This window comes from Emydura macquarii, unplaced genomic scaffold (assembly GCF_026122565.2).
Source record: "Emydura macquarii macquarii isolate MOO-44397 ecotype Brisbane River unplaced genomic scaffold, CSIRO-AGI_Emac_v2 contig_3113, whole genome shotgun sequence".
Lineage (NCBI taxonomy): Eukaryota > Metazoa > Chordata > Testudines > Chelidae > Emydura > Emydura macquarii.
In genome coordinates this window covers 1,269,383-1,411,323 of record NW_027133250.1, presented here as the reverse complement: position 1 = coordinate 1,411,323, position 141,941 = coordinate 1,269,383, and the positions used below count along the sequence as shown (strand labels likewise).

The 141,941-nt window shown below is 48.3% G+C and overlaps 4 protein-coding genes and 1 non-coding gene across 9 annotated transcripts; 4 read left to right on the top strand and 1 right to left on the bottom strand.

The window, feature by feature from the left end:
* The first annotated feature begins 28,098 nt into the window (after positions 1–28,098).
* Positions 28,099–49,376, top strand: STX12 (syntaxin 12). The gene is given in 10 exon segments (XM_067530761.1): positions 28,099–28,323; positions 28,326–28,395; positions 33,325–33,394; positions 36,778–36,877; positions 42,362–42,499; positions 43,461–43,504; positions 44,661–44,766; positions 45,348–45,420; positions 45,662–45,744; positions 47,755–49,376. Coding segments are annotated over 10 exon segments (825 nt in total). The 5' UTR covers positions 28,099–28,275; the 3' UTR covers positions 47,848–49,376.
* A 7,724-nt stretch (positions 49,377–57,100) lies between these two features.
* On the top strand, positions 57,101–86,527 carry PPP1R8 (protein phosphatase 1 regulatory subunit 8). 3 transcript variants are annotated; one of them, XM_067530755.1, is made up of 7 exons: positions 57,101–57,184; positions 69,749–69,809; positions 79,398–79,551; positions 80,358–80,506; positions 81,000–81,144; positions 83,265–83,329; positions 83,953–86,527. In XM_067530755.1, exons 1-7 carry the CDS (start codon positions 57,120–57,122, stop codon positions 84,304–84,306), a joined length of 993 nt encoding a protein of 330 aa, XP_067386856.1. In that variant the 5' UTR covers positions 57,101–57,119; the 3' UTR covers positions 84,307–86,527. The 3 variants fall into 3 exon arrangements, with proteins under 3 accessions (XP_067386856.1, XP_067386855.1, XP_067386857.1); XM_067530754.1 differs by having other exon boundaries at positions 80,286–80,506; XM_067530756.1 differs by lacking the exons at positions 57,101–57,184; positions 69,749–69,809 and adding an exon at positions 72,207–72,634.
* Positions 72,361–72,526, top strand: LOC137141758 (small Cajal body-specific RNA 1). Its single transcript, XR_010916726.1, has one exon. It is a non-coding gene; the product is annotated as a small Cajal body-specific RNA 1 (non-coding RNA).
* A 12,692-nt stretch (positions 86,528–99,219) lies between the features above and the next one.
* On the top strand, positions 99,220–129,478 carry THEMIS2 (thymocyte selection associated family member 2). Its single transcript, XM_067530748.1, has 6 exons — positions 99,220–99,327; positions 117,099–117,239; positions 117,937–118,347; positions 122,624–123,663; positions 124,002–124,179; positions 127,109–129,478. Exons 1-6 carry the CDS (start codon positions 99,234–99,236, stop codon positions 127,198–127,200), a joined length of 1,956 nt encoding a protein of 651 aa, XP_067386849.1. The 5' UTR covers positions 99,220–99,233; the 3' UTR covers positions 127,201–129,478.
* A 1,567-nt stretch (positions 129,479–131,045) lies between these two features.
* RPA2 (replication protein A2) lies at positions 131,046–140,486 on the bottom strand. 3 transcript variants are annotated; one of them, XM_067530750.1, is made up of 9 exons: positions 140,365–140,486; positions 139,360–139,463; positions 137,429–137,530; positions 136,885–136,998; positions 134,577–134,648; positions 133,977–134,090; positions 133,588–133,698; positions 133,037–133,131; positions 131,046–131,738 (listed from the first exon to the last, which is right to left on the bottom strand). In XM_067530750.1, exons 1-9 carry the CDS (start codon positions 140,390–140,392, stop codon positions 131,654–131,656), a joined length of 825 nt encoding a protein of 274 aa, XP_067386851.1. In that variant the 5' UTR covers positions 140,393–140,486; the 3' UTR covers positions 131,046–131,653. The 3 variants fall into 3 exon arrangements, with proteins under 3 accessions (XP_067386851.1, XP_067386852.1, XP_067386850.1); XM_067530751.1 differs by having other exon boundaries at positions 140,371–140,485; XM_067530749.1 differs by having other exon boundaries at positions 140,359–140,477.
* Positions 140,487–141,941: the final 1,455 nt, after the last annotated feature.

Below are 141,941 nucleotides of genomic sequence, written 5' to 3'. Positions count from 1 at the left end.
TTGTTGTAGCAGGGGAAGTGAGTGATACCATGCAGCTCATGAAATATTTTCTTGGAGTACTTTTGGCCTAATGGGTTATGTGCCAAAACCTCATGAATTAAACTGTGCTTGGTGACCCCTCCATTCCACATGGCATAGACCTTCCCCTCCAATAGTAAATGAAAGCCAACATGCATGCGCCTTCCCAGCTGCTATAGTCCATCTGGGGCTTGAAAGCTCAATGTGGACTAACGCTGATCTTGACAGTACCGCAAGGACTAGATCCACAGAGTTCCCAGCTCCTGGGGGCTCTCTGAAGCATTGGATGAAGTGGGATTAGCTGTTGGAGGAATTATACAGGCATGGAAACAGACATATTTGCTGTCCACAAAGAGGAGTGGCAGTGTAAATTAAAGTGGGGGAAAGGAGGGTCTGTGTGTGCATTGCAGTCTGCTGGAGCCAATTCACTATAGGAAGCTGTCTCTACTCCAACTCCCTGGCTTGTCCAAACACCGCCCACATCATCTCAAACCATCTCGGGGGCTTTGATGAAAAGTGGATCTCAGTACAGGGAGGTAACTCCTTTGGCTTCAGTAATGGAGACTCAGGCTTGATTTGGGGCAAGTGCGAATTCTAAGAATATGGGTTTTGCTTTCTTGAAAAATCTCCTCTGGACAGTTTCCAACAGAAAGCCTCTCCCCTGTGAGGTCTCTCTGGTCCTTGATTTCCAAAGTGCTGGAACAGCTTTAAAACACTGCTGTGAGGGGAACGTACTTTCTAGCCACCACGGTTGCTAGGAGAAGTGGTGTCTGTGTGTGTTTCTGCCCCTCAGCCGACTGGCCATGATGGAGCAGGCGTAACAACCCTGTCTCCCCAGCTCGACTGGACTCTGCTTGGCCACTCTCTGGCAATCTTTAGATATTTTCCTCCTAAGGAGCTGAGGATCTACCGTGGCAAACAGACAGGTGTGAGTATGCCAGGAAGGCTAGGAGACACTATAGCTCCCTCGGTTTCATTGCTTACAGTTTGGAGGTGTAGAATCGCTCCCCTTCCCTGTGTGTGTGCACCTGCTCACGGAGAGGCAGAAGCTGAAAATGGGCCTAGCCCAATATTCTCAAAAGCACCTACGTGATGTAGAAGCCTGCGTCTCATTGGTGGTCAGGGGGACTTGGGCTTCTGCATGGTCAGGTGCTTTTGAAAATTCGATTCAGGCTCCTAAATCAGGGGTAATGTTCTCAAAACTGATCTCAGAAGCGCTGGGTGCAGGCACACCTTTCCTCCTCAGCGCTGCCACTCAGGCTTTAGATCCAGCGGGCCAGGAGTGAATACAGCCGCTTACAGGGAAAGCTGAAAGACTGCCATGGGCAGTGGCCATGTGTGAGTTCTCTGTACAGCCCTTTACACTGTCACAAAGCCTCCGGTCTGGGCTAGCTGCCTGCGAGGAGGTGGGCTGAGCGTCCTCCTATCGCCTTGGCCCAAGGGGGTGGTCCTGGCTTCCTCCTGTTGCCTTGGACTGAGGAGATAGGCAGCCCCGTGTCCTCCTACCACCTTGGACCAAGGGGGGGGGCAGGCCTAGCAGCCTCCTATTTATTTACTTCCTGTGTTTGGAGATGATTCAAACGAAGTCAGAGAAGACAGGCCTGTGAGTGCATCGGTTGCCGAGCTGCCCGTGCCACTGTGAAAGGCGCTTTACTGTTTCCTGTTACACATGAAAGCAAATAGAATGGGAGTTGCCGACGGCAACATTTTCTCATCACTTTACCAAGGGAAAAGACTAATAGTCAGAGCAGATAAAGGCAAAATGTGCCTCAGCCAAGCTGCAGGCCAGTAACCGGCCGAGTTGGCCTGTGTTTAATTGAGTGCAGAATTCCCAGCTCTCGCCATCCTGGCAGGGAAGCATCACTGTGCATTTATGTCCCTATAATTGCCAACTCCTTACCACCCGAGCAGTACAGCCACGCACAAAGACTGGAGAAGCTTATATCCCTTCCTTTTCTCTTGCACCTTTTAAAGCCTTTCAAAAGCACCTTCCCCATGCTCAGTAGTGACGCCTTGCAGTGCTGCTATGAGGGAGTTGTATCTGCTTTGCTGAGGGAGGGTCAGTGACTGCCTGAAGCTCATAGCCTGAGGTAGTCACCAAGTTAGTTACCGAGTGCTGGAGTCCTGCGTTCAAATCTCCTGCTCTAGCCACCAAATGGATGCAGCCAACAATATACGAGATGGTCTGCTTGATGCAAAGAGCGAGGCTGGGGTGGTGAAAGTTTGCTTCCCCAGCAGATTCTTTAGCTGCTTTATGAAGATGCTGGGACGCTCCCGGTGTGCCGGCTCCGGATCCAGCAGGATTGCTGTGCTGTACGGCACACAGGCCGAGCAGAGGCAATGCCACCACTGTGCTTACCAAACCCCCACGTGAATGCAGCCACTGTCGAACGGTAGTGGAGGCCACAGGGACTCCTGAGCTCTAGTGTGATCTCTACCTCTTGTCGTGTCCTCAGGCCGCTTCCCCCCACATTGGTGCACATGTAATTGCCCGAGCCCTGCACTCCACAGATCACTGCAAGACCGACCATGGCCAAGCAGCTGGCAGCGCAGGAGAGGCTTCATGTTTTGAGGCTGTCTGCCACAGTCACACGTATGATGTAGCCCCACCTTGTCATCTTGTCCCTAGACTGGCCAGCTCCACTGTGGAGCCAATTAAGGCTGTGCCATAGAGCCCGGGGCCAGCCTGCACTGAGCGGTAGGTGCTTGATGGGTCAGACCCAGAGCATGCAGGCTCCAGGGTTGTTCTGTACTCTCACTTGCCATAACTGAACCTTCTCTGCTTGGGTTCCGGGGCTTAACGGTGGCAAGAAAACTTTGTTGTGACTTCAGTCAGCTCAGCATCAGTGCTATATACGTTCTAGCAGCTGTCTTGGATCTGTGCATTGCCGTGTGTGCCCAACTCTATTAGCAACTTCCCGGCATATCTCAGGAGGATGTAGAGGCTGTTGATGTAGGTAGGCTTACGGCATCCTTTAATAGCGGCTGAGGTGTTAAGTACAGGGCTTGGCTTCTTTGTGTGGGGGGATCACGCCCATGCTGCACAGAGTATTCAGCAGAGGAGTAGCAAAGTGCCAGTGCTGGTGGTTGCAGGGTGGACAGGTCTGCATCCCACTTTGCCATAACCAGCTTGCTGAGCGTGTGGTTTTTCTGCTAACCTTGGCTTTAGTCTTCTCAATGTGGGCTCTAAAGAGAGTGTGTGGTGAGAGCAGCCCCAAGCTATACAGGATTTATGGAATGAGTAAGCTTCATCTCAAGACGGCCGATGTTGAGTTCATGTTTGACTCTCAGGTTTTGAGATGGAATGCACTGACTTATATCTCTGCGGGCTGCATAGTACTTCTCTGGCATGTGAAGTTCATTCACCAAAGTACTTTGTAACATGCCCAATTTCTTGTGCGGTACTCCTTGTGCTGGAGTAGCTTGGCTGTTCGTTTGTGTAGCTGTTAAATAATGCAGAGGCTAAGACACTGCCTCGTGGGAGGTCATTCTTCTGTCGTTGCTAGCAGCTCCATTTGCCACAAAAGCTCATGAATCTTGTTCTCCAGTACGGTCTGTATTAGCTTCATGAAGTGGTGGTTCTTCGTTACCATTAGCACGCTGGCAAGGGGCATGGCTGTCCCTGTCAGCCTTACAGGTTGCGAATCCTGCTAGAGACTTCGTGCTCTGCTTTCCCATTTCTTAATACGGCGATGCTGCAAAACAAAGGAAGACATCAAGGACAAGAACTGGGGTCCAAGTCTGGGCACCCCAGGTCCTGCTTGAGACCAGTGCTGATTCTTCTCTCCATAAATGCTGAAGGGCTGTCAGCACCAAAACAGGAAATGATGGCTGGGATTTGTGCCATGGTCTCCACCTAGTGTAGATTCACTGAGAATTACAGGACAAACCACCCAGCATCGCAGGAATGCTGTTGGCAGTTGAGAGACTACACAGCCACTATGGCAGGGCCCTATTTGTTCAGCCAGGCATCAGGATTTTATCCAGCTGTAAAATGGAAGAGGAGAATATTGAGCTTCTCACTGCTGAGCTCACCAAGATTTCCATAATGCCCATCTACAACCGCCAGAGATACTTCTCAATTGTGTTGACCTGCCCATCCAATGCCAGTGTATTGTGCATCTTAGCTGGTGACTTCCACAGCTCTAGCGCTCCGTGGCACTGCGCCGAGAACAAGGGTGAGGGGAACTTGGTCCAGACATGGGCAGCCGCTCAACAGCTGAGTCTGATTCATGACCCAAAACTACCTCCTCCTTTCAACAGAGGCCGGTGGAAGCGTGGCTGTAACGCTGTCCGCGTCCGTTAGCACTACACTAGCTCCACCTGGAGAAGAGTCAGCGGGGAGGCAGAATTCATCTTGCTCACTCGCTACAGGCCTCCTGAATGAGCTCCTGAGTGGCGCGACATTTCCCATTGTCAAGGGTGCTCCCTCTCTGGCACTCATGGGAGGCAGCAGCCCTTAGCTGTGGGGCCTGGCGGGTCTATGGGAAGGGAGGTGACTCCAGATGCAGCAGAGCCCCATGGCTGGGGAGATTTTTGCCCCTGCCTTTCACTGAATTCCTCCGTAAGGGGAGGAGTTCCTGCTGTGCTGGGTGGGGACCAGAGCTGCCCTCTGGCTCCAGGGGGTTTCTCTCTCCCAGTGGTGCACAGAAAGGGACTCAGGGCTCTTTAATGAATGGCAAAATAAGGCACTTTGTCATTTCTGAACCCTGTTGCTCCCTCGAGTGAAAGAAACACATCTGACTCCCCCGCAGAGCCTGCCACCAAGGGCCAAGCGGGGATGGTGTGGAGCCAGGGCAACAGGGCACTAGGCAGCTGGCGGGAGGTAATGGCTAAGGGGCCTCAGAGCTCAGATCCAGAACTTGTTGGGCTCAGAAACATCCCACTCCAGCCTTCAGCCTGGAGGGCCAGGGGTCGGGCTGCACCTGATGCCGGTGTCTGTCCTCTCCATGCTTCCCAAACGCTTGGTGGGTGGAAACGGTGGGGCCTGTTCTTAACTCTTGCCCACGCAGGCTGGGGGTGGTGCGTTGTTCTCCACGGGGCGGGAGGGGAGATGTAGGACAAGCCAAGGTTCTGCATTGCTGCAGGAAGCGCTGGGCTGGGGAGATGTGGTCGGGGGTCACGAGCTGTGCCTGGCTCAGCGGTCTCAGCCCCATGTGGCAGGTGCGGCATCCCAGGGCCCCAGGTGGCAAGCAGATGCACTGTATCTAGTCAAACCCAAACGTTCTTTGTACGCAAGGTGTAAAGACGTAGCTAGTTCAGTTCCCTTCCCTAGCAAAGACGTGCTGCCTGCTTAAATGAGCAGAGCTAGATTTGAAGTGAAGACTAGAAACTAAAGGCGAGGTGGACTCCCACCAGCAGTGCCCAGAACCAGGCACCAGAATCCACACTAGGAACACACCCAGATTTCCCCCTGACTTATGACACACAGGCCCTGAGTCTCCTCTCATGCTGGTGTAAACCAGGAGTCCGTGGGCTCATGCCTTACAGGCCAGGGCAGAATGGGTTGCTGAATGCAGCACCTCCGGGTATAGGAGCTGAGTCGCAGCAGAAGGATGCACCTGGTCATGCCAATCGGAGTTGCTGGATGTTTGTGCTGCCCCCTGAGAAGCGTGGAACTGAGAGAGCATTTCTCTAATCCCAGGAAATGTGACTCTAAAATAGACACGTAATTCCCAGCAGAATGCCACCCCCAGCCCTTGGCCAGGATGACATGGATGGAGCAGGGAGCCTAAGATGCCAACTGGTTAGTGTTAATGTGGAGGGGGGCTGTGCTGATGCTGTGCAGGGAAAGCCATACCACAGCCACTCCCCTGCACGCATGCATGGGTCGTGGGTTTGTCCCTTCGGGCTCCGTGCTGGTCCCACACAGAGCAGGCTCCGAAAGCTCCAGTCACTTGCATTCTCTTTCTCATTTCTCTTCCGCACAGGGTCCTCTTTTGTTTTTCATTCCCTTGGATAATGGCCCAAAGGCCTCAGTTGGAAAGGGGATTACACAGGAAGAAAAACGTAAAATGAATGTTCACTACCCCCATCCCCACTTCACTGGGCAGTGGGGCTGGTGTCTCTGTGAGAGGGGCCGTGGGAAGCACACTTCCCAGGAGCAATCCCACTCTGATGGCACCCAGTCTCCACTAAAGTCACTGTTCCCACTGGCTTCCATGGGCACCATCCCAAGTCCCATTGAGTGGGGCATGGGGAATGCTGCTGCTATTTGACTGAATGAAAGAGGCCAAGGATTTTTAAAGGTAAATTCTATTTTTAAACAATCTGGCTGATTAAAATGAAATCCTAGAGCACGGTGCGTGAGCCAAGAATAGATGTTACCTCCTAGGACCTGCTGTTACCAGCACCTAAGTCCCAGCAGAGTTGTCGAAGCCCTGGTCTGCATCCCCAAGGTGTTAAGATGGAAGCTTGTGTTTCACTGTTAATTATTCATTTGTGTTCCGTGCAATGAGACACCGGTGATTAGAAACCCAGGTACGTTACTCCAGCTGGGGTGCAATGGGCTGGGTCGTGCACTGACAGACCCTTCTGCAGGGTCCCCCAAGCTCAGGGCTGGAGTCTGTTAAGAGTGCGTTACAAGAGAGAGGAAGGCATGGCGCGTGAGACTCAAAGGTTGGTTGTAGCCCATTACTGGTTGCCTCACAGTTGCCACATCAAGGGATGGACCAAGTTCAGCTCTTCCTGTTTCAACGGTAAATTCAAAGGACAGTTAGTTGCAGGTTGTTAAATCAAGTTGAGAAATGTTTCAACAGATTGGGCCAGATCCTGGGCTAGGTTACCACAGCCCGGAGAATTCGCTGGCTGCTGCTCTGAAAGCCATGACCTCGGCCCATCAGCGGCAGTTCAGTGGGCCCGGTGCAATGAGGAGTCCTTTCCTGAGTTTCCAGAAACTCGACTCCGAGATCGTTTGGCCCAGCTGTGTGCTGTGATGAACTCCCAGGGCTCATGTTTATGAACATGGCAGAAAATGGCTACATAGGTAAATGGGAAACAATCCCAGGAGAATAAAACAAAGACAGGGAACCTCCAACAATGCCGCAGCGAATGATCTGCACAGTCCAAGTCTGAGCACTTCTCGAGCAGCTGCAGAACTTGGGCTGGCTATCGCAGGGCTGTGGGACGCATGTGACACTCCTCCAACTTCCCAGAGGCCAGCTCAGGTCAAAGGCAAGCCTCCCGTCGAGTTCAGTCGAACAGGATCAGCCCCAGGTTCGGGCAGGTTGAGTGTGCTACAAAAGCAGCATTTTGCCCACAGACCGACACCCTCCCTACCAGCTGAAAACAGGAAAGTGCAGGGATGTGGTGAGTTACCCAAACTCAACAGCCGTCTGCTTCTCTCTTTGCCTGACCCTAGCAACAAGCTCCTGTCCCCCCTCCTCCCCGTTTGTCACGGATAGCGTAGCAATCCCACCGAGGCAGGTGCGTCTCTCCTCTTTGCTGGAATGGGTTCTATGCTCCCTTCGCTTTTCACTCCCACCCCACAGGGGCAGTCCCCGGCACTTCGCAGGAGAGGGGACAGCAGAGGCGTCTGTCTGGGGCAGGGGGGCTGGCACATGAGTCACCTGCCCCAGGATCCAGACAGCTTGCCCGAGTGGGAATGGAAACACACAAACTCTGCCTGTCTGCCATAGATTCAAGAGCAATACAACAGATGCCACAGGCCAGCAAGGAAAGGGGAGGCTGGGATTTACTCCATCCCTCTCCCTTAGCCTCAACCTCTGGGGGGCTCAGAAGCTCCGAGAGACGCTCTCATCTCCCCCGCTTGGTCTCTGGAATATCCTGGGACTGACACAGCTGTAACGAGACCGAACACTTCCCTGGTGTTTCCTGCATTCCCAGAGGCAAGCAGTGCTCCCACGTGATACCAACACCCCCAGCTCCTTTCCTTGGCGATCCCTGGGGAGTAATGAAAAAGAAGGGCAAAGCCTGCCCCCGTGTCTCTCTCACAAACGCACCGCACTGTAAATTCTCGGTACCTGGGCCGCTGTCAGGTTCAACCCTCATCTTGGCTTTGGCTGCTGTTGCAGGCAGACCGAGCAGCACGGCTGTTCCCGAGGACGAGGAGGGGGTTGGCTGTGTGCAGTGCTCCCGTGCTGCCCAGGACGGCTTGGCGGAGCAGCCCCAGACTCCTGCAGGGGAGGCAGATAGGAAGAGTCTGCAGGGCCCAGGCTGCCATGGCTGGAGAACAACTACAACTAAATCAAAGCAAACAAGCCCTGGGAGCCTGTGGGCTGCTTTGGAGGTGCGGGACGAGCCCCACATGATCAAGTCCCTGCTGCCACAGGAAACAGCAAGGGGCCTTCGTCCTGCCCACCCGCCCTGTCCAGTCTGTGATGACGTGACACCTGGGCCATGGCTGAGACCCCGCTGGCTTCCGCAGTCCCTAGCTAGAGCTCAGGGGCCTTCCAGGAGATCTCTACACAGGGCGGCAGAGGGAGGAGCTGGGCACGGGCCCTGCTCTCCTTTGGGACGATGCATGAAGGAGGCTTGACGGGAGGGTATTTATTTATGTATTCCTTTCAGACTGAGTTAGTCGCTTGTTTGCTACAGTAGAAATGCAGGCCCTGTTTGCACTGGTTTCTCAGGAGGACAGAAAGTAAAACTTAGCTAGTTGAGAGGGCCTGTGATTTTCAGTCCCGGTGCTTTTAGAGCAGGAAAAGAGGTGAGTTTTTAAAAACACATTAACTACCACATTTGAAGGCCCTGGGGTTCCTCTCGACCAGCCAACACATGTGAAAATACCACCGGCTCTTTCCACGCTAGGTTCTAAAACGTGCTAGTTAAAATGAGCTAGCTAAATACTTTTAAAAACACTCCTTCCCCTGAGTTGCCGCAGGCCCCAGTTCCGCGCTCTGTGGGTTTCTTTGCTTTTTCACCCCCATATAACGCCAAGAGGTCCTACAAGCTGTGAAAGGAACCAAGTCCTTTTTAACATAGAACCATAGCAGGTTAGGGTTGGAAGGGACCTCGGGAGGTCATCTAGTCCAGTGTTTCTCCATGAGCGGTCCATGGACCGGCACCGGCCCTGAGATCTCCCTGACACAGTATAGGAAGCTGGTCTTTGGTACCAAAACGGTTGAGAAACACTGCCCTGCTCAAAGCAGGACCAAGCCCATTTCTCATCCACTGGTCTGCAGCCCCCAATGGGCCCCCCAGCACCAACAGGGCAGAGCAGACTGGACAGTCCCAGGATTTCTAAGGTGAAAAACAAGCAGAGAAAAAGCCTTTTTTTCTTGTTTGACCAGAGCCTTCAGCGCCGCCTGCCCGAGTGTCACAGTGAGAGCAGGCCCCTTCCGCGCTGCAGCTCGCGTTTAATGTAGGTGCCTAGAGCAGAGACAAAGTGGAAATGAGAAGTTTGGAATTAAATCCAGCCGCTGGGAGGAGCAGCAATCGCGGCTGAAAGAAGCTGCCTGCCCACAATGTCCACACGCCTGCTGTCCTAGGCTGTGGGCTAAGGCAGAACCAGCCCCGTGCCCATGTGGAAGGTTGCCTGGACAAAATCTAAGGGTTTGGTGGGGGAAGGGAGAGCTAAGGGCTCGCTGTTGCAATGAGGCTAATGGCCACTGTCCCTGTCTCACTGAAGGTCAGCGCTGGGGGGGGGGTCATGGATTGGCCCCTGCAGGGCAGAGACTCCACATGGGCACTGCATGGACAGCAGTAGCACAGCCAGCCTGCAGGCTGACTCCAACTTGGTCTAGACAGGAGAGCTCCGTCTCCAGGCCCACCCAGCCCTTGGCCTCTCTGCTGGGATTGCCAGGGAGGGGGCCAGCAGGGATCCGGACAGCTGGCCTGAGATCATCAGCTTCTCTCCCCTGGGGAGCGAGGGGACGAGCTCCTCTCCCATTCCTGATCCTCACGAGAGCCAGCCCTGTGTCAATCCATCCTGCCCTGTGAAGGCTACCGTAGAAGATGGCCTGTTTTTTCATTGTAATTACAGCCCCCAGCGAGCGCTGCCCGGGTGAGCTAAAGGCAGGAGGACACCGCTGTAGGCCCTGGCTTCTCTTTGTCTTGTTTGATTTTGAAGACGCGCCAGCTGTGGGAAGGATTCCCAGAGTGCCCAAGGTGTAGGAGACTGCACCCCAGGAACCATTGGTGCCCGGCCCCTGGGAGGTGATGAGGCAGTGTGGACCCAGTGGGGCTTTTCTGTTTCCAGCATCTCTGACTGTGTGATAGGTTCCGTAGTGCGTTCATCGCCAACACACGAGCAGGGGGATATAAGATCGCTGGCGCCAGCTGCTCAATGTGGGAGGCTGAAGCACTTCAGGATATACAGCTGTGCAGACACTTGGCAGTGCCGGCCTCACCCAGGCAGGGAGATGGGAGGAGAGCAGGGGAAGTGTCCAGCTTCGCCACGTAAGACAGCAGTGTCCCCGGAAAGCAGAGGCAGAAGTATGGGTTAGATGAATGGATTATAAAATGGATAGAGAGCTGGCTAGGTCATCGGGCTCAGCGGGTAGTGATCAATGGCTCCATGTCTAGCTGGCAGCCGGTCACAAGCGGAGTGCCCCAGGGGTCGGTGCTGCGGCCGGTTTTGTTCAACATCTTCATTCATGATCTGGAGGATGGGGTAGATTGCACCCTCAGCAAGTTTGCAGATGACACTAAGCTAGGGGGAGTGGTAGATACCCTGGAAGGTAGGGATAGGATACAGAAGGACCTAAACAAACTGGAGGATTGGGCCAAAAGAAATCTGATGAAGTTCAACAAGGACAAGTGCAGAGTCCTGCACTTAGGACAAAAGAATCCCATGCACAGCTACAGACTGGGGACCGATGGACTAGGCAGCAGTTCTGCAGAAAAGGACCTGGGGGTTACAGTGGACAAGAAACTGGATATGAGTCAACAGTGCGCCCTTGTTGCCAATAAAGTTAATGGCATGTTGGGCTGCATTACTAGGAGCATTGCCAGCAGATCGAGGAAAGTGATTATTCCCCTCTATTCGGCATTGGTGAGGCCGCATTTGGAGTATTGTGTCCAGTTTTGGGTCCCCCACTACAAAAAGGATGTTGACAAGTTGGAGAGAGTCCAGTGGACGGCAACAAAAATGATGAGGGGGCTGGAGCACATGACTTATGTGGAGAGGCTGAGGGAACTGGGCTTGTTTCGCCTGCAGAAGAGACGAATGAGGGGGATTTGATAGCGGCCTTTAACTACCTGAAAGGAGGTTCCAAGGAGGATGGAGCTAGGCTGTTCTCAGTGGTGGCAGATGACAGAACAAGGAGCAACGGTCTCAAATTGCAGTCGGGGAGATCTAGGTTGGACATTAGGAAAAAGTTTTTCACTAGGAGGGTAGTGAAGCACTGGAATGGGTTACCTAGGGAGGTGGTGGAATCTCCATCTTTAGAGCTTCTTAAGCTGTGGCTTGAGAAAAACCTCACTGGGATTATTTAGCTGAGGTTAGTCCTGCTTTGAGCAGGGGGTTGGATTAGATACCTCCTGAGGTCCCTTCCAACCCTAATCTTCTATGATTCTGTGATTTAACAGTCAGGAAAGTCACCAAATGCTGTCTGGGCCTCACCTGGTCCAGGCCCCATCTCCCTCTTCCATCTGCCACCGGCAGAGGGCCCCAATGCAGGTTTTTTTTGTGGCCCTCACTTGCCATCACTTGTCCCACATTAAACAGACTCTCACCCCCCCTCCCCTGCGCACTGAAGCCATTCTTCGAACTAGAACGGCCGCGTTTTCCAAAAAGAGTACAACAAAAGCAAAATACACTATCTCCCGATCCTGAATATAGAAGCCATGATCAGAGAACTTTGTCACCATTTTGAAAGTTGATGTAATAGTTCTCCTTTGTAAAGTGTTGGGGAACGGCATCGTTATTTTCTGGAAATTCAATATCCAGTATTTGTTTGGGAACTCTTTAGACCAGCTCACATATCTGATAGTGCTAGATCATCAGATAACGGCTGAATGACCTCCATGGATTCATCTCGCTGATCAGTGTCCTTGGATTTAGCCTGACAATTTTCCACAGTTTCAGCTTGCTCCTCAAAATTCAAAGCTGATGTCTCAGTGGCCAGAGCGACAGAAGTCAAACATCCCCACTTTCTGCCTCTGGTGGTGTGAAGAATACAGTTAATCTAGGATGTGGTCCTAAGCATTTGGCCTTTTCCTCAGAAGCACGATTTTTTTGAACACTGCTGGGATATGAGCATTTCACCTCCGGCTCTAGTGCCTCATTCTCCATTGCTTCTTTCAGCCTCTGATACAGTGAGCTGCACCTGCAGTATGCAGGTAGCTCATTTTGACTGGCCCCAGCACATGTCCATGCATGCAAACACACACACACGTGTGCAGAAACACACTCACAGACAGGTATGCACAAACATACCAAGACATATCCCACATCCATATGCACAGATCTGTTCTACTTTCATTGCAACACTAAGTGTGTATAGGTGGTAACCACGGGAGAGATAGTGCATAGTGCAATAAACAGAAGTAGCCACTAACCCTGGTCCACAGTTTCTTCTTACTCCTAGGAATGTGCCTTGCTGACAAGTTTAACGGCTCTTTCATGCATTAAAGGCAAATGATTGCAACAAATGAGTAATCCATCTAGCAAACCCTCCGCACACATCCTGGTGTTGTGAGCAGTGCGAATGGTAGGCAGAAATATTTTAAGACTTAATTAGCCATTCAGTGGAGTTTATTGACACCAAAGAATTACTCAGATGTGTTTGTTCACTGAATGTCATAATCAGGCTCCATTTTCTTCCCCTCAATACAAAACGTCTTTGACTGAATTCAAGGCAACGAAAGAAAAACTTTGCAAGTGCCTCTGGCCCCTTGCATAAGAAGGCGCAGCAGCAGCAGCAGCAGCTCTTGTTTATAAATAACCAGGTTCAGGAAAAGGCACTTTCCGTTCTGGTGTCAGTACATTGTGAAGAATAAACAGCTTTCAGAGCTGAAAAAAAAGCCCTTCTTATCTTTTCAGTAGGCAAAGCTCTGCATCTGCTTCAGTGTATTCAGCCTGGGGCACCCGGGCATTCAAATACCAGTTTTGTTCCCCACCGTTTCACTGGGGTACGTGTCACACTCTGAGCACCGAGGACGAGACGAGGGTCTGGAAATGTCAGTCAGTCATTCCCAAGTTCAGGCTGCTACCCTGGGGCTGCAGGGAAGCATTCATTGGCCACTGTTTTCTCAAGAGAGCTAAGTGGGAGTCCACAGGGGACGGGAACTCCTTAAAACCCAGCACTCCATCGCCCCGCTGGCCTCTCAAGTTATGCAAGATCTCAAAAGAGCTCAGAGGTTGTTTGAACAAATTGTCATCTGGCCAGGTCCTGTGCTGAGCTGGGTGGAGGCCATGTCTGAACAATAAGCCTCAACACTCCTATATGCCTTAAAGCAGTGGGCTCCCAACTTGTTTGGCTCGAGGGCCACGGATACCATTTTTACAACCCTGAAGGGCCACCAGTCCCTGCCAGCAGCTCCCCCCACTGCAGCCAGATGGAAGGAGTTCAGCTAGGAGGCTGCCTCCGCTCTTATCTCCCATCCCCTGGCCACAGGTGAGAAACCGCCTGCGTCCCATAGCCCTGTGTGCTCCACCTGGGTCCCTGGGCAGTGGCTCTCTTCTGCAGCCAGGGGGACGGGAGATCAGCACTCCCCTCCCTCTAGCTCCAGCAGGGACCCCAGCGCCTAGGGACCCAAGAGCTCCCTGCTACAGCCAAGGGGTGTGGGGCACTGATCTCCCATCCCCAATGCTGCAGCAAACAGCCTGCACCGGTCTTGTAGCCCCGCAGCAACACACTCCACATGGGCCTTAGGCGGCGGCTCCCTTCTGCAGCCAGCAGGAGGGGAGCCGCAGGCCACTTTGAGAGACCCCCTGGGCCACTTTTGGCCCCTGGGCCACGGGTTGGGAACCACTGGATTAAAGCTAATCAAAGTGCTGCACAAATCGTAATCAACAAGGTCTCACAACACGCCCAAGAGGCAGGTTGGGATCATTAGCCCAAGTTCACAGGTGGGGAACCTGAGGCACAGAGAGGGGAAGTGACTTGCCCAAGGTCACACAGAACAGCAGAGGCAGAGCTGGGGGTAGTAGTCAGCAATCCTGACACAAGTCACTTGCTCTAGCAGCTAGACGTCACTAAACCAGGAACATCACATGGGCACCTGCTCTGCCACCCACTTTAACCCTCAGTACTCAAGCTCGTGTATTAAGCTAGCTATCTAGCACCATGGTTTCTGAGCACCTGGAACATCTTAAAGGCAACACACCAGCCCTCTGTTTCTCTCTCTCAGCCCCCAGCCATGGGGAAATTCCTTTGACTGCGCGTTTACTGCAGGGAAGCCAGACAGGAATGTGCGTCACATTTTGTTCAGTGGCAGGGATGGGTGGTAGGAGCGCGAGCCAGCCAAGACCCATCTCTGAGGCATGGTGGTCTCACCCTTGGGGTGATAAATCCATTGTTCCAGAGAAGCATGGTCTTTGGCACTAGTTACGGTCACAGAAGGATTGAGACCCATAGGCCACCTGGGCCGTTTCCAATCACCAGGCCTTGACTTTGACTCATAGTTCAATGGGGAGACAGTGTAAGGAGTGGGGCAAAGCGGTCATGTACTTTTGGTGATTGCCTTGCTAAGTGGTTGGAGAGCTGCATTTTGAAACAACCGGAGTCTTACACAGGTTGGTGATTTCACCCCAGGTTTATTGCATTGCAGTCGCCAAGCTTGGAGGTCCCAAATGTGGCCTGGATCACCGTGGCCTGGATCGCCGTGGCCAGGCATAGACAGGAAAGAGCCATTTTTGCAACCATAAACTCTGAGAAGAGTCTTTTGCTTGCTTTGCAGTGAGCAGTTCCCAAATTAAAGGCACTGACCTGTTCCAAGCTCTGATTTTTTCCATGTACACTGTTCTTTATTTGGTGATCAAGCCCTGCTTTGAAGACAGGTTCAGTGTATTTGTGGAGGAGGCAGCGGATTTTGACAGTGAATGCTTATCTGATAACGTACATGTATTCATAACCAGCCTGTGATGTTCTGTAACCAGCTAGCAAAAGCAAATAAACAAAGGAAGGAAGTGCACTCACAAAACCCTCCGTGGAAGCCTTCCAGGCGGCTCAGTCACTCGATTTCACTTTTCACAGGGCACTGCTGCCCCTTGGTGGCTGTTGGATAAACACGAGAATCTAGTTCCACCTAGATCCAGGGTAACAGGAAAGGTGCTGGAGACACAGATGTCCTCAGCGTTGTGCCTGAAGATGTTTTGTTTGAGGCTGAAGAGAGGTTGCTGAGAATAGCTCCCAAGAAGCTGGTGCTAATGCTCCCCTACCCATTCCCAGGGATCCATTTGCCTGGTTCAAATGTGGAGAACCATCCAGTTACCGTCTTCTCATTTCACTGGTAGCCAGAAGACAGCTGGAAATAGAGTTGGGGGCAACTGATCTGAAAATCATTCTTCTACCGACAGCTGGGCTGCGTGTACGGACAGCTGGCAACGTGGGACAGGCAGAGAACCAGCCCAAGCTCTTTCAGGCTCTGATAATTGCTCTGTAATTATCGGGGTTAGCTCACACCCCAAACCCTTAGGGTGACGGTAGCATGCCCAGCGTATCACGTCAGAGGCAAGCACTGTCGGTGCCGCAGCAGCTCGTCCTTTGGGGTGCTAGCCTGGCAGAGCCCAGTCAGACACAGGGCTAAGGGAAAGGGAAAAGGTTGCAAATACCTGCGGTACAAAGGCTTAACCAGTCACAGTTCAAGGTGAGCGACAGCAGCTCCTGTTTGGGCCCCTGGGGTAGTCCAACCTTCAGAGCCAGGGCTCTTCAGACCTGCATGCCTGCTGCGGCCCAATCTCTATTCAAGCAAATAAACATTTGTGGGTTTCCAAGCCAGACTCAGTTGGAATCTTTCACTGAGCCCCTTTGCATGGGCTCCCTGCCCAGCCCCTGCTGCTCCCCCACACATCGCACACGGACCTGCACCCAGCTCTGATGTCTGGCAGTCATAGCCTGTTCCAAAGTGGAATAGCTTCAACAGGAGAAACTGAGGCAGTCCCACTCTAAAATACCCCATAGCCCTGTGGGTAGGGCACTCATGTAGGATGGGAAAGCTATCAGGAGACTGGGGATCTCAGCCTGGATCTCCCACATCCTCAGTGTACACTCTAACCACTGGGCTGTAGAACAGAACGACGCCGGCACTCGTTTTTCACGTGAAATGGCTGATCTGGCTCTGATGCCAGCTTCAGGGCAGGGTTCCCGGCCGTGGATCCTGAGTGGAGACTAGCACCTCCCTCCAGCCCAGAGTTAGCACTTCAGTCCCATGCCCGCCTCAGCATTTCCTATTGGCTAGGTTAGGCAGCTCCCTGCTCTGCATGCTGGCTTCCATGAACCCTGTCCTCAGGCATCTAACTCTCCCCATGCCCGGAAAGCCTAACTCAGGACTGTGGGTTTCACTAGAGATCAGAGCACCTAAGAACGAGGCGTTGCAGTGCTGAGTCTTTGGGGATCCCCTTAATCTGCCCTAATCCCCGCTTCCTTGCCTGTGAAATGAGGATAATTCCCCACCCCCCGGGGGAGTTGTGAGGATGAAATCCATGAGTGATTGTGCGGTGCTCAGACACTGCCGGGCTGAGGGCAGCAGATTTACCACACTTGTGCAAGCTCCTGCTTGACAGTCTTTTCTGCCTCCAAAGGGCAGGCGTGGGCTGAACAGACCCTCAGCCCTGGGTACACAGGACCTGCAGCGGAGGAAGTGTTCTGTGCAGCACCCAGCCAGTCTCAGTCACCTCCAGAGAGGGGAGGGGAGAGGCTGTTTTGTTACCGCTCACATTTCTAAGACAGGAGCATAGGAACTGCCAGACTGGAGCAGACCTAAGGGCCAGCTAGCTCAGTAGCCTGTCTGTGACAGTGGCCAGTACCAGGTGCTTCAGAGGAAGAGGTAAGACCCTGGCAGTAGCAGATGTGGGATAATCTGCGCCTGACGTTAGGTCTCATTCTGGTCTCTAACAGTTAGAGATCAGCTGAAGCCCTGAAGCACAAGGTTTAGCAGCCCTATCAAAATTGTTATCATTAATTATAGCAACTCTGAATATTCCTGTTAGCCATACAAATATCCAGTGCCTTTGTGAAAGTTGCTAACTTCTTGGCCTCAGTTACTTCCTGTGGCCCTGAGTTCCACAGTCTAATCACACGCTGTGCGTTGTAAGTATTTCCTTTTGAATTTCCCATCTTTTAATTTCATTGAATATCCCTTTGCTCTCATGTTATGAGACAGGAAAACAGAATCTCCTGATCTGCCATCAGTATTTTATCTACTTTTTATCAAGTCCCCTCTTCTTTGTCTATTTCTAAAGTAAACAATCCCAGTCTTTTCGATCTCTTTTTGTATAAGAGTTTTTCTAGAAACCTAATTATTCCTGTCACTCTCCTCTGAACCTGGTCCAGTTGGTCAAGGTCCTTCAGAGATGGGCTGAGCTGTCCTGCACACAGTACGCAGACGAGGCTGTGCCCTTGATTCATATAAAGGCATTAGAATAGTCTCCTTAAGCATCCTGACACCTGGCTTGCCTGTTTGATCGCTGTGCATTGAGCAGAGGTTTTCATTGAGCTGTCCACAGTGACTCCTGGTCCTTTTCCTGAGCTGCTACAGGCTGACACCCAGGCTTTCCATACAGCACATGGGGAGATGATTTAGATCCCAGGAAGATGTAGGAGTTTAAATTTTTCCATCCAGTGTGAATTACTTTGCACGATCAACACTGAATTTCATTTGTCATCATCTGTCCATTCACCCAGTTTGTTTCAGTCTCTCTGTACTTTCTCACAGACCTCTTTGGTCCCGACTTACCTAAATAACTTTGTCACCTGGAAATTTTGCTGCCTCGCTGCTCACCTCCGTTTCCAGATCATTAATAAATGTAGTAAACAACCCAGTACAGAGCCTTCTGCCAGGATGAAAATTGACCAGTCAGTCCCACTCTTTGTTTTGTATCCTCTAGTCAGTTCTTGATCCAGCTGTGAGGTTCTGGGGAATGGGCCTGGAAACCAGGTCTGCAGGATAGCCAACGGCTCCACTCTGCTACCCGGACGCTATGGTGGAAATGCGGGCATTGCCACCTACATCCTGTGGAGATGAACATCACAGGAAGTACCACCTTGGAAGGCTGGACTAAGAACTTCCCACATGGCCCCTGATGGGTGCAGACATCATGTTTAAGCCCATGAAGTGTCTGTGCAATGAGGTGGATTTCCCTGCCAGCTATAGTGATGGACTTGCCTCTTGGCTTGCTCTTGGACTCCTAACCCCAGCTTGGCCCTTCAGCTTCTGTCTTTGAATTCTGGTCCCAACCCCTGGCTTTGGTACTGGGGCTCTGACATCTGTTTTGAGCCCTGGTTTCAGTACTTGGAGCACTGATTTCAGTTTTGGCTTTGGCACTTGAATTCTGACTCTGGTTACAGACCCTGACTCTGCCCCTTGAACTATGGCTCAATTCCTACCATCAGTGCTAGGACCACCCAGGTTCTGGACTTACACTGTTGATCTTAGACTCCAGCCTTGGCTCTGACCCAACCTAGACTCCTAGGCAAGACCACTGAGCCTGACCACCCAAGTCCCAGTGCTGACACCATCATTATACTTGCCTCTCTCCACATAACTACTTAGCTTCTTTAGTAGCCTCTTGGACAGAATCTTGTCAAAGGCCTGTTGAAAGTCTAAATAAATTATGCTGATTTGTTCTCCTTTATCCACTACTTTATTGACATATTAGAAGTCTAGGAGATAAGTGAGATGTGACTTTCCTTTGATGGTTAGACCCTATCAGATTATGATTTTCTTAGTGTTCTGTTATTCCATATTTAATTATAATTTCAACCAATTTGCCTGGCCCAAATGTAAGGGTTACTGGCCTGTAATCCTCCAGATCACATGTAGAGCCTTTTAATATAGGTACAGCATTTGCTACCCTCCAATCCTGTGGAACAGGAGCTGTTTTTAATCAGATTGCATATTTTTGTTAGCAGCTGAGTCACTTCATACTTCACTTCCATCAGAACTCTTGGATGGACCAGCTCAACCAGGTATCTTATTGCTTATTCAGTATTAAATCATCAGTTAGCTCCTGCACCTCTTCTTCTGACACCTCAATCTTGAGAATACCTCATTTTTGTTACTAGAAAAGAGTAGGAACAATGTAGGAATCTCCCCAATCTGCTCAATGGTGAAGATGGTACAAAGAAATCAGACGGTTTCTCAGCTCTGGTCTGAAACTGAATTGCAGGGGATCCAGGCCACTGTATACATGAGCTGTTAGGGCCTGTGTGTCACAACCTCCTCAGTGACCTTGCCAAGAAAAGGGAAGCTGGAAATGGGACAGTGTTGGTGAGGGTGTTGGCATTAAGTGTAGCCGTCTACCAGGTCACAGACCCCAACCAGTGCATTCCTTATATCCAGAAGTCTGCTTTCTTTGAAGGTTTTAGCTCATCTCTCCTGGGGGCCAGAAACCCTTCACCAGACTTGACAGGAGTCATTTCACAGGGCACGGGCAGGACATTCCTCGGAGCTTCAAGGACTCCTCCTGATTGGTTGATATTCCATCTGAGAAGATGGGGTGGGAGAGGAACCACATTCTGCTCGGTTACTTTTGACTCAGCAAGGATCATTCTTGCTTTGATTTTTTGTTTTTGTTTTTTGTTTTGTTTCTGAAATTGGCTGAGAGCTCTTTGCAGTAGGAGAGACTTGGATGTGGGTGGGTGGCACAGGCATTCTGGGCTGATTTACTGGTTTAGTCCACGAAACAATTCTGCTGATTGATTTGGCTTATGACTGCAGCACACCATCAGGTAACCCTGAGCTATTAATGGACTGTAGCTGAGCTGGTTATGAACTCTTGCTGCTCCAGTGTATTCCTCCTTTTGCACACAGTCTATCTCCTCCCCACCCCTCATTCTTGGTCCTCCCCAGTAGTTTCCTGGAGGAAGGATTGTTCCTTCAGCTCCCCACAGGAGGGAACCAATGGTAGAGAACTCATATAAGCGCTATGCAGAGGCACCTTAGAGATATCTGACCCATCTGTCCCACAACCCAATATGACCTTATTCATTAATGTCTTAATTTTACTTCTTTAATATAACCAAACCCTATTTTTGCTACAGGGAGGTGTAGGATCAGGATTGAGAGTTTGGAAAGGGAGATGACACACAAGACCTGTCATGAGAAATGGCCCACAACATGAAAATCTTTTGTAATCACTAGCTCTTCCAGCTCGTACTAGAAGATCATTTTATTTGGGCTGGACAATCGCAGGTATCACCAGACCTGAATTATGTCCCTTTCTTGTCCTCTATGGTGAATACAGACAATGCCATGGGACTCTCATAATTCATACATTTCCCTGCCTTTGCAACTAACATCCTTTATCGATTTTCCTCAGAAGTACAAATCGCAGGGGCACAAAAGCATCCAGAGAAGACACTATTCCTTCTCAGCCAGGCAATGTGAAGTGTAAATGATCATTGGTGGAAATGTACGCAATAAAGCCAAGTCTGTCTCCAAGTGACTGTTTGTCTGTCATCTCTTCAGAGCTGACGCTTGACAAAGAAGAACAAAAAGATTTTTTTTTTCTGCCAGACAAGAAAGTCATTATCCTTTGTTGGAAGGGAGGGAACATGGAGATTTATTAACAATGCAGGTACTATACTGAAATTGAAGTCCTTACAGGAAGCTCATCCAGGATATACCATACATCTCAATCCAAGTCAAACAATTCCAGTTTCATTTTAGATTTTTTGAAATTTTGAATCTGTTTATGTCAAGACAGCTGACTTGTCATGTAACCTTGCTGTCACGTAGCAAAGGAAAGTGTGTCTTGGACTTTTTTTTTTATCTCATCTGAATAGTTTGCCAATTTAGCATAGTTAAAAAGACTTCTCTGCCTTTCGATCTGATTTACCAGCCAGTGACACTACAGCTTTACATCATTTGTTTATATTGCATCCATTTATTATGCTATGTCATTATTTACTGTAAGCTTTTTGGGGCCAGGATCATGTCTTCTAGATGTCCTGTAAAGTATCCAGCACACTTTTGGGAACTGTAAAACAGATAATAATGTAGTTCACTAATACTGTTAACTATTAATAAGTTAGCTCCCTACGCAAACAATGGTGGTCTCAGAAATCTCTCTGTATTGTCTAACTACAATGCATCCACCAACACACACTTGTCATATCATCCAGTGTATCCTCATTGACAAAGACATTGTAGATGGCTCTTGCTCTCAAAGACGTGTGATCTTTGGGCTTGACCCTGCAAATAGCTACCTATGCTCTGAGCAGCCTCACTGACTGCAATGGGGCTTTTCATATGCTTAACTTAAGCGCACACATGCATGTCTGCAGGGCTGTGGCCTGGGCTGAAGCCCTGGACTATACATTTGTAAGGCGTCTATTAGCCCCTTACTGAAACTTAGTGGGTCTTTTGGTTGGTATCTCTTGAGGAAGCAGGACCCTGAAACAGACACAGCCCCCAGGGCCAGTGGAGAGAGGCCAATTCAGGTCAGCCTGATTGACACGGCAGGCAGGCCAATGAGGGAGCCAGGAGGTCAGGAGGGTTCCGTCCTCCATGTGAGCTGCAGCTGCCTGGGCCTGCCTGGGCAGAGAGCGGGCTGAGCTAAGGACAAAGCAGCCAGCGGCTGGGAGACAAGAAAAGCCCAGACCAGGGAGCAGAGCTGAGCAGGGCCATAGCAGCAGAACCAGAGGAGCAGCCAGAGAGCCGAGCAGAGCAGAGCTGGGGCCGGGACTGGAGCTGGGTGCAGGAGGCCAGAGAAGAAGCTCAGAGAGCCGAGCTGAGCTGACCCAACCCACGGCAGCAGAACCAGAGGGGCCCGAGGAGCGTCCCAGAGAGCCGAGCAGAGCTAAGCCGAGCTGCACAGATGCAGAGTGGGGCTGGAGCCAGCTAGAGCCAGGTGCGGTGAGCAGCTGGGGTGTGCAAGGGGGCCCCTCACTGCAGGGAGATGCCACCAGCTGAGGCCTTGGAAGGGATCGTGACCCAGACACTACGGGGGAAGGGGCCATGCTGGGGAGAAGGGCCCTGCCCCCTAGAGCCTGGCAGCGTGTGGCCACTGCCAGAGCACGTGTCTGACTCTCTGCATCGCTGCAGTGCAGCCAGGCAGGAGGCCTGCGATGTGTGAGACACAGACTGTGAACATCCCTTATACCCCAGAGACGCTGTGTGTGGTGCCTCCAGGTCAGGGGGCAGCTTTAGGTGTTTTCCTTTAACATTTCTCCTCTTTTCTTTCTTTTTTTTTTTTAATTGATTGTTGTTTATTAAATTGTATCTGCTTTGAACTGTGTGCATCAATCAGTGGGTCAGGGAAGCATCCAGTGTGGAGACAGCCCCCCCGGAGTGGGGACACCCAAGCACCTGTCCTAAGTGACCACGATAAGAATGGGGGTGGAGCCTCCCAGGAATCCTGGGCCCGGCCATATCGGGGTTACGGGGACTCCGCTGCACAAGAGAGTGGGAGGGGAGCCCTCGAGGCAGGGCAGCCTCTTGGTTAAGAGAGTGGGGGCAAGGATTCAGATCCTTTTGCTAGTCAACTGCACCGGGGTCGTGTATGAGCCAGGAAAGTTCCCCACAATAGCGGGACCATTCCCCCGCTTACACATTTACCAGCATGTTGTATCTCCTGTTCAAGAGACACACGTGTAACAGTAACATATTATTGTAATCTCACAAGCCATTTCTCAAATAAATACACGCGTGGAGTTGTCTCAACAGTGTATATTAGTAATGATGGTTTGATAATGTCTCATATACAAATTGATCATTTCTCATATTATCCTAATTCAAACTTTCTTAATAAAATGTTCTTCAAATATTGGATGTACTTTCTTTAAAACATTGTTAACATGTTTAATGTTTAATGGCTGGGAAAACTGGGTACATAACTTACACTTTATGCTATTCAAAGTTACCTATTTCTAACTAGATAAAGAGTGGTAAATTGAAAATTGGGCAAATAAAGATCATGATTTTAAAAATAACGGAGTGGAGGGTCCGCTTACAAAATGTGCAGCTGACATCAAGCTGGAGGGGTTACAAGCGCTTTGGAAGATAGGATTAGAATTCAAAATACCTTCATAAATTATAGAATTGGTCTGAAGTCAGCAAGATGAAATTCAATAAAAACTAATGCAAAGTATTACACTTAGGAAAGAAAAATCAAATGCACAGCTACCAAATGGGGAATAACTGGCTAGGCAGTAGCACTGCTGAAAAGGAACTGGGGCTTAAAATGGATCACAAATTGAATATGAGTTCATAATGTGATGCAGCTGTAAAAAGGAGAATATCATTCTGGGCTATATTAACAATAGAGTGTTATATGTAAGACAAAGAAGGTAATTCTGCCACTTTACTTGGCACTAGTGAGACCTCAGCTGGAGTACTATGTCCAGTTCTGGGTGCCGTGCTTTAGGAAAGATGTGTATAAATTGGAGAGTCCAGCAGAGAACAACAAAAATGATTTTGGGTTTAGAAAGCCTGACCTATGAGGAAAGGTTAAAAAAACTGGGCACGTTTAGTCTTGAGAAAAGAAGACTGATGGTGGACCTGATAATCGTCTTCAAATATGTTAAGTGCTGTTATAAAAAGGACAATGATAAACTATTCTCTATGTCCAGTGATGGCTTCTGGTAAGAATACACTCCCTGCTCAACAAAAGACATCCAGGGACTGCACAGGCAGTACAGACAGACAGGCAGCCCACAGGTTGCAAAGGCCCCATTTTAGTCTCTAGACTCAGCCGGATGCCAGCGGTGGATTGAATGTGTTGAAGGTCTGAACTTCACATACTCTAGTCGCCATGCCTGGGCTTTACTATGACAACTTGGAGCCGCTAATCTGACGGAATATCAGACCTCAAAAGTCTGGCCCAACGCCATAGCCTTCAAATTGGTGGAGAGCACAAAAGGACCACTTGACAAAAACACCAAGTGAGAGATCCATCATCAACTACGTTGGATAGTGACCTCAATCCCTCCACAAGACCACATCGCCATCAGTACAGATGAAGTGAAAGAGGATTTAGCCATAATGAAGAAAGGGAAGATGGCCGGTAGAGATGGTATGCCCCTGAAATTTCTACATCAGCTAGGCCCCAGGGGACTCTAATGGCTGGCAAAACTGTACACCAAAACTGTGGAATCCGGATGCATCCCAAAAGCCTGACAGGAGGCAAGTTATAGGCTGATATCACTCTTGTGCACTACCTACAAACTCCTGGATTGTATCATCAGTCATAGAATCATAGAAGATTAGAGTTGGAAGGGACCTCAGGAGGTATCTAGTCCAACCCCCAGCTCAAAGCAGGACTAACCTCAGCTAAATAATCCCAGCCAGGGCTTTGTCAAGCTGCAGCTTAAACACCTCTAAAGATGGAGATTCCACCACCTCCCTAGGTAACCCATTCCAGTGCTTCACCACCCTCCTAGTGAAAACATTTTTCCTAATTTCCAACCTACACCTCCCCCACTGCAACTTGAGACCATTGCTCCTTGTTCTATCATCTACAACCATTAAGAACAGCCTAGCTCTATCCTCCCTGCAACCCCTTTTCAGTTAAAGGCTGCTATCAAATCCTCCCTCATTCTTCTCTTTTGTAGACTAAACAAGCCTAGTCCCTCAGCCTCTCCTCATAAGTCATGTGCTCCAGCCCCCTAATCGTTTTTGTTGCCCTCCACTGGACTCTCTCCAACTTGTCCACATCCTTTTTGTAGTGGGGGGCCCAATACTCCAAATGGACACAATACTCCAAATGCGGCCTCACTGATGCCGAATAGAGGGGAATAATCACTTCTCTCGATCTGCTGGCAATGCTCCTACTAATGCAGCCCAAAATGCTATTAGCCTTCTTGGCAACCAGGGCACACTGCTGACTTCTTATCCACTGTAACCCCTAGGTCCTTTTCTACAGAACTGCTGCCAGTCCCCTTGTCAAGTCAGTGATCTCTGAAGAACAAGTGGAAACAACCTAAACATAGCTGTTGCAACCAAGTACTGGCCCTTGTAACACACATTGTGGCTGAATTCCAGAGGAAATCTAAGACCGGCGCAACCTTTATAGACCTGTCATGGGTTTACGACACAGTCTGGATTAAAGGCCTGATGTTGAACCTCGCAAGGACCATACCCTGCCACAAAACACTACGTCTGCCATGAATGATGCTGAGCAATAGGCGGCTCTGTGTCCACTTGTGCAGCAAAGTCAGTTCATCCAGTTCGTCAACAATGGACTGCCACGAGGCTCAGTACTCACACCGACACTTTTCAGTGTTTGCACGAGTGACATGCCTCCAACGAAGTCACGCTAATTTGCATATGTGGATGATCTTGCCCTGGCAAAACAAGCAGCCAACTTCAGTGACACTGAGTCCACCTTGAATGGGAACCTAAACAACATGGAGGAATATTTCTGGAAGTGGAGGTTCAAGCTGAATCCTCACAAAGTAACAGTCACTTCATTCCATCTTGATAACAGGAACACTAAGCGCACCCTGAAAGTGACCTTCTGCAGCAAGACTGTGTGACATGACCCCACTCCAACTTATCTCGGAATGAATCTGGATCGCACACTAACCTTCCATGATCATCTGAAGAAGGTAGCTGCCAAGATGAAGATAAGGGTCAACCTGGTCCAGAAACTGGCAAGCACAAGCTGGGGGGCATCAGCATCAGTGTTACGGACATCAACAATGGTCCTTTTGTACTTCATAGCCGAGTACCGTGCACCAGTATGGACCAGAAGTAGCCATACTCAACTTGCTGATGTCCAATTGAAAACTGCAATTCGGTGCATCACTGGAACCCTCTAGTCAACCCCATACCTTGGCTGCCAGTGCTCTCACACGTTGCTCTCCCATCCATTCGCCACGATGCAACCATTTGGAAATTCCACAGGATCCTGTAAAATGCATGTCTTCTCATTCACTAGGATCTTAACGATGACCCTCACCATTGTTTGAAGTCACATAAGCCTTTTGGAGCTATGTGTTTAACCGTCAACAATGCAACTTCAACTCTGATGAAGCTTGGAAAGCTAAATGGAGTTTACAAGAAGTTACAAATAAACATCTCAGAAAAAACCCAACACAGAAGATCCCTGGCTTCAATATCCCACAAAACTTAAGGGCAACCCTAAATCGCATCCGCACAAACCATGGCACATGCAGATACTTGCTGCACAAATGGAAAATTAAAGACTCTCCAGTGTGCAACTGTGATCACCAAGAACAGATCATGGAACATATAACAATTCAATGCCCGATTCACAAATACAAAGGAGGCATCACAGTGATACACTCTGCTATTCCAGACACCATTATCTGGCTTAACCATCTGAATGTAAAATTATAGTTGTTGCTCTACATTTACATCAGCCACTACACTACAAAGAAGAAGTGGAAGAAGGACAAGAAATAATGGGCTTAATCTGCAGCAAGAGAGATTTAGGTTAGATATTAGGAAAATTTTTCCAATGATAAGGGCAGTTAAGACCTGTAATAGGCTTCCAAGGGAGGCTGAAGAATCCTCATCATTGAAGGTTATTAACAACAGGTTGGACAAACTTGTCAGGGATGGTCTAGGTTTACTTGGTCCCACCTCAGTGCAGGGAATTGATAACTTCTTGAGGTCCCTTCCAGCCCTATATTTCTATGATTCTATGATTTAAAAAAAATAAAAAATTAATGATTTAAATCAACTGAATTTCCTCATGAGCCAATATAAAAATGTATGTGTTTCCAGGTGTTATTTAACCTCATCAAATAGCAAGAGGGTCCTCACAATAACATTAATTCATGGATTCATAGATTCCAAGCCAGAAGGGACCATTGTGATAACCTAGTTTGATCTGGAGTTTGACCTCAACAGCCATAGAACATCCGCAAAATAATTCCCAGAAGAGATCTTTTAGAAAAACAGCCAATCTTAATTTAAAAATTGTCAGTGATTGAGACTCCACCACAACCGTTGTTAAATTGTTCCAATTATTTATTAACCTATTAAAAATTAAGCCTTATTTTCAGTCTGAATTTGTCTCACTTCAACTTCCAGCCATTGGATATTATACCTTTCTATGCCAGATTAAAGACCCTGTTATCAAACATTTGTTCCCCATGTAAGCACTCATAAACTTTAAGCAAGTCACCCCTTAACCTTCTTATTGTTAAGCTACATAGATCGATCTACTTGAATCTATCACTATAAGGCAGGTTTTCTGATCCTTTAATCAGTCTTATGGTTCTTCTCTGAACCCTCTGAAATGTATTAATACGCTTTTTGAATTGTGGACACCACGACTGGACATGGGATTCCAGCAGCAGTTGCACCAGCACCAAATAGGAGGTACAAAACCCTCTCTATTCTTATGTGAGATTCCTGTTTATGCATCCAAGGATCACATTAGCCCTGCTGGCCAGAGCATGGCACTGGGAGCTCATGGTCAGCGGATCAGCCACCACAACCCTCAACTCTTCCTCAGTCAGCCAGAGCCTCCCTCGCTGGAGTCCCACAGCCTGTAACCCTGGCCTAGAGTCTTGGTTCCCCAGTGTCGCCAGACTACAACGCACACTGCTTGCTTGTGCCCAGCTTCCCAACCCACGCCACCCGGCCTGCCCCGCATCAGGGCCCTGCCCGCTCCTCCATCGCCTGCCTGCCCAGGGGCAAAGGCCCCAGCGCCAACCAACGGGTTAATGCAACGTAACCCCGCACCGCCCGGCCAGGGACCAGCTGCGCTGCGAGCAAACCCGGATCCCGATCCCGCCCCAGCCAGCCCGGCTGTTTGGGCCCAGGCTGCCCGACTCCATCCGAGACCCGCCCCACAGGAGAGCGTCACCGCCTGCCCCGGCTGCCCAGCGCCGGGCGGGAGCCAGCCCGGGAAGGCCTGGCCCGGGTCAGGGCCCCGGAGCGGCGCGGCGCGGCGCCCCTAGCAGGGGAACCGGGCACCGGGCACCTCCTGCCGCCGGGGGTCCCAGACCCGGGCCCGCCCCTCCATCATCAGGCCGGGTCCCCGTAACCATGGCGCCCATCCGCCCCGCCCCCTTTCTCGCCGCTGAAAAGAGGCAGTGAGTGCGCATGCGCCGCTAGGGAGGTGGCCCTCTGCGCCGAGTGCTAGTGCGCACGCGCAGTTTCTGCTGAGGCGGATACCGAGGCGCTGAGGCGGCGTTCAGGCTCTGCCCCCTTCAGCTGAGCTCAGCTCCGGCTGCCCCGGCCCGGACCCCCTTGCCCCACACCGGCTTCGCCATGTCCTACGGCCCGTTGGACGCGTGCCGGCCCGGGGGCCCCAGGGGCAGCCGCCGCCCCGGGACTTCAGCGGCATCATCCAGACCTGCAGCGCCAACGTGCAGCGCATCGCCCAGTACAGTGAGTGCGGCCCGGCCCGGCCCGGCCCGGTGCGGTGCGGGGGGGAGGGGAGCGGCGCAGCGCAGCTCGGCTCGGCCCGGCCCGGCTCCATTCCTGGCTCTCGTCGCCTGGCCCTTGGTGCCCTGCCCTCTCCCGCGCCCGTCCGCTTCTAGCGCCCTGGGGCGCGGCGACTCCCCGCCCCCCCGCCGCCCCCAGTGGCTGTCGCCGGGCCCCGGTCCTGGCCCTGCCCCCCCCCCCCCTGCGCTGGCTCCTTCCTTCGGCAGCTCCCGGGCCTGGCCGCTCCCGTGCTGCCAGCTCTGCGCGGTGCCCCGCTCCCTCCATCACCGCGTCTGGCCCGGCCCGGCCCCCAGAGCCGAGCTCCGCACTGTCCCCCGGGCCCGCGCTGTTTACAACCCTCTGGTTCTCTCCATCCCTCTCCCTCCCGCGCCGTCCGAAGTGCTGCTGCTGACATTCCTTCCCCGCTGTCACTGGCAGCCTGACCCTCCCCTTCCTCTGCCTCCCCCAGGGCTAGGGCATGGCATGGCCCTCCAGTGCTGTGCCTGTGTTCTCGGGTACTCTTCTGACAGCTTCCCCACCTGCCGCTTCGGACTGCAGCCAACCCTGGGTCTCTCCATTTCCCCTCAATTTCTTCTCCATCCTCATCCTTCCTCTGTCTTTGTGTCTCTTCACCTTTCTCAATATGGAAAATAATGAATGGTGGCCAGCTACTCATTACAATTCCAAAGTAAATAGCTAATTGGGCTCACCTGTTTCTTACTAAGCAGTTGGTTGTCTGCAGAAGAGTTGCTCCTGATCTCTTGGAAGTGGTTATATGGAATGTTTAAAATCTAAAAATGTCAGCGGGTATGGAAGTGACCTGAAGTAACTAGACACAGCTTTGGGAAGGGGGTCCATCAACCACAGCAGTTTCCTTACAATTTGGCCACATTCATAAACATGCTTTGTCAGATTAACCTGTCCATTTGCTGCAACAGCCAGTCATCTCCTGACAGTACAATGGCCCTTTGGCTTAACACCAACTAGTCCGTTCCTGACTTTTCCAGAATTTGTTTTCCTAGAAGGTCTCTTCATCAGCCCTGGCTTCCCTCCATTATGATGTCTACTTCTCTTCCTCCCATGAGACATGAAGCCTTGCCCTGACCAGCAGCACTTGCTAGCTAGCAAAGAGTTTGTATACTTCTTGTCTAAAGTGAAATAAATGTGCATACAACTCTTTTAGTCAAATACCAGAAGAAATTGCAGGACCCACAGCTCAATATTTTGGTGATCAGTTTTGTTTATAAATGTGAAACAAATCAGCTTCCACGGGGGCAAGCAGAGAAGAGAAACTGATGCCTCAGATCTTCGCATCCTTCTGTAAAGTCCTTTTATTCTCTGGGAAAAATCAAGTGTCGCTTGTCAACTTGTTGTTTATTCCTCTAGCTAACTCCACGGGAGCCAGAACATCAAACAAACTAGGTAGCAAACTAGTGGCCTGATCTTGCAAATAGGGGTTTTCAAGATTATTACCTAAGTGCCCAGACACCCAGATCAGGATTCAGCCGCGAAGTAAATTTCGTGTTTGTACAACAGTCTCTGCACAGAAGCACTTACAAGCTCAAGTTTATCTTGAGTAAGGATTTGGAGGACTGGGCCCTTGAGATGAATAGTGCCATCAGTACATAGTACTCAAGTGGCATGCTGCCTGACTTCTCTTCATATCTATAAGACAAAAATAGCATGGTTTTTGTTGTCTTCCACACCCATTCACCTGTCTGTCTCTTCTCTTGTGTTGCCTTGCTTTAATTCTTTGCATAACCAGTTGGGTGAAACAGAATAAAATCCTCCTCTGCTGTGCCCCTTATTAAATCATTACACCTGACTAGTGCCAACAAAGAACGGAGCAGCATATGAGGCTGGGACTAGCCTAGAGCTTCTTAAAATTGTCAAGGTGTAAGGAGACTAGTGTTTTACCAAGGGCTTTAATAAACTAAAGGGTCACCATCAACTTAAGTCACACTTGAGTTTACCTATTGATACAAATGTCCAATATTACTGTAATGGAGAGAGAAGTTACTTTTCCATTTTGTTTACTTTAGACAAAAAGTGCTTTCAGTAGTCAGTTTCACTGTAGTCAATTTTCCCTGTTTGTGTGAGTTTTAAACAGGTGATGCATGTTATACTTCTGTTTTGGCTTTGATCATCTGTACATGGAGTAATATCTGAAAGCTTTCCATCACTTTGAAGACTATTTTGAGCTTTAGATATCTGTTTCTAGAATATATTAGACTTGTGATCCATCACAAGGGTTGTTCTGGCATACAATCTGTGATGCTTGGCTCCTTAGGGTAGGTATTCAGTTTAATGCATGGGGAGATCACTATGCAACTGTCGATTGTGAGAATTAATAAACTCCCGGAAATCAACATGCTGCCTTGGGAATGAGCAATGGGATGGATCACTTGATGATGACCTGTTCTGTTCATTCCCTCTGGACACCTGGCATTGGCTGCTGTTGGAAGATAGGATGCTGGGCTAGATGGACCATTGCTCTGATCCAGTATGGCCATTCTTATGTATCCAGACAAGGTTCTGAGTTCCAGTATTTAATTATTCCATAAAGTCAGAACTGTACTATATGTGCCATTAGGCATTACATTAAAATAAATTGTTATATGTAAATCAGTATAGTTCAAATACACTCCAGTTTGGCTCATGAGCAAACCCAGCATGAGTGACTCGATCCAAGAAATCACACAAATTAAACTAAATTGATTTAAAAAGAGTTTTAGTTAAATAGTGCAACTTCTTTGTGTAGACTGGGCCTAATGTTCTTCTGATATGATGGTTTTGAGCCACGTGTCCCTCTCCATTCTGACTCTCAGCTATTCTCAAAAGATAAAATGGTGGCAGAGTTCATATACATTTTAATCCCACTGTAACATGATTGTAACTGAAGTAGTCAGCAAGATGAAATAGACTTGAATTGTGGTCAGCACACTTAAATGCAGGTTGTTCATGTGTACCTTCTAAGATTCGTCCCTCCTTCCCAATGAGACACTCGTTTTCATATATCCAATATTCTAATAGCCCAAATAAAACACCCCAGTGACTAGAGTACTGGGAGGACTCAGTGAACCAGAAATGTAAAGATACCTTCAGATTCCTCCTGCTCCTGTTGATAACCCAGCATATGTTTCATTGGTAACATCACAGGCAAAGAACCGTGCTTGGGAACTCTGCATGGAATGGATCACTCTGTTGACTGAATCTCCAATTCAAACTTTTAATTAGGCCAACTCTATAAAGGCAGTATCTGTCATGAATTTTATTCAGGTTTTTACATTTCTTGCTTTTACATTACTCATGAACGACTTCTGTTCAGCACCAGAGGTAGCCTATTGGAGGCTGGAGCTGGATATAGTAGGTAAGGGGTAGTCCCTTGAGGTTCTGCACATTGCTTAGAGGCATACCATAAACCTGAAAACTACTCCATTTAAAAAAGAAAAAAGTCTAAAGTAGTTTTATGCACCTGCCTCTGGGTGATTTCAGAACCATGTTTTTGTGTTTTTTAACTCTCTCTCCCCTCTTGCTGTGTTTGACTGACACAAATGGGAAAAATTGACTAATGAAACTGACTATTGAAAGCACTTTTTGTCTAAAGTTAACAAAATGGAGAAATAACTTTCCTCTCTATAGCAATACTAGCTGTTTGTATCAACAGGTAAACTCAGAAATGTGACTTTCTAAGTTGGTGTGCGCCTCTATTTTATTAAACCGTTTGATAGAACACTAGTTACTTGAAAGCACTGTACAAATCAATGAGCAGACTCTTTCAAACACCCCCACTTGGTCTAATATAAAAAAACATTTAGCGTGAGGTATGTTGTGACAGTTGGTGTATAACTTTTGCCTGCTTAGGAATTTAGCATGGATAGTAGGTCAAGTTATTTTCAATAGAGTGTTATAAACAGGTGCAAGAGAACCAGATGGAGACCAAAGCAGTCCAAACAAAAAAGGCCACATTAATATAATTCAAGGAGTGTGTTTGATATCATGCTTGGTAAAAACAGAAGATGTAGAACCGGAAATTAATTAACCAAAATTGGTGTGTCATTAGTAGGCCTAATTGGTGGACAAAATAAGAGGATTGTTTATTCCACCCATCACTTCCTTTTTGGGTCCTTAAAGAAAAAGACTATGGGAAAGAAAATAGATGGGAGCTACCGGAGCAAGCTTCACCGTCCTGGCTGCCACCACACTGTTTTGTGGGCCACCAAGCCTTTGTCATTCTGATACTGAAAGATACCCAGACTAGACCAGGTGACATCACTCCTCTATCAGCTCCTGCTGAATCCCAAACACCACCGGAGATGAAACAGGATCGAACTTCTAACAGCAGCAACAACAGCTCCAGCCTATCTCAACTAACTTCTCTTTTCCCCAAAAGGACAGTTATTACCATTGTTGACACCTCGGAGAGACTCTCGAACTAGGGGGGTTTCCTTCTCAGACTCTCTCCAGCTAAAGGGAAAGGGAACAAACAATGTTAAAAGAGAGCCTTATTTAACACTTTACATTTCAAATGCTTTCACTTGTTTTCCTTTTCTTTATCTTTAATAAAAAGTTAAAATGAATGTTGATGGTATTTGCCATGGTACTAAGCAGACCTTGTTTAACACTGTTTAATATTGGACAATGACTGGGTTATGTTAACATCCATTTATTCCATCTACATTAATACAAACAGGTACATAAGGGTCATCTTAAAGTGTTGGGCAAGCCTTTGTTCAACAAAACTTTGATAGCAACATTTCTTTGGGTGAGATGGTAATACAGCTAGAAGGGGAACGTCAAGAAAAATAAGGAAGCAGAAGTGTAAGGTGTTGATTTAAAACTGTCTTGCCTTGCCTTGCAAATCACCAAACCATTGTAAACTCTCTTCCTCAGCTTCTCAGATAAAGAATTTGATGAACCAGCTTGGAACCAAACAGGACTCCAGCAAATTGCAGGAAAACCTGTAAGTATTACCTGAACAAATGTTTGTGTTCATTTGAGTGATGGAAAGGGACTGGTCTCTTCTGGTTAGTCAACAGTATCCTGGGCAAAAAGCTGCATGGCAGGGCATAAACTTGGTTCTAGTTCTCCCAAAAAGGCAAACTTGGTGAATGAAGGGAACTCGATAGCTGTACTGGGGTCAAAAGCTATCCATATCTGTTTGATATGGACATTGTCACATGGATTAAAAACTAGCTGACGGATCATAACAAGGGGGAGCAACAGCCATGGGTCAAGCTGCGGTCAGGTTTGTGCAGGATCTGTGATAGAGTTAGTACTATTTTAAGCTTCATTTATGATTTAGAAGAGGGAGTAAATGTTATACTAACAAAATTCTTGGATCCAAAATTAGGAGAAATAATGAAAGGCTAATATTCTGAAGGGGGGAGAGATGCCTATAATGCTAGAAGACTGGGCATGAGAATGATCAGCAGCAATAAGATACGTTAGGCATTTTGGTTGCTGTAAATTTAAGCACGCTAAACAAGAACACACTGAGTGACAAACTGTAGGGAATTCAGGTAGAACAACCAACACACTCACATAGATTGTCTAAGCAACGAGTACAGGTGTGCACAAGCTTACAAATAATTGAAGGATGTAAACAGCAAAATGGCAGAGAAATAATTTAGGAGTAGTAAGAGGGTATTAACAAAAGGAAAAAGCAAATGAAAACCTTCCCAACTGTAAGGTCTCTTGGTGATAGAATAATCTCCCAAAGGAAATGGAAGAAGCTCAGTTGCTGTGGACATTAAAATGAGAGTTGATCAAATACTAGAAAACATGCAGTGAAGAATCCTGCATTGACACCAAGAGGTGAACTAAATAACCATAGAATCCCATGTTAGAGATTCTATGAAAGGAAATATCCAATTTATTTGCATTGGGTTTATTCCCATGCAAAGAATCCTTTTGTGTAAGGAATGTCAGAAGTTGTCCCTTAAGGGGCATGTCTGTCTTGGGCTAATGATGCCAGAACTGCCGAGTAACTAGAACAGATCAGGAACCTTCCATTGGAATGACTTTTGAAAGGAAAAAGCTTCCTCTTTTTCCCCAAAATCAAAGATTTCCAGGGGAAAGCTTCAGTTTTCTTGGGTAATTTCAGTTTCCTATGAAGAAAATCTAAATGGAGGCTCCCTGGCTGCCTGCCTGCAAGGTTTTTATCAGTTTTTTTTGCCTGTAGTCAAAGAGCCTTCCAGACTGCTAGTCAGCAAGCCAAAAACTTCTGTTTTGGTTGTCCCAAAACAGAATTTTTCTGGAAATCCCTTTCCATGGAAAATCTGATGGGTTCTGCCTTTTTGTCTCTTTTTTGGGGGATGAAAAATTTGTCTGTAGAAATCTGTCATAGGATGGGATTTTCATTTTCCAACCAGCTATGCTAGTAACAAGGTCCCTGTGTGTAAAAGGGAGCCCACTTCTTTTTCTGTCATCTCTGTACTGGGCAACTTTGAGTGACAAAACAAATATGGGGGATGCCAGGTATAATAGATGCCTGAGTGGATATGGAACGTGTTTTTAACATTACATATGAAGTGCAGAACATTCTAAACTTTCATAATGTAAGCAGGACACAGCTTATGGGTGAAGAAATTACTAATGCTTGAGTGCTTCAATTAGATCATAGTTGATTTGATCTGGATTTAAAGAACTAATCCAGCCATTAATCATTGGTGGCAGTCTAATGAATCTAGTTTCTAGTTAACATGTTTGTTTTGGCTTTTTAAAAAAAAAACAAAACAAAAAAAAACCCCTCATCTTTCACTTGAAGGGATTATTGGTGCTTAACAAATAATGCTTTCTAGGGTGACATTTCAAGTGTATTGATATAAAAAATTCAGGGAAATCCTTGTCAACGCAGCCATTAAGTTAACTTCTCAAGCACCACTATAGTTTTCCTATTGTGGGCTAGAATATGCAATAAGGCAACACAAACTCTATTAGACCTGACTGCTTACTCCTGTACAGCCATTAGGCTAGATAGTTGATAACTTTCCTCTTGGTGTCTTATGGGAATGCAATGAACTTATTGCCTAGTACTTTTTTTAGTATCCCATTCCTTCCTTTCCCCATTTTATGCTCTGCCCCACCACTATGTTCTGTGTGCACGTGGCAGAAAAGTGAAACTTGTAAGAAGCTTAATCTATAAAATGATAGCACTCTTGGTTAATGAATTAATTCCTTCCAAATCCTGCTTCCTAGGGCTGAGAACACTACAAATTACAGCAAGGTGTCTGAAAACTTCGTAACATGAGTTTAATGTAGATTATATGGTAGGCATGCTAATGATGTTTAGCGTTTCCAGTGGTGAACTGCCTGGGTATGCTAAAGCAGAATTGTGTGTGTTTGTGCATCTGAGGACTTTCAATAGTTATGGTGGGCTGTCTGTTCTAGAGGAGCATGACTTCTTATAGCAAAGTACTCAGGAACCATCCAAACTTGCAAGGACAATATCCTAGGTTCCAGAAACCTGTCTTGTAAATCTATGGTACACCCAATATAACCATTAACTGAATAGCTAGTTTTCTTTTCTTCCCCACCCCAACCTCCATGGTTTATTTGTGATGGGTCTGGTAATCATTGTTCATGGTCACCAAAATGAAAGCAAAACCACTCAGCAAAAATTGGAAACCAAAGCAAGTGGGACCCAGTCAGCATTTAAAGAATTATACTTCTGTCTAAAAATGTTTTCCGTAGATGACTAGTGAGGAAAGATTTGAAGAAGCAGGTGTTCTTTGCGCTGGATGTTATCATTCTTGCTATTTAATGGTGTCTTCAGTTTCCCCAGTTTTTTGTGCCCCTTATAGCAATAAGAAGGAGAGAAATATCTTAGTGACAGCTGAACCACAAGATTTAGTAGGGGATCTAGAGCAGATGTAGAACCTGAAATTACTTTAAATACTATCTTTAATCTAGCTAGACAGTGTCCTCTTTAAGTAACATGTCAACAAAATATGTGCACACTGATGCTACAAATGCACCCAACTACAAAAGCTAGAAGTCAGTTCCTCCTTCTGTCATCTTGAGCAAAGGAAGGTGCTCTCTGCTATGTAATATTTATAATGCCTGCAACTCCTTACTCAGGAAATGGTCCTTGGAACTTGTCAGGTAAAGACTTTTCTAATTATTCGATTCTAAGACTAAATAAGCTTCTGCAGACTCTTTATAATTCTCAGACTTAGAGCTGCATTTGAGTTGTCATAATGTGCCACTTAAATGTGCATAATCGTATGCATATATGAATGTGCATAATTACTGATATGCTACAGTGACAATTGTGAATTGTCTGGAGACTAGACTAACAACTTAATTCAGACCCAACTACATAAGCTTGTATTTTTATTTTAGACAACAGTTACAGCATTCTGCAAACCGGCTCGCCAAGGAGACAAATGAGTACCTAAAGGAGCTGGGATCGCTGCCACTTCCTTTATCTGCTTCTGAACAGGTTTGTGGGAGTGAAGTTTTAGTGGAAAGGAAGGAAAATTATCCTAATTTTCTTAAGAAACAAAGACAATAATTTGCATCATTACAGGACAAGTAGGAACTAGTAAATTGGGTGGCCTCTGTCTAAAGAGAGCAGAACTGTATTAGGGATGCTTTAAAGTGGTGACTAAAGGGAGGGAGTCCTTACTGCCCCAACTCACTCATGTCTGTAGAACACAAAGTTTGACTTTCAGCATGCATGGATTTCTGTGCTGAGACTTTATCCCTAAAGAGATTGGGACGCTACCTGGATCTGTGATCGTTCTGTCACGGTGATGGTGACGAGCTTCTTGGTATAGTGTAAACTTGGAAGTCTTCTTGTAAATAAGAGGAGCTTTAATCCATTGGCATCCTGATCAGCTGTCTCTCATGTGTTGAACATCGGTGAATGATCCTGGAGCCTCTGAGTTCTAACTCTGGCTCTGCCATTGAGGGCTTACCCACAACGGATATTACAATGGATACACCAGCTTGCTGCACACTAATATCCCATGTGGACATTGCTGCAGTGCAGTGGAAGTTCCATAGAGCCCTTCAACGTACTGCTGTTTGAAGTGGTGGCACACGACGTGCTCTGTGGAACGTCTCCTGCACATCAGTAGTATCCACACAGGATATTAGTGCAGCAAGCTGTTGTGCTGTAGAGACTCACCCTGGCTTGCTGTGCAGTAACATCCACTATGGACAAACCTTGATTCTCTTTGTGGGCTGAGGAAATTCCTTAACTTTCCGAGCTGTAAAATGGGTATAAAACCTGCCTCCCATTGGGAGCACTAGAAGTGCTGAGTAGAATTCTGTGCTGTTGGTGAGCAGCTTCCTAAAAGTCAGCCTTGTTCGTTTTCCAAACAGTACTGGAACTCCAGGAGTTAGCACAAACCCATCGTTCTCAGGATAAGAACTTTGAGCAAACAGTATTTGAATAGTGAATGTAAACATTTCTAGCGGCTTCCAGTTAACAATAGAGTTTAAGGCCAAAAGGGACTGCCAGATCATCTAGTCTGACCACCTGTGTATCACCGGCTGCCAACAGCACCCATAGACCAAACCGAACAACAGAGATTAGAGCCAAGTATTATAGCCCCCAGGAGCCTAGACTTCTGTGCCACAGGCAGAGAATAAGAGGGACTGAGGTGCACCAGTGCCCAAGGCCTCCACGATGGCAGGGAAATAATTAAGTGAGCTATAGCCAGATCACAGTGGGAAGTGATCTGCATCCACATGCTGCAGCGGAAAGCGACCCCCCCCCCCCCCCACCCACCTCCAAGGCCATTGCCAATCTGACCTGGAGGAAATCCTTTTGACACCACCTATGGCAATGTTAGACCCTGAGCAAGAACCAGCCAGCCAAGCACCTGAGAGAGAGAGTGCTCAGAGCCCTGGCCCTCCCCATCCTAGGTCCCATCTCCAGCCATGGCAGACCCTGATCCTTCAAAGGAAGGAGATAAAAACAAAACCCTTCTCAAATTCTTTTTGGGGAATCCCTTCCTCATCCCTAGAGATGGCCAGCTGAATGCTGAAGCATGAGCTTTTAGGAACATAAGATGTAAACCAGAAGTGAGTTCCCAGGCTGTTAAGCCCTGCTTCCTCTTCCCCCAGCATAACAAGCTACCCTGTCATACAATTGCACTCAAACATTACCATCTCTCTCAAGTTGTTTGTCCCCACAACTCCTGTGAATGTCCACGACCGTCAACGAGAGACACCACTGCAGCAAAATTGACCCTCTGCTCAAATTGGAACAGATGCAGCCTGGCAGTGATTGCAGATGCTTGTCTTGCTAGATGAGGCGTTAGCTTACTTGCTGCTGTGGGGGGGCAAGCTGGTTGTTTGTTACCAGTGACACGTGGTGGGAGGTTTGCAAAGTACATTTGAATTCTGAGATGAAGACTGGGAAGAGTGTGGCAAGAGTGGCTAACCACCGAAAGGAAGGAACTCGGGGGTTATGGTGGGGTTGGAACAAAAAGTAACTACTTCAGACTGAAGATTTGGGGATAAGGATTCTATCTAGGCTGCCTTCTGTGTCCCACTTAGGCAGAGAAGGGGTGGGGGGGAACCTTGTTGCAGGAAAGTAGCTTCTGGGTTCATGGACATCCTCTCAAAAATATCTCCTCTGCATCCTCAACTCTGTCCCTCGCACAATTGTGGAGTGCCCCATACTAGATCTTCCTTAACAACAGGGGGATGTGTCTGTGGAATGCTGTTGGAAAAGCTGTATGGTTCCTAATGAGAATTTACTCTGGTTCTTCAGGACTTGCAGGTACCCAGTGTGCTCCTCCATACATGGAGGGCTCAGCTGTTCATCAGAAAGACTTGTAATCTGAGAATACAACAATTTAAACTTTTTTGCATTACTGAAGTAAAAGTCTTAGGTGGCTGATTATTGCAGCTCGGTGCAATGTCTGATTATATAAATGGACATTTAGGTTTATACTGTGTTCCTGTGAGTTAATATCTTATTGCAAGAAAGGCAGTGTTGATTCTGCTTTCACAAGAGTGTCATGTTTCTAAGAATACATTAAGCATGTGATGAGGCTGAGAGTGTGTATTTAACTATGAACATGGGCATTGAGGAATTCTTCTTCCTGATGCAACTAAATGCACAAATCAATGCTGTTGTATCCTACAAGCTGTAAAAGGAGAGTTGAATGAGAACTCTCCTCACTCCTGCAGTAGAACAGGGATGTTTTTCAAAAAGAGAGGCACTGATCCTTTGCAGAACAACCAGGACTTAATCTATTTTTTTTAAATAATAACCCTGTGTTTAATGAGCCCAAAATGTAAATGACCCAGTAAGATAATTGCGTGGCCAGCTCTTGGCTGTGTTTTAAAATACAAAAATGAATTTCCAGATTGTGCCTCTTCCTTTAGAGAATGTCTGCTGACCCCACACTTTCCTCTCCCTCGTACCGGAGGTTGTATTAGAACAGGGATTTTCAAAGTCTGTTATGTGGACCACATCTTAAGACTCCCCCCGCCCCCTTGCATACCATAGTACAGACTACTTCTCCCTCCCCTGGATCAAACTAACATCCCCATGGCAAATACAGCAATTGTGTACATGGTTTCCTGATGCTTTCCATGTCTTTTGCTGTCCCGTTGCCATTTAATACATATAAATAAGGAAGAGGAGCCAGTACTGTGTGGCCAGCCAACTCTCTGCAGACCACCACTACTCTGCAGACCACAGACTACTGGTTTGGTAAACTGCATGGAAACTTTCCCTAGCTATTTGGATCCTGCAAGCTGTAGAAAGCCATGGATGCTGGTTCTGTAGAAGGCTGACATCCAGAGGAAACAGAAGACCCGATCCAGCTCCAAATTATGGCAACGCTATACTATTAAAATACAATTGGGCTGTGTATTCAGAGCTGTTACTAAGTACCTTAAAAGCTATTTAGAAGCTGTTTGCTGTAAGGGATAGCTGACTGTGATGGAGAAGCTAAATTATAGGCAATGCAAAATTGTACCAAAATGCTGCATAGCAGAGCATTTGTTGGCTAACATCAAGCTAACATCAACATAATTCTAATGCACATCTGAATGCCCTTGCCTTTCCATGGGAAGGTAGTGGGAATTTTATGATGTTCCCTGCCCAAAGGCCTAGAGTACCTAACACACACACACACACACACACACACACACACACACACCAAAATGTAACGCGTCTCCATAGGAACTAGGGAGACAGGCCTGGAATAAACAAAATACAAACCTTAAATACATACGCACTGAGCGCTCTCACTGAATTCAGCAGGATAAAGGAAGCAGTGCTGAGACTTGCCTGCAGGGTGATGTACGTGTGCCAAGGATATCCACGGGAAGAGTACTCAGTGAAGGAAAATATCGTCAGCCATCCTCTACAAAATCCGTTATGGGATGATCTGCAATAGATGTGGGGCAACAGATGTTACCTCAACCTGATCCTACATTTGAAGGCTTAAGTACCAGTTATAAATAAGACTGAAAGTCAATGCTCTGTACAGTTGGTTGTTCAACATGTGCAATTCAACCTCCCTCTAGTGGACAAAAAGTCCTTGACAACTGTTATGCTGCCATGTGGAGTAATAGTTGCGACCCCTGAATATCTTCTGCTGAAGTTCCAATAGTTACTTTTCAGCAACCAAGCCACATGTTCATGAAAGCCTGGATCATCATGGCAAGATTCTTCCCAGCAAATAGGACTGCAACTTTCAACTGTCTGGACAGGCTTCATTGACTTACGCTAGTGCATCAAAGGCCTTCTCATAAAACTGTTTAAGCAGATATGAATAATTTTTCCAATCGGAATGTTGAAATATGGAAAAGAACTGACTGAAGAATCAGAAACTGGGTAACAAACAGCACTGTCTCAAGTTGCAGGAAATCTATAGTGATTACCACACAGATCTGACCTGATCTTAGTTAACATCCAACCTTAATGAGGACAGAAATAAACCAAACTAACCAAATATTAGAAATGTGGACAAAGTAAAATTAAATGAGTCTCCTTGAAGGGAAATGTAGCTAATACATGTGGAGAAAAACATGCTGAAACACAGGCTAGGAAAGTGATGCCGTGAGATTAACGAATAATAGCAAACTAGATGCAACCTTGTATTGTGGCGCAGTCCTGGAAAATGCAGCACTCTATGGGCTTGTCTACACTATGGATGCAAGAGCAACACAGCCACGGTACTGTAGTGTGGACACTTCCTACAGCGACGAAAGGGGGTTTTCTTTCACTGTAATAAATCCACCTCCCTGAACAGTGTTTGCTAAGTCAACGGAAGCATTCTTCCATCAACTTAGCTACATCTACACCAGGGGTTAAGTTAACATAGCAATGGCACTTAGCGATGTGAAATTTTCACACTCATGAGTGATGGTGTGATGTAGCTATGTTGGCCTAAATTTTAAGTGTAGACCAGGCCGAGGGCTTCATACAGAGGCAGTTTATGGAACGGAGAGGCAATAGTTTCCATGTACAGCTCTGTGTAACCACATACGGAACACACTATCCCAAACTACCAGAAATACTGACAAAGTAGAGGGAACTTGGAGAAAGTCACTGACATTCCCCCAGCTTTTGTAAGAGGCCCTTGCCAGGAAACGATCTGGAGTTAAATACTTGGCGAAATAAGCTACTGAGGGATCAGCAGGGGACATAGATGGTTAACCTAAGGAGGCTGGTGGATTATTTAGTGTGGTACGTGTGGGCTGACCAGAAGTAATGGGCTGCAATGTACTGGATTCTGGAAGTGTCTGCAGGAAGTCTCCTTGCTCTCTAAATTTAAAGCTAGACTGGAGCAAACTAGAGAACCCCGCAGTAGGGAATGATCCATCCTCGTCAGGGGATGGACTGGATGATCTATCTGAATACTGGAAACAGGGAGCTCCTGAAGCTCTGTGCTTTGTGGATTGTCATGTCAGTAACTAGTTATTCAAATCTCTTATTTCAATTCTTTAGCGCCAACAGAAGCTACAGAAGGAGCGTTTAATGAATGACTTCTCTGCAGCCTTAAATAGCTTCCAGGCTGTGCAGAGAAGAGTGTCGGAGAAGGAGAAGGAGACCGTAGCCCGAGCAAGGGCTGGTTCTCGTCTCTCGGTGAGTATTTTAAGAGGAGTTATATAGTGAGCTCAGCGAGTTCTGAAGTCTGTTACAAAGGCACCTTGCACTTCTGTGACAAACCATGAACAAATGAAAATGTGCATGTTTGTATTTTGTGGGTGGTAGATCTTAGTAGTCTAGCTATCCATCAGCTCTTATGTATGCTTGGCTACATCAGTGTCTGTTTGCTAGCTCTTTGTATTCTGAAACACAGAGAGACAGAATTCTCTTTCAGTGCCTTCCCTACTCACAAGAGTGGAGAAGCAGGAAAGCAAGGCAGGTTCAGGTATATGTGGTGAGGGGAAACCAAAGCACAGCTGGTAGGCCTGCAATAAGATTCAGCACCAGCCCATAGCTATCTAAAAAGACTTCTTAAATTCTGTCCCACCTTGAGTTACCTCTTGACAGGCACCCTCTCCAGAACCTTTCCCCCCTTCCCTTGAGCCCCTTTGTCCTACTGCTTCCTTAGTGCAAGTTTCCAATTTATTTCCTAGCCACATAGCTGGTTAGATCCTGTTCTGGTGATATTCTTGGTCTCTTGTAAGCACTTGTGATTACTAAGAAGCACTCTGAAAAATGCTTTGATTTGTTCATTTTATTAGATCTCTCTTGTCCACTTCCTCCCCTGCTTCACGTCTAATCCCCTTGGAATATTGATTCTTATTTCTGTTCCCTTGCTGAAATAAATGCACTGAAACACTTATTCTGTGCAGAAAAAAGGAATTAACGAGCAATTACAAAGGACTTAAGCAGACTTTTTAGGGGGACTCTCAGTTGCCTGTGACTTGCAGTGTCCTGTAGCTTGCATCTAAAAACCACAGTAATGCAAGCATCTTAAAGGTACTCACACTACTGTTAAAGCTCTTCGGCGCCATATAGTAAGAGTCCTACCTTGCTATTGTTGGCTGTGCCCATGAAGTCTGTAGTTTGTCACTAATGAGCCTTTCCTCTCTTCCAGACTGATGAGAGACTCAAAGAGGAGCAGCTGGTCTCGTTTGATAGGTAACTACTCGGACTTGCACTCCTGGGGTGCATTTTATCATTTCTATCTATGTGTAACTAAAATGTTACTACAGGAAACTGTGTTAATGCAGAATTATCCCTGACCTCAATGCATAGAGGCCAGGAAACCCAATTCCTACACCCTACAAAACGTTTTCATATGCTGTTCATTTGTATACTGTAATGCGGTGGTACACGGCTCCCAAACTTTTAACTATTTGGAAACTAGACTACTTCACACGTTGGCCATTTGCCCGCCCACCCATAATTAGCATCTCTACTGTATTTCGGCACTCTGAGCTCTTGAAATTTCTTGGCTAGTGAAAACTGCTGGAGGTTCATGCCCTAACTTGGACATAGAATCTTGGTACAGCTTTCCAAAGCATTAATCCTTGGGTGCAGAAGCAAAAGGACCTCTCTCCTCATCCTAAACAAATGAAAACAGGGTCTTGTATTGCACGTGCTGGCTTGTCCCTACCAGTGTCTTGCCTGTGCAATGCTAGATCTAATGCTGTCTCTCCAGGGTGCAGGTGACTTGGGGGTAGGGGCAACTGGCTTGCTTTAACATCTCTGCTGGTGTTTGTTTTCATCTACAGTTGTTCTTGATAGGCTAGTGGACTAAAACAACAAGAGCCTTATTCTGACCTCCAGTGTCATGCATCCAGTAGGTATCCTTCAAACCAGATCCATGCATGGCATTCTCTGCCTAGTACTCAAAACAATGTGCTTGCAGGTTGCCCTCCATAAAGACTTCTGTCTATGCCTATAAAAATACACAGTCCCAGGCACAGTTCCCTAGTATATAGCCATAAGGAACACTTAAATCACAGAACAGAGCATCCTGCACACCCACCTTTCAGTTGCTTTACTGAGATTTTGAAGTATCCTCATGCAAATCCCACTCCTTCCCATCTTTCCTTCTCTGTCACCTGCCCTGAAACAGCCAGTAACCTCTCATCACTAGTCCTTTGTCTCGAAGTACAACTGCAGTACCAGAATCTCTCTGCCTTGTACTAAGGATTTTAATCCACTATTGATTTGGTTTTTTGTCCCTGGAGGAAGCTTTTTATAACCCACTGGCATTGTGGCATGAATGTGGAGTGGAAGCATCTGCTTCTCCAGAGGAGCAGGCTCTCAGTCTGTGTTCTTTCTGCAGTAATGAAGACTGGAATCAAATGCAGTCTCAAGAGGAAGATGTAGCAATAACTGAACAGGACCTTGAACTCATTAAAGAGAGGGAAACTGCAATCAGGCAGTTGGAGGTGAGCTCTAGCACTGGTCACTCACAGCCCCGTCAGCAAAGGGACCTAAACCAAAGGGCCAGGTTAATGTGCTCTGGTCTCATCTATCTGGGGAGGAACCAAGAGAGCTGGGAGTTCAGTGGCCCAGAACCCTTCTAGGACCCTGACGCTGAGATGGGTGAGCCACCTGCTAGCTGAAGAGGGCTGTGGGTAGGTTCCTCCAGCACCCATCAGTGATGCTCTGGAGATGGATGGTAGGAGAGACTCTTTAATTAAAAATGTTCATATCAATCCTGCATTGTGCCAGTTGCTAGTGCCCCAAGACAACTACTGAGTACCTGTGAAGCTTGGTCTCTGTTGTATTTGGAGTGTAAGTCTTAAAAACTTTCATCTCGCACTAGGTGGAAAAAACTGTTACTACAACTATTGAAAATCAATATCCATGTAGGGGGTGAAGTCTTTTATAAAGGGTGTTTAGTCTGGTAAACCTTGGGCCATATTCCTGAGATGGCCATTTAAGCAAAGAAAAAAATAGCTTTGGAAAAATAGTCTATACATGTTCTAACTTGTCAAACTGTTGTTCATTAAACTGTTGTCTTCAGGCAGACATTTCGGACGTCAATCAGATATTTAAAGATCTAGCTATGATGATTCACGATCAAGGAGACATGATTGGTAAGTACATGTGGAGAGCAGATGCCCTGAAAAATAACTGCTCTCTTTTATCTGGCTCTATTTTACTCTTATTCCACATTTTAACTTCAGTATATATGGAAAAACTGAGAGTGGCGATTTAAACCATTGCAGCTATTCTATGTAAATGCCATGTGGTAGCATGTTATGTTGTGTCTTTAATTCTGCAGTTCTGAACTGGCTTTTAAAATAACTTGAGTTCTCTCCCCTTACGCTTATGTAGATAGCATAGAAGCAAATGTGGAAAGTTCAGAAGTCCATGTGGAAAGAGCCAGTGAACAGTTACAGAGAGCTGCTTATTATCAGGTAATGCAAAGCACACAAGAGTTTATCATACATATTGACCAGTGCTACCATCATTTTGCACAGAACAAGGCAAATACACCGAGGCCTACAAACAGTCAGGCAAGTTCTCGCACAACTAGCAAGGACTGAGGTGGGACTAACTCTTCTAATGAACTCTGTCTCCAGGAAAAGATGCAGCACATGTGCTACTTGGCTTATCAGTAAGATACTAGAAACTAACCATAAGTTCCCTTTAGGGCCCTTCTCCTCAGCCTGCTCCTTCAGGCAGAGGATATGAGGCAAGGACAGATGTGGAAAAGAGCTGAAGGTAGCTGCTGGGTTTGTCTTCAGCACTGCATTTTTAAATAAATAAAAACTGATATTAAAAGGTAATGGAGAACGTTCTTTAGCAGAGGCAGGTTATTGTGTTACAGTGGAAACTTACAAGGCTGATCTTCAGACTGATATAGTAAATCTGCGAGTTCACTGACCCAGGCAAAAATCTACTGCCCAATATTTAACATAGATGCCAACACACACAACCCTCTTCACAAAAAATTTAACAGCTGATCTCTCTCCTACCCACCCCTCGACAAAGTGTGTCACCACACACCTCTGGACTTGCGCCACCTTGCCATTTGCTGCTCCTTTCCCCTAACCTACTCGCTCACCACCCACCCATCTGTTCTTCTCTCTTGCACCTAAACAGGTACCAGTTCTTTTTCCTGTCCTACCAAATCTCTTGCAGTAGCTTCTCAAAGCTCCTCTTTCCTGCCACTGTGATTAGCTCTCTAGTGTTGGCTTGATGGCTAGCACCTTTCCTCCTGCCTGCTACACTTGCAGCTCAAAAACCTGTGGCAGGACTCAGGTTCTACTTCAGCCACGCCCTTGCCTAGAGAGGGTTATTGCTAAGGAATCGGGCACACTTTAACCCTCTTGAGCCAGGGGAGGGGAGAGACAGAGATGGGGAGAAGGATGCTACAGTACAGTCAAGCAGCAGTGCTCTCTCCTAGCTTCAGCTGTGAGGAAGGAAACGGCTAGTCTTGGTGGCGGTAGCTGTTCTTCTGCTTGCTCTCGGCCTGAACGAAGGTTTTGGAGCTCTCACTTTGTGTCTGACAACAGAACAGCAGTTGCTCTTGCCATCCAACAGCTGGCAATATCATTGTGCCCATTCCTGGGATTTCTTCACAATTTCACAAACACCAGGGCTAGACTCTTAACATAAGTTTGGAGCGTCTGCATGCGTTGTAGGCATTGGTCATGCTTGTCTGGGGAAATTTCCTACTGTATCTAGGTAAGTGAGACTCTACAAGGCTGCTGTGGGTAAACTTTAAAACAGCTGCATGTCTGTGTACACAGGCATATTATAAGCCTCCAGGTTAGAATGGGGTCAGAGTACAATGAGGAGAGCTGAGGCTATTAAATCAAAGAGCAGAAATCGTGGCTGACGTAGTCTACCCACATATGATGTGCATAGTTCCAAGAAGCTTCTTGGAACAGCCAGTTCAGGTGCACCAAGAGAGGCAGTACACAGGTAAATGGGTTATCTTTTGACCACTGCCTTATTGATGCCCTCAAAGTATCCTAACAGCTGGGAGAGATCTGACTCGTGTAGAAGCCATGCCGGTGTGTCCTATCCTAGCATGGTCAGCTAGGCATTTTAAAGCACAAGTGCACGCTCTCTCACTGTTGTTTTAGCCAGCTTCAAGTAAGGCTCACTTTTTTTTGCCAGCAGCAGGAGTTACGTCCTACTTTCTTCTAGCTGCAGCACCTCCTGCATCTTTATGCTGTAAACACTGCCCATTTTTGGTTTCGGTCCATAAAGCACGTTATCCCACTCTGATTTAACAAAGTGTAACCTGTTCTGTGGGAATCTCTTCCATTCTCTTCCTGAGTCAAGACAGATGTGCTGTGCTTCCACTTTTGCTGCTATTTCCTGTCCAGAGTGCTGTAACTAGCCGTAGTCATCGAGTCTCATGTCATCTGCTGTTTTAGTGTCACATTTTTTTTTTGTTCTATTTCTTTCATTAGAAGAAATCTCGTAAGAAGATCTGCATCCTGATTTTTGGCCTTGCGGTGGCTTCTATAATCTTAGGATTCGTTATCTGGCAGACAACAAAATGAAGTCCTCTCCTGGAATCTAATCTCATTGCAGAGTTTTCCCCTGGGAAAACAGGCTGACTAGTCTTGGAAATGAATTGACCACCTCGAGAGAGCACAAACCAGAATGTTCTCTAGTAATAGATTTAGAAACTAACATGCAGATAACTAGTACTTGGAATTAGTAAACCATGGAGACAGTATTTATCAGTTTATGTACAAATTCTATTGCTTTATGTAATTAAACTATCTTGTGTTTTTTGCTTTCTGTATTGTATTATGATTATTCCCTGTCCCAACTGTATATTGACGAATGTGATCAGTAATTGGAGATGTCTTGTTTTTTAGAAGTGGCACTACAATTCTTCTAACATTTTTATATGTATAGTTGTACTTTATAGGAGTGACGCAAATAGGAATTAATTCCAAAGAGGGTGCAATGCTAATTTTCACGTTACCTTGACCCAGCAATTCCTAAAATCTCTAATATCTGCCCCATGGTTTGATTAGTCTCCAGGTGGCCATAGCTCTTAACTCTGCTAGAGAAATTTCACCACCACATCTTTGAATGGTAAGGATTAAAATGCATGAGTGCTGAAGTTGGAACCACTAGTGGGCTCAGTGACTGATCAGTTGAGTCTATAGATGATTGTAACTGTTTTTATTAGTTGGTAGTGGGTTTTTTCACATCAGTGTTTGAGGTGACAATGCAGTTTTTAACATACATTATTTCCTAGTGAGACTATAGCTGGTGGCTTACTGTTATCAGACACTTAAATCTTCCCACTCTGCACCTCCACCATTGTGTAGAATTTAAAAATTGCTCTTGAAACACTCCCTATGGCACAGGCAAGCCTGAAATCTGTAGCTAAACATATTTAGTTTTTAACTAGTTAATGTGACAACTTCACGCTTTTAATGGTGGTTTTTAAATGAGTCTTCAGTGAGAAAGCCATGCACAGTTGGAAATGGAGCTCAAGGATTTACTGAACTTTTTTTGCTAGTTTGTATTAGCCCAGACTGGATTGTTGAGAAATGACTCTTGAAGCTCTATTACTAGTTAGTAATGTGGAACTGGTACTAGAACAGATAATATGCATTTTGTGAACAAATAGCAGTTGTAAACATCCAACTCTTTATACCTTAGGAACAGAAAATTTAAGAACTTGGTTTAGTAAGTCAGTGGTAGTTTTAGAATGGTGGAGGGTCCTGCTTGACTAAGTCTTTCAGTGGGAGAGATCTCTGGTTCTGCTGAGCGTTCTGTAGTAGGGCTGGATAGCACTTATCTGCCACCCCCATTCCTCGATGTGGTTCTGAACTGAAATGCACTGTTGGAAAAGTAGGATTCTAACTAAAGCTCATCATCATGTGGTTAACTGCAGCATACTGGCCCATTTTGTATTTAACCTTTATTCCATGTCTGTCTGTCTTAGTTAAAATACTAAACTAAATGTGAAAACTGAGAGGGAATGTGTTTTCATAATTGCACAATTTTTTTGCACTATTGCACCATCATTCCATCCAATAACTGTCAATAAACATTTTTAAAAGTCTTTGATCAGTTGTCTTTCTCATACAATTTGAAGTGTAGACAAACCTCTTGTGCTAGAGAAAATGTTTTGTCACTAAAGCTGCAAAATTTATTTCTTGAAGCTGGCCTCTCTAGCTAGGGTAAAAGGCTGTATTCATTCCAACCACTCTTGCTCGTGGCATTTCCAATGTTCATTTCTGTAGTGGTAGAGCTTTAATGTAGTTAAGGTCATGTAAAGTGAGCAATAACTCACTTTTAGGTGGAGATGTACAAGACTTCCATGCTGAAACTCGGCTTACACTTCAATTAAAAGTACACTGAACTTGGCCTCTTACTGAACATTGTATCATGTACACTGAAAGATCTGCCTACCATCACTGTCTTTTAAATGCTCTTTGGAGAGCTCATCCCACATTGTTTGACTTATGGGGCAAGAGACCTTAGCATCTGCATGCTGCTCCTTTCATTGTCAGGTAGTGCTCCTAAATGATCCAAGACTTTGCCTCCTCCATGGACGGTGTCTGTGCTGTACTGATTATTGGGAACTGACTGCAGCGAGGTGCACTGCTGCATAAAAACAAACTGCTGCTTTTCAAAGTGGCCTCTGTATGTTCGTTCCCACGTTGGGGATATGCCATGGTTGCTGCTAGTTTTAGAATATTCTAGACAGCTGTGGTGTGGTCTTTGCTCCTACATAAGTGCATATTTTGTGGCACTAAATGTTCAGTATTTAAGGCTCTAAAACCGCAGTTCTTCCTTTTTCTGGGGTTGGTTGCAGGTGCTGTACCCAGAGTCTGGTGCCTAGCAGCCTTCTGCCTGTTGGTTTTAACTCACTGGTTTTGTTCTTTGGGGGAGCAGTTCTCATCAGCGCATCTTCCTAGAGCTTGCTGCTTGCTAAACTCTCCCCAGCAGGACTGTGGCAGAGGTTACTTCCATGCACCTCGGAGTCCTGGCCTAAACTCCAGCCTGAGTTTTTCACGAATGGAGCAAGGGCAGTTTGGAACACAGGCCTCTTTTTCTGAAGTGAAGGGACAGGTCAAAACAGGAGCTCAGCTGCCACTCAATAACTTTCCTAGAACAGGTGCTCTCACCCTCTTCTGTACTGTTCCACCCCCGTTCCCTTTTCTACATGACCTCTCCTTTCCATTTAGCAAGGCTGGGTGAGGACCCCGGCCCTAGAAGGCTCTGAAATTTCCACCACAGCGAACAGGCAGAGGCAACTCATTCTCATACTCCAGCTGCAGGTAAGCTTAGCTGCAGTCCCATCTGCAGTGCTGTGCCTCTTCCTGTACTAGCCAACCACGGTGTGATCCTTGAACGGCGTCTGTTCTGTGCTGGGAAAGTGGACGGCTCTAGTTTTCCTTTTTAAAAACTGCCTTCTGACAGTGCAGCAAGAACAGATTCTACAATGGAAGCTGTGTATGGCCCAACCCTTACCACAATCTTAGTGTCCTTCAGGGGCATGGAAAAAATCTTCCCTTCTGCTAGAGTCATTAGCGTGCCTATAGCATGCTACAGTCCAAGTACATTCAAAGGAAATGACAAGAATCTGAAAATCCCTTACTTACCTACTTCATTTTTAAAAAAATCCTTTTTGGAGGACCCACAATGTACTTACTCCTCTCTCGGAAGCAGTCAATCTGAAATTACTGCTGCCATTCTTGACAATTGCACACAAACGCATGCTCTGGCTTTCTACAGAATGCTTGTAAAAGGAAGCTATATTTAAATAACATTGATTAAAAATAAAGCAGGCCCCACCACAGAAGGAGGGGGAAAAAAGTGCTAGAGAAATTCTTTAGTTTTGCCTCCAGTTTGTTTCCTTTTTGGTTTTAACTCTAGGTGGGTGTTTAAGTTGCAGGGAATACATTTTTGAATTGCCTGAAATGTTAATGCTTCACTCATAGACAGTACTGCAGGAGCCCTTGGGCTTTAGTCTTAAACTAACTGTTTGACCTTCCTCAGCTCAAGCAATTAGTCTGTTTCACTTACTCAGGGTGGAGAAACTAGGTTGGTTTGCTTCTTAAATCTTGCTTTAAGAATCTGGCCACATTGTATTCGAGTTCAGTCCAACTTTTCCATTGACTTTTATAGCTTTTTCTTTGCAAAGCAGCAGGCCTGTGGGCTCAACCATCTGGTTGAGTCAAAATCAAACTTCAAACGTGATTAAAATAGACTCGGCCCTGCATATTTCAGCTAGAGAGTTGCAAGTATTGGAGTGCTTCCTCTCCCTCCTCCCCATCTGAATGAAAAATACACCAAATGAGCCAGGGTTCATACTCCTCTGATCACACTCACTTGCTGGGGTGCTTCTTACTGCCACCTGTTCGTAATATGTATGGCTCCCAGTGAGTGCTGGAGGCAGTGCTAATGCAGCTTCCTAGCTGTTGGTTGGATTCTCCTGTTGCTTCAACAGATGAGGTTCAGCTAGTGTTGACTTGAGTTATGGGAGGTGTGGCTCTTTTTGATGGCTTCTCTCATGAGAAGTGAGTCTGATCCTAGATTTGCAAATGCCAGTTGCATGTCTTGCAAGTGTGGTCGGTGTTGCAGGGAGGGTTTGAAGCTTTGGCCTTACAACATATAAGAGAGCAGAGACCTTACAGGCCACTCCTCAGAAGTGGACAGGGCATCACGCCACAGACCTCTCCATCTAGTGCGATGAGTTCCCAGGTTTTAATGCCTATCGTGCATGCTTTGAGGTTGGCTTTCAAGGTGTCTTCATATCTGAGGATGGGTCGACCCTTAGAGTGAGTGGGTTCCCGTGCTCTGGGCTGGAGACCCCTGCTTTCGGTATATGGGAAACCTCCATGCGGACCATGTGTCCGATCCAGCGAAGTTGAGCCCTGATGAGCATGCTGTCAATGCCAGGGATTTGGCATCTCTCAAGGCCTTCAGTGTTGGGGATCCTATCCTGGCACTTGATGTTGCAGATGGATCTTAGGCAGGGAAGGTGGAAGCTCTCCAGCTGTTTGATGTGGTGGTGGTGAAGCATCTCTGTCTCACAGCTATTGAGGAGTGCGGTGAGTACAACAGCGCAGTAGATTTTTTTTACCTTGGTTCTGAGGCGAACTGCACACTCCCTCCAGAGTTTGTGGATGGCATTTGGCAGGCTCAGGCTGGCCTTTGCTGAATGATCTCATTATCCAACATGGTGTTGCTGGTAAGTATGCAACTCGGGTAGCAAATTTCCTGACCGAGTTGAGGGCTGCATTGTCAATTGTGATAATGGGATTGTGGTACTCTGGAGCTGCGTGAACAATTGCACTATGAACGGATTTAAGCGAGCACGGTTTGGATGCAGGTTTTCCCACTTTCTTGCCCAAGCAGCTGTCGTCGCGCTGGTGCTATCGATGCCACAAGCCCTTCTCCTCAATGAGCTGCCACCCTGAGCTAAAGGCCCTCATCTGTCCATGGCTGTAGTGATTTGGCCAGTGACTGCGCATATAATGCAGGTTGCCCTTTCATGCCATCCTCTCTGTTAATGCCAATGTTCTTCTGCATCATCTGCCAATCCGGGCAGGGGGCTTGGTTGGCAGTTACTCACACTTACCCGAGATGAGTGGAGGGTGGGAGGCTATCACAGACAGATTAGCTCTGCCCTGAGCTCACTAGGAACCCTATGGTGAGGGAAGTTTATCCCCTGAGCTACCATTATCACCAGCCTGGCCCGGATCTATGCGCTGCCTGCTAGCTGCCTGCACTCAGTCGTTTATTTTTAAGATCTCTTGGAAGCAAAGGGTTTTCCCTTTTGTGTTCTATTTTTAATGACATTAAACGAAAGTGTCCTCTCCTCTCCAGCCTGTTTGCTGAGACAGAGACTGCGAAGGTGGCAGATGCTGCTAGTGTAGGAAAAAGGAGGTTGTTTCACGGGGCTTGCAGGAACAAGGGAAGCACTTAAAAATATTCTATTGGCAGAATCCACGCTGAGAGTATTAGTCTAAAGGATTTAGAACCTAGAAGTGGGACTAACTGCCACAATTCGGCACTGTATAATTATCATCAATGTCTATGTACCACCCAACTCTTCTGTTGTGTGCCCAGATCTGACTGGGAAAGAATTGCAAGGGCATTTTGAATCCTGTTACACAGAGAAGCATTCCCAGCAATGTCAGCCCTCCTGGATCCAGCACAGCCACAGCCTCAAGCCTCTGAAGTGCAGCAGGGTTGACTTAAAACAGGCATGCAGTCCTGATCATCTCACGGCAGAGGGTTGCCCCCTATGCAGGCAAACCTGGCATCTGCCCCTGTGCGTAGTGACCTCCTCCATGCCCATTCAAACACCATGCCTGAGCACAGGCCTGCAGAGCCCATGCTTAGTGTAAAGCCCCCTCAGGAGTTGCCCATTCTGTTGGAGGTCCCAATCTATTGATGAAAATACTGCCAATGAGGGACTACATCCTCTCCCCAGTGAGACTGAACCTTGCATGATGAGCCTGGTCTACACTGGCAGTGGTGCTCAACGGGAGATACGCGTACCAGGCATTGTATCTGAATAGGCATGTAGGAGGATACTACGCACAGGGGCAGATGAGGGTGAATTATCAATGGCCAGTAGGATTAAAGGATAATAGAAGGCATCTTAAAACCATATGAAGAACAAGAAAAGCCTGATGTCGAGTATAGGGCTAATGCTAGATGCAAATTGTAAATCGTGATGTTGAAAGATTCCAAGCAAGGGTGAGTCCACCTCCTGCCCGGAAAGCTTTTCTGATGTTTAATCACCCTCACAGCAAGAAAATTTGCATTTTATTTTAAGGCTGAATTTGTCTAACTTCATCTTCCATCCAGTGGTTCTTATGTCTTTGTGAGCAAGGTCAAAAAGGCCGACACGGTCAGATCTCGTCTGGGTGTAAGTACCGCTCAACGTTCTCTCCATAAGCTGAAGTGTGAACTCCTTTGGCCTCACACCAGGCGGCTTGTTTTCCAGCACCTGGATCATTTTTGTGGCTTGTCTTTGAACTCTCTCCAATATTTCCATATCCTTCTTGAAGTGTGGACACCAGAACTAGACACAGTATTCTAGTACAGTGGTTCTCAAACTTTTTAAATGGAGCCCCCCCCCCCCCCCCCCGTGGACTTTTGTCTAACAATTGTGCCCCCTTTTCCCCTTTCTGAAAAGGGGGGGCCCTTTCAGAAAAATACAGGGAGGTGCTTCCCACGCTGTAGGCCCTAACAATCACGCCTCCCTCCCCCGAACCCCCCGTTCAGGAAAAAACCAGGATCTACAGCACGAGAAGTGGAGTGCGGCAGCAGCAACAAGGGGAGCAGCGAGCATGGGTAGCAGAGCAGGGAGTGTGCCCAGCACTGGCAAGGGGCTGCTGCAGGTGGGCAGCTGCTGCTTCCGTCTCCAGCTGGACCCAGCTCTGTCCCCTGCTCTGCGCCCTCCCATGATCCATCTCACCCCACCCCTCCCCCCCCCCCCCCAGTTTGAGAACCACTGTTCTAGTAGAAGATTTAGCAGGGCACTCCCTACTTCTACCTGATAATCCCGTTTATACATCCTAGGATCGCATTAGCCCTTTTTGCTTAAGCACTGCACTGGGAGCTCGGTGATTATCAGTGATGACCCTTAAGTCCTCTGAGTCATTGCTTTCCAATCCATCCTCCTTCCTGGAGGTAGAGGCTGTATTTGTGGTTCCTAGATGTGCTACCTTGGATTTGGCTGTATCAAAAACACATTGTGCTGGCTTGTGACCATTTAACAGGCTGATTCAGATCACGCCGTAGCAGTAACCTATCCTCATTTACTCCTGCGGGAATTCTGCACCAAAAAATTAAATACTCTGCACACAATATTTTATAATTCTGCATATTTTATTTGTCAAAATAACTATCTAATCATGCCAGTTTCAATTATTTCAGTAATTTATTTCAAAATACCTGTCAGCAATACAGACAACACAAAAGATTCAGGAAATATTTTTTGACAAATAGATTCCTTACTAGTCATATCAATACAGAACTAAGTAATATTTTGTTTAAACTATAATACAGAAATGTATTTCCCACCCCCCTCAGAAGCAGTGCAAAGACTTGGGGGAGTCAGGGGTAATGGAGGAGCTGAGGAACAGGGAAGTAATTGCTGGGAAGGAGCCTGGAAGAGAACCTAGAGGGTTGTTGGGTGTGCATGGAAGAAGTATGGAACAGCTTTTTTTTTTAAGGGGGCAGGGATTATTAGGGAGTTGGGGATCCTCCACTATGCAGACCCTAGCTGACCCTTAGCCTCTCCCATTCAGACAGGCACATCTGCCTATGTCTCTGTGTGTCCCTGCACCCGCACTCAGCCATCCCATCCTCATCTGTCCCTGCACCCCTACTCAGCCATCCCCCTCCTCCCATCTTTTCTGCACCCCAAGCCACTCCCCTCCCCCATGTCCCTGTACCCCACTCCCATTCAGCCCTGGCTCAATGGTGTTACCCCACTAGCTCCTGTGCCCCTGCTCCAGTCTGTCCCCCTATTAGCCCTTCTGAACCTCAATCTGTGACTCCCCAGCAGCCCATGTGCCCCACTTTGTCCATCCCCCCCATATCCTGTGCTTCCTCAACAAGCTCCGTGGGCAGGGTGCTGTGAGGAATGCAGCCTCTGCACCCTCCCTTGCTGCAGCTGGCTGCTTCAGCCCATGAAGGATGGAAGAAGTATGGAACAGCTTTTTTTTAAGGGGGGAGGGATTATTAGGCCTTCTCTTCTGGCATCACAGCAGCCCCTGGTGGGCTAAAGGTGTAACTGCAGCGCCTCTCCAGCAGAATATATCTTCTGTAGGGGGAAAAAAATTGGCGGGGGACATGAATTCTGCATGTGCGCAGTGGTGCAGAATTCCCCCAGGTGTACTCATTATTTAGTATGCCACCATTCTTTGTTTCATTTGCAATCTTTAAAAGCAAAGATTTTATATCATTTAAATTGCTGATAAAATATTAACTAGTGTCCATCAGACTAAGGACCGATCCCTGGGGGACCTCGCTAGAAGTAGCCCAGCTCATTGATATCTCCCTGTTTGCAACTACAGTGCGAGGTCAGGCAAGGAGCCAGTTTTAAATCCATCCCTGTGCCCTATTAGGTCCATATAATGCATGGTTTTTACAGGTCGGGCGGTACGATTTCAAGTAGCGTAGTGAAATCCAGGTGCGCTGTATCAACACCATTGCCTGCAGCAACCTGCCCGCCAGCCTGGCCACAGCAGGGCACCGGCTTTGTCTGAGGAGACCCTGGGCCGGAAACCGGGCTGATGGGCACGACCCAGTTTAGTCTCTAGTTGGTAGTCCGGAATTAACTCTGCCATCATTTTGCCCAGCCCGGGCCCGGGCACTGCGCCCCTCCCCCCAGCCTGGGCCCGGCACTGCGCCCCTCCCCCCCAGCCTGGGCCCGGCACTGCGCCCCTCCCCCCAGCCTGGGCCCGGCACTGCGCCCCTCCCCCCATCCTGGGCCCGGCACTGCACCCCTCCCCCCAGCCTGGGCCTGGCACTGCGCCCCTCCCCCCAGCCCGGGCACTGCTCCCCTCCCCCCATCCTGGGCCCGGCACTGCACCCCTCCCCCCAGCCTGGGCCCGGCACTGCGCCCCTCCTCCCCAGCCCGGGCACTCCGCCCCTCCCCCCATCCTGGGCCCGACCCGGGCACTCCGCTCTCCCGTCCGTCCCGCTCCCGAGCCAACCATTCACTGTGACGGGAGCGGCGCGTGGTGCATGCCGGGCCCGCCTCCCGGCCGGTCCTCCAGCTTCCCAGCCTGCCCCGGGCCCGCCCGCCTAGTTGAATGGGGGTAGAGGCAAGATGGCGGCGAACGCGAACTCCGGCGGCGGCACTGGCGGCGTCTCGCTCTTCGACTGCCCGAGCTGGTGAGCGCGGCCGGGGCTGCCCGCGGGGCCGGGCCGGGCCGGGCCGGGAGCGGCCTTGGCACCCGTGCTGTGCGGCCGGGCCCGGGCCGGGCCGGGCCGGGGAGAGCTGGCCCCGTGCTCTCGGGCTGGGCCGTGGCACCCATGCTGTGGGGCTGGGCGCTGGGGGGCGGGGCTGGCACCCGGGCGCTAGGGCCGGGCACTGGGGAGTGGGGCTGGGGGGCCGGCGCTGGGGCTGGGGTCGGTGCCAGTGCCGGTGCCCTGCCTGCGGTGCGGCAGAGCCTCTCGTCAGCAAAGTATCGACCAAGGTACAGAGCTTGGGTCGGGGTGTCTGTCCTAAGCCGAGTGTAAATGTCTGTCTGTCAGTCTGTCAGGTACGGGCTGTGCAGCGCGGTGGGAGTGGGAGTCCTGGATTGTATTCCAGGGGCAGCGACTGATTCCTGCTGGGGCTTGGGTCAAATCACCTTCCTTCCCTGTGCCTCAGTTTCCTTGTCTGTACCATGAGGGTAACAAACCCCTGCTTTCCCCCGCGGGTTCAGGCTGGTGAGCGGTTCAGGAAACACTGGGAATGTGCAAAGTGAAGCCGGGCACCTTGGGAGTGTGGTGGTTGCTCAGGGGGCTACTGCTCACGTGCTGGAACTTGTGCAAAGTGCGGATGAATGAACTTCCGATATAAATGGTGCTCTGTGTTGAAGATTGCTGCTGAAGTAAGAAGCATGTTTTGGAAGTGGTGTGAAATGTTTTTCTGATAAATGTTTCCCCAGGATTTTAGAGAAATAGGGAGTTGGGGCAGAGTAAACTAAGGCCTTGGCATGCACTTCAAAAGTGTGAGAAACCTGTTAACTTGAAATTGGCTTTGATTTTGTTTTCATTATTCTGAGTGAAAAGTGAGGGGGAGACTGTCAGAGGGGATGCAGAGTGTGAAATGTGAAAGTATTACGGGCTTGGTTGGTCCTGTTCTCTTTGGAGCTACAGATAGCAAAGGCCTATTTGGTCATCCACATCATCTTCCTTGCACAGTGCAGGATTGTTCTCATCAATGCATTCAAGTCCTGTGCTCGGGCTAGCATAGGAGAAAAACTACAGTAAAAACATTAAAGTTGCAAAGTCAAGCACTTAAAAATTAGGAAATGCCAGTATTAAGGTAGCCTAATTCCAACCCTTGTTTGTATGCATTTGATCAAGTCTTTACTGGTGTGATCACCTCTTATTTCTTCCACAAGGTCTCAGCTGTATTCAGTGGATAGTGCTCCCCAAATGTGTATCTGTTCAATATTGCTTTTTATGCTTCTCATCCCTTGAATCACCCCATGCTTTATTTACTGCACACCGTTTAAACCTTGCACTGAATACAGAACTACTAATTTACTTATGGGCTTTTCTGTGGTTCTTATCATTATAGTATCTGAGAGTTTCACAAACATTAAAGAACAGCCCTCTGAGGCAGTATGGTGGTAGTTCTCTATCTGTAAAATGGGGATATAATACAAAGGGAGATTAAAGCCAAAATTGTTAAATATCAGCTATTCATGGCTGCCTAAATTGAGATGGTTTGAGCCTGATGTTTCAGTGTACTTAACATATTGATAACACTTCATATGCTCAAAACAAAGAGCTATCACTGACTTCACTTGCAGTTGAGTGCTCAGCACTTCTGCAAATCTGGCCCCAGATGTCTCAGGTCAGGCACCCAGAAAATGAGAAACACAATCAGTGACCACCTGTGAAAAGTTTCGTTTAAGTGACTTGCCACGCATCACATAGGAACTCTGTGGCACAGGCAGGTATAGAATCCAATTCTCAAGAATAGGATTCAATTGCCTTAACCAGGAGACCATCCTCTCTCTCCCTGCAGTCCCACATATTCCCACTGGCAATGAACAAGGTAGGGGTCCTACAGACAACAGTCTCATTCACCACACAACCCTGATTCATTCCCTGAGCACCAGCCGTCATGGGCACTGAAGAAGGCAGAAAAGAAAGTATGTTGTTAAAGGCTTATAATGCATACACACATGGGTTGAATTAAAATTGTGTGTGTGACCTTCATTCTAGCACTTTAACTTTAGACAGCTTAACTTGCAACCTGTGTTCTTTTAATATAGGTTTTTAACTGTAATTTCCTGTTTAAAAAAAAAATCTGTGAGGTGGAATTATATTGACCCTCACGTGGGTCATCAGCAGGATTGGGACCTGTAGGCCACAGACTTGTACAATTTGAGGGCCGAGTAGCTGGTAGCAGCAGTAGTCTCTTATCCCCGATGGGGATCAGCCACTAGATGATGATGAAGAGATGCACATTTTATCAGTGGGATTCTCAGCTATTTTCCGGACAGGAATGTTGAGACTAGGAAAGGAACTGAGGACATCCAAGGTTCTGGAGTGGAGTGTGCTCTAGCAATTATACATTTTCTGTCCCTGCCTCTGGCTTCTGTCCTCTGCTCCTTTTGTTCCCAGCCCACCCCTGCCCCCTACCCATACTCCTCACCTCTTTGCATTCAGGCAGCTTCCTCCTTCTCTATGGCATTGCAAGCACAAGTTCTGTTTATCTGACATCACAGTGAGGAAATGCCCTCCTTAGCCCTGGTCAGGAGCGTAGTCAGTCCAGGTACTACATAGGAGCTGTGTGAGGATGGCTCATACTTAATGCATTCAGAGAAGAATGCTGCTGGCTTTTAACAAACATCTACTGAGCATGTGTGAACTGCAGTTTTTCAGAGGCTTTTAACTTGTCCAGATTCAGTGGATTTACACTAGGACAACAAAAGTTGCATCTCTGCAAGAGCAACGTCCCTGACAAATTTCAAGTTCCTCCTCCAAAGCATGGAGGTGATAAAACTTCTCAGTTAAATCAGTGAAAGAATTTTCTAGCACCAGGAAAATGTTGGTTTGCATAACTTTTCTCTTGAAAACAGATTTTTACTGACACTTTCAAAAAATTCAACCTGAGGCAGGCATCCAGAATGCAAAATTTCAGCCCCACTGTTTAAAGTTTGGTATGTTTATAAGTAACTCAAAACGGGGTCTTTGTAATAGAAAGGCACGCTCCGCTATTAGTGTCTGTGTTTTAACCAGTTGCGGGGAGGAGCCCTGCTTGCAGGTGGACAAACTTAGTTTTAATTTCTTCTGTACTGAAATGTGGGCTACAAAGTCTAGATGTAAGCAAATTGGTGGGTTTATAAAAACTGGGTATGTAAATCACATGTATACAGATGAAACATGTAAGCTGTCCTCCAGTTATGCCTCCCTATGCTGGAGAGGGTTTGCAGGAGCAGGCTTCAGCCCTACAGTGTTCCTGAATTCCTGGTTATGTGAATCCTTGATTATCCAAAAGTTTCACTTGTTCCCTGAGACCTTCACATCATGCAGGTGAACCTCAATTCTCTGTGTATGAAATATAACCTGTGTGTAATACAAGACTTGAAATTTTGGTTCGTCGGGAGGCAATTGGCAAGGGAATGGTTGGTTTCAGCAAGCAAGTCTGGAGAAGCTGGTGGTTGGGGCCTCAAGATACTACTAGGATCTACATAAAAATTTGGTGTAAACTGGAACATTTCAAAGACAAAAATTGCACATCACAAGTATCTCTGAGCCAAGGTCAAGCTGTCAATGGTGGAGATGTCACAGTGTTATCTGGAGAGGATGAATGCCTCCAGAGTTCAAGATGTTCCACCTTACCCAACAGTCAGGCACTGGGGTGTGTACAGTAAGGTGGGCCAAGATTTTTATAAAAGGGGTGGCTAAATTTAGTCTCCTAAAACCACATTTAGAGACCTAAATAAGTGGCCTGATTTGAAATTAAAACATTATAATAAAACCTGTCCTTCCCACATCTTTAACAGCTAACACATTTTAAAAATACTTTTTTTTTTTTTTTTTTTTAAATATCTAATCTAGACAAGACCTTATTGCAAAGAGTTCTCAAAGGTAAACTGAAGGTAACTGATGCAATGTTGATAACCTTAGGCCTGTTCTGTACTAGAGACTTTTGTCAATCAACGTCAGTTTTTTGTGCCAAAACAGTGGTGGTGCACACACCGCAATCACCCCTGTCCCCCTCCTGACCCAACTCCCCTGATTTTACGACAAAATAAAACCACCTTGACAAGAAGTGTAGAGCCTTTTGCGTCAAAATTTTAACCACAAAGTGTCAGTTTAGACACCACACTTGGTTGTTGCAGTAAATGGCCTCCAAGAAGTATCCCACAATGCCCATCCTGACCGCTCTGGCTGTCAGTTTGAACTCTGCTGCCCTGCAGCCATCCACCCCGCCCCCTTTAAAGTCCTGGGAATTATTGAAATTCCACTTCCTGCTTGGTGTGGATGGAGACCTCACATCGCATCTTCCCAGCTGACTGTTGCGGTTCCATGCATCAAATGCTCTCCCACTTGGAGCACCCCGGAGCTTCTGGATCTGATAGGCTTTTGGGGAGAGGAGGCTGTGCAGTTCGAGTTCCGCTCCAGCTGAAGGAACTATGATATCTACAGCCAGTTTTCTTGTTTAATGGTGGAGAAGGGCTATGAACGGGGCACGCTGCAGTGCCATGCAAATATCAAGGAGCTGCAGCAGGAGTATCAAAAGGTTAGGGAGTCAAACCATCACTCTGGTGCAGAGCCGAAGACCTGCTGCTTCTATAAGGAGCAGGAAGCCATCCTCAGTGACAACCACACCTCCACTGCCAAGAGACCCGTGGATACTTCCATGGGCCCAGAGACAGCGGAAACCGGAGTCAATCCTGGCAAAGAAGTTGTGGATGAGGAGATTGACTTAGAGGACAGCGTGGAGCAGGGGACTGGGTTGTTTGCTGAATTTGGGAGCCAGGACCTCTTCTCTACCCAAGAGGGTTCGAGCCAATCCCAGCCCTCCAGCTCTGATGTGCGGGATGCAGGAGAGGATAGCTTGGGTAAGTGATTTTTTTTTGAGTTGATGCTGCTCAGTTGCATGAGGTACTGTTGCTGTCTTTTCCTTTGTTGCATTATAGAGCTGGTTGAAGGGATAGAAATGCGCAAGAGTAGCTGTGTTTGCATGTGCTTCCCATTCCTCTGTGCAACAGAAAAGTGTGTTAATGCACACTGAGATTTCAGAGAAATCCTCCAGAGAGATCTCTAGGAAACTTTCCTGGAGGTACTCACCAATCCTGTGCAAGAGATTCCTTGGTAGAACTGCTTTGTTTCTACCTCCATTGTAGGGTACTTCCCCGTGCCAATCGGCAATCACTTGTGCAAGGACCAAAGGAGCACACAGGCAAGCAGCATAGTGACCCAGTCTGAAGCTGCTCGCATGGAGGAGATGCATCTCTGCTCACTCTCAGGAGTGAGATATCAGCTTCTGTGGCCCCGCCTGTTGAAAATGGTGGCACAGTTTGAAATTTTGTCCCTGTCTACCTGCAACAATACCCCCAAACAACCACCCAGAACCTTTCCCCCCAGCTTGAGTGCCCCCTCCCCCTAGGCAAAACTCGCTATGCCCTGGTTGATCATTGACCTGTGCGCTTGCCAGGCAACAGTGAGAAAGTGATGTATTTTACAGTATTGCATCAATGCTGTTATTGCACTCTCAATAACCTTTCAGTTCATTGTTTGTATTTCTACAGATGTGCCCTTGAGGGGAAACCTCTCCACATCTGCCAAGCGCCTGTGGCTGACAAGAAAATGACCATGGAGACGCAAAGAGGAGATCTTCCAAAAACTTCTCCAGTCCTCTGAGGCGGGGGGGAGAACAAAGGGCATGGAGACACTGTGACCGAAAATCAGAGAATTGATCGGCAGGAGAGCAGGGAAAACCAGGAGCAAGTGATGGTGGGTCATGAGCGCATGATAAAAGCCATAGAGGAGCAAACGGAGCTGTTAAAGTTACTCGTAATGCTGCAGACTGAATTCATGCATGCTCGCCCCTCTCCTTGCCAGTTCGTGCCAGAACTGCTTTCCATGCCCTCCCCAAATTCCACTCGCATTCCTACCACATTCCCGGCCCATCTCGGTACTCAGTTCACCCCACCCTTGAGACAGCTTCCAGAACAATAGCTGGACTTACACCTGGCTGTCATAGTGCACCTCGCTGCTTTCTTCCCTCCAGCCCAGCTTTTCGTTTGTGTTGTGAATAATAGCGATTTAATAAAGATGTACTCTCTGAAGAATAAGCAATCTTTGTTTGTCTCTCGGATGCGGTGGTTGTACCTCACATTGATACACAGTGCTAGCAGTCATAGCATGGCACAGCTATGCAGCTAGCAGTCATAGCATGGCACAGTGCTGTTTACAAACACACCTTATTGGTGCTCGTTGTCAAAACGGTTCCTCATGGCCTTCCTGATTTGAATGGACCCCCTGTTGTGCCCCTCTAATAGCCTGGACATCTGGTTGTTCATATTCAGCTGCAAGACAGTCTGCCTCAGTGCTCCACCCAGGAGGAGCCTTTCACCCTTAACTTCACAAGTCTTATGATGCACACAGCAGGTGGTTATAACAATGGGAATATTTTCCTCAGTTAAATCTAATCTGCCATAAAGGCATCATCAGCGAGCTTTTATTCTGCCAAATGCACATTCAACAGTCATTCAACACCTGCTCAACATGTTATTGAAGCACTCCTTGCTGCTATTGAGGTTGCCCATATAAGGCTCCATGAGCCATGGCAGTAAGGGGTAGACTGGGTTTCCCAGGATCACTATGTGCATTTCAACATTCTCCTTTGGAATCTTTTGGTCTGGAAAGAAAGTCCCTGCTTGCAGCTTTCTGTACAGGCCAGTGTTCCTGAAGAGGTGTACATCATGCACCTTCCCTGACCAACCCATGTTAATGTTAGTGAAATGCCCATGGTGATCCACAAGCACCTGCATTACCATAGAGAAATACTCCTTTCTATGGATGTACTCTGTTGCAAGATGGCCTGGGGCCAAAATTGGGATGTGCAACCATCTATCACCCCACCACAGTTAGGGAATCTCACCGCTGCAAAGCCATCCAGTATTTCACACACATTTTCAAGACTCAGTCCTTCGTAGCAGAATGCGATAAATGGCCTTGCACATTTAGGATAACACAGCTCCAGCGGTGGACTTCCCGACTCCAAACTGATCAGCAGCTGGCCAGTGGCAGTCTGGAGTTAGCAGCTTGCACGTGGCGATTGCCCCGCTTTTCTCTGCTGAGGGGGCAGCTCTCATCCTGGTGTCCTTGTGCTGCAGGGCAGGGCTAAGCTCCATACAGAGTTCCATGAAAGGTGACTTTGCACATTCGAAACTTCTGCAGCCACTGCTCATCATCCCAGGCCCGCATAGCGATGTGATCCCATCACTCAGTGCTTGTTCCACATGCCCAAAAGTGGTGGTGCACTGTGTGCAGATGCTCCGTGCATGCAGACAGTAATCCAGCATTGTTTGTTTGCATGGCACTCAGCAGGTCAGGTGCCTGGGATTCCAGTTCTGATTGGGAGCTCATGATACACTGCATGACCAGCCACGACGTGTTCAGCACAGTGACAACAACAGTGGAGAGCAGTGCAGGATCCATCCTTTCAGACAGAGATGGCGGGTGCTCAGGAAACCGGAGCCGTTGAAAAATGCCATGAAATGCAGTCGGAAACCCATGGAATGACGGGATGGAAATCGCTGCATCATGGGACATTGAGCCTGCACCCATGATGCGATCCTCTCTGCCTTCCCACAGCTCCTAGCAGAACAAGGTGTCGAGTTGCACAGTGGGATAGCTGCCCACAGTGCACAGCTCTCACTGTCAATGTTAGAGCACCAACTGTGGACACGCTTCTGTGACACAGTGAGTGCTGTGTGGACAGGCACAAGCGTTGTAATTTACTGCACTTTTTGATCATCGCTGTAACTTGCGTCAACAAAACTTTCTAGTGTAGACCAGGCCTTAGGTAGTAGCACTGAGAAGTGTGAACTGTCCCATTTATCTTAATGTGTTAACACTGAAACCTAAAGATGGCAATCTGAGTATTGTTAGAGACAGTCAACTTGAATTTTCTTAACTGACCTATAAAAAATTAGCTACGTAATAAAACACCCTGTAGTTAGCATCACTTCAATTTTTGAGAATTTCTTTTTTAAAGAATTGTGCTGTGTATTCTGTTTATAAGGGTCTCTTGATTGGGACTGAAAGCACCAACCTCAAACACTTAAGGGCTCAGCCTTCTTTCTCTGTGTGAACACTCCTGTCTACTCCTCTTTCCGTTTGTTTGCTATTACTGATAAACATCTTGTTGCAGAACCTTAGAGATAATCCACATTAGCTCTCCACATTTTGTGAGTAGTCTTTCACCATTTGTTATATTAATCAGTAATCTTCGCTAGAGTGATGTTGGGGATTGATTACTTGTAACAATTATAGATACAAATATTTCAGCTGGAAAACTGATTTTAAAATTGGTGGTGTCCTTTTTAACCATTTCACTGCTGATCACTTTCTAGCCAGTATATTTATTCAGCAATCGCAGACTGCTTCCCTAGATGCTGAAAACTTGCACTGTCACTTGCCCAGCTGCCAAGTCTGACCTCTTCCCTCTGACTTCTACAGTGTAGCCATGTATTTTCAGTACAAAAACCTGAAGCATATTGAAAACGCAAGGGTAGCATAAATAAATGGAACTGATCAAGTTAACAAGAAATTTCGTATTGACTGTATTATTCATTTGCCTATTTAATTCAGCACAAACTCCAATTTCATTTTTCTGATGCTGCTGTAAAATCTTCACTCTGCTGCAGTGGACTATCACAGAATCCACAGACCCAGCCTCAAGATTTACATTGTTTACCATGGAGTATACTGGGCTCTGGCAACAGGAGCTTTCTTCATGGAGGATGCCAATATGCTTTACAGGTTGAACCAACCAAGCCAGGCTACATACAGGAATCTCTTCACCCCTCCAGAAGTGTCAGTGTAAAATGAGGCAACTACTTAACAGTGAAAATGAGTCATGATGGGAGAAAAAAGGACCCTCTCCAATTGAAATTGCTACCATATCCTCCTTCAGGAATCCTCTTGTAGTACAATTCTAAAAGACATAATTATTTCCCATCTTCAGCTGGGAGCCGTTCATTGATGGAAGTAAAGGCCAGAAAAGACCATTACGGTCAGCTAGTCTGATCTGCATAACTCAGGCCATGAAATTTCTTCTAGTGTTTCCTCCAGTAGAAAGTTCTGTGGAAAGGATTTATTTCCATGACTTTCATTCTCAAGAACGAAGGAAATCTGACCCATTCTAGATCTCAGAGCTCTGAACAAATGCATCTGAAAATTCAGATTTTCTCTGGTGACCCTCAGCCACCAGAATTCCTCCAAACATAGTAGGATTGTTTCAGGGTTCTCAACAAGACTCCTACTTCCAGATGGCCATTCAGCTTCCCCTCAGGAAGAATCTAAGATTAAGTGGGCTATATTCATTACTATAATAGGATCCTTCTCTGCAGTCTTGCTATAGCACCAAGAGCATTTACAAAAAGTATTCTATAGTATTTATCTGAGATGCCAAAACTTAACTCTTGTGTCTACCTTGGTGGCTAGCTACTTCAGGCTCCGCCTCCACAGGAGGTACATCATGCTTTGAGGAAGCATTCACTGGAGCTCAAGATCAACAGTAAACATCTGCTGGTCCACCCAACACCGCTTTCTGCAGGAGGCATTCTTGATTCAAGTTGACAACTGCGTATCTTCTTTCAGGCCAGTTTTAGGACATGCAGTAGACAATCAACCTACTCATATCCCAACCTAGACAATGTATGGTTCCATCTGCGGTTTCTGGGGCTAATGACCTCCTGCACATATGTCAAGCCGTTTGCCAGACTCCAATTCAGACCACTTGAACAATGACTAAGACAAGTCTACTCTTCCCAGCTAGACAGCATTCACGCAATGATGATTATGGCCCAGGCTGCACAAGACTCCTTACAAAAGGGGCCAGTTCCAAAGAATGCCTGCAAGAAAATCTTTTGTTTGTCCAGCCAAAAGCAATTGTGCATAGGTTTGGAAAGTCTCAGAACAGTGGAAACCAGAAGAAACCAGACCTCCCATAATTATTCTAGAGTGAGGAGAAATTTACTGGTCCCTCAAGTCACTTCCTCCCCACATTCAGAACAGTGTAGTATAAATCCAGATGGAGATACTACACTGATATCATCATCAAGGGGAGCTTTCCCCAGGCCTCTTTTGCAAAGAGAATATTCTGTTTTGAGAGTGGTGTATTTGTATCAGGAAGTCTGACTGGCCATCTTCCTGAAAAGGACACTATTCTAGCAAACAATCTCAGTAGTAGAAGCATTTCTGAGTACAAATGGTCTCTGAAAGATCTTGATGATTCAAAGATGTGATGTGCTCCAGCTAGATTTCTTTGCTAGAGAGGCAAATGAGAACTGGCCTGACAAGCCTGGTCTACACTACAGCGAGGTTAACAAAAGGTAGCTTACATCAACCTAACTCTGGAAGAGTCTACACTACAATGTTGCTCCCACCGATGTAAGTTGCCCACTACACAGACTTAACTTCACCTGCGCGAGAGGCATAGTGCTTAGGTTGACGTAGTTAGGTCAACGCAGTGTCACTGTAGACACGACGTTACTTACATCATTGTTCCGGCTGTCAGCCCCTGACAAGGTCTTTGGTACAAAGATTTTCTGCTAAATTTTGGAGGAGGAAAGGAAATGAGGGCTAATGAAGGGCTGTGTCCTTCTTTCAGACATTTAGAGTTGGCAGGGCACATGCGCAGCCTGTAACACTGTTTTCCAGGGGGTCCTGAAGCACATCCCAAAACATTGACCTCTGCAGGTAATCAGTGAGGATCACTTCAATTACAAGGTGACCTTTCTTTCCTGGGTCTACAGACAGTGCTCCAGTGTCACTGCTATTGCAGGGAGCTTCCTAACAGTAGCAGACTCTGGTCTCTTACACGGTAGCTATTCAGAATTCTGTGGGCAGCAGTATAGCTGAGAATCCTGTCACATCACTCTGTCATTGCTTAGAACATTTGAGCAGCACCAGAGGCAAGCAATGAGGATATTCCTAGTGGAGGAGGACCCCAAAGGGAGGGAGTAGAGAACCGGAGATACACAAGTACAAAAGACGTGTCCTTGCTGTTTCCCCCAACAGTCAGGAGTTTCTAAAATGCAGGAATGGGAGAAACCACCACTCGTTTCTAGCAGCTAAAGTGATAGGCAGGAGGCTTCAAATTTATCAGATGCCTACTAGCTAGAAGTTCATAGAATCATAGAATATTAGAGTTGGAAGGGACCTCAGGAGGTATCTAGTCCAACCCCCTGCTCAAAGCAGGACTAACCTCAGCTATATCATCCCAGCCAGGGCTTTCCACCACCTCTCTAGGTAACCCATTCCAGTGCTTCACCACCCTCCTAGTGAAAAACCTTTTCCTAATGTCCAACCTAGATCTCCCTCCCTGCAACTTGAGACCGTTGCTCCTTGTTCTGTCATCTGCCACCACCGAGAACAGCCTAGCCCCATTCTCCCTGGAACCCCCTTTCAGGTATTTAAAGGCGGCTATCAAATCCCCCCTCATTCTTCTCTTTTGCAGACTAAACAAGCCCAGTTCCCTCAGCCTCTCCTCATACATCTTGTGCTCCAGCCCCCTCATCATTTTTGTTGCCCTCCGCTGGACTCTCTCCAACTTGTGCACATCCTTTTTGTAGTGGGGGGCCCAAAACTGGACACACTATTCTAAATGCGGCCTCACCAATGCCGAATAGAAGGGAATAATCACTTCCTGTGACCTGCTGGCAATGCCCCTCCTAATGCAGCCCAATATGCTATTAGCCTTCTTGACAACCAGGGCACACTGCTGACTCATATCCAGCTTTTTATCCACCGTTACCCCCATGTCCTTTTCTGCAGAGCTGCTGCCTAGCTCGTCGGTCCCCAGTCTATAGCTGTGCATGGGATTCTTCCTTCCTAAGTGGAGGACTCTGCACTTTTCTTTGTTGAACCTCATTAGATTTCTTTTGGCCCAATCCTCCAGTTTGTTTAAGTCACTCTGTATCCTATTCCTACCTTCCAGGGTATCTACCACTCCCCCCAGCTTAGTGTCATCCGCAAACTTGCTGAGGGTGCAATCTACCCCATCCTCCAGATCATTAATAAGTTAATACAAAAGATGGAGGCCCCATGCAGGGACCGTTCCTTGTTAGGAATCCCAGCCCTTCTCCAATTCCAGAAGCTGGGGAGTTACTGCGTTTCTTACCTGGCATTATCCAAAGAAGTTGTTGATGTCCACCCTGCCCATCTTTGTATCTCTCCTGCTGGTTGGTTTCCTTCTATGGCTAGCAGGTTTCTGGTGTGTGTTTCAAGCCCATCTAATTTCAGTGTGCTGTGGCAGTTGAATAACTTTGTAAGCACACAGCTATATTTTTATCTGTAAGCAAAAAGAATCAGGAACTTCATGTACAAGACAGTTGTGGAGCCATTATTTGTTTTTCACAGTAAATATGCTTAACTCTTCACCATGCTTGAGTTTGGATTTGTTGGGAGTTTATAGAATGATGGCACAATGTTAACAAATAGTACATATTCAATATTCATAAAGAAAATATTTCTCTCCTTATTTTCCAGGGCAGGAAAACCTCCCCCTGGCTTACATCTGGATGTAGTCAAAGGAGACAAACTAATTGAGGTATGAAAATAGATGTAATAAGCATTAGATGCATGCTGAAGGAGATGGGATTTAACCCATTCATTAGGCGGAACTGAGTTCTTTTGCGTCATTTCCCTGTCTTTCCCCTCCGTGTACACCCCAAAATGACCCTTCCCCCTTGGTGTATATCCCAAAGTGATACTTTCTTCCCCGACACACACTGTTTTTATTAACAGTGGTACTGCCTGAACCTGTCACTGCAGCCAGCCTGGCTTAATATTTGTAACTTACTTTGAAGTGCAGAGTTCCCATTGTACACACACACTGGGTCCTGGTCAAGAAGCTGTGCTGTGAATCTCTCAGCTACATGGTGATACAGTGATTGGGTTTAGGTACATAGGACTGGAAGGGACCTTCCAGATCATCAAGTTTAGTCTCTTTCTATCAAAGATAGCCCTGTTGTATAGTCACATTCATAAATGTTGCAAGCTCCATCTTAAAACTCGTTAAGTGGTTTACCCCCAGTACTCCTGTTGAAAGGCTGTTCCAGAACCTGACTCCTGTGATGGTTAGAAACCTTCTAATTTCCAACCTAAATTTATTCATAGCTAGTTTATCCCCATTTGTGTCAATATTGGCCTTTAGCTTCAATAGCTCTTCTCCCTCCCTTGTGTTTACCTTCTTCCCCCCAATATATTTATAGAGAGCAGGCATATTCCCTCTTAAGCCTTCATTTTGCTAGGCTTAAAACAATTTGGCTTGTTTGTCTCCTCTCATAAGATAGGCTCTCCATTCCTCTGATCATCCTAGCAGCACTTCTCTGCACCTGGTTGAGTCTGAATTCATCTTTCTAGAACGTGGGTAAATCCTAAACAAAACACGATGTTCATCTACAATTTAAAAAATAAATGCAAGTATTTCCAAAACTGTTACTTTTTGCAAGACCATATTTTACCAAACATAAATTTAGGGTCAGAGTTGTCTGCCTGTCCCCTAAAAGTACACATGCTATTGAAGGTTTTAGTGTAGTTGGTACTAGATTGTGACCAGCAGTCCTCTTTGTCACAAGTGCTTCAGTTTTTTGTAGCTAGAAGCTCATTTAACTAATGCCTGGGGAGCCCACGTGTCAAATCCAAATAAGTAGTAGGAGGCTGATTCTGAGTTGCTTGTTGCAGAGTTTGTTACTACAGTTTGCATTTTAATATTTTGACAAATAAAAGTACTGCTTCTCACTTAGCTCAACAGTGGGAGCGAAACCATCCAGGGAGCCAAAGCTTACAAGGTAGGGGGAGCCAAAGTAGTACTGCTAAACAAGAAATTGGAGCATTAAGAATCTGAGGCCAGGTGAAGAGAAGCCAGAGGAGCTAAGAATCATTGTTGACTAGTTTGCTGTGTGCGATATTGCAGGGACTTCTGCCAGGCAGAGAGAGTTGCCACTGTCTCACAGGAGAGTCTATTAGATCTGCTGGTCCATATTTTGGTTATGGTACCATAACCATACCATCTCTTCCCTTTTGAACAATGCATGTTCTGGAACTTATTTAATTGTATTTTTTCCAACCCACAATCCAGTTATAATTCACAATTTTTTCTCATTACACAAAATGTAACCAATCTAATTTGGGGTGGGGTGGTGAAAGAAACTAGTAAATCTTCAGGCTTTTTTTTAACCACTTTGTTGATGTATCTCCTGTCATCTAATGCTGTCTGTAGATTACCATCAGGGTATGTCTACACTGACAGCAGCAAAGTCACCATCGTCAGATCGACCTGTCTGGATCGACTAAGCGGTCAGTGAAGACCCGCTCAGTCGATCCAGAAGTCGACGCAGTAAAACCACCCCCTCAAGTGGCTTAGCACTGCGTCGATGTGAATGTGGTTCCCGTCGGTGCAGTGCAGTGAAGATGCATAGCTTGCGTAACTCCCGTCGACTGCTGCCAAATCGCCCAGTAAGTGTAGACCAGGGCTCAGTCTGTTTAGAATGTAAGCTTTTGGGGGCAGGGAGTATGTGTTGTAGAATGCAGAGAATACCCGTAGCCAAATAGCAGATATTTAACACTTTAGTAAGCGATGCCCTCATTGGGATTCTGAAGTGCTACTCTAATGCCCTGGGAGCCCTGCTTCGATTCTTTCTTGTATTGTAATTGCTCATCCTGCCCTTCTGCCAAACACCATAAATCACAGCCAGCAATTTCAGTGTGAAAAATCTTCATCTTTCAATCATCCTGCAGGGTCTATATTCCAACACTCACTGGTATGTAAAACATCTGGCTGTACTGTGAGTAAGGACAGGGTGTGCTGTGACATCAAGAACCTAAAAATGCAACTGACTTCACTGATTTTCACTGGTCAACTTCCTCGGGCTGTAAATAGAGCAAAGATAATGACAAGCAAAGTGGATTTAAATTTTCACTTTTTCTAATCTAGTGGTGTTGGTAAGGTGAAGAAATGTTTGTTCCTAACACATGACTTTTTAAGTTGACTTTTCTTTTTAAGGTTCAGTTGTTTAGACAAACTGAAATGCTCTGCATGTTTTTCTGTAGTTTGCAGTGACTGGGTAAGAACACTCTTTGATCTTTACAGATTTACTAAGCACTTGATACTAACCGAGCTGTCTATATCTCAGATCTCTGTGAGAGAGCTGGGATATAACTTGTGATTGCTGGGTCTGAGAAGTGCAATATCAAAACAAGCCATGACGTATTTAAGCTCAGCGTGTAGAGGATCACACTGGGTTATAACTCAGAGGCACAGATGCGTTTTGAGCTTGTCTACAGTGAAGATGCTACCTATGCTGATGGGCTGTAACAATCTATACCAGTTCTACAAGACTGATACATTTTGTACAAAGTGTGCCTTACGAGGTATGGTTTGAAAACTCATGACCCATTGATCATTACCGTGCTATTGAAATGTGTAGCGACACTATGGAAAGCTTTGAGATTCTACTGTATGATCCTTACTGAAATATGTTGCAGTTCATGAGTGACTGGTCAGAGTGCTCATGCATTTAGCTGGGAGTGAATTTACATGCTGAAGGCTGTGTGAGCAGACCAGGAGTGGCTGTTCTGGCAATAAAGCAGTGTAAAAGGTACCCCAGGCTAGAGAGTTCAGGGAACACCACCATTCAACAGTCCAGATTGTACCCTGGGGACTGTGACAAGGGGTTCTCCTGTCGGCACAGGTAATTTACCTCCCCAGGAGGCAGTTGCTAGGTCAGTGGGAGAATTCTCCCATCCACCTAGTGCTGTGTATACTAGGGAGGGGTTAGGCCAGTTGAATTGCATTGCTCAGGGATGTGGATTTTCGACCTCATTATCCCGACCTATTTGCTAGTGTAGATTAGACCTTCATCGTGGTCAGACAAAGGCTGTAAAATAGTGTTCATTGATTTGCCACTGCCTTGCACTTTGTGAAGTCATTACACCTGTGCACAACGTGTCAAGCACTGCCAAATCAGAACGGTAACGTTTTACACTTAGTGCTGGTATATGAGAAATTGCAACAACCCTTCTTCAGCCCCTTGGGACTAGAAGTAAGAGTGGAAAATTCCTAGACCAGGTCTCATGGTATTTGAAAGCACAGGATACTGTGCTCATGGGGATTTAAATACCCACGTATCTGATTCTGCTCACCCAGTGGGAAGGAGTTGGTTGAGAACATGAGAATAAAAGGGAAACTTAGGACAAGGAAGCACAAGCTACTTGACTTCCCTTAATAAGAAATGGGATCACAGAATGTATCTCCACAAAGGTATTGAATTCATGGAAACCAACTGGGGACCTGAATCTAATGCAGTGATCCCCAAACTTTTTACCCTGCACCCCCTCCTTACCCTGTCTGTGCCCCCCGACTCCCTGGCTGCAGCTGGGAGCGGGGCTGCAGATGGGGCTGTAGACTGAGGCAAGGGCCACAGGGGGACTGAGGGCCAGGGCAGAGCAGGGCGGGGTGGCACTCCCTCCCTGCCTCCCATAGGAGGGTGGCCCGAATCCTGCCACACACCCCAAATGTTCCTCTGTGCACAGGACACACCCCACAGTTTGGGGACCTCTGATCTAGTGAGTAGGGCACTTTTCGAAGAAGCAATAAATCCATTGGGGTGAAAAGTTTGGGGAATCCTAAAAGATGCCATGATTAAGGTGCAGCTGACTAAATACCCTCAGAAGAATTAAAGGAACAAGAAGCAGACAATATGGCATCCCAAAGAAATTCTCAGATGAAATATATACGGTATTGAGAAAAAAATCTACAAAATACGGAGGTAACCAAACAAACCAGAATCCATTAAGACTTGCAGGAAAAAGAGAACGGCAGCAAAAAGAATAATAGCAAAAGGTGCTAATGTGAATGGGGAGAACTCTTACAAGTGCCTGGGATAGAGGGAAAAAAAGCACCCGATGATGCTTCCGAAGTGGCTAAGATATCCATCTCCTGCAGAACTGTCTTCATCACAAAATAAATGTTGGGGCAACTTGAAAGTTAGGGAAGAGTTGTAAAATCGCTGTTCATAAAGAGCAGATAAGTGAATATATGAAAAATGTGAACACACACCAATCAACAGTTCCAGATGACACAATTGGTGAATGAAAAGAACGCAGAAGTTGTGATACGTTCTGGCTTTTGGCAAAGCATTTGATAATGTCTCATCAAATCATGTTCAGAACGTTTGTTCAAATTGACTCAGCTAGGAACTCAATCACGTAGCTTGAAAACTGGCTGCAGGCCTGATGCTAAGGGATGATGTTAAATGATAAAGTGTGGAGTTGAGAGAAGGACTTGTGTCTGGTCATCTTTAAACTGTCATTAATGATGTAGAAGAGGGAATAAACATAAAATTTGCTAAATTTTTATTAGTGAATACTAAATTGTGGGAAGCTGCAAATACCATAGGAGCAGAGAAATAATGTGAAGGGGTTAGAGAGCTTAAAAATAAAAGCAGAAAACAAAAAGGTTCAGTTTGGAAAATGTAGGTTAATATATCTGGGGGAAATTAATCTGAAACAAAGATTCAATGGGGAATAAACACTTGAAAATCAGTAATGCTGAAAGAGACTTACACGTTATAATGACCAGCTAATTAGATAGAGGGTTGCAAAGCAGCTTAGCAGGAAATGAGGCCAGTGCAATTTTGTACCTGGAGATGAGGCACAGGACTAGAAGTCAGGATGCCCGGGTCCTGTTCCTGGCTCTTCCCCTCACTTGCAGTGTGACTCGATGCTTGGTCGCAGGCCTCCCCAGGCCCTCCAATGATACAGTTGCGTCTGAAATATTGAAATCAGTTCTAGGCATCCACATTACTAGAAAGAGTAACAAATGAAAGAGCAGGAAGAGCAGCTTAATTCCTCCAGCTCCTCCTCATTTCAGTTGAGGATTGATTTACAGAGCCACATTCATTTACAAGCAACTTTGAAGTTTCTGCTGCTGCACCGGGCCATTGGGTCCTGTGCTCTTCCGCCACAGGAGACTTCAAAACCTCAAATGCTGGGAAACCAGGAATTGCTCAGTTAAGGTCTCCCAAATTAAGCTGCCACTTCACATACAATACAACCTTAACGCTGCCCTCTTTGGCACTCCTTGTAGCATTCTTTGGGCAATGGGGAATATTTGCCTAAATTGCGGGAAAACAATTGAAGGAGATCCCTAATGTGTTGCTTACATCTCTAATTGTGGTTGTGCAGGTGGAAGCAAGGAGAAAAGGCAAGTCAGTGATCTGCATCAGCCAACACATCTACCCACATCAATTCTGCTCAGTTGATTGATTTAAATCAAAATGACTTTAAATCAACAAGCAGGAAACCTTGATTTAAATAATTGATTTGAATCATGTCTTACTTTGTACTTTTTAATTATTTTCCTAATGAAGGTTTGATTCTCATTGATCGATTGGTAACAACTAAAACATATTGATTTGCTACTAAATATAGCCTTTACATTGAATTTGATGTTTCTTTTTGCTGACCAGAAAGTTACACTATATCTGAGCACTCACCTAAGCAATCATATAACTTAATTTAAATTTATTCAGATTCTTAATTTTTACATTTTATGTTGTTAGAAAATGGTGAATGATGCATTTCTTATTAACTAGGTGATTAATTTTTAACTTGCAATTTGTGTGCAATTTGTTTATTTGGATGAAAATTCAAATTCAATTAAAAATGCACAAAAACAGCATATAATAAAAAAATAATAAAACTATCTTACTGCTGGATACAGAAGAAAAAGGTTTATCAGAAACAAAGGAGGTATCTGTAGCTATTGAATAGAACTGATTGTATCTGGTCGCCCTGTCCTTCATTACTTAAGAATTAGTAGATCTCGTCCTCTTGTACCTAGTTTTGATTTGTAGATTGGAAGAGGAAACCAAGCTTTCCTGCTTTTTCAACTGGCAGTTGATTGCTTGACTTTGAATGAACTAGTTGAATTGAACTAGTTGAATAAACTGAAATGAAGAAAATATTTCTCTGCACCTGCAGAAGTGGCTCCTACTGTCAAAACTTTGTTTAGCACTTCAGCAAACTCTGGTTCCAGGTGCTCAGCCAGTGACTTCTGCCAACTTAGTTTCACCAAGATTCTTTAGAATTGGCACCAAAAGTACTGCTTAATATTTTTATTTAATTTATTTTAAAATACTATAATATTTTATTTAAATGAAATTTAAAATCTATTTTTTTTAAATATGAATTTTTATCCACCCTGATGCTGCCATGCAGCCCACTGCCCATTCCATCGGACTGTATGAATAGGAGCCTAATTTGGTGCTATGGGCACAGAAAAAATGTCAGCTTTTGTTGGTCACAGTGCTGTGATGATCTTATCTGCCTCCACACAGGCAGAGTTGGGTGGTATGAAACAATAAGTGAGCATTGCGGTTGGGTGGTGTGAAGCGGTGCAGTAAGTGGGCATTGCCTGGTCTTCCAATGTCTGAGTTGGAGGTTTGCAGTTTCCTTGGCTCAGAAGGGCATGGAAACTTGACGCAAACTTACCGCACCTTAATGACATTTAAGTGGCTTTAGTTGTTTAAATCTTAATCCCTCCAGACTCTTAATCATCCAAATTATTTCCTTAACTACTAACTGTGGTATGTAACCTATCATTTAAATCAGGTTCTGTACCAGATGACTGGAGGATAGCTAATGTGATGCTAATTTTTATAAAAGGCTCCAGAGGCGATCCTGGCAACTACAGGCCAGTAAGCCTAACTTCAGTACTAGGCAAATTGGTTGAGACTATAGTAAAGAACTGAAAGATCAGATACGTAGATGAACACGAGTTATTGGGGAAGAGTCAACATGTTTTTTATAAAGAAAATCATGCCTCCCAAATTTACTAGAATTCTCTGACAGGGTCAATAAACATGTGGACAAGGGTGATCCAAGGAATAAAATGTACTTAGATTTTCAGAAAGCCTTTGACAAGGTCCCCCACCAAAGGCTCTTAAGAAAAGTAAGCTGTTATGGGATAAGACAGAAGGGCCTCTCCTGGAACAGTGACCAGTTAAAAAATAGGAAACAAAGGGTAGGAATAAATGGTCAGTTTTCAGAATGGAGAGAAGTAAATAGTTGTCCCCCAGGAGTCTGTAGTCGGACCAGTACTGTTCAACATATTCATAAATTAACTGGAAAAAGAGGTAAAAAGTGAGGTGGCAAAATTTGCAGATACAAAACTACTCAGGGTAGTTAAGTCCAAAGCAGACTGAGGAGTTACAAAGGGATCGCACAAAACTGAGTGGCTGGGCAACAAAATGGCAGATGAAATTCAATGTTGATAAATGCAAAGTAATGCACATTGGAAAACATAATCCCATCTGTACATATAAAATGATGAGGTCTAAATTAGCTTTACCACTCAAGAAAGAGATCTTGGAGTCACTGTGGATAGTTCTCTGAAAACATCCATTCAATGTGCAGAAGCTGTCAAAAAAGCTAACAGAATGTTGGAAATCATTAGGAAAGAGATAGATAAGACAGAAAATATAATTTTGCCTCTACATAAATCCATGGTATGCCCATATCTTGAATACGATGTGCAGATCTGGTTGTCCCATGTAAAAAAAAAATTAGAATTGGAAAAGGTACAGAAAAGGGACAACAAAGTAATTAGGGGGATGGAAAAGCTTCCATATGAGGAGAGATTAATAAAACTGGGACTTTTCTGCTTGGAAAGGAGATGACTAAGGGGGATATGACAGAGGTCTATAAAATCATGACTGATGTGGAGAAAGTGAATAAGGAAGTGTTATTTGTTCCTTCTCATAACACAAGAACTATAGGGGGTCACCAAATGACATCATTAGGCAGCAGGTTTAAAACGAACAAAAGGAAGTATTTCTTCACACAACGCACAGTCAACCTATGGACCTCTTTGCCAGAGGATGTTGTGAAGGCTAAGATCATAACGGGGTTAAAAAAAGAACTAGATAAGCTCATTAATGGCTATTAGCCAGGATGGGCAGGGATGCAAAACCATGCTCTGAAGTGTCGCTAGCCTCTGTTTGCCAGAAGCTGGGAGTGACAGAAAATGGATCACTTGATGATTGCCTGTTCTGTCTATTCCCTCTGAAGCACCCAGCATTGGATGCTGTCAGAAGACAGGATACTGAGCTGGATGGACCATTGGTCTGACCCAGTATGGCTGTTCTTATGTTCCCCCATAAGCCCTTGACACCCCACACACCTAACTGATGCACATCTGTCAACCTGAGTATCTGCTGCTGTTGTAATTACAGTTTTGTTTCGCCATGAGGGAAATGAATGTGTTGGTGGCTAGTGTTTCCTTACTAGAAGGAAGTTCCTTTTCAGGATATGTCACATGGCAATGGAAATACGCTTTATTGGCAATAGGGCATGGTGTCTTATAACTTGATTCCTTGCTTTTTAGGGTTTACTTAGAGGGGATGTCACGTGGGCCCAACCTTAATCCAGTTTAAACAAAAGTCAGAGTAAGAAGGAAATGCTAAAATGAGTGACAAAAGAAATGGGCTGATAGGTGGATTTGGTTGTGGGTGAAAACACACTGGAGAAACCAACTAGGCCAAACAAAGCTCTAGAGAATACACTGTAGGCACAGTCCTTCATAGGAACATTGGAATTACCATTCTGCATTGCACCCGAGGTCCATCTAACCCAGTATCTTGTCTCTGACAGCACCCAGTACTGCATGCATCACAGGAAGGTGTGAGAAACCCCATGTAGGTAGATGTGGGATAATCTGCCCCTCCCAGGAAGGCCTCATCCTAATCTTTGATAGATTGGTTTAAAACATGACATGTTTATCCCTTCCAAAACTCTGTTTTGCACTGGCCTTGGGAAGATGGACTGGATAGGACCCAGTAGGTCTCATCCATCTTCATTTACTGGATAAGGCAGAGGTTTCTTTCAATTTCCTTTGATCAGTCCAAAACAACATTGAAATGTTATCAAACAGGTTTTAGTGTGCTGAGACCGTGTGTCACGCCCTATGCCACGCATAATCTTTCCTTTCTCTACTAGGATGCTAAAGGCTTGTCTGATTGTGTTGGGTTTTGATCTGTTTGCTTCATATTCTAGAGTCCAGTTTTAGGAATCTTTGGGAGATTGTATGAATCTGATAAGGTAATGCTGCTATTTATTTGATATTCTACCTCAGAAACTGATCATTGATGAGAAGAAATATTATCTATTTGGGAGAAACCCTGATCTGTGCGATTTTACCATTGATCACCAGTCCTGCTCTCGGGTCCATGCTGCCTTGGTGTATCACAAACATCTTAAGAGGGTTTTCCTCATAGATCTTAACAGCAGTAAGTAACTTGGCATTTAACCAGGGAGCGGGTGTGGGATGATTTGATAGTTTGACTGGTTGGATTTCAAAGATGTTTGAAAGAATGTTTTGATGCTTTGGAGGATTGAGTTTGTGTTTGTTTCTTATTGACTGAGAACCTGTAACACTTCCACTGCACTACATCCCAGTGCTCAAACATTATTCAGTATCCCCAGAACTGTATTCCTCTCCAGTCACGTTTTCCCATATGGGGAAAAAATGGCCATTTGGGAGATGAACCAACACCCTCATTCTGAGTTTGACGCAGGCTGGGGGTAGAGGGACTCCTTGCATCATGCAAGTGACCCCTCCCTCAACCAGCATTTGGTGACAGCATTTCCGGGCTCTGGAGTGGATCAGCTCAAGTTACAAAGCTACAGCTCCGTTGTGTAAGGCCATGTTCTCAGAATCTGGAACCCCCGGGAGCTCCAGCCTGCCCAAGCGGATGGATGCAGGCAGGGCGTGGCTAGAAGTGATAAAGGAAGCCTGAAACCAGAGGGTGCTTGTCATTTCTGTTCCTGATTCATTAGGGGAGTGCTGTCAGCTTGGTGTTTGGGAGTGTGCGCTCTGCGTGGGACGTTAGGTGGATGGCGTTAGTCGTGTAAAGTTACCGCCGCAATGTGTCTATCCGGCCATCCGAGCGTGGGTTCTGCCCGTACAGGCCGTGTCTCAGCTCCCCCGTGACGGTGTTTTTCATTCTGATGTTCTCCTCAGCACATGGCACGTTCTTGGGTCATATCCGCTTGGAACCTCACAAACCCCAACAGATTCCCATTGACTCCACAGTTTCATTTGGTGCCTCTACGCGGGCATACACCCTGCGAGAGAAGCCTCAGACTCTGCCGTCAGCAGTTAAAGGAGACGAGAAAATGGGCGGCGATGATGAGGAGCTGAAGGGTTTGTTGGGCCTGCCAGAGGAGGAGACGGAGCTTGATGTGAGCAGCCCGGAGCATTGTACCACTCTCCACCATTGGCTTGAGTATCCTGGGCTCTCTAATTTTCCTGGCCCTGTAGATGGTTTTGGGGTGCTGCTGCTGGCAGGTCAGGAATGCTCACAAGCCATCTCATGCCTCTAGGGTTGGCTTGCCTTCATGCTGCTTTCCAGGACCTTTTGTATAACAGCCCAGTGATTTGTTCTAACAGAGGCACCTAGACGTGTTCTTCCACTCCAGCCAGACCCACACCAGGTCGCTAGCAATTCCCCCGCCTTGTTGCTTGTTCACAAGCAGTGGCCACTGTAGTGTCATCACCTGCAGTCAGCTAGGGGAGGGCAGGCCTGGAGGGACACACAGAGACCCGTGCAGCTGGCCCTTCTGCCCCATTCTTCCCTCAAGCTGGTACTAAGCAATGTGCTGTGCCAGCCGTCAGACGTGCTGGCTTTGTGCATTACAACTGCACTGATCATTTCCTCCCTGGCTGTGTCCCTAGAACCTGACGGAGTTTAACACAGCCCACAACAAGAGAATCTCCACGCTCACCATAGAGGAAGGGAACTTGGACATCCAGAGACCAAAGAGGAAACGGAAGAACTCCAGAGTGACGTTCAGCGACGATGACGAGATCATCAATCCCGGTGAGCGTTTGTATCTTGTCCCTCCATCTCCTCTCCCCTGTCCCGCCAAAGCCAGCGGGCTAATATCCCACATTTGGAGTCCCCACATGGCTGAAAAACATGCCCACCTGAGTGGGCAACTCCAAGGGAACTGGTCCTTCAGTGAGCACCCACATTTCTCCCCATCAATATTATGTGGCCTCTGAGACACGTTCCAGCTGAGCAGCACTGTTACTGCCCCCCGGCTGGAGTACTTGGGTCCCCTCGACCCCTACAGCTCCTATGCTGCTTGCTGAGGACCCAGACAGAGCCACGGAGGCGGGAGGGAGGGGCCAGACTCCCAAGGGCTGAGACCTCACAGTTGCACCCATTTTTCAGCAGCTCAGCGCCCTGCGTGCTGGACTCTCATCAATTCTCTCCACTTCCTTTGGTGTCTAAATGGGAGCTGAGTGTTTTTGAAAATCTAGCCCTAGATGCTTCAAGTACCACAGGGATCCACAGCTCAGATTTCCCCTGCTAATCTTCATGGCTGGCCCAGTCCCCCCTGATTCATGCAGAATGGCATTTTAAAGGTAGCTCCCACTCTGCTGCTGTTTGCCCTATTGCTGGATTACTGACGTACCTGTTAAAGCATGGCTCCCTGGTTTTATAGTACCTTCAGGGATTACAAACAGTGAGCTCCATTTGACAGTGCATTTAGCTCCAAGTAACTACAGTAGAACGTCAGACACACACACCTCGGGATGGAGGTTCTTTGTAACTCTGAACAAGACATGGTGGTGCAGTACACTGCAGTCAGTGTCTTCCAGCTGTGACTGGCAGAGATCTCTGCCAAGGTGGCACCTGGCAGCACTGCCTGGTCTGCAAGCAGCTCCCTGCCCTATTCCTGTTTCTTGCCTTTGGGCTGAACTAGGGGGCCTGCCCCACACCCTGGGCACTACAAGCCCCAGCCCTCAGCCGCCTCTCCCCAGGGCTCACCCTGCTCAGTGCACTGCTTGCCATGCTCCAGAGGCAGCACGTGGCAGGGGTTGGTGCCAGCCGGCTGCCAGTGCCCCTTCCTCCCCTGTCCCTGCACTCCCAGAGGTGCTGGCAGGATCCAGGGAATGCAGCCATGGGCAAAGCTTGGGCTGCATCGGGGCACAAGCTGTGGCCCTTTAAAACTCCTCCAGAGCACAGCTGACCCCCACTCCAGCTCCAGGACAGGTTTTGGCTGCAACCTTCAGTTCCTTGCACCGTGAGCTGCTCACCTGTGTCAGCTTTCGTTCCTGGGGTTGGGTGTGTGTGTGTGTGTGTGTGTGTGTGTGTGTGTGTGTGTGTGTGTGAGAGAGAAAACAGCTTCCCCCTCCGGGTGGGGTGGGGTTGGAGGGGGTGAAACAGCACCTTTGGCCCCATGGCTTACAGGAATGGCGCAGATCCCAGACTCTTTCTGCTGTGCACAATATTTGCTTTCTTTTTTCCCCACCCCTCCCTCCACTGCTGCCTGATTGCTTACAGGACTTCTAGTCCGTCTCACAGGGTGTTGGGTTGACTGGTCAGTTTGTAACTCTGGTGTTCGTATCTTTGAGGTTCTGCTGTATTGTGAGTTGTGTGTCAATGCCATTTCACCCTTTACAAGAAGATCCTTCTGTGAATGACTGCCTTAGATCCCATTTGCAATGGGTCATTTGAGATTTCCCATGAATTTCTCCTGACTGAGCCTCCAGAGCTGGTCAATGCCACTTCACGCATGAGTTGCACAAGGGCCTTATTTCCGGTTAGAATTTGGTGGTTTGGAAATTCAAGCTTTGACAAAACCAGTCTGGAAGGACAGTGGGTATATTAACCATTGGAACAACTAAAATCTAAGCAATATGAACACCCACCCCCCCAGGTTCAACAATACTTCCAGCTCTTCCCAGCCTGAATAATTGGGAGCTCACTTGAGGTGTTGCCACTAGATGGCCCCAGCAGTACGAAGGATCTTAGTTTCTCTACCTTTAGACTTACCCGTGCATACACAGCTCCTGAACTCCAGGTTTCTGAAGGGAAGGTCCATACACCACTTCCATATACAGGTCCGCGTACATGCCATGTGCACACTGCAGGTGTTATCCTCTCTTCTAGCCTTCGTACTAAAAGCATAATCCTTGTTTTACCTACAGAGGACGTGGACCCTTCTGTTGGGCGTTTCAGAAACATGGTACAGACAGCAGTGGTCCCAGTCAAGGTACACACTGACCTCCAAATCTAACCAAAAAACTTCATCTGTAATTTGTAATCTAGTGTGACTTATTGTTCTAAATATTGTGCCTGAGGGTGGGAGTATTGTCCTTGTTTCTTTGTGTGTTCGGCTGGCTTAAAGGGAAGGTGACAGGTCTGTCTAGGTTCAGAATTTAGGCAGGGTTTACAAAATTGAAGATCAATAGAAATGTTTGTCATTTTACATCCGGAAAAGAAACATTGTGCTTAAGAAACCACACGCACTCAGCCATGCCTTCTGGCCACCTGCAGCTCTGGCAGGCAAAGATGGGCAGTGTAGTTAAACTATTCCATAAGCCAAACCCTCGCTAACTCTTCCAGCACAGAGTGTGTCCTGCACTGTCAGTGAGAGCTTTGAGTGACTGCAGTGGCAGTCCCAAAGGAGATCCAGCTGAGGTGCTAGGGAAGAGGGTAACCTGCCCATGTCTGTGTAACTGCTTCATACGTGACCACGCTACGCATGCATGGTGACTCTTTGTGGTGTGCGACAAGAGGGTGAAAAAATTATATGGGGTCCAGTTAAAGTGGCTTGTCCTGGTCTTGCATGCTGTGAATCATTCACTAAATAGTTCGATCTTCCCTCATTTGCAGAAGAAGCGGATGGAAAACCCAAGCTCGCTGAGCATGGATGAGTCTGTCACACGGCGCATGCAGAACTTCCCTTACGGCGGAGGATTGTATGGTGGCCTGCCTCCCACTCACAACGAGGCAGGTTCCCAGTCGCATGGCATTCATGGGACAGCACTCATTGGCGGCCTGCCAATGCCCTACCCCAATCTTGCCCCTGAGGTGGACTTAACTCCCGTTGTACCATCGACAGTTACCATGAACCCTGCTCCCAACCCTGCCGTCTTTAACCCTGAAGCTGTGAATGAACCGAAGAAGAAGAAATATGCAAAGGAGGCCTGGCCTGGAAAGAAGCCCACCCCTTCTCTACTGATCTGAGATGGGCTTTGTTTGGGGGTGGGAGCGATGAACTTGAGAAACTGTTCCCGTGCAGTATCGTCTTTTAAAGTTTGTGTCCTAACCACATGTAATATCAAGATTGGAGGAGTGAAATGTCCCGCAAAGATCTGTCTTCAAAACATTTTTATATGTATGTAAAAACACATCTCCCACCTCCTTTTGAATCAGAAGGTCCAGCAGTCTTTTCTCTGCCATCATTGTCCCTAGGGTGGCTATACTCTGAAGTTTTGTCCAGAAGTTAAAGGGACACTGTCAAGTAATTCAGGCCCCAGCTTTATGGCCTGGTCCTGCGAACACATCAGCTAGATGTAGTGCTTGCTGCTATGAGTAACCTCGCTCTAACTGGACTGCTCAGGGCAGTGCACACTACGCAAGAGTGAAGTGTGCGCCGGGGAAGGCCTAAATTCAGCACTGAATCAGGCCTTTGTGTGTAAATCGTCACAAAATGTAATATAAATGGAATGGATTTTATTGTTTTACCTTTGCAAAACCACAGGCAAGGCTTTTAGTTTGGCTGTAAACATTCCCTTGTATTTGCAACCTAAAACTCTTCAGCATCTGGGTAGCACCTGAGACTCTGAAGATGAAATGGACAAGAAATAAAAGTGAAACTGACTAGTCAATTTCTACTTATCACCCTCTGTTAAACACAAAAGGCAAACAGCAAAGAAATGGTTCATATAAACTCCTTTTTAAAAACCCTTCTGCTCTAATATCTAAGGTGTTACAAAGAACACAGATAAGGACACTTGTTTTTTTTTTAAACATGGATTTTAACCTTTCAGTTGAAATGAAATATCTTTTTATTGAAAAGAAATCACACACCCTTAAGACTTGTGAGCTCAGGAAGCATCTAAGATATTACCAGGTCTGTGATTAGGGCCAGCCAGCCAGCAGCAATGGGTTGGTCTCATACAAACTACGTGGTTTTTAATGACTAAAGAATAAAACCATGTGCAGTTTTCTGCATGTTGTCCTTTTCCCTGCTAACAGCAGAGGGCAGGGGTGTTAAAGACAAGCAGCAGATTCCTAAAATGACAGCATCATTTCTCGGTGGAACGTAAAATCCTGCCTCATCTAAGCGAAAGCAATTTTCCCAGCTTGGATAATAGCACTCTGGTTTGATCTCTTCATTTTCTTACAGTTGAACAAAATGAGAAATTTGATGGGGGATGCTCCAGCAAATCCTCATCTTTAGTTTCTAAAACCTGTTTGAAATTAATTCGATATTTTACTTTTTTAAGTAAATACATAGAGAAATCAGAACTGTATTGTCCTAGGTTTATTCAGGAGCCTTTACATTGTGTGATAACACAGTTCATCTAATTAGTTACCATACTATTCTGGGGAATTCTTCCAGGAGTGCACTAAAATATGACTTTAACATCGTTGGCAGGTCATCAGTAGTGCATTAGTACTGGTGTTGCCAATACCTGACAGCCATCAAAGTTACACTGTCCCCTAATATATCAAAACTGGCCATACACACTTGAACTGCTTTGGACAGATATTCCAAAATCAGTGTAATTTTCTGCAAAAGAGAGAGTTGACCACTTCTATCATGTTTGTGGTATAAAAATGAGCTAGTAACCACCCCAGCCAGAAGTGGTTGAAGCCCTTTATGGACTGGTTCCGTCCCCCTCTCCCCCATGTCTGGATCAAAGTACTGTATGCTGGAGCTTTTCATGAACATGGTGTCATTTCTCCATGGTCTGATTGTAACACCATGTTTTCGGTTGTCCCGCTAAACGGCTTGTGTTTCTCTTTAGTTGTTCCTATTCCAAATCCTCCAAAGTCCACTTACAGACTTCCTCCCTAGGCTTTTATTTCTACTTCCCAGGCTGTAGGATTTTTCTCTTTCCTGCCAGTCTGTGTTATGAAGGCAATTCTTTAGGGTCTGACCAGTTAGGGCAAGTAAAAGTTGAACAGTGCTTTATTTTACAAGTGACTCTTCGCGAGATCTCCCTGGGGAAGGGGAACTTTCCTGCTTGTTGTTTTGAAGCTCTTCTCGTTGGGTTGTACAAGCTCTCGTTATTTCAGAGCTCTGTGGCCATTACTGGCCCGTTCGGAGGGGATGGCACGAAACCCATGGGCTTTGTACAGAAGTTTGTACATTTGTGTAATAGGCCTTTTCACACTTTCTGTTTAGCTTTTTACCTGTAACCTTTACTACATTGTAAATTAAACGCAAATTTTGCCATTTTGGAGAGTTTCGTGTGTTCGTTCCCAGCCTAGATTCCTGCTGTAGATGGGAGTTTGCATCGTCTATGGCATCTTGAAGGTCTCTTGTCATTGCAAAATGTCCTTGTCATTGGAGGCCCTAAGCTTAGCAGAACTGGCTTGTGCTCGGCCCTAAGAGAAGAGTAAGTCTGATTGCTGCTCCCACCCCTGCCTCCCATTCCCTGTGCTTGTGGCTTGCACCCAGTCTCATTATTGCATAAAGCGGTGTCGTCACTCAGGGTTTACAAACAGTAATGGTCCTGCTCCGTTTTCTGACCTCCTCGCCAAACGAATTTTCATTGTCCTGAGATGGCTCAGCTCCCAAAAGCCTGGGCACGGCTGTCTTCCAGAGAGAGTCTCTGAGCCAGCCTGAGAGCGTTTATTGCCACAGGAGCACCAGTCAAGGACTCCAGATCCAAAGCAGGGGTCAGCACTCACAACTGAGGTCAGGTAGCTCTGCTCCCATTGTGCCACTGCTGGTCTGAATGTCAGAGCCCAGCAGCCAGTGTGCACCCAATGCACTGAGCCTTAGGAGACTGCTGAGTCAGTGGCTGGGCCGAGGGATCACAGTCTGGTACTTACTCTTTAGCCCCAGTCTTTTCAGGAACTGCTCCGAAGAGTGATTCTTCCTGGGCAGGAATGTGGAAGGCGTCGTTCTCTAGTGGCAGCAATGCAGGTGGGAGTAGCTCTACAGCTAATGCTCAGTGCCAACAAGACGCTCGCCCCGATTGCAAGGGCTGAGCACCTGAAAACCTGCTGTGGATTCCTTTGGAAACGTGGCCCTTCACTATTGCTTCTCTGGCGAGCAATTCTTAAAGGCTGAGCAGCTCTCACTCCTGCAGCTGCAGGAAGGGAAGGAGGAAGCGCGCCAGGGCTGAGGCACTGGCCAGGCTGGGTGTGAGGCTTTGCAGGTCAGCCAGATCAAAGGGGGAAGTCCGTGGTGGCTGCATGGGGGGTGCTACCGCAGGAAGGTGAGCTTCCTCGTCAGGAGGATTCCCGGGACAGTCTGCACGGACCGGCTTGCTCAGCAGGAGGCAGGGTGGAGCTAAAGGCAGAGCTCTTGCTGCTCCGTGAGCTGGCAAATCGCAGAGTAGGGAGCAAGGCAGCTTCCACTTCAATCTGTCTGCCATGGGGAAGAGCATCAGATGCTCCCCAGCTCCATGGGGCGCTGACTGGGCTCTACCTGCCTGGGCTGGGGGAAGAAGCAGCAACGTTCCGGTGTTGGAGATGGCGGGATCCCAGCCAGCTCGGACTGGAGGGCAGCCATGTGCTTCGGGCCACCGCATGGCCCTGACGCCAGCCTCTCTCTCCCTCCTGTGAGCCCTGGAGAAGCCGTTGGGGACACTTGGCAAATGGCTGAGCGTGTGTGTGCGCCTCAAGGCCAGCCCTGTCTATGGCACTGCCCTCTCCCCCTCAACAGGCCAACTAGCTGCCCAGGAAACCAGGAACCTCCCAGGGTTTCAGGCTCCAGCCTCTCACTCTGGTTTCTGCAGACCTGCTTCAGCGTTGTTCACCCTGCTGGACGGCTACAAGGCAGGCAGGCAGGTATCTGCCCAGCCCCACCCAGGGGCCCGTTCTTGACGTCCACCAGCACCCACCCCATGACATGGCGGGGTGTCCCTGCAGCCCCAGCGCCCTCCATGGTGGAGTTGGGCTGCTTCATCTAGCAGCTGCTGTGCAGTGGTGGGGCAGCTCTGTCGGGAGGCGGAGGAGACCTGTCTTTTCCCCGTCCCTAACCCAGAAATATCTGCAATGGGAACGTGCCGCTGGGTCTGCTCAGCGCCTGCTCCTGTAGCCCTGCCCCAGGCTAGGCCCTGCATGGAGCACTGACTTTTGAGGAACAGGTAGTCTGGTGGTTGCTGGCCACAAGTGGATCTTCGCTTTCTGTTTTGTTCTGAGGAGCTGGTTCCTGTTCTAGGCCTGCTGAGGATTTTTCCCTTGCACCTATTCACACACTCAGGCAGATGCCAGTTAAATCCTAGACAAAGTCTCATTAACTGAGGGTGGAGTGGGAAGGAGATGGAGGAAAGTGTAACTCTGTCTGGGGAGATCCTCTTGGGCACTCACCGCACTCATGCCAGCCCAACTGGAGGGAAAGGGCACGCCAGTCTCCTTGGCACTATCTTGGCCATCCTGCAGCCTTGATCCCACAGCAGGGCTGGTTACCAGCTCCCCAGTAACAGCTCAGCCAAGCCTGCTGCCATCCTGTCCCCCTGCACCAGCCAGCTGCATCTGCAATATTAGAAGCTCAGCTCTGAGCAAAAAAGAAACTGAAACTGACCCATCTCACCCCACAGCTCCACGCCTTTTATGGAGCCAGAGTCCCAGCTTCCGGCAAAACATTTCCCCCATCCCATGCTGGAGGGAGGCAAGGGAGCGATGGCTGGAGAAAGCTCTGCCCTACAGAACATCAAGGCAGGCAATGAACTTGCCATCTTGGCCACATGCCCTGGTGCTGGCAAGAAGCTGTCAAATCCACAGGTCCTGCTGAAAAGCTGGGCGGGAGAAGTAACCAGCGAAGTCGTGAGGGCTGGAGTGGGGCCTTGTAGCCGGGAAAGTGACAGCTGCTGCTGGTCTTCCAGGGGCAGGAGCACAACGCACCAAACTGCCAGCTTGACCCCTCCACTGGGCAAAAGAGCTGAGCGAGCGTCTGCCCCCCGATTCTGCATGAACCTACAGATCCCCATGTGACCCCGCCATGGTGTGTGGCAGCTAGGGGGAGCAGAGGGGCATCTAGCAGCCCCACAGGGGGAGCGGGGAAGGTGCAGCACTCCCAGAACAATGGAAAACATTTGGCTGCAAGGGCAGAGGGAGCCCACTTAGCAGGGTCCAAGGAGAACCGGCTTTCAGCCACTGCCAAAGCAGGGCTCCATGCCCGCACAGCCCGAGGAGTCTCAGATCTGCAGGCAACAGGAAGAGTCCAGCCTCCGGTCCCGCTTGACGGAGTGCTGGATCGGCCCTAGGGCAGCGCTGAAGAAAGGTCATGTCATAAGGTGACTGGACACGTTGATGTTTAAGGGGATACTCAGGAAGCTCAGTCGTGACCTGCCTGCTTGAATCAAAGGAGCCAGGACTCCAGGCTCAGCGTGACACTGGAACATTTTAAAACTTCTCTCCACACCAAAAACAGCCACAAGTGCCGTTTTTATCAGCGCTATAAATTCCTCCAGGGCCACGTGCCGGCACATGGCACCCACAGCCTGCAGCGTTGGGTTTGTGAGTGCTCATGCAATTTCACGCTGCCCTGTTGGTGCCAGTTCATTGCCTTGACCGCTCACATTCAGCGTGTGTTTGCACGACTGTGGAAATGGCTCTCCGTCCGCCGAAGGCCCTTTAGCTCAGGCTGGGGTTTAGGGTTTTTTTCTGTTCTCTTGTTCCCGAAGTTTGTCATCCAATCAAGGGGCATAAAAACCATGTGACTGGGGTGACCAGTTTGCTGCTCTCCGTTAACAGGATTTCCTTGCCAATTACAAACCAATAACGAACACGGTTGTAAAAATCACAGTCTGGCTGTTGATACTTCGCAGCTCAGAAAGGGTTACATTTGGCAGGCTGACGATTCATAAAGTCACAGCTTCAGGCTGACGGCTGGAGGCTCAAGCTGCCCAAACCCTTTGTTGCAAACAGGTAAGTTAGTTCTGGTTCCATGCGCTAATGTGTCCACAAATGAAATTCTTCATTATTCCAAATCTTGGAATGATTTTTGGGAACAGGCTTTAGGGCTCTGGATTATTCCTCAGCTGTTTGCGTTTTATTCCGTATTTGGGATGGACATTTCAACCTCTGGGCATCTGTCACATGGCGTCGCTTCTATGCCATACCTGGATGAGCTGCTCTTTATAAAGCAGCTGACGGAAATACGTTTCTTTTTGCCACGAAATGAAGCTAGTGCCTTGTTCAAGCAACGCTCAGCCACGGGCCTGAAATCTCCTTGCCACTAATATTCAGGTGACCCAAACTGTCTGGGGCCAGGGCTGCTCACGTTTATCGGTCGCCTCTGCGGGGAAACTGCCTGTCCTCACTGGCCAGCTCCAAACCCAGCCAGCAAAACGGCGACTTTCAAAGTCTGAAGCGTGACATGATAAAACGGGTGAGGGAACGAGATTGAGGGTGATAGGAAACCACTTGGCAACATCCTCTTAAGTAACAGCCCTGGCCACACTATGGTACTCACCCTGCTTCGAGCATCAGCTGGGACCTAAACACCCAGCAAACCTGCCCCTGGCCACTGCTCACACCTAGCCTGGGCAACAAGAGTCTCTGGCTAATGGGCAGAACCCAGCATGGGAGGCGTCCAGAGCAGTGGCAGGCTGTTTTGTGCACACCCCAGCTCACCCAAGCCAGCCTTGCCCGCCCCTCGTGTCTGCAGCAAGCACAGCTGTGTGTCCTGCCCTGAGCAATGGCGTCACCAGGCCGGCCCAGTGCGAGGCCCTGGCAGCCCAGTGCAGGGGGAGGTAGCTGTGAGTAGTGACAGGCAAACCTCACGGGAGGCCCAGCCCTCAGGACAGACCCCAGGGAGCCTGGCACCCAGAGCCACGAAGGTCCGTAGGTGCCCCAGGCTGGGCTCTGGGAGCCTCTGTCCCAGTTTGAGGCTCCACCGCAACCTGCAAAGCCCCCACTCAGCCCTGTACGTCCCCACGCGGCCAGCGCCCGTGGCCAGGGTCCCTCGGCGCCTAATGCCTGCCTCTGGGCGTGTGCACGGTTGTCTGCCGCGAGGGTCTGGCCCCCCGCTCCCACCGGAGCCCAGTGCAGCCCAGGAACCGGCCCGAGAGGCTCTGAGCCGCCCAGTGGCCACCTCCTGGCCTGGGTCCTGTTCCAGGGGGCCAGAGGAGGCGGTGCTGCTGCTGCTCACCGCACAGGTTTAGCCCTGTGCTCTGGGCACACGCCTGGGACGGGGCCCGGCATCCAATGCACCCTCTGCCGGAGGGCGGGGAAGAGCTGAAGGGGCAGCTAGCACCTGCTCTAAGCGTCTGGCTATGGGACGTCCTTCCTCTCTGGGCCCCTCTGGATACAAGAGGCCGGGCTCCTGGGTCTCCCCCCGGCTCACCCGCCCTCCCGCTATGGCCCGAGGATGCTGGCATCGGCGCAGGCCCTGAGGGAGCCCCCGCTCAGTGGGCAGAGCTGCAGCGTGAGGGGGGGCACCCCTCTTCAGTCCCCATTGATGCCTCGCCCCGGCCCAGGCCTTGCTGCTGCTCCCTGGGGGGAGCGGGGGCAGGGCAGGGCAGGGCAGGTCACACCCCTGGGGGCTCCCTGCCTGCCGCACAGGTTTGTCATCGCAGCCCAAGGGCCTCCCCCCGTCGCTGGACGGGAGCCTGGCCCCTAACTCAGCAGAGACCCCCGCGGCCAGCAGCTCTGCCTCCAGGGGCATCCAGATGTTCCCTGGGGCGGGGGAGGGGCTGGGAGTGCTAAGTTCCCGGGGGTGGGGGAGGGGAAGGGGCTGGGGGTGCCCTGTTTCCCAGGGGTGGGGGAGGGGAAGGGGCTGGGAGTGCTCAGTTCCCCAGGGCGGGGGAAGGGAGTGCCAGTCAGTTCCCAGGAGGGTGGGGGTTGTTTGCCCTTGCCCTTTGGCTCTCCCAGGGCCCTGGGGCCGCCAGCCCGTCTGTCGGGATGTGGGGAGACCCTGGCGGTCAGGGCCCGCGTGCAGCGCTGCCGACGGGCTGTCGGAGCCGTAGCGCCAGTGCTGGGAGCTGGGCGTCCGGCCCAGCCCCCAGCTCCTGTTTATTTCCTGAGCTGCTTCCTCAGCCTGGCCGTGTGCACCGGCTGCTCTGGGCTTCAGCACGTCTTGAACATGCGCCTCCAGGTCCCTGCCCGCCAGGCGAGGGTGGTGCCAGCAGGGCTGGATGCAGGGCTGGGGGCGCCGGGCTCGGGATGCGTCGCTAGCAGGTGTGACGTGGCAGGCGCTGTGTCTGTGGCTCCGTTGTCACTAACCGCCTCGGACGTCCTGGAGCGCCGCAGACGCTGGTGGAGCCTTCGTGACGTTCTGAGACCAACGTTTTCATTCACACATTGCTGTGAGCGTCGGGGAAATGATTTGTTTATATATGGCCCGAATAAACCCGGCTTTCCAGCCCTCGCGTGAAACCACAGGCGTGAAAGGGGCGACGCGTGCGATGCAAACGAAGGAAGGCGGGAGGTTAGCAACGGGAGCGGGGCGCCCGGGACAGGCCAGTTTAGCTAGGCCAGCCCTGGGGGCACGGCCAAGGCGCTGTGTTGGCGAGGGGGAATCGGGCGGGCCGAGAACAGGTCTGCGAGGGGCTGGGTTCTGCCTGCCTGTGCTTTACCTCAGAAGATCAGCTGCTGGCGCGGCCGGCAGGCTCCACGGGGCAGGTCAAAGGGAGAAGGGGCTTCGAATCAGACTGGCTGAACCCGCTGGGTTGGTTGCATTCACACTTGTTCGCTCCTGCAGCGAATTCACATTCAGGCTAAAGGACTCAGCCCCTGCCTCTCCCGTCGGCTGGTCTTGGCCAACACGCAGAGGGAGCCGAGGCCTGTGGACTGCAGAGCCAGGCTGTGGTGGCTGCAGGTGTCGCCACGGCTGGGGCTGGTCCCAGAGGGGCCTGAGTGCTCCCTGAGTGCTCGTCGGGTGCCTCCAGCAAACAGTGGAAGGCCAGGCGCCCCGGTCCGAACTCTCATTGATTTCCTCTGAGGATCTGGCCCACGGCCCTGATTCTGCCAGGGTGAAACACAGGCCGGAAAAACCCTTGTAACCGCCTTAGGCTGGTGACACGAAGTGAAACAGCCCCAGCTCTCGGTGTGGATGACAGTGGCCGGTGGGCCAGCAACAGCTGCAGTGCACGGGACGCGGCCGGCTGCAGGGGGCAGCTGGGAAAGAGCCATTCAGCCTGCGTGCTGTGTTGGTGCGGGCCTGGCCGCAGGCCCCCGGGCAGTGCTGGGAGCTGCCCTGTGCGCTCGCTCTCACTCCCATGTATCCGCAGCACCTTCCCCACCCGCTGGCCCCAGCAGCAACATCCCTAAAGAGCACAGCACAGGCGCGTTTCCTTCCGCATTTGCTCTGAGTCACTGCGGTCTCCTCCTCGCTGGCCTGACTGTGTGAAACCAGCTCAGAGCAGCTTTACCGCTCGGCCATTGACTCAGTATTTCATTAACTCGTGCACTACCGCGCTCCCCCCCGGCAGCCCTTTGAATAAAGCATCTGGGCCCCACCGGCGGTGACGCGTGGGCGCCCCGTGAGGTGTGCAGCCTGAGGCAGAAGGTGAGCGCCAGGCTTGGATGTTATGCAACAGGAGATTGAGCCGAGGGTCTTTGGGAACGGCTTCCCCGACTCCCTGCCGCCAGCTCCCTAGAGCAGCGGCTCTGGGACTTTGGGCTGGCTAAGTATTATTTATGAGTTGTGTTACCATAGCGCCCAAGAGCCAGAGCCATGGGGCCGGGCCCCCCTGTGCCAGGCGCTGTACAGATACAGAATAAAGAGACAAAACAACGAGAGTCCTGTAACACTTTAAAGACAAACAAATTTAATTTCTGCAGCCATACGCTTTCGTGGGCTGCAGATGCAAGGAGGGCTACAGGACTCTTGTTGGTTTTGCTGTATCCAGACTAACACAGCCACCCTCTGGAATAGACAGTCTGCCATGGGATGGGAAGGCAAAGCCAAGGGAGCGTGGGGCCGGATCATGCAGCACCTAATCGGCGCGTCCCTCTTGCAGTGACACCTGCTACCCTTGCTGGCTAGGAGAGACGAAGCGGTTGGACAAAAGCGCTGGCTCCTGCCACGGATGGAGAGGGCTGGGAGCGGGAGGATGCACTGCTGGGCACGGCTGCTCACGTCACCTGTGTGTTCCCAGCAGCCCCAGGGAGCAGCTGTTCCTCAGGCACTCACAGGCCCAGCCGGTCTCAGGCTGGCCAGGATTTCACAACCAGAATCGTTGCTTAGACCCTCCCAGCCCCAGGGGCTGAATGCGAGTTAGCGCCGCCCAGCACCCGAGGGCCACCCGCCGCCCAGCCATGCAGCTCTCAGGGCCTGGCCTCTCTGGGTTCTCCCATGCAAGAAGCAGATGTGAGGGCCCTGGGCGCGCCCCACTCAGGGCTGGCAGTTCCCCACGCTCCCCCCATGCTCACTGCACTGAGTGCTGGCCCCTCTGGATGGAGCCGGCTCGGCACAGCTGCCCACATGCCCCACTCCCCGCACCATGTCCCAGTGTGGATCCTGCCATTGGTTCATGACTGAGCTAGCCTTGGCCTGGAACAGCCCCTCCCCACGGCACGGCCACACGCCAGTTCACACGCAGCCTCCATTACCGTGGGACCGAGGTCACTGTGGGGCAGCCAGGCCGTCTGCTCCCCCAGCCCTTCCAGGACCCAGCATCGGGCCCGGGAATCAGAAACCCCTCAGTTCCAGCGCTGCGTCCACACCTCCTTAGCTCTGTCCTGAGACCCGCACAGGAGCCACCCAGCACCTCCCCCGGCTGCAGCCTGCTGCCCAGTGTGCGCGCTGCCCGCCGGGGAGCGCAGCCGGGGGCCAGCGAACGTCTCCACAGGAGCCCAGAGGTGAAGTTGCAGGCACGGGTTAGAGGAGGGAGCTGTCACCATGCCCAGGCTCTGTGGGAGGTCACCGCTGCCCCAGCCATGGAGAGGAGGGACCGTCTCCCTGGGCATGGTTGTGCAGTGCTCAGCGCAGAGGGGCCCCCGGCCCCGCTCAGTGTAGACATAGTAACGGGGATGGAGGCCACTTCCTGCAGCCTCTCCTCCGGCTTTCCCCTCACCACAGATGAGGCGCCCAGGGACCTTTTCCCAACCCCCGCCCCGACCTCTACAGCTCCCGCAGACCGAGCCAGGGGCAGGACTGGCCCCAGCTGGTGGCTGAGCAGGCCGCAGCAGAGCGGCAATGCCTCAGGGCTGGCTGTGCTCAGCTGTCGGGCCTTTGCCTGGCGTCTGGCGGCTGCAACCACAGCAGAGCAGGAACTCGGTGCGCGCTGGCCGACAGCTGTGGTGCAGTCTCCTGCCACAGACAGACAGCGCTGGGCATGCCATGCCTTGTCGCTGCCTCTCCGGGTGTGCGGCGGCTGCCCTGGGGAGCAGGCTCTGCTCAGCTCTGGCGCTGGAGGCCGGCAGAGAGTTGAGGGCGCTGATGTTTTGGAAAGTGTCTGAGCTGGGCGTATAGGGACTCCCCACAGCGGTGAGCGCTGCAGGGCGGCCCATGCCCGGGCGGCCCAGAGCAGGCGTAGAGGCAGCTTTCCCGTCCCGGCTCCGAGCAGCACCTGCCAGCAGCACGGGCTGGTCCTGGCTGTGTCCCAAGCAGCCGGTGGGCGTGGTGCACTCAGCGAGGAAACGCTGATCTGTGACCTGACACAGCATCTCGCCACGAGCCTGGCTGGCGGTGACTAGCATTTGCAGCACGGTGGAGGGTGTGAAGGGCCGAGCACTCGCCCGGGACAGGCTCTGGGGCCCTCGACATGGCAGGGACGATGCTACCTGAGCAGCCCCACTGCCAGCCAGAGCAAATCCAGCAAGGAGCCCTGGGCTGTTAACTCCCAGCCCCCGCTCTGAGTGCCGCTGGGGGGAAGGTACAGGGAGCCTGGGGGGGGTCTGCTGGGCTAGGTACTGGGCCTCTGCCGCCGCCCCACACCACTGTGTTACCTGCACACTAGGGCACGCCCACCTTGACCCTTCTGTGGGCTCCAGGCATAACCCAGTTAATTTGGGCACCCTACCCTTACCCAGTTCCTAGGGCTCCGGGCTACCCTTACCCAGTTCCTAGGGCTTAGGGCATAATCTTCTGCAGGTTTGTGGGGCCTTTTACCCGTGAAAGAGCATTACACATAAATATCCTTTCCCTCTGTTTTCTGAGTTACCAGAAGAGAACACATGTTAAGCATACAATGCTCACCACTTCCAATAAGGCAGATGAACTTTTCTTCATGGCCTGTCAAAATTAAATCATCCAGACTCCAGTTTCTGCACAGTATGATTGGAGGGTGTTGAGGTCTGGCAGCTCTGATCTTGGTCTGTGTCCTGGAGTTAGGTTCCAAAGAACTTCCTTTTAGACCCCAGTTTATATAATTAAATTTGAGTCCTGCTTACCTAGCCAATCATTTTAAACTAAAGCTCTACAAAACAATATTTTTCACCAATCCTAGCCCATTACGAACCAATTTCTTTATCTGGTGATGGTGGGTACCATTAGGACAGGAATGCCTTCTTAGCAACCCGATATTACATTAGAATCATCGAAGATGAGGGTTGGAAGGACCTCAGGAGGTATCTAGTCCAACCCCCTGCTCAAAGTAGGACCAACCTCAGCTAAACCATCCCAGCCAGGACTTTGTCAAGCCGCAGCTTAAAAACCTCTAAAGATGGAGATTCCACCACCTCCCTAGGTAACCCATTCCAGCGCTTCACCACCCTCCTAGTGAAAAACTTTTTCCTAATGTCCAACCTAGACCTCCCCCACTGCAACTTGAGACCATTGCTCCTTGTTCTGTCATCTGCCACCACTGAGAACAGCCTAGCCCCATCCTCCCTGGAACCCCCACCTCAGGTAGTTGAAGGCTGCTATCAAATCCCCCCTCATTCTTCTCTTGTTTTGATGTAATTTAGATGGAATGTGAAGATGTGACTCTGCTTCTTAGCTCATGAATTCTGCTGTCCTACTGTGGCTGCTGCTGCTTACTGCAGGAAAAGGCCTCAGACCTTCCAGCCCCCTCCCAAATGATGCTCTTACTAAAGCTGTCAATATTATTACAGGAGTCCAATAGTCAGACCTGCTGAGCTTGGGTTTGCCTCCTGGTTATAATTAACAAGGACCTTATCTGACTTTGTACGCCAGCTTCCTGTATGCCATGAACAATGCTCTTCATTCAGCAAGCCACAGCTATTATGCTTACTAATAAAGCCAATTGGATTCCTATGATTACCACAAATGGCTGAACCATTACATTTAGTATACCGGCTGCAGAAGGTGTGTTTTCCACCAGTCGTCATGTTCTGCATCTGCAATAGTTTTCAGCACTTGGCTGATTTTTGTATTATCATGTTGTATTTCAATACATATTTTCTTTCCTGTCACTGCAACATATTGTAAATGTAAATATAACATAGGATGGACCAACAATTTCCTTATCATAATCATATTTATGCCTAAAGTTACAGGCATTACAGTATGATGCAACTGTGGTTTAAACTTTAAATAGTTTACAGTTCATACTGGTACATAATACTCAAAATCACAACTTTTAATCTTTGAAATATTGCAAAATCATCTATTAACTAAATAAGTCATAAAATACAATTAATTATCGTCTAGTACTTACCATCAGTCAATGGCTCCTAACACAAACACATTCCCTTTCTGCATACACAACAGCTGATTTTTGTTCAGTGAATATATTAAACATACATCTTTAGGTGCCTTTGTCTTTAACATAAAAACATTCATTTTTTTCTTGTAAATTTTGATCTTCACACATATCCCAAATTTTCATGGGCCACACACTGGAACATGTCAATAGTTTTTTATTGTTGATGTTTTTTTATATGCCCAGGAATGATGATCGGTGGAATACATGATCAAATTTTTTGTTAGCTGGCTTTCCACAGGAACCACCAGATATATTAATAGCAAGTCTGGGGTGTACAGTTATTACATATGCTCGTAGACCTACTTGGTCTTTATTCAGTGTAAAGTTTACCAATTTTCACAATGCCATTAATTGTTGGGCCCTTTCTGTAACATTTTTCCACAACAACTTTTTATTTCCAAAGGCAAATTTTCTTGCATGCCTTCCCAGATCCTTTGAATGACAAAACGCTGACATTTCCTGGGCCTGTGTGCAGGTTAATGCTAAAGACACATTTTCTTGTATTGATTCCATAGTCCCTATTAAAAGTAACAATTTTTTTTCATCTTGCTGTTGCCATACTAGCTGGATTTTAGATCATTCCCAATATTTATACCCTTTTCTTAGAGGAGGTACATGTCCCCGAAATACGCCCTGTTGGCATTTTGTAACTTTTTTTTTTAATTAATTTTGGGAGGGACAACAGGGGTAGACTGACATGTGCTGGGTTCCTGATATTGTGCTATTCCAAAGGGTCAGTTGACCAAGGTTAGTTAGTTTCAAGTCCATCATTTACATGTTTTTTGCGTGTACACTAGATGAACTGGCCATTGACTGACCACGACCATATGGTTTTTAGATTAGCACAAATACACATGGGGCTCCTGTTCAAACACCCTGGTACAGAGTTTGTGTTGATGTCCACGTGCATTTTAGCACTTTCCAGGATTTCTCACACACCCTGTTTAATGCTAAGGGATCTGCTCCCAGAATTCTTTAGCAAATTTAGACTCAGACTTTACCAGACTTACGTTAATGACAATCATTCATCGTAATTTAGCACCACTCCAACACCGTGCGTTCGGTTGCTATTCTTACAGCAGCCTTGCTGGGGGCTGTGAATTTTGGGCCTGTGAGGTCGTGGCAAGGGAGATAAACACGGCTTGGTGGAGATAACATACGGGAGCCCTAAAGACAAAGGGTGGAACTGCCAGTACCGAAGCAGCCCGGGCTTTGTAAGGGAGTTGGCGCACTGCCAGCAGCACCCGCCTCTGCTTGGGGGAGGAAGTTATTTCAGGCAGAAGCAGAAGTGAAAGACATAACACAGCCCCAAGTGTCCCCGTCTCTCTCTACACTCAGATCCCAGCAGAGCCACAGGGAGTGCACGGAGCCATGGAGCCCCTCTCTTTCCAGGAGTACATCTGCTCCCTGGACCTTGCATCCCTGCCCAGGGTGCTGAAGATTTGTTCCGGCGTGTACTTCCAAGGTGAGTACCCACCTGCTTCCCGACCATGGCCAGGATGTCTCTGCTGCTGGTGCCAGTGGCTTGGGTGCTAGAGACCGGTGTCTGCAAAGCCTTGAATGCCTTCAAGGAGTGGGGGAAGCAGGGTGCTGACTGCGGTCTCAGGCTCTCCCGTCCCATCCTCACCTCACTCTGCACTCACAGCCTGGCGTGCTTCTAGAGCAACCAGTCTGATCAGCCCTTCTCCACCTCACCGTACCAGCTGGCGGTACCGTGGTGACAACACCTGGCAGTGGTGAATGGTCCTTCTGCCAATCCCTGGGCAAGAAGCACGCACTTGTAGACAAGCAGCTTATGGAGTGGGGCTGGGATCTGACCATTGCAAACACTGAAATCCCAGGCACAGACACACCCAAAAAGCCCTTCCCCGTTGGAATGACACTGGCCCCCCTTTCTGCCTAGGTAACCCCTCGCCCACCCAACCAAAGGGAAAAAATGAAAAACACAACCCCTCCACCAACCTGAGTTTTTACCCCAAAATGGAAAAAGGGCAGAGACTCCAGGAAGGAAATGTGCTCTTGTGATTGCTTTTTACGGGGAAGGCGCAGCTCACATGCTGCACGATGGGCAGCAGGATGAGACCAATTCATTGGCCTCTGGCTCCAAATTTTATAAACCAGCTCCACCGTGACAGAAGAGAACAGACCTGCCCACTGAGCTGTCGCTGTAGATTCCCAGGTGAAACACTTTCCTGGGGCAGCTGTTGAGCTGGAGAGAGATCCCAACTAGAAGAGGGGTTCTCGTTTTTCTGGGACTCCCTTTGAAAACATTTCAAGCTGTGACAATCCGCCCCAAAAGTGCCGCCCCTCCGCCGTGCCAGGCCACCCTTAATTCTGCTGGGGGTGGCACTGCCTTCAGAGCACCCGACCAGCAGACGCTGCTCTCTGGCCACCCAGCTCTGAAGGGCTCTAGCTGTCAGCCACGCAGGGGGCTGTCAGCCGAAACCACAGCACGCATGGGGACTGCAGCTGGTGACCCCCCCAGAATAGCCTCACCACCCCTTCAGGGGTCCCAACCCCCAGTTTGAAACCCCTGAACTAGAGCTAAGTCATCATTCCCAGACCAAAGCAATGGTCAAATAGAGCACGACTGTGCAACGGTATGAAAATGTGCAGCGCACTCTGCTCTGTGGTGACAACATGAAGATTTTACGGTATTGGGTAAGATTAGCTGGATTCTATTTAAGACATTGTAAACTGACTTTTAAAGGCACCAGCACGTGCATCCCTACAGGGCAGACTTAAGGTTGTTTGAGTACCTGAACTCTGCATTTCCACCTTTTAGCATGTTTAGATTTCTTTTCAGTTTAACATTAACTTTGAATTGTCTGGGTGTCTAATGTTTGGCTGGGATCATAACACCCTCCCTGGAATGTGTTTTACCCTAAATCCTCCCAACCTTCACTTCATTTGAAGAATTTCCTTGTGTTTTAAATTAAGTGTCATCTACTGTTTGCAGTGTGTGCAGTGTGGTTGTGGCCATGTTGGTCCCCAGATATTAGAGCAACAAGATGGGTGGCATAGTATCTTTTACTGGACCAACTCCATTTGGAATTCAATAAAAGATATTATCTCACCCCCTGTCTAGCCATGATCACTAACAAGAAATCCCACCAGGGTGTTACTGTGTGAGCTGAATGATGAGATGTACACAGTCAGCACAGAAATGGCCGGTCTAGGTCAGGCTCAGGTCTCCAGTGGTGGCTAGCACCTTCAGAAAACGGTGTGAGAAACACCATAACAGGCAGATGTCGGCTAATCTGCCCCATTGAGATCTCCTCCTAATCCCTGCTAGTCAGAGATTGATTTAGACCCTGCAGCAGAAGGTTTGAGATCCCTTCTAGTCTATATAGGTATTTATACCACACTCATCACCGTAGTATCTTTGCACTTTCCAGGGGTACATTAAGCAACATGACTGCACATGGCTCATGTGTTATTTGTTCTCTCAGCCTTGCCCCAGGGGGATAAGTGCAGAGGAGAGTGTCTATTTTGGTAGGGTGTGTTTTTGGTTAAATAAATATATACCGGTTGCTGTATGTTTATATTCGAGATGGCAAGCTCAACGAAATGCGCCTTGCACTTGAGACAGAAAGCCGTGAGGTTTGTGATGATCCTTTCCAAAAAGGCTGGTTAGGATTAACTGTTACAATTAAAGAAATCTTCACACGGCTTTCTAATTCGCTTTTTGGGCCAGATTCCCAGGGCACATTGACTGTTTTACCCCAATCTGGAGCAGCACAAAGTCTCCAGAACGGCCTGGCCAGGTATACAGGGCTTCCAGACCCTGCACTGCCAGAACAGTAGATACACTTGGGGGCAGGGATCGGATACAGAGTGACCTAGACAAACTGGAGGATTGGGCCAAAAGAAATCTGATGAGGTTCAACAAGGACAAGTGCAGAGTCCTGAACTTAGGACAGAAGAATCCCATACACAGCTACAGACCGGGGACCGACGGGCTAGGCAGCAGCTCTGCAGAAAAGGACCTGGGGTTACAGTGGACAAGAAGCTGGATATGAGCCAGCAGTGTGCCCTGGTTGCCAAGAAGGCTAATAGCATATTGGGCTGCATTAGTAGGAGCATTGCCAGCAGATCGAGGGACGTGATTATTCCCCTCTGTTCGGCATTGGTGAGGCCACATCTGGAGTACTGTGTCCAGTTTTGGGCCCCCCACTATAGAAAGGATGTGGACAAATTAAAAAGAGTCCAGCAGAGGGCAAAAAAATGATTAGGGGGCTGGAGCACATGATTTATGAGGAGAGGCTGAAGGAACTGGGCTTGTTTAGTCTGCAGAAGAGAAGAATGAGGGGGGATTTGATAGCAGCCTTTAACTACCTGAAGTGGGGTTCTAGGGAGGATGGAGCTAGGCTATTCTCAATGGTAGTAGATGACAGAACAAGGAGCAACAGTCTCAAATTGCAGTTGGGAAGGTCTAGGTGGGACATTAGGAAAATCTTTTTCACTAGGAGGGTGGTGAAGCACTGGAATGGGTTACCTAGGGAGGTGGTGGAATCTCCACCTTTAGAGGTTTATAAGGTGCAGCTTGACAAAGCCCTGGCTGGGATGATTTAGTTGGGGCTGGTCCTGCTTTGAGCAGGGGGTTGGACTAGATGAGGTCCTTAGGTCCGTTCCCTAATCTTCTATGATTCTGTGATTGAACAGTGGGGAAAACTGAAATGTACAAACCAGCTTCCCTCACTTTCTGCACACCCGCCCCTACATTCCTCCGCTCCCACACACCCCTTCCTGTACCCGCATTTCCCTGCTTTCATACCTCCTTGTTTCCTGCCGCACGCCATGCTGAGTAGTTCTGGTGCAGTCGGTAGTTTTTTAAAATAAAAGAAATACATAGGATGAATATATGGGACATAGAATATAGAGGACGAATGGTCATTTTCACTGTCATTTTTCATAACTGAAGCTGTCTCCTTCAGCAGACACATGCATAAAATCTCCTTCAGGGCAACTCACAAGGAATTGCTCTCTTAGCAAACGCCTGCCATCTCCCATTTCTCCCAGTGGGCCCGAGACCACAAGCTTTGCTCTGCTAAGAACCACTCTTTCAAACTGGCCTCTGCCTCCCATTGCTCCCAAGGGGATTGGAGCCATGCTGCCCTCAGGGAAGCGTACTGTCAGGAGATGGGGAGGAATACTGTGAAGCAAGATAATGACCATCTTTGCTAAAGGCAGCGAGTGGCACCAATCCCACTGAGACAATAGGAGATGGAAGCCATTCTAAAAGAGGACAATTCTTTGTGGAAGCTGCTGTAGAACATTATTCATCAGCCCTGCTAAAGACCAACTTTCAGTGATGAACAATAACAAGAGGGAAACTCCCATTAATACCAAGAAACTGTAGTTCCTGCATGAGATTGGAGAGGGTTTTAACTATAAAGAAAGTTTGAAGGATCTGTGTTATTCTGTTTTTGAGCTCACTAGGGAAAAGGAAAAGATCTGACACCAGTCGCTCGAAAGGCCCATTTCTGAATTCATTTAGTTTCCTAAACGAATGAGCAGGTTCACTTTTAAAGTCTCAGCAAATCCATTCTGTGCTTTTATCATTTGTCAGATCCTGCGGACAGACACTGTAATCTCGTATGACTCTGTGCAGCGCCCAGCACCCTGGCCCAACCAGTTTGTCCTGCTGTCACAATAGAAATGCTACATGACAATCAAAAGAATAGAGTTCTGGCATCTGCAGGTCTCAATTGTCCTTGTCGTTCATAAAGTCTGTGCACTCACTGTGCTCTGCACTCGCACTGTAAGCTCACAATGTTTGTGAAAAATTATCATTTCCAGAACCTTCCTCATAAGGGACAGTGTTATGAATACAGGAATCTGAGAATCCTGTGGGAATTCATGCCCTGGAAACAGGGGGGTGGAGGACAAAGGGTATCTGTGCATAGCAGTTTGCCACTGATGCTCTCTAGTTTTTTCATAAAAGTTTCTCATTCACTGAGTTAATGAACCCCAAGATCAGTACAGGGAGGCAGAAAAGAAGGGCTGGATGAGAAGGAGACTGCAGTCATTTTGAGGTTAACTCCGGTGCTTGAAACTGAAGACAGAGGAAAGGAGCGCAGCACCATGCACGCAGAGGAGCAAACAAAGAACAAGGCTTGTGCACGTATTTTATGAGCTCCACAGTCGTTTGCATAAATAGTAGATTAAGAAGGGAAGAAAGTCAAATATGGATGTGCTGTAAGCTCCACACACTCTGCAACTGCCAGGCAATGTCGCAGAGAAAAAATTCAGACAGAGATTTGAGACTAGGAGAAAAATGATCAAGTGAAATCGTCAATCTTTTTGTATGTTGGTGGGGAGGAAGCATTGGATATTTGTAACATCTTTAAGTTTGAAGAAAGTGAAAGTGTGAAGTTAAGGAAACAACAGACCAAATGTGAGGAACATTGCATGCCAAAAAGGAATAAGATCTTTGAGGAACACAAATTTGTTACATGTATGCAAAAAAGTGATGGCGCCATATAGCTATATGTCACAGGATTAAAGAGACTCTAAAACGTGTGACTTCGGGAAGTAAGTGAACAGTCTCTGTCTGGTCAGAGATAAGAATCATCTGTGGCATTAAAGACAATGTGTTAAGAAAGAGACTGTTCTGTGAAGGAGATTTAACTTCTGAAAAAGCTCTCCAGAGATGTAGGGCAGCAGAAATGGGGAAAGCACAAGCCAAAGAGCTGAATTCACCGGAAGAGGTTAGCCACATACTAAATACATAAAACAGAACCAGAAAAGATCAAATTGAAAAGTAGAACCATCACTGCTGAGGGCAGACTGGGTACAGACAGGCGTGAGGAAGGAGTGGATCACACCATGTCCCCAAACAGTGCTTTGCCTAGGGGAAGTTCAGTCCGAAATGTGGGGAAAATAATCAGTTTGCAAAGTGCCGCAGATCCCAAATGCAGAAAAGTCAGCTGCAGGCAGCTGAAGACAGCCTGGTGGAGGAGTTTCACGTAGACGGGAGCAAGCAAAACTGGTGAGAGGGACTGGATACTGCTCAGGAAAGTGGTGAAACAATTATTCCACACAAACTGGGCACAGGAGCTCAGGTTAATATTCTGCCTGAACAAGATTATGAGAGACTGGAAATAAAACCAAAACTGGGACCAACACAAATAAAAGGAACTGGTTGTTCTGCAACAAATATACCAGTGAGGGGGAGGTGCCTTGCTAATATCATATATAAAAACACCGCATACAGGCTCCCGCTTGTTCTGTGCCAAAGGAGACAACACCACTTTTAGACCTGGCTATCTGTGAAAAACTCAGTCTGCGAAAATGGGCGCTCTCACTACAAGATCATACTGAATCTGGCTACGCGGCACTCATTCAAGAATATCGTGATCTGTTTCAAGGATAGGGTTGCTTGCAGGGTGAACATACAATCCAGATAAATAAGCAGGTCCATCCAGTTATCCATCCATCTAGAAAGGTGCTATTTGCACTGCATGAAAAACTCAAGGCTGAGCTCTCACAGGTGGAAAGTAAAACAAAAAATGTAGGAGTCAGTGGAATGGGTGAGCTCCCTAGTCATTGTGGAGAAAAGTAACAGCCAGTTACGCATATGCTTAGAGCTGAGAGACCTCAACAAGACTTGAAAAGAGAACATTTCAAACTGCCAATCAGAGAAGAGATTATGGTTTCATTTGTGAATGTTCAATATTCCAGTAAATTGGATGCCCCCTCAGGATTTTGTCAAGCTAAAATTAACTGAAGAACGCTCATAACGATGTACATTTCAAATACTCCATCTGGAATCCAGATTCTTACACTTCCTCTTTGGCGTAGCTTCGACACCAGAAGTGTATCACAAACCAGCCCTCTCAGCTATGAACATACGAATGGTGTCGACATTTGAGTGGATGACATCATCACCTGGGGCTCAACTAAAGAGGACCATGATCGTAGACTTCGGGAAGTCTTGGATGAACTAAAGCTGCCAATTTGACACTAAACAGGAAGCAATGTGTTTTAGGGGTTACAGAACGGACTCTTGGAGATATTGTTTCCAACACACATGTAAAAGCTGATAAGAGGCAGATTTCAGCCTGTTATGGGGTGTTCATCTCACACCAGGCCTGAAGGGGTAAATTAGGCCAATTAACTCTCTGGAGGAAATCCTGGGGATGCTAGGGCCTTATAGGAAATGAAGTCCAGCTGGAGGAGGAGCTGGGCAGGATCTATAAAAAGAGGAAGTTGGTCGGTTTCCAGGGGGAAACCTGCAGTCATATAGCCTGAGACGTGGGGGAAAAGCAGGCATCTGTAATGACAGAGTAGGAAGTAGTTCAGGGAAGGAGCAGTATGGGCTGGGAGAGTAAAAGCCCAGAGCTGCTTGGTCGAGGGTCCATGGACTATAAAGGCTGGCCCACATTCCCCTACATGTCACTGCTGGAGTGACACGCCATTTGGGGATGGCTGGAGCAGTCTTGAAGCAGACTTTGAAGATACCCCAGGAAAGGGAATCACATAGAGACCTGGCTGGAGGGCTGAGTCACAAAGAGAAGGCTGCCGTTCCTGGAGCGAGGGGGCTGCAGAGTGAGACAGGATGGGTGAAGACACCTCCAGAGGAGGGTGCAATGCCAGGCAGAGCTAATCCCCAAAACAGCCAGGAGGAGGCGCCAATGGTGGTGAGTGAACCCCGTGACACAGACGTTGAAATGATGCCACATCCCGAACAGTTCCTGGCAATGGTTAATTCTCCTGAACAATTCTTATCTAACCTACCTATCAAAGCAGTGGCTTGGGGGAAACTCCTAGAGAATGAAAATGAATGGTGCTGGCTTGCAGAGCAGGAGGAATCAAGGGAAGGTTTGAAACAACTGATGCAAGAGCCAATGCTGAAGAAATACAACGATTGCTGGCACCTAGTGCCCTTCGCATCCAGTCACCGAATGATGCAGAAACCAGAGATCCCTAAATAGAGCATGTAGGCTGTGAGTGAGTCAGTCAATATATGTATGGCCTGACAGTGCGTATTCATAGAATCAGAGAATCATTAGAAGATCAGAGTTGGAAGGGACCCTCTGCTCAAAGCAGGACCAACCAAATCATCCCAGCCAGGGCTTTGTCAAGCCAGGCCGTAGAAACCTCTATGGGTGGAGATTCCACCAACTCCCCAGGTAACCCATCCCAGTGCTTCACCACCCTCCTAGGGAAAAAGATTTTCCTAATATCCAACCTAGACCTCCCCCCCCTGCAACTTGAGACCGTTGCTCCTTGTTCTGTCATCTACTACCATTGAGAACAGCCTAGCTCCATCCTCCCTGGAACCCCCTTTCAGGTAGTTAAAGGCTGCTATCAAATCCCCCCTCATTCTTCTCTTCTGCAGACTAAACAAGCCTAGTTCCCTCAGACTCTCCTCATAAGTCTTGTGCTCCAGCCCCCTAATCATTTTTGTTGTCCTCCGCTGGACTCTCTCCAACTTGTCCACATCCTTTTTGTAGTGGGGGGCCCAAAACTGGACACAATACTCCAAATGCGGCCTCACCAATGCCTAATAGAGGGGAATAATCACTTCCCGCGTCCTGCTGGCAATGCCCCTCCTAATGCAGCCCAATATCCTATTAGCCTTCTTGGCAATAAGGCTTCTTATCCACTGTAACCCCCAGGTCCTTTTCCTCAGGACTGCTGCCTAGCCCGGCGGTCCCAGTCTGTAGCAGCGCATGGTTCTGTATTGAAGCAGAGCGCAAGCCCCTGATAGCATGATTTGCAAACTGCTAATGACTGTCCCTTCAGGCAGGGTGTCTCAGCCAGGGGAAAGGGTCGCCAGAATGTTTCAAAGGGCGGCGTGGCAGCTCCTGTCCCATGGGGCTGGCTGGGCTCACCTCCCTGCTCCAGGCACTGCAGCCTCCGGGGTCCCAGCACCAGCCATTATGCCAGCAGGAGTCCGGGTCGGCCAAATATGGGTGAATGGCCCTGTGCCCCTGGGGCCAGGTCACAGCTCCACTCACCCCAATTTGGTCCAGTCAGAGGGGAGTGGCCAAACCCGAGCAGCGCCACAAACGCTGAGGTGGCACCGTCCAGAGCGGAGAGCCCAGCCCTGTCAGCCCCACAGCCCAGGAGGTGTCGCTGTGGGGTGAGTGCTGGGGAGGGCCCAACCCCCCTCCGGGGGACAGGATCTGCCCAAAACCACCCGAGGGCCCCTGCCCCCAGACTGTTACTGGGTGGCGACAGGCCATCAACATTTACAAACAGGTCCTGAGCTCAGAAAGGTTGAGAACTGGTGATTTAAGGATTCAAAGAACGACGATAAACCTGCAAACGTATGATCTGGTTGTGAGCTGCATGCCTGGTAAGTTCATGTTTCCTGTGGATGCACTTTTCAGAGCAGTGACTCCCCCTAAGAAACCAGAGAAGGCCTTAGAGAGCGAGATGGAAGCCGGGGTAGAGCTTATTATAAAGTTAATTCCCATAGCTAACCAAAAACTTCAGCAGATCAGAGGGAAATGGAGAAAGATGAATCACTTGGATTCTTAAAAAAGTGATCATTAGAGGGTGGCCTGAAGAAATAGGTGGCTGTTAGAACTGCAGACGTGATCTCACTGTGATAGATGGGTGATTTTCAAGGAAAGCAAGGTTGTAACTTCAAAAAGCCTCTGGAAATAAATGCTACAGAGACCCACAAGGGTCATTTAGGAATTGAGACGTGTAAACAACAAGCCCAAGAGGTGCTGCACTGGCTGCGGCTCAATCACAACATTACTCATGTGGGAGGAAACTGCTTTTCACGCTTGAAATACAAGCCATGCCAACAAGCAAAGCCACTGAGGCCTTGCCCAGTTCCACAAAGATTTCTGTAGGCACTGTTTTCTGTACCTGGCAATCAAAGGATTATTTAAGAGTCACAGATTATTATTCTCTCTATCCAGAAATGTGCATGTTGCACAGTACGAGCAGTAAGTCAGGGATAGCCGGCATGAAGGGAATATTTTCCAGACATGAAATTCTAGATGAAGTCTTTAGTGATGGTGGGCTGCAATTTTTTCAGCGCAGATTTCCGGCAATTTGCCACAGATTGAGATTTTCATCACACACCAGATTTACCGATCACTGATAACTTGCTGAAATCTCATGACAATAAAACCATACAGAAGATGAAAAAAAATCAGACGTGGAAGCAGAGATATTATTTTGACCAAGGGGCCTGTGATCGCCCATCTCTTAGCCCAGGTGATAGAGGTGCCTGCGCAATCACACTGCTAGTTCATGAGGCCAAAACGTACCATTAAAGTACAGCTGCATCCCAGTTTTATATAGTCCAGACAGACCAACGGGACACGTTTCAGCATCACTGACGGGATCTAAGAGTAACCCCAGAAAGTTCCAAAATGTTGCCAGCATGTACCAACCAACTGATGGTTTATCATCCATGGACAAAGGAGAAACTGGCAAGTAACAAGACACAACTCAGACTGTAATGCAGGGGTTCCCAGACTGTGGTCACGACCCAAGTGGGGTTGCTCCATCAGCAGATTGGGTTGCAGCACTTGTGAATGTGCAGAGGAGGCCATTTTACAGTGTACGTGTGCAAGGTCATGCTGTGCAGGATGACCTCACACATACAGTTCACGTGAGGTCCCTCTGCATGGAGGACACTGGTTTTAAATGGCATTCTTCATGCTGTCTGGGTTGGCGGAAGCAATACATCTGAAAATGGGGTTGTGACATTACCCAGGGTACAATCTGAACCGATGTCCCCTCAGTTCTCCAACCTGCTCTGCTGGGAGTTACCACTCCTGGTCTCCTCACACACGCTGCCTCCAGCATGTAAATTACTCCCAGTTATAGTATATGAGCACTGTAGCTAGCCGCTCTTGAATTACACTGCAAAGCAACACCAGCAAGTTCCCAGTGCCAGATTTCCCCAGAAATGTCTCTCTTGTACGGCCCAGCTCTCTCCTGGACAATACAAGCTCTTATAAAGATCTATCATTTTATTAATAGAAACTGATATGCACAAGTCCTATTACTCCAAATGAAGTTTCCCAAACATTTCAACCCAAACATACTGGTTTTGATAAATCAGGAAACAAGTGAGAGCTTTTACGTGACTACAAGTAATGAGACATAAAAGTCAAAATTGGTTGCAAAAATATAAAAGTAAAATGCAGCTAATGTCTAACTTAACAAGCTACCTGAATTCAAAGCCAAGGTGTCTCTCACCACATTTTACAGCAGTCTTATTGGCTGAATTTCTTTGTCAGGATTCCCTTCCTCCAGTCCAAACCTGTTTCCTTTGTTCTTCAGGTGTTGTGGATGCTGTAGGAAGAGATAATTTGGGGCATCTGCTCTCCTTTCTTATAGCTCTTTCTCTTCTTTGAGAATCATCTCCAGCTGAGATTCAGGAAACGGAAAGTCTGTGTGGATGGGAGCCCTCCAGCTGTGTTTTTGTCAAGATGTAGATTTTCATCCACATCCTCTTTCTTGTCAAAAATGGCCACTTAACCAGATGATGGTCCATTTGATTTTGTTGACACCTGGCTGAGGCGTCGGCTAGCCTTTTGTCTCTGGGGAACTGGTTTGTGACTTGGAACATGTCTTAGTAATCTCATACAGCATGTGTACATTTACATACAGTATTGCCACACCTATTTTACCAGGACAATAATGATCAGCAGATTATGAGTTTTCAAACGATACCTCCTGTCGTGAAATAAATCACGCTTCTATCCTTTAGAGTTGGATCAGGTGCAGCTTTAATTGACACACACACACACATACAAAGTACTTTAGCTAAAGGGAAGCCCCAGCAGCATGTCTAGATGCTGCTCATAGGAACTTCAACTGGCTAACAGAACAATGGGGTTATATACCTTTTCAGGCGGTGATCGCATAGTGGATTTTGATACCAATTGATACTAAAATAAAAAGATTATCATAAGGCACAATAAGGTAAGATGTTCTCAAGGAAAACTAGGGGACCACTTGATTATACAATGGGTTTTTAAGTATTCTGGTTGCCACCCAAAGATGGGTGGTTACACGATACATGTTCATGTGCTAATTTGTAGGGGGAGTTTCTATGGGCAAAGGAGACCAGGAGAGGAGTGGCAAGTACCGATACCTAACAATAAAAGAGACATCTGTTCCCAGGGAGGAAAAGACCTTAGGCTTGTGACAGACGATTAACAGGTAGACTGGTGATTCAGAGATATTGTGTGGGATTTCAGCATTTGATCTTAAGTTTCAGTTTTGGGACTCTGATTCGGCCAGTCAAGCTGGAGCCTTTTATTTTAGTTTGAGGCCATAGCTTCAAGTCAGGCCTTCTATTAATTTAATTCCAGGCCAGTCTTTCTAAGAATTAATTTTATGCTTAATTCTTTGATCCCACACTCCCAAGACACACGTTGTACAAAATTTATCATGGACTTGTAAAAAGGGTGAACATAGGGGTACAGACTGTCACAGGGGAAATGTTTGGGAACTTTTTTCTGCTCTAATGAAAGGCTGATGCTGAGACCATCAGAGAGAGATCAAACATCCTGAAAGACTCACAGAGACGTGCTAACCTGCCTGGAGGAGGGGTGTTTGAGGAAAATGAGTGGTAAAGACTCACTCCAGAGTGCTGAACCTGGTGGGTACCCTGCCTCTCTAGGCAGGTGACACGTAGGATATATGAAAGGTAGTCTATGGAAACGTACTAGTTGGGTTGAGAATGTAATGTACATTTTTGTAGCTAGTTGTTCTATAAAAACCCATTGGGGTTTTTGGGGGATGAAGTAGACATATGTTTTGAAAGATTATAATTTAGAAAGGCTTCCTCATCCTGGGGTCAGGCTGGGGAGAGACCACAGAGTAGCTGTGTAGAGCATTTCACCGCAGATGGACGTGCGCTAGGTTTTAATACAAGTCTGTTCCTTTCCCATTCGCTGGTTAGTGTTTAGTGAACCCTAGAGCTTTACTCTCTCTGCCCAGCAGCTCTCTGCTCCTGTGGGGATGAGACCCCTCAGGCCCACAAAGAGACCTGCCCTGCAGCGCCGGCAGGGGTCTAGAGAGCCTGTGGGATCCACATGGCCTCAGAGGCTCCTAGCCCAGGCCATTCCCTCTGGCGAGCATGGTTAATGCTGCTCTGCAGGTTTATAATCCCTGCCAGGACCCAGTCAGGGGCCCTGCAGACTTGACACAGCCCCTGAAGCTTGGCTGGGAACAGAGGGTGTGATGGGGCGGGCAGAAGCCAGGACTCACCACTTCAAGATTTCAGAAAGGGAGGAGAGGTACCAGACACCGGCCGGAGGGTGGGCCTTGCAGGTGTAGAGGGTCCTGAGGGAAGAGGGTGCGGTGGGGAGACAGGGGGTCTGTGGAGAAAAGTGTTGGAGGAGCTGCAAGGTCCATGCGGGAAGAGGCTGTGGCTGAGTGTCACAGAGTCTGTGGGGGAAGGGGATTGTGGGGGGTGGTCACAGGTTCCATGGAGGTGGGTGGGTTGCAGAGTCCACTGGGGAAGGTGCTGTTTAATGTTTGAATTTAATAACAATGCAAGACTGGCAAAAGACCAGGCTTAGATGATTAACCCGGCATAGACAGACAGAAAAGCTACGTTACCACTTGGTGTGTACGGCAAAGAGCTGGCCCGTTTCCTTCCTCTGTAACTGGTAGGATGCTGGTAATGTCCATCCCCATCTCACTCCCCAAACCTCTGTGCTTTCATAGGGCATGAGACAGAGACATGCCTGTTTGGAGGGAAACATTATTTTCCCACGGAGGATCCGTGGAGGAAGGGAGTTGGGGAGGGTGCAAATGGCACTTAAATAAGGAACTATGCTTTGACTGACTGTGAATTCCACACTAATTCTCGGGTCACCTGAAGGCACATGGTCCATGTGATCATTATCCCGGATAATCAAGGACCTGCCACTCCCAGGCCTGGAGTTTAATACCGGGAAAACTCCGCAAACATCAGACCCCCGTTTCTAGTCTGCATTTTCATTCAGACAAGCAAACCGAAGCCAGCACTCCAGCTACGCCCTAAATCCCGCTGTGACCGTGGCACAGAAATTGCACACATTAAGAGATCCGCAGGAACCCTGGGTTCTTCTTAGATAAATTAAGAACGGGGGAAACGGCATTTGGTTGTGTAAGAACGACAACTATAGGCAAGCTGCGGAGTGTTGTCGTTGAGCCCAGAGCCACAAAGGCATATAGCCATTGCCGTACTGAATGCCCAGGCACCCGGCCACCCCAGGGAGGCTCCAGCGCTGCGCTCGGCACCAGGCCCCTATCCCATGCGTGGGGAAAGGAGGCTTTTAAGAGTGGAACCCACCAAAGGCAGCAGGCTGAGTGGGAGGGCAGCCGCCTGCGCTAGCCAATGGGTAATGCCAAGGTGTAGCCTAAGCCCCACCCCCCTCAGGGAGCTCTCTGGACCTGTTTCTGGCTGAGCTTCTCAGCGGTAACCTGCAGCCCCATGGCCGGGGTCTCACCTGGCAGATCAGAGTCTGGGTTCAGCTGCCCCCCTCAGCCTGATGCAGAGCAGCCATTTGAACGGGGTCTTCCTCCTGGAAGATGGGTGCCCTGGCCCCTGGCCTGTAGAGCCGTTCTCACTCGTTGCTGGCCCAGAGACGACGACCCACCGGCACCGCGTTCAGCGGAGAGGCTGAGCGAGCCCCACACCAGAACAGCCCAGAGCCCGCTGCCTTGGGCACTCCCTTGGGAGGGGAGAGGACTGCGTTTAAATCCCTGCGACACATCAGGGGGAATTGAACCCGACTCTGCCGCGTCCTGGGGGAGGGTATAAGGACATTTTCCTGCCCCCATTTTGTGTGGGGGTAGCCGTGTGCTGCTAACACCCCCGGGGCCAGCCATGCAAGGAAGGGGGACGTCCAGTCGGAGGCTTGCGGTAGAGTTTAGGCACAAGCGAGGCGCCCAGGCGCCTGCCCTGAGGTAGCTGTGTACGTCTCAGTAGGAGACACGTGAGTGGCGTTACCAGTGGAAATGCAGGGGCCTAGGGATTTTGTGCACCTCCCGGGCTGAGTGGGGCTTCTGAGGATCTCGTTCGAACCTGCTGGATTTAAGCACCTAAGGCAGCAGTCAGGCACCTGAGTCCTTTAGTGAGTCTGGCCCTTGCTCTTTACAGAACAGCAGTAATATGAAATCATTACCTGGGTGCACCTGGCTCCCAAATAACTGGTCGCTGATGGCTTCTAAAACGCAGTGAGTGCCGCTAGGCGGCTCACCAGCTACTGGGAGGGAGACTGCCCCGTTCCCAGAGCTGCAGTTAGCTGGACCAGACAGTGGCTCTAATGCGGCTGTGAGAGCTGTGCAGCGGCAGTGTGGCTCAGTGCGCTTTTCTCTTCAAGCTTCAGCTAAAAGTGTGTGTGCAGGTCTGGTAAAAGAGTGTGTGACGTCCCCCCCCTTGTCACCTCGACTGGTGTGTAGCTGTCACCACAATTCCTCACTCCAGGGCCCCGACTTACCCTGCTGTGCTGTGTGAACCACCCACCCCGGGTCAGCCCACGCCCAGCCTCCTGTGAGTAATCGGTCCCGGACCTAGTGAAGGAGCGCTTCTGGCCAGCCACTCATGGGATAGACCCCCAGTGAACACCCCCAGTCCCAGATGCAGCCCCAGGAACTGCTGTCTTGCAGGGTTCAGTGCTGCACCCTGCACGCTCATTTACACTTGTCCGTCAATGTATCAAAGAAATGGCTCTGCACCAGCTCTGTCACGCCAAGTGAGGTCTCTGCACACACTCAAGCCACATGCAGTTTTAGATAAAACAAACAGATAAGTTTATTGACTACAGCAAGATTTTAAGTGAATATAAGTCAGAGTAAAATAAATCAAGAGATTAAGAATGCATCAAGGCATTGGTCAGAATCAGCTAAAAGGCAGCGTGCATCCTCCCCCACGATTAGTGTTGCACTGGTTTCTCTGTGGTGATAGCTAACCACACAGGCTGGCGGCAAAACCTCTAGCAACCAGGCTCCCCCCATGGGTAGAGTCTCAGTCCTTGGTGCTGCTTACAAGATGGAGTCCAAGGGAGACCCCAATTTTTTGACTAGAAGTTGACACTTCTACAGAAAGCAGCCACTGCTTGTGAAAAACTCTGTCCAGTGGAAAACCCAATTTTATGATGAAAACAAGTGAAATTTGCCCAGTCCTAGTTGTCACGGTAACAGGTGCTCCTCGCCTCCCAAGCCCACCCCTGCCCCACACTGCCAAGACCCAGCAGCAGACTCCAAGTCAGGGGCGCTCAGAACACACTAGACTGCGTCACTTTGGGGTGGCCCGAGAAGTATTTAGTCACTTGTGGGGCTTGAACCCTCAGTTCCTTACGCAAGGCTAGTGTGCGACACGTCAGTGTGTGGGCGTGTAGGTGTGTTTTCAGAGGTGAGGCGCTGGTGACACAGGCCACCACCTTTCACAAAGAAAAATGCTGTGGGTCAAGGAGTGACATGTCCCAGCTCCTGCGATGGTCACCGTGACCTGGAGTGACCCAAGAGTTATTTTCTGACTCACCGTCAGTCGAGGGCCAGTTCCTTATTTGGAGAGTTAGTCGTTAATGCAGCGTCTGTTACTGGTGCGGCCGGTTAGACGAGCCAGTTACGTCTTTGGTGAAATTTGTCAGAATGTATCTTCCCCTGAGGAGCTTTTCAAACATTTCGGCCCCTGAAGCAAGTTCTAGGAAAGAGGAACCAGCGCCAGCCTCAGTGGAAGCAAACCCCAGGTTGCTTGGGACCAGGGGGCCCTGCTCTCCCCTCTCCCCTTGCAGTGGGAAGGCACTCGGGGATCTCCCCGGTCCTGGCTCCAGCTGGAGAGCTTGTCCCAGGGGATGGATGAGGGGCTCTGACAGGCTGTGCCCAGCTCTGGTGCTGAGAGCCTGTCTGCTGGATCCCTCCTAGACAGGCTTGCGGAAGCAGACCGCTCGTCTCTGCGTAGGGGTGGCTAGTCTCTGGGTCTCTGCATCAGGACTAGAAATGAATCAGCATAAAAAAAATAAGTCAGTCGTTTCCTATAAGCTTTAAAATAGCCCCTGCTAGGGCCCACGCGTTACGCTTCACGGCCCGAGGGAGGAGCACCTGGAGAGGCAGCCTGTGCGTCGGGGCAGGGCGCGGTGTAACGGTTCCCGCAGACCCAGGCCCCGGAGTCACCGTGCTACCCCCGGCCTGTAGCAGGAGGCAGCCTTGCCCATGGTGGCTCGGTGTTAGCTCCCTTGCAATGCCAGCCTGTCCGCCACTCAACCGCTCTCCTCTGGGCTATGCCAGCCCAGTCTTCGCCTTGCAGGTTAACGATAGGGGCAGCCCAGGCGTCTCCACCAATCAGATACTTTGGCCCCTTCCTCTCCCCTGCCTCCAGCAGAAGCAACTGCTGCCCCCCACCCCGGCAGGTGGCTTCCATCCTGGGGCCTGGTTGGTGTCCAGGCCGGATCAGGCTGGTACCCGAGTCCCTGGAGCCAGCATCGTTTCCAGTGGAGACCATCAAGCCCTGCGCTCCAGAAGGTCTGGGCCTGGTGTTCCCAGGGTTTTGCTGTCCCTCCGCAGGGCGATCTCCCAGCCGCCCGTTTCTTTCCCTCCGGAAGTGCAGCATCTCCCCAATGGCTACAGACCTTGAGGCAGCCGCGGCTGCAGCGTCACGTCCCTGTTCAGGAAGGGGAAGGGTGCCGAGGTCACAGCTGCACAGCAGGGAGAGCTTGTGCCCCTTGCTCCGCACCCCAATTCAGCTCACCCCCAGCCCTGCTCGTCCTGCTGCTGGCCGGAGAGGCAGGCTCCCTCTCCTGGACTGCATCGGCCAGGGCAGCCACTACCCCCATCGGCCTGATGGCTCTTCTCCACGGGTGACGTCTGGCTGGCCAGCAGGCTCTGGGCAGCTCTGTCACAGCTGGGCACCTCCCAGCTTTGCTGTATTTGTCTCCACACCCCTGTGGGGCCGGGCCGAGCCCGTACCCCATTGTGCTCAGGGGCACCTGAGGTCCAGCCAGACTGAGCTGCAGAACCTCCGAGGCAATTAGGCACCCAATTCCCAGTGCAATCGATGGGTGTTAGACACCCGAACACCTTGGAGGATCTGGGCCCCTCTGATTTGCCCAGGGCCACGCAGCCGCAGGACGTCTGTAGCAGAGCAGCCATCACCACTAGGCCACCCTGCCTCTCCAGCTATGGCCCGTCTACAGAGCGCGGTGAGTGAGGGGCAGAGAGGTTCCATTGCAGGGCTGAGCCGAGCCACGGCAGCGATGGCCGACTGACTGGGGGTGCAGAAAGGCTAAAACCAGCCCCGTCTTCCCCGCGCAGGGTCGGTGTATGAGATCAGCGGCACAGAGTGCTGCTTGTCAACGGGGGACCTGGTGAAAGTTATCAACCTCTGCCTGCAGAAGGTCATCTGTGAGGACCCAGAGACTGGGCAAACAATGGAGCTGCCACTGGACTTCCCAGGTAAAGCTGGGCCCCTCCCCCCGCACTCCACACCCACCTGGCCTAAGGGAGGTAGGCACCCGCCCACCGCACACAGACACACCCATGCCCCCCACGCACAAACCAGCCCCTTCACACATACACACCCCGCACCACTACCTACAGGCCATAACCACCCCAACCACCCCACTCACCATCCCCACGCCACCAATCCAGACAGGCCACAGCCCGCCATGACATCCCGGCTTCACCCCCCCTGCTCCCCAGCCACGTACACACAAACACAGCCTGCCCCCCACAAACACACACCCTGGCACCACACGCAGGCCACACACCCCACCCGTCCTGCCCCGCCCCCAGCCACGCGCACACAGGCTCACCATCTCCAGGCCAGGTCCCCATGCTGAGCTGAGGCGGGTGCGGCTAAGCCTTGTGGGGTGGGCGGCGGGGTGGGGCAGCTGGTTTGTGCCTGGAGCAGGCATGTCGCACAGACAGGCGCCATCAAAGCACCTCACTCCCAGGTTGCCGCCTGGCCAGGTTTCCCCAAGACCGGCCCTTTGTTGCGGGAACTGTCCTGGGCGGTCTGCTGGCGCTCAGTGGACATGGCCAGCTGGCCAGTGTTACGGGCTCAGGAGCAGCCCAGACAGCCTGGTTTTGTGTACCTCAGAGGTGCCAACCCTGCCCCCCAATGGTGAGTTTCCTCTGGCCCTCCCTGCAGGACATTTCCAGCCCAGCCGAGAAAAGCTGCCACGCACGAGCCTGAAGGTGTTGACCAGCAACAGGCCAGCAGAGCTACAGGACGTGCCCTTCTCCTTCACCTCAGCAGCTGACCTGACCGTGGACGGGCAGGTCGTTCCCAAGGGCCAGCCCATTTCCCTGCTCTCGGTGACCAAGCACCAAGGCCAGAAGTTTGCCAGCTGCACGACCACAGGCCAGGACGGGCAGCAGTCGCTCTGCATCCCCTTCTCCCTGCAGGGCCAGTTCTACGAGTGTGGCGGGCAGCAGCACTACACGCTGAGCCAGGTGCTGCAGTCAGAAGGCCTGAAGCGCCAGCGCCTGAAATGCTCTGCCTTTGGCGAGCGCTCACTGCTCCTCTGCCCTGTCTACGAAGTGCAGGCCATCATGCACAGTGAGTGGGGGGCTGGGGGCTGCGTGCAGCTCTTCCGGCGCGGTGTGTGTGGGGGGAGGTGTGTCCTGGAGTCTGTGTGCGCTAGGGTGACCACCCATCCCTTTTTTTAAGCTGCCTTGAAATGTCTTAAAACTGCTCATTAGTACATTTCAAACTTGACAGTGAAGCTTCTGCTATTTGCATTGTACACCTGGGAGAAAAAGCCATGCTGTGCTACGGGAAATGGGGTTTCCCTAAACTGGCCTTAAAGTAAAGCATTACCGCTTATTTTGCTTGTGGTTTTTTTCCCATCCAACAAAGGTGGTCACCCTAGTGTGTGCCCATCGCAGTGTGTCTGTTGCTATGAGTTTGTGGGGGGAGAACTTCCCTTTCATTGCAATTAACATAGGCGTTATATAACCCATTAATGAAGCGATTAAGAACCCAAAATAATCCAGAGCAGACAATCTAAACCCGTGGGCCAGACTGGATAACAAAGGTGGCAGTAACTTTTCCACGCTCCACCCACAAAATAAGCCCCACTATGTGGGTCACCAAAATGGGATGCTGCTCATAGTGAATTGTGCAGGTCTTCAAAATATGGACTCAGCCCCTTCTTGATTGGGAGGGGCGATAAGTCATGGTGTCGCCCAAGCACCCCCCATATAAGGCATCAAACTGCGCTGTCACAGTGAATTGTACAGGCCTATGCCCCCCACTCTCCGTTCTCACATGAGCAATGAATGGTTCCAACGCTGACATTTTCATGGGAACCTGGGGTCACAGGTTTCCTACATTCCAAGGCCAGGAAGGATCATTGTGATCACCTGGTCTGACCTGTATCGCACAGGCCAGACGAATTCCCCGAAATAATTCCTAGAGCAGAGCTTTTAGAAAAACCTCCAATCTCGATTTACAAATTGTCCGTGATGGAGAAGCCTCCATGACCCGTGGTAAACTCTTCCAGTGGTTGACTACTCTCACTGTTAAACATTTACACCTTATTTCCACTCTGAATTTGTCTAGCTTCAACGTCCATCCATTGGATCGTGTTATACCTTTCTCTGCTAGACTGACGAACCCACTGTTAACTATTCTTTCCCCAGGACAGGTACTTACAGACTGTCATCAAGTCACCCCTTAACCTTCTCTTTGTGAAGCTAAATAGATCGAGCTCCTTGAGTCTATCACTGTAAGGCAGGTTTTCTAATCTTTGCATCATACTCATGGCTTTTCTCGGAACCCCTTCTCATCTATCACCATCTTTCTTGAATTGTGGACACCAGTCCTGGATACAGGAGTCCAGCAGCATTGCACCAGTGCCAGATACAGAGGTAAAACAAACTCTCTGCTCCTCCATGAGATTCCCTTGTTTATGCATTAGCTCTTTTGGCCACAATATCTCACTGGAAGCCATGTTCTGCTGATTATCCACCACAGCCCCCACATTTTTGTCAAAGTCCCAGCTTCCCAGAATAGAGTCCCTCAGCCTGTAAGTACGGCCAATATTCTTTGTTCCTAGATGTAGACATTCACATTTAGCCATATTAAAACACACATTGTTTGCTTGCACCCAGCTTACGAAGCGATGCAGATCAGTCTGTATCAGTGACCTGGCCTCTTCGTTATTTACCACTCGCCCAATTTTTCTTCCATCTGCAAACTTTACCAGTGATTTTATATTTTATTCCTGGTCATTGATAAAAATATTAATAGTATAGGGCCAAGAACCAATCTGCCTGGGACCCCACTAGAAATGCACCATTTGATGACAATTCCCTGTTTACAATTACATTTTAAGACTTATCAGTTTCTTTTAATCCATTTAATGTGTGCCATGTTAATTTTATATCTTTCTAGTTTTATAATCAAAATTGTGTATGGTATCAAGTCAAATGTCTTACAGAAGTCTAAGTGTATTACTTCAATACTTGTAATCTCATCAAAAAAGATATAAAGTTATCTTGACAGGATCTATTTTCCATAAACCCATATTGATTGGCATTGATTCTATTACCCTCCTTTAATTCTTTATGAACCAAGTTCTATATCAGCCACTCGATTATCTTGTCCAGGATCAATGTCAGATTAACAGGCCTATAGGTACCCAGGTCATCCCAGTTACCCTTTTCAAATATTGGCACATTAGCTTCCTTCCAGTCTTCTGGAACTTTCCCGTTGCTACAAGACTTATTGAAAAATCAACATTAATCATACGGCAAGCTCCTCAGCCAGCTCTTTTAAAATTCTTGGATGCAAGTTATCTGGATCTGCTGATTTAAAAATGTCTAACGTTAGTAGCTGCTATTAACATCCTTCTGAGATAGTAGTGGAATGGAAAGAATATTATCAGTATCATCATATGATATGTCTGCATCATCTATATTTTTCCTAAATACAGAACACAAATATTTATTGGACACTTCTGCTTTTTTTGCAATATTATTGATAATTCTACCGTTACCATCTAGTGATGAATCAACACCATTATTAGCATTCTTTTTGTTTTTAATATGCTTTAAAAATCCCTCCCTCTTATTGTTCTTAACTCTGCTGACCCTAGATTTCGCCTTGTGTCACTTTGCTTCCTTTATCAATTTTCTACAGTTCCTAGCTTCTGATTTATATGCATTACTATCAACTTCCCCTTTCTTCCATTTTTTTATCTATATATCTATATATATCTATATATATCTATATATATATAGATATATATATAATGTATAATCGCCTTCACTTCCACTTTAAACCAGGTTGTTTTTTTAACCAATATGGCCTTCTTCCTCAATGGTGAGATTCTGGCTTTTTGGACATCTAGAAACGTGTTCTCAAACAATTTCCAATTATCAGTCACATTTTTCTGATTAAATTCTTCCTCCCATCTGAGGAACCTAACATCAGCCTGAGAGTCCAGCTCCAACAGTGGCCAGCACCAGATGCTTTGAAGGAAGACATAAGAACCCCACAGTCGCCCAAAGCGGTAGCATCTCCGCCTCTCCTCACAGGTCTCACATGGTCTCTGCTAGTTAGAGATTGGCTTAAGCCCTGAAGCACAAGGTTTAATATCCCAGTTCAGTATATCCCTGTATTGTGCTAATATCCCAAAACGTTTGTTAGTCCTGCGATACGGGGATATTCTAGATCTCCACGTAGCTATCCAACCCCTCTTTGAATCTTGTTCAATTCTTCTCCTCAGCAACTTCTTTGGACAATGAGTTCCACAGCTTAAATAACCATCACTGGGCAGCTGTGGTAACCGCTCACTGAGCTGGGTGGGGTTTTTCACCCCTCTTCAAGCTCTTTTCTCAGACTTGGCTCTGCATTAGTTACACTTGGCTCACATTTCTGTGCTCGGCTTTGCAATCCTAATAGCTACAGCCCAGTGCGGGGGTGACAAGCAGGGCTGCCCAGTGCGGGGGTGACAAGCAGGGCTGCCCAGTGCGGGGGTGACAAGCAGGGCTGCCCAGTGTGGGGGGTGATGTTCACTCAGGGGGGGGGGGGGGTTAGTGCCCAGTGATGTGCCCGGCAGCGTACGCATGTCACTGTCCCAGCTACACCGGAGCGAGCAGGGGCAGGCTGCAGAGCTGCATGATTCACTGAGTGACAGCTCCCAGGGGTGGCACCACCCGTTCTCCCTCGGCCAAGGAGCCAGCCCCAGGGTGCTTAGTGACCACACGACTGAGCAGCTGCACGATCTTGTGTGAGCAGCGATTCATTCTGGTGACTCAGATGGTGGCTGGGGCTTAGTTTGTGATGGAGCTTGGAAGAGCACCACTACCTTCCACCCAGAGCCCTGCCTTGTGCTCCCCCAGTCCTAGGCTGGCTGCGTGCTGGGCCGGTCCCCCCACGTGGCGCAAGCTGGCTGCGGCAGTCCCACGGCACTGAGCCTGCAGCTGGGGAGCAGGGACCTAGCACATTTCTCCACGTCCGTATTGGCCAGGCAGATAGACACACACAAGCCCTGCCCCAGTGGGGGCAAACCACTGACCCTGTGTTTATCAGCCTCCTGATCAGTGTGTTACAGGCCCCCTCCGTCCCGAGCCACAGAGGACAGGGGTCTGCTCCAGCCCCACATTAGCGGCTCATGCATTCAACCCCGGGTGGCCCTTAGTCAGTCCCCAGCACGTCAGCCAGGATGGCAGCTGTCATGCTGAGTGCAGCCATCTCAGCCGGGACAAGAGCAGCCGCGCACACACGGCTCTCCCTGCCAGGGAGAGAAACCCCCGGCCACTGGCGGCTGTGCCCGCCTCTGGGTCGGGACTGCTGGCTCCCCCTGACGCCCGTCTCCCCCCTGCAGTGCGGAAGGAGGTGGTGAGAATCCCCTCCACCCTGGAAGTGGACGTGGAGGATGTCACGGCGGTGTCTCAGCACGTCCATTTCATCAAGCCGCTGATGCTGAGCGAGGTGCTGGGGCTGGAGGGGCCTTTCCTCACACAGGCTGAGATCCTGGAGGGGCCCGAGCACCCACCCATCTTTGAGAACGACTGGATTCCCCGCCTGCAGAAGTGGCAGAAGATCCAGATCCATGGCAAGTCCTGTGCCTGGAGGATCCTTGCCTCGTCCAGCAAAAGCAAGAGGGGCTCCCGGCACTTCCTGCTCTCCAGCACCTACGAGGGCAGGTTTCGCAGACGCCCGCGGGAGTTCCCCACAGTCTTTGACCTGGCAGGAAGTCTGGGGACGGGGAAGGGCCTGCATGTGGTGGTGACTAAAGACTGTGAGAACAGTGAGGAGGATCTGCCATCTCTCTGCGTGGGGGACCGGCTGGAGGTGTTGCACCTGGCCAAGACCCAGGTCCACAGGCAGGCGGAGCACAGGTCCATCGACGTCCTGCTGTGCAACCGGAGCAATGGCGAGGACGAGGAGAACGAGCAGCTCCTGCTGCCCCTGCACCTGGAAGGTGGCTTTGTGGAAGAGGTCAGCGACAGCAGGAGATACAGCCTTACCCAGATCGTGGAGCAGTTTCAGCTGCCCTGTGAGGTCAAGGTGGCCACCAAGGACCCTTCTCTTGCCAATGACATCCTGGGCTCCTTCTCTGCTCTGCGGCTGGAGGCACAAATCTCTGAGCCCTTCTTAGAGATCAGCTTGTGCGAGGAGCCAGCCGAGAGCTTCGCGATCCCGCCTCAGTGGCTGGACCTGTCCCTGTTCTTCACCGAGGAGCCTGCGCCGCAGCAGACACCCCTGACAGACAGGTCAAAGGTCGAGGAGCTGACGGACGCCTTCTATTACCATTTGCGCATGCTGATGCCAAGCAATGCAGAGCCACCCCCGCGGCCCCCCAAGAGAAGGGACGTCAGGGATGCAGCAGGCACCCAGCTAGCCACAGCTGAGAAACCAGAGGTACCGATCTCATCCTTCCTACACAAGAGTGTGCCTGTGTGCGTGTGTGTGATGCGTTTGTTGCCTATCGCCCGTTGTGGGGCAGAGGAGCTTCTGTACTGCAGCAGAGTGCAGGCGGAGCTGGGAAGAAGGGTGGATCCTTGCTGATAACCCCGCTTCCCTGCAGAAACGCTAGCAGAAATCCTGCACCCGAGCTCTCTGGTCTGCACTTGGGACTGGAGTTTCTTGGCCACGATCCCGTGCTTTGTGGCCACCCACCCTGCTACCAGTAGCTTCAGCACACTGAGCCACAGCCTTCTTTTTTTTTTTTAAACCCATCTTATTCTTTTTCCCATTAGCCACTGCGTCCTCTGGCCAAGGCGAAGTGCCCGTCCGAGGAGTCTCTGACGCTGGCCCCAAAGCCTCGGCATATGAGGAGTCCCCCAATTGTCCGCAGCATCCCGAATGAGTACGCGCCACATCAGACTGGCTCGCAGAAGGCACCCAAGCCCCCCCAATGCCTCCCAGAGGCCCAAGGTGAGAGTGTCCCATAGCCGTGCTGCTGCAGTGCAAAGGATGAGACGGAAATGCAGTGTGCTGCACGGTGGCAAAATTATTAGGAATAACGTGATGATGCTCAGGGAAAACTTAGATTGGCAACTTTCCTGACGGTGTAAGCACTGGGCTGTGACACTGTGCCCTCATTCACACCCAGACTGGACACAACTCTAAAGAGGCGAGTGGGAAATAAATGTCTTGCTTCCTGCAGTGAGACCCAGGCACCAGGAGCTGGAGAGGGGGTTCTAGGAGGACTCGATTACTTTAGGGCCAGGAAGTTCATTATTTGGGGGGGTCCCCTGCTTCCGCAGCATCAGCGCTCCGGCTCCTATCGGCATGCGTAGGGATTAGATTTGACCAAGAAATGGGAAAACCACTTTGCAAACCATTGGGCTGTTTGAAATTTCTTCCTGTTTCAAAGGCTTCAGATGGGCCGATTGTGCACTGTTTGTAAAATTTTTCGTTAAATTGTTTTACCAAAAAATTTGAATGTGCAGACTTTAGTTTTCCCCTTTTCGCCCCCTTTTTGCCACTATGTGCAACAAAATGAATGTGGTTCAGGGTTTTCCCCACGTAAATAGAATCATAGAATATTAGGGTTGGAAGGGACCTCAGGAGGTATCTAGTCCAACCACCTGCTCAAAGCAGGACCAACCCCAACTAAATCATCCAGGCCAGGGCTTTGTCAAGCCAGGCCTACAAAACCTCTAAGGATGGAGATTCCACCACCTCCCCAGGTAACCCATTCCAGTGCTTCACCACCCTCCAAGTGAAAAAGTTTTCCTAATATCCAACCTAGATTCCCCCTCTGCCCCCCGCCCTCTGCCCCCACTGCAGCTTGAGACCATTGCTCTTTGTTCTGTCATCTACTACCATTGAGAACAGCCTAGCTCCATCCTCCCTGGAACTCACCTGCAGATAGTTGAAGGCTGCTATCAAATCCCCCCTCACTCTTCTCTTCTGCAGACTAAATAAACCCAGTTCCCTCAGCTTCTCTCATAAGTCATGTGCTCCAGCCCCCTAATAATTTGTATTGCCCTCTGCTGGACTCTCTTTAAGTTGTCCACATCCTTCCTGTAGTGGGGAGCCCAAAACTGGACACACTACTTCAATTGTGTCCTCACCAGTGCCGAATAGAGAGGAATAATCACTTCCCTCGATCTGCTGGCATTGCTCCTACTAATGCAGCCCAATCTGCTATTAGAGTTGGCAACGAGGGCACACTGCTGACTCATATCCAGCTTCTTATCAGCTGTAACCCCCAGGTCCTTTTCTGTAGAATTGCTGCCTAGCTCGTCGGTCCCCAGTCTGTAGCTGTGCATGGGATTCTTCCGTCCTAAGTGCAGGACTCTGCACTTGTGCTTGTTGAACCTCATCAGATTTCATGTGGCCCAATCCTCTAATTTGTCTAGGTCACTCTGTATCCTGTCCCTACTCTCCAGGGTATCTACCACTGCCCCCAGCTTAGCGTGATCTGCAAACCTGCTGAAGGTGCAATCTACCCCATCCTCCAGATCATTAATGAAGATATTGAACAAAACCGGCCCCAGCATCGACCCCTGGGGCACTCCACTTGTGACCGGCTGCCAGCTAGACATCAAACCCGTTGAGACCCATGATCTAGCCCAAACTTCTTTAACTTGCTGTCAAGAATACATCCTTTTTCTTTCTTTCTTTTTTCCATTCTGTAGTGTTTCAAATCTTCAACTTTGGAAAAATTGCCAAGTAACAGAGTGACCGTTTCATTTCTCCTTTTGTCCCTTGGTAACTTTTCTAAAGCTGGAGAATATTTGACAACTTACACAGGAGAAAAAGGAAGAAAAAAAAATCTAGACTTTATTCATTCTACTGTATTCAGTGATTATAAAGGGGAAAAAACTGGTGTCAAAAAAATTTCAAAAATGAAAATGTTCATTTGAAAAGCAATTAAATTACAATTTTTGTTTGGAAGTTTCCTACTGAAAATTTTTGACAAAAATTAAATTTTTCTTGGGAAGATACCGTATTTTTTTTCACAAAATACCATTTTCAGCAGGACGTTTTTCATCTTCTCTAGTGTCAATGGGATCTGTGCTGGACTATATACAGTACTATAAAATGCATATAAGTACTCTATGAAATCAAGACCTAGGCATCTCAAATTGGGCACCCAAAATTAGTGGACGTGATAATTTTGACTTTAATCTCTCTGTTTCTCTGGTCCCCATGTGTAAAACAGAAATGAGACCCACCTCTCACCTCATTGAGGTTGTACAGGCAACTTTAATTCTGCTGTTTCCTAATTTTTGAGTGCTCGATTTTGCAAATTTCACATTTAAATTTTTTTTTAAATACAATGTAAGAAGAAATCAGGCTCTCTTGTTAACTCAGGGAGCACACACTCCATGGGGTAAACCTCATGCCAGTGCCGATAAAGAGAAGTAGACTAGGATTGTGGAAAGAAATCTCATGCTTGAGGGTGTGAATCGATCTCTGCAGGGGGCTGGCAGGAAGGGCTGTGCCTCCCACTGACAGCACCCCACAACTGGCTCTAGGCTCACTGAACAGGTTTGTTGATCATCCCCCTCAAAGCACTAGATACTGGCCACCCAGAGAAGCAGGACCCCAGTCTGGATGGGTCATTGGTCTGGCTGAGAACAACGCTTCCTGCGTTCTTAGCAATACATGCCATTGCCCATTGCTTTTTCAGCTCTTGCTCCTGGGCTTTGCTCCCGTGGCGCTCAGATAAACGTGTCACTCGCTACCTCTCAGCACTGGCGGTGGGAGGAGGAGGAGAAACCAAGAATCTGCCTCTCTAGCGGGTCTCTATAGCCTGCATCTCCCTAGTGTCTTAGCACATGGAGCCATCCAGGGCATCCCAAATGCTGTCTCAACACCTGTATGGCTCTCTCTTTCCTTTTCCTTCCAGACCCGAATGACTCTGATCACGACTATGAATTCGTTGATGAAGACCTTATAAAAACAATTCATAAAATGAAGGAGGCTGTTCTTCACTACTAGGACTCCAGCCCACAGGACAGGACATGACAAGAAGCCGGCCTACTCCAAAACCACTTCCAGTTCTTCAATTCAGAGATGAGCATTTGTAAAGGCTAAAGGTAGCTCTGAGTCCTAGGAAGTAGCCTCCAACTGCCCTCGTCTTTGAGAGAGAGGGACAGCCTGACGAGACAGCTTGGTCCCAGCAGCCACTGCTCCATTGTGACGCAAACAAGCCCACACATTTGGAGACCTGTCCTCTACATACCAAAGCAGAGAGCAGCTGTTATCGATCCTGTGGTAAGCTAAGTCAGTGCTGTCCTTAGCGGTGTAGTTTGGAACCGCTGGTTTACACTGGTCCACCAGGACCGATAGGAGGGTTAATAAATGCAGCCTCTCCATAATTCCCGTAGCAGGCCCAGAGTCCCAGTATTCAGGGAGTCTCCCTTCAGTTGCATGGATTCAGTTCCTCTGAACTGCTGAAATCTACTTTCTTGAGCTGAGCAGAGCAAAGATGGTCCTGCATCAACGTGCCAGCTGGGGTCCTCACAGCACCTTGCTCTCCGGCACCAAACGTATCTGCTCCAGCCATTTCAGAAGTGACCCGAGATAATATATTCTGGGAACATTATGTACAGCTTTAGTAGCCGCCAAAAGGGGATTCATCATGTTCTTACTCCCCGGCTAAACCTGTATACAGCACTGTATCTTCTGGTGCTAGAGCTCTTTCTACATTTATACTTGATCTGAATCCCTTTAATGCAGAGCGCTAAGAACAGGGCTGGAAATGCATCACCCCTGGAGCCTCCCCTGCATGCAAGGCCGTGCTTGAGTGATCGTTCACCCTCACTGCAGGGATAACAAAGAGCAGCAGCTGCATGCTGTTCTGGGCTTGTGTCACTGACACAGGCCAAAGCTTTAAAACCTGCACCTAAAGTTAGACCAACAGAAGCTGCATTGTGGAAGGCACTGAGCAGCTCCCGGCAGTGGGACTTGTGGGGACTTGGCCCTACTGAAAATCAAACTGTTTTTGTTTAGGTGGAACCTAACTTTAGGCACCCAGGTTTGGAAATGTCTCCTCCTGTGTAGATATTGTAGCTGCCAGCATGGAGTGAACCGTAGTTAGTTCGGGTTTGTTTAGCATATTTTGTACAGTGCAGTGATGGCTACAGCTGGGATCCCACACAAATTACTCACATTTCGTAACTGGCTCTCTGAGGACACAACCAAACACCAACGTCCTATGGAGAAACACGTCGAGGGCTGGAACGAAACAGACATTCTGCAGCTCCCGCTGAATTCATGTCTCATTTTGAGAACACCGTGGAAAGCTGCAGCTGTGAATCTCCCCTCCACCCGATACTCTGAGTGATTCGTCTCAACCGTTTTTAGACACCCAGAGGTTACAGCTACATCTTTGCTCACAGCTGGAGACAACTGCTAAAATGTCACCTGTCCTTCGGCTCACAGGGTGCCTCATGCATGAGAGCAAGCCTGTTGCTTTCTTCCTTTGTGATGCTGGTAAATGACCCTGCTGAACCCTTTGCCTTTGGCTCCCGTTTATAAGTTGGCAAAAAAGACAATAAAAGTGTCACAATACTGCCCTCCCCGTTTTATTTAAAGTTTGAAAAAATAGCTTGAAGCTTCTGGATCAAGATTCTCTGCAACAAAATGCATCTCAGTCACAAAGGGCATCAAGGGAGAGGGAAGAGAATTGGATGGCTTTAATTTTAATGGTGTAAACAATGAGGCTCTTCAACAGTAGCATCATGCAATTCAGAAGAGCACTTCCCAATCCTTCCAAACCCCCTAAAATCTGGGCACAACGCAGGGCTGACCGGCTTGGTTAGAAGCAGGGCTGGCAGACACTTGCTGACTCCTTTGAGAAACAGGTGGAGGTAGGAATCTAAAGATAGCTGAAACTGAAGCCCTCCACCTGACTGAAAGCAAAGCCTTTTTGCTATTCATCCAGCCAAAAGGAGGACTATACTCTGCAATGGGACTCTGGAACAACGGCTTTGTGGAGCTCCACATTTATCTACTCCCCAGCAAGTCTGCTTAATTTGCCAGCCCAAGATTTTTTCCTCCCTAATCTGCGCACACACCCTGGCGTCTGGGGCTATGTCTGTATTGATGGGGCAGAGGGTCTCAGAGCCTGGGCTCCAGATCAAGGCCCAATTTTTAGCCCCACACGCCGAGCCCCGTGAGCCTGTCGGCTGCCCAAGGCTGAGACAGCGCCATGGGGTTGTATTGCAGAATAGCGAGATGGAAGTCAAGTTACAGTGCTTCTGGCCCTGTGCATCACTAGACTCCATACCCCAAAAGCTGCCTGTTATACCTGTACATCACTGGTCCTCAGTGATGCCCTTGACTACAGCTCTGGGAACCTGAACAGAACATTGCCAGCACTGGCTTGCACAGGTGTAACTGAGGGCAGAAGCTGAAAACACTAGAGTGCAAAGCCAGTTCTGCTGCTGTGTGAACAAGAATCTAGCTCCAGCTCCCAAAACCAGGCAGCTGCGGCAGTGCCAAAGAGCAGTAAAACCTTCCTCACATTTCGCTACAAAAAGACTACACAGAAAACATGAAGGTTGCAAAGTGAAGCACTTGACATTTAGAAGTGCCAGATTTAAGGTTGCCTTCTGGCCACCCAGTGAGCTTACCTCGTGTTAGTCTGCAATTACATAAACACACGCCATTAAAAAAAAAATGACCCGCCTCATTCAGTGCACAGGCTAGATGTTGCTCAGACACACAATCAGGGCTGTGTAGTAAAGGAAGCTATTGTCTGTAGGATGCTGCCTTGTTTGTTGCAGAAGGTGGAAGGCATGTAGCAGCAAATGAGGCTGGGGATTCATGGGTAAAGCAGTTGAATGCTGCTTTGTAAAACTGGATTCCATCCCTGTCTCCGCCACATAGTTCCTCCTTGATCCTGGGCAAGTCACTTAAACCAAACTTCTCCCAGAGGTCACTAACAGTGTATTTTCATGTTGTGAGTGCCCAACATGAGATACATCAGGGCTCTGCCCAGCACTATTGACGTCAACGGGAGCTGTGAACATATAAGTACTCAGAATAAAAATCAGGCAGGCCTTAGACATCCAAAGTTGGGCACCTTTTTGGACTTAAACTGTGCCACCATTCCTGCTCTGAAGATAAGTTATTCAACACTCAGTAATCTGTACCACGCAGGTGTTACAGTAATGAATGCCATAAAAAATGCTCAGAGGAAAATTTATTTTTCTATGCAGGGTTTGTATAGTGTGCAGTAAATAAGCATGAGGTCCCACTCCAAATGAAGATAAAAAATATTGACTAGGTACCCATGCAGTGAGCATCATCCACTGAATGAAGCAAAGAACCTGTGGAAAAAACCACAAAGTAGTCCTATAAATAATTATGGTGATACATCAGCACAAGGGGCTGAAGTGAACTTTATATAGGCAACCTTAATTCTGGCATTGCCTAATACCAGTGCTTTACTTTGCAACCTTTAAAAAAAATTAAAAGTAGAAAATTATTTTTTTTTAAAGAGGAAAAAATGTCCCACCTGATGAAAAGTCTAGCGAGCTCCACCTGGATCATCAGCGGAGTTGAGACTTTTGAAGTTGTCTTCCTTTTTAATAAAGACAAAAATCCTGGAGTGCAGTGATCTGCTCTACAAGTCTGTTTAGTGTTACATTCAGTTTTTTAACTTTCTACCGTGTTAACATTTTTTGTTAAAGCTTAACGCTTTAAAGAAGTTTACTCCAAAGGTCTCATGCATTTTCCATTGCAGTGGGATCCGTGTTTATTCTGTTCAGGGAATATGCCAGGGGTAAATTCCATCAAGGTGGAAGCTTTTCTGCCTGTGAAAAAACTCTCCCATCCCAAATTAAAAAGCTTTATTGAAATATCAAATGTTTAATTACCAGGATCATCCTTAATACAAAACCAGATGTAAGTAGTACAGAAAGTAGAGTATTCTTGAGCACTGTACATGGGCAGGCTCTCTCTCTCTAAGGATACCCTGCCTCTATGAACTAAACAGGCTGAATGCTGGCCAAGTTGAGAAGCCATTTCAGAACAAAATCTGCCGGTGACAAGGCTGGGCAGACCCACTCTTTCCTCCCCTTTGTAGTGGTGCTATATGATGTGGACACTAGACGGATGAAGTCTCTGAAGCTTTCAGTTCTTCATACAGAGGTCATTTCTCCCCTGAACACCTAGTCACGCTTTAGTCACTGTCTCATTATATTATTGGAGTCTGGTTAGGGGAATAGTGTACATTTACTTTGCAACCCTTGGTTTGAGAACGCTGGACACTCACAGAGTAACTGTGGCTTTCAAGGGATGTAAGTAGCCGAGATCATTTTCTGCAGAGCAAAGCTTGGTAGAGCTACTTTAAGATGTGTACACATAGTACTGTAAATACAGCATGGATTGGTGCTTGCTTGGAACCAAACCCAGCGAAATAGAGAAACTTTCAGAAGCATCTTTATTCAGCATCTGTAGATTTATAGTGATCATCATCCACAGTGGAATAGATGTGTCCCTCACTGCTAAGAAATTCAACCGCTTGCCTGAGGAAGGAAAAACAATCATAACTTTCATTAATGACAGTTTCTTTCTTGGGTGCATGTCCTCAAACTATCCCCACTGCTGTACTCCAGCCTTCCATGCAAATGCTTCAGAGGCCCTTCCTCCACAAAAAGCCAATGTATCAAAGGGAAAGCAAGCCACTGAAGGGTGCATACACATCCCCCTCCCAAGGGCAAGCCACAAGGGCAAACCACACCCAATGGCTTCCAGCCTCTGCCAGCTATGAGGGGAAAACATCACCACTCAACACTGTCCAACTAGGAAGTAGCTATGGCTGTGTTACGAAGTGAGATGGGATATAGAAAATGGCAAGATCTAAAATGACAAGCTGAGCCCCAACATTTTCCCAACCCTCAAGAGGCTGGATTAGGGGAGGAGTGGTTAAGAGACTGTCAGGAAGGAATAAAAAAAAGGCCACCCCACTGAATTCTGCTGGATAACCAGGGTACGCAAGACAGACTTCAAATTCAGATATGCAACAGAAACAGACATATTGTCCATACTACTTTTAGTCACAAGTAACTTACGCAAATGTAAAAACAGTATTATTACAAACAGATACCCACTCAACTCCAACTACGCAGCTGATTTTGCTGGTTTTAAGAAATGTTTAGATCTGGGCTGACATCAAGAACGAGAAACTGGTCAGTGTGAAAAGGAAGTGTGGGAAGATAATGACTCTTGCTCTACGTTAATGTTGAAGGAGGGAAGGGCAAGGTGAGCAATATCACTATGGCAGAGGAGTCAGGAGATGCACAGAAGTAAACATTTCAGGATATCAAATAAATACAGTGCTGGTCTATCTGGGACAGACTCATTCTTTTTTGAGAATCTTCCTAGATAAGTTGTGTTTTTAGCAAGATCGCTAGAATTCACCTGTAAGCCTGTTAAATCCTCAGATGAAGTCATTCTGTGACTGCTACCTGCTTACAGAGCACTTCTGTTTCAGAGAAGTCTTTTCAAATTAACCTCCATTGTAAATAATGGATGAGAGTGAGTATCCCACCAGCACCTTAGCAACAGATTTAATGGTGCATTGCTACACAGATATGCTGAAGAAAAAGATGCCTGACCTAGAATTAATGGAATTTTTGCCCTAACATTCACTATTGTTTATCAATTAAGTTAAGCGAGGCAATATCTGGAGTTCTAGCACTCCAGCATGCTACAGTGAGCCAGTGCATTTCTTGAGCTCACTCCCCATTTGTCAGGTACTACAAAGTAGGTCCAGGGAGGACAGTTTTGGTTTCCAGAACATCCGTTGTCTCTATATACTTACTTGATTGTTGACATATTGATGTTATGCAGTTGGGATTTCAGCTCCTTAAGGCTCATGCCTTCTGGATCAGAGCAGCTTTTAATTAAATTTAACACCTGACAAGGCAAGAAGTTATAGACATGGTTAGCAGAACATTCAGGAGCACAGCAGACTGTCACATTCTATGTTCCCAGAGACTTAGGTAAAATAAACTTCAGATAGCATTGTCTCCACTCCGGGCATGTTGCTATTACTGAACATAAATTTATTCCTTCCATTTGCAGAATGCTTGCAACTTTTCCTAGTACTGGAGGTTGACAAATTCCTTCTACAAAGAGAGCAGAATTCCATTTCTAGTTGCAGCCCATGAGTCTGCCATAAGTTTAGCACTACTTACTACCTTTAGGCTACAGCTGAACTCGCACCAGTCAATGGAAGGGTTGAAGAAAGATGATCTTTATGTAGTAACTAAACTTTGATCTGTCCTGTATCACGTTGCATTCAGCACCACTGAGTGGCCATGCATTCTGACCAGGGCATGACTGTAGTGGCAGATTACTGTTCACACATACCTGACTCTGATGTGCCGTAAGTCCATTCACTGGCATGCTACTGCTTCCTCCATAGCTTGCCATACCACCCATCCCAAAGGAGCCAAGAGACTGAGGCATTTTTGATGGTGCCTAAAATGACAGAATATACCCAATAAAACAGCTGGGGTTACAAGCTACTTCAGGACCAGTCATAAGACACAGAGTGATCCCAGAGACTACTGGGGGTTGGTTGTACCACAGTGGGGAAGCCAGGATGACTGCATCACAATCACTGCAACCTCCTGCTTCCGAAAGTTATCTTTTCTGCCACGTTAAATATCACTTTGTCCAAAAACCTCTTATGGAGACAGTCTGGAACACTGTTCTGTGTATGGGCTGGAGCAGAGTCAGGATAGACAAAGACATACCATGAGACTTTTTCTGAGGATCATATGTGCATTGACGATTTCCAGTATGTGTGTGGTGAACTCATTCATATCTTCCAGAGGTGTGATCTTAAATGCTACCAGGCTCTTCTTATTCTTTTGGAGAAGAAAAAAATCATTTGGGATATTATAACACCACAAACAAATACATTTGCAAAAACACATTGCAATCATAGCCCTAAAGAGCAGAGACAGTGATGGAGCAATGCTTTTTTCCATAGAATTAGTGTCAAAGCTATTGAAGTTAGCCCTAATCTGAAACTTCTCCAGGATCAGATTCACATTATATGAATGTGACAGACCTTCATGGGAGTAATTTATCTCAAAGATATACTACCACCAGACCTCCCCAACAGCACTGTTTAGACAAGGTGGCAGTGGCTGTCTACAGCAGAGAAAGAACCCTGGAAAGTTCTGTGTACCAGTGCCCCTTTAAAAGCAGAGCTCTAACAATAGAATCCCTAAGCAAGCTCTGTTAGAAGCAACATATAGGAACCCACTTCATAAGAACACCAAGCCTTCAGCAATCACTCTAGCCTTGCTATTTAGAAGTAGTCATACAAGTAAAGAACAGGATTCTACCTGGAATGACCGAAGATGACCAGCCACTTTCACGTAAGTTCCAGGGGGCACAACAGTCTCACTCCCAGCCTCCTGAAAAGGGGGGGGGGGGGGGCGGGACGGGAGAGAGAGAGAAGAGATTGTCTTGGTCCTTGTAGTTCCTTCCTCAATCATTAGCAATATCAAGTTACTTAAAAAGAAATCCCCATCTTTTAAAAAGCCACACATTCCTGTTTGGAAGTGTTTTACCTACTGTTGTCACAAATAACCCTAATGATCACTGTAGCTGAAACAGTAGGAGAAACATGCTTCTCTATTTCTGTGTGTTTACACTGTGCATTTCACAGCACTTTGTTTAGTCAGTTACACCATATCCATCATAGAGTCACTTTGGCCCATTTGCCAGGGTCTTCATACAACAGCAGGAGAGAAAAAATATTTTGTACATGAAGATGCAATTTTATAGCCACGTAAACTACCCTGGGGTAGACACAAACCCTCCTTTTAACGTATTCTGCTGACTGCACTTCAACTTTACAGCATCTAACTGGCTCAAACTTGCCCACCCCGGCTTGGCTACTGCCTTTAGTTGTACGTTGTAACTTCTCCCCGAAGTATCAGTCAATGCCAGTCTGCATTACTGCATCAGTGTGGGAGAGTCTAAGGAAACTAGAGACGAAATTATTTCTGTATCAAGAGGGATTCCATCTCTTCAAATGATAAGCTTAGTGTATGTGAGAATAAGACAAGTAGCTCATCAGTCTACATGTTTTAGGCTTGCCTGAGCACAGCCATGCATGACATCAGTAGGTAATCATTCTTAGTCCCCAGAGACACTGGGAGTGCTTTTATTTTTTAAAAAGGAGAAGAGGAAGACATGCTCATGGTATTCAACATTGACTTCCTCAGTTTGGTTAAGGAATAATATTCTTTAAGAATCTTGCCCCATCATCAACATCCTGAAGGACATTTGCTATGATGTAAGGAGTGTAACACATGAGAATAATTCCTTAGGAACACGAAGGATCCCTGTGAGAGTGATGCTTCTAGGTTTACATCGGTCAGGTAAAGCACTGATAATGTCTCTTTTGATACCGCCAAATTATCCACTGAGGATACTTCTCAGAACACAAACAGCTTACATGCCATAAGTGCATGCAGACAGGGAAAGCAGACTCCATAACAGAATAGGTAAAGGAGAATTTTCCAGTGCTTAATAATAGACCCGTTCTTAGTAATACTTCCTTTGAAGTACCTCAAAATATCTGGGATGAGGTCAGGCATTTGGGACTTGATTCACAAAGGAATTGCCCAACTCCTAGATGCCCTGCTATTTAGTGGAATTCTCAACCCCAAGTTAGACATCCAGGCATCTCGCATCTTGTACACACCTAAGAAAAGGATTCTTAGAAGCCAGCAAGCTGAGCAGGGAGCTGCATAAGTCAGCCAAGAGTGAAATACAAAAAGGAAAGAAGCAGGGCTTATGGCCCAGATCCTCAAATGTAATCAGGTGCCTATCTCCCTTGGATCTGGGCCTTAGGCACCTGAGTGACAGGCCAGAGGGAAGCACTCAGGATTCTCAGCCATGAGCCCTCTCTTGGAGTTAGGCCCCAAGTCAGGTCAGCCCTCTCATGAAAAACCAGAGACACAACACCCTCCCAGTTATATCCACTAGTGGGAGAGTCAGGGTCAATTCCCTGATTCAATTCAGGCAAAGTGGGGATTCAAACTTGTATCTCCCACACCCTAGGTGAGTGACATAACTACTGTGTATTCTGGGACAGACAGCCACACACCCGAACCTAGAACATTCTTCACTTGCTTGCCCCCCGTCTTTTGTGAGGGTTAGACATGCTCTGAGCACACCTACCAAACTGGGCTCCTCTAACAAGATAGGTAGCAAGAAAGCCTAATTTGAGAATCCTTCTGGAGCTTTGGCTTGAACAATGGCTCCAACCGCCTCATTAGGTGTGGGGTGGGGTCAGGACTGCGTGGCTTTGAACATGCTTACCGGTGGAAACATAAGCACCTAATGGGTTAGGCAGCAGCTGGACAATGGTTTTGAGAATGTCATTGGCACCTCAATGATGGACTAGAGTGCCTAAGTACCTATGTGAATCTGGCCCTTTTTTTTTAAACTGAAAAGAACAAACAGTTCAGTGAGATATTTAATTGAGTTTAAACTTGTGACATCAGTCTCTAGTCCTGCTGGTCAGCTATACTATGGTCTTAGTTTACAAGGTAACTACTATTTCCTCCATCTTTCCTGGACAGAAAATATCAGAATTCATACTTATTGTCTCAAACCTAATTCCCACATGATGCTTACATCAGTATCAACCCACTGTCTGACATCCATTGGGGCTGCAGTCATATCATCTACTTTGTAGAGGATGTTTGTTGGTGCTTTCTCTGCCTGTCTAATTATCCCCATGATGATAACCTGCATTGGAAGAGAAAGTGAGATCAGATTACCTGTGAAAAACTCAGGACCAAGGAAGTTTAAGGGTATGTTTAAGCGGCAAAGTCACCACCGTCAGATCGACCTACCTGGATCGACTGAGTGGTCAGTGTAGACCCGCTCAATTGATCCAGAAGTCGACGCTCATAAACTACCCCCTCAAGTGGCATAGCGCTGTGTCAATGGGAACGCGGTTCCTGTCAGCACAGTACAGTGAAGATGCCACGCAGAAGGGAAGCACAGCAGTCGACAGGAGTTAAGCAAGCTACACTGCGTAGCTTGCGTAATTCCCGTCCACTTCCGCTAAATCGCCAGGTAAGTGTAGACCGGGGCTGAGATTTAACACACACCACCACCATCCCTCCCACCCATGTGCACAACAGATGCCTACTCAGCAGCCTTTTTCACTTACCTGTGAGATCTCTATTTCTCGGATCCTGAATGTCTCATGAGTCTGCTCAGCAGCAAGTAGCTGAGACACTGTACATGGCACAATATTCTGAGATCGGGATCTCTGCAAAAGGGAATTTAAAGAAGGCTGAAAATTTCACCTTTTGATCTTTGAAAAGGAAAACCAGACTAGAAATTTACAAATTGTGGAAAAATCATATAACTAAGTACACTTGTAACAGTCTAAAATTACATACTGAAAGCATTTTTAACAGAAGAGTAACACTGTGTTTCCATAACCTTTGTATGTTCCCCATGAAGTCAGCACAAACCAGTAACACTGTTCTAGTTAATTCTCAGCAAAGCCCTTTAGATCACAGAAGAGACTGCAAGGGTTAAATAGTGAGTATAGCTCCCGCCAAGATGCCGGATTTGTTGTGTCTTAACTATACAAGACTGATAGATGATATCCAGTCTTCTTTTGAAAGCCTCCTGTGAAGAAGCTTCTACAACCTCCCGGGGCAGTCTATTTCATTGTCCTACTGTTCTTATAGTTAAAATTTTTTTCCTGAGATTTAATCTAAATATGCTATGCTGTAGTTTGAACCCACTGCCTCTTGTCCTGCCCTTTGTGGCAAGAGAGAACAACTTTTCTCCATCTTTTTTATGGCAGTCTTTCAAGTATTTGAAGATTGCTATCATGGCCTCCCTCAATCACCTCTTTTCCAAACTAAACATACCCAGTTCCTTTAGCCTTTGCTCATATGGCTTGCATTCCATCCCTTTGATCATTCTTGTCCCTCATCTCTGGATCCTTTCCAGTTTCTCTACATACTTTCTATACATTGGTGACCAAAACTGGACACACTACTCCAGCTGAGGCCTAACCAGCGCTGAGTATAGCAATACTACTTCCTATGACTTGCATGCCATGCCTGTTAATGCAACCTAAAATTGCATTTTCTTTTTTTTTTTTTGGCAACAGTTTCGCATTGCTTCGCATGTCCAAAGGGATTTACAAACATTGAGGCCATGTCAGCATTATAATTTTTAACTGAGTATGTGACCAGTTAGTGCCACAGGCAGCTCTAACCATAGTTTGAGTTCACTCACAACTGATACTCTTAGGAATCACAGCAGTTAACCATGCACTGTCCTTGCTAGTGGCATAGGCTGGCAGAGTCATCTTCCTCAACCAAGTTATAACACTGGGTTTGTTTTGTACTATGTAGAAGGGACAACCTAACTACATTTGTGTAACAAGGTTGGCCTGTCTTCTTTCTTTCTTTCTTCCTTCCTTCCTTCCAGCTTTCCCTATACATTGTTGGTATTTGTCCAGGTGCATATCCTTCATACTCCATTATCCCCTGCTGAGAACATATGGGATAGCGCTCCCAGTTTTCCCTGATACAAACACAGTAAGGCAGCATGGTAGGTATTGAGACAAAGGAGTATATTATTCTTTTGTTATTGTGGGAAAGAATTGCAGAGTTGACACAGCTCAGCTATGTTTGGTATAACCAGATCAGTAGTCATAAAATCATGGTTGCTGCTGTAGCACAGATGCAAAGTTTAATTAAGCCATAACATCCTGTGAGCAAGGTAAATATCTATATTCTGAGAGGGGAAACCAAAGTAGAGTATAAGTTACTTTCCCAAGCTCACAACACAAAGCAGTGGCAGCACCAAGATCAGAGCCTAGCTCCTAGGCCACTGTACTCCTCCCATTGCTGCTTCCCAATTCAATGTTATATTCGGAAGTTTGTCCTCAACTCGGTACAATTTGTTCTGTGCTGGGGAGGTATAAATAATCCTTCTCATGACAGGAATATAGAGAGACAAGCTCCCAAGCACACCTCCCCAGTATGACCAAGCACCTGTGGCTAAGCTGAGCTCTCACATTCTCTCACACCCAAGCCTCTTATCTGGAGTAGGAAGCAATACAGAAGATACCTGTTTCTTTTCTCCCTGGGTAGCTGTAGGAGAGCCAAACCCCCCTGGGGACTGGGTGTATCCTCCACTAATTGCAGCCCCGCCATAGCCACTGTCAAAGTCACCTAGGGAGAGAAGGGAAAGAATCAGGGTTACTAACCCAGTACTGCCAACCCCAAATGTTCAAAAAAAATACAAGTTACATCCCAAAAAAATCATACAATTGGCTTAAAATTAGAGAAAGATAGTAAATTTGGAGTTCTTTATATTTACAATTTTTGAACTTTTGGAGTCATAATTTCAGGTGTTTTCCAGCAACCATGTCAGCTAGAAGCTTACCCTTTCTACATGGAAAGCTGAGATCCTCACACATTCACATGACTCCAGAAGGTGCCGCTTTAAAATAGCTCCAAATATTATTAGGCTTGTGATAAAACAGTGAGAGCTGGCACCACTGCCAATAACCCTGCTCCACAGCCACGAATCCCACGGGCCTCTGCACTGCGCGGAGAGTCCCATCAGGAGAGACAGGAAGAAACTAGCCTCCCGCCCCCACGGCTGCCCCGATTTTTAACCTGCTCCCAAGTCCAAACTCCGCCAAAGTTCAGAGAAGGCACCTGAACGCTGAGCGCATGGGGCAGCAGGTCGTCCTGGAGAGGGGCAGAGCCAAGGGGTCGGCGGCCTAGGCTCGGAGAGACATACCCCCACCCCACCAGCCCCAGGACCACATCAGAGGGACCCAATGCCTGCCTCCCGCTACCTCACCACCCCTCCCCTCATCACCCCTTCCCCCCATTTCACCACCCCTCCCCCATCACCCTTTCCCCCCATTTCACCACCCCTCCCCTCATCACCCCTCCTCACCTCACCCCCTCAGCCCCATCCGCCACCTTACTCCCTCCACCACCACCTCACCTCACCACCTCACTCCCCCCCACTCCTCCCCGCATCACTCCTGCCCCCACCTCATAATCACCCCAACCCCTCCCCCCACTGCTCTGTCTCCCGCCAGCCCCTCACCGTGACCGTGACCGTGACCGTGACTGCTCCACATCACGGGCGCTGCGGACGCTCAGGCCGACGCTAGCCTAAGCCTGGATCCGGGAACGTGAAGAGTCGAGTCGCGCCGGGACACGCGTGGCTCCTCTGCGCGCCACAAACTCTCGACCAATCAGATAGCCCGACGCTCCGGCCGGCGCGTCGCTCCAGCCAATCGGCTCCCACCATGGCGAGGGCGGCACGTCTCCTTCCGGTGGCTTCAGATCCGGCGAGCAGATGGCAGCCGCCGCCATCTTTGCTGCTGGCACAGCCTGGCCAGCCACAGGCTCCATTCCCGCGCTCTGCGCACGGGCCAGGGGCGGGGCGATAGCAGTAGCGCGGCCTCTCGCGCAGTCGCTGCGGCTGAGGGGACTTGTGGCCGTGCCGTCGTTAGGCTCCATAATTAACGCCGCTCCGTATAGCCCTGCCCCCACGGGCTCGGTTCCGGCCGGGACTGGAGCTATTAAGCCCGGGCTGGCGGCGCGTCGCGGTGTCCCCGGTCCTCAGCCCTGCGGCCTCGAGCCGCCCGAGCGGAGCGGTTAGACCCGGCCAAGCCCCGCCGCGTCCTGGGGGCTCCCCTGGGACCCAGCACCCCCCTCTATGCCCAGCACCTCTCCCGTTGCTGTGTCCTGGGGGCTCCCCTGGGAGTTAGCACCCCCACTACACCCAGCACCCCCACTCTGCTGCTGTGTCCTGGGGGCTCCCCTGGGACCCAGCACCCCCACTCTATGCCCAGCACCCCCCTGCTGCTGTGTCCTGGGGGCTCCCCTGGGAGTTAGCACCCCCACTACACCCAGCACCCCCACTCTATGCCCAGCACCCCCCTACTGCTGTGTCCTGGGGGCTCCCCTGGGACCCAGCACCCCCACTCTATGCCCAGCACCCCCCTGCTGCTGGGTCCTGGGGGTTCCCCTGGGAGTTAGCACCCCCACTACACCCAGCACACCCCCCCATTGCTGTGTCCTGGGGGCTCCCCTGGAACCCAGCACCCCCTGCAGGCTGGGGGCCAGCACCCTCCCCCTGCAACCCACTGCCGTGTCCTGAGAGCCAGCGGCCCCTGGGCCCAAGCCTTCCCCTGCGCCTGGGCACTCGGCGCTGCGTACCAGCTGCCCAGTGTCCGGCGGGGGGAATGTTTCAAGCAGCTTCTCAACCCATGGGAGAAAACTGGGCAGCAGAAACAGCTGTGAGAGCCCTTGGCTGGTGTGCACAGGAGCTAGGCAGGCGTTTACAGCGATGGGATGTGGTCGCAATGCAAGAAGGCCCCTGTGATTTTGGGTGGCACCGACCCAGAAGGGTCATGTGATGGAGCCAGGAGGGGATGTGTGCTCTCTGTGTGGAGAACTGCTGCAACCGCCTCTGGAAACCTGCATGTCGTTCCAGGTGCCACCCGGAAAGTAGAAAGTAAGAACAAGAAAGTAGAACAAATTCTGAGAAGAGGAACTAAAATGAAGGGGGGTGGGCAGCGGTGTGTGAGGGAAGAGACGAGCTAAGCTATGAGGTGAGCAAACAGGCCATGTGAAATCTGCTGGTGGGTATTTGAGATATCTAAATATTCAGATCCCAAT

What these genes read in the sequence shown, in the direction of transcription:
- PPP1R8 (XM_067530754.1), top strand. Translation starts at nt 57,120, where the DNA reads ATGGCGGCGAACGCGAACTCCGGCGGCGGCACTGGCGGCGTCTCGCTC. An exon ending in CCTCATAGATCTTAACAGCA is followed by an intron (nt 79,552 to 80,285) that starts GTAAGTAACTTG and finishes TGTTCTCCTCAG; the next exon opens with CACATGGCACGTTCTTGGGT. An exon ending in TGACGAGATCATCAATCCCG is followed by an intron (nt 81,145 to 83,264) that starts GTGAGCGTTTGT and finishes TTTTACCTACAG; the next exon opens with AGGACGTGGACCCTTCTGTT.
- RPA2 (XM_067530749.1), bottom strand. Translation starts at nt 140,392, where the DNA reads ATGTGGAGCAGTCACGGTCACGGTCACGGTCACG. An exon ending in GACAGTGGGTTGATACTGAT is followed by an intron (nt 134,649 to 136,884) that starts GTAAGCATCATG and finishes CCCCCTTTTCAG; the next exon opens with GAGGCTGGGAGTGAGACTGT. An exon ending in ATCAATATGTCAACAATCAA is followed by an intron (nt 131,739 to 133,036) that starts GTAAGTATATAG and finishes TTCCTTCCTCAG; the next exon opens with GCAAGCGGTTGAATTTCTTA.
- THEMIS2 (XM_067530748.1), top strand. Translation starts at nt 99,234, where the DNA reads ATGGAGCCCCTCTCTTTCCAGGAGTACATCTGCTCCCTGGACCTTGCA. An exon ending in GCTGCCACTGGACTTCCCAG is followed by an intron (nt 117,240 to 117,936) that starts GTAAAGCTGGGC and finishes CCCTCCCTGCAG; the next exon opens with GACATTTCCAGCCCAGCCGA. An exon ending in ATGCCTCCCAGAGGCCCAAG is followed by an intron (nt 124,180 to 127,108) that starts GTGAGAGTGTCC and finishes TTTTCCTTCCAG; the next exon opens with ACCCGAATGACTCTGATCAC.